At 41.2% G+C, this 144,179-nt stretch overlaps 3 protein-coding genes across 4 annotated transcripts; 1 reads left to right on the top strand and 2 right to left on the bottom strand.

Annotated features, from left to right (window-relative positions):
• Window positions 1–4,718: 4,718 nt before the first annotated feature.
• Window positions 4,719–75,655, bottom strand: CEP104 (centrosomal protein 104). The gene is given in 23 exon segments (XM_075189988.1): window positions 4,719–6,930; window positions 7,958–8,048; window positions 15,794–15,861; window positions 24,636–24,774; window positions 26,243–26,351; window positions 27,695–27,773; window positions 30,398–30,428; window positions 32,598–32,711; window positions 34,282–34,488; window positions 35,535–35,711; window positions 41,034–41,207; window positions 52,882–53,049; window positions 53,203–53,406; window positions 54,245–54,405; window positions 54,408–54,483; window positions 60,106–60,261; window positions 60,889–61,057; window positions 66,010–66,086; window positions 66,730–66,789; window positions 67,716–67,854; window positions 68,744–68,917; window positions 70,555–70,676; window positions 75,346–75,655. Coding segments are annotated over 22 exon segments (2,829 nt in total). The 5' UTR covers window positions 70,668–70,676; window positions 75,346–75,655; the 3' UTR covers window positions 4,719–6,787.
• A 175-nt stretch (window positions 75,656–75,830) lies between these two features.
• Window positions 75,831–86,288, top strand: DFFB (DNA fragmentation factor subunit beta). Its single transcript, XM_075189991.1, has 7 exons — window positions 75,831–76,064; window positions 77,154–77,280; window positions 79,233–79,421; window positions 80,305–80,384; window positions 82,426–82,596; window positions 83,799–83,899; window positions 85,339–86,288. Exons 1-7 carry the CDS (start codon window positions 75,933–75,935, stop codon window positions 85,556–85,558), a joined length of 1,020 nt encoding a protein of 339 aa, XP_075046092.1. The 5' UTR covers window positions 75,831–75,932; the 3' UTR covers window positions 85,559–86,288.
• Window positions 86,289–88,474: 2,186 nt separating this feature from the next.
• Window positions 88,475–106,115, bottom strand: C11H1orf174 (chromosome 11 C1orf174 homolog). 2 transcript variants are annotated; one of them, XM_075189992.1, is made up of 5 exons: window positions 105,980–106,104; window positions 98,135–98,257; window positions 95,495–95,866; window positions 91,074–91,188; window positions 88,475–89,861 (listed from the first exon to the last, which is right to left on the bottom strand). In XM_075189992.1, exons 1-4 carry the CDS (start codon window positions 105,992–105,994, stop codon window positions 91,078–91,080), a joined length of 621 nt encoding a protein of 206 aa, XP_075046093.1. In that variant the 5' UTR covers window positions 105,995–106,104; the 3' UTR covers window positions 88,475–89,861; window positions 91,074–91,077. The 2 variants fall into 2 exon arrangements, with proteins under 2 accessions (XP_075046093.1, XP_075046094.1); XM_075189993.1 differs by lacking the exon at window positions 88,475–89,861 and adding an exon at window positions 94,557–94,576 and having other exon boundaries at window positions 91,121–91,188; window positions 105,980–106,115.
• Window positions 106,116–144,179: the final 38,064 nt, after the last annotated feature.

Genomic DNA, 144,179 nt, shown 5'->3' on the forward strand with positions numbered 1-144,179 from the left:
TTTGTGTACTTTCGTTCTGCACATGCGTGACAGAGTACGCAATTCATGTCTGCACGTAAATGACACTTCCGACAGTCTACGATTTGAAGGGCGGAACGGTAGTCAATGTACAGTAAGGGCGTGCAAAGGACAAGCGCACGTGGCAGTGTCCGATTCAAGCTTTGGGCATCTCTAAGGTAGGTATGTTTCCGTCGTATCATTTGCACCAGCTACAGGTCAGGTGTAAGTGCCGATTACTAGTGATGGCGGCTGTCTATGTACGCCACAACATGTGTATGCAGTTCTGAGCATCTATAAAAATTTAATTTATATACAGTACGCAGTGAGAACATACCAATACGTCATTGATGTAAAAAAAAAAAATTACAGAAAAAAAAAGTCCGCTCCAGTCTTTTCCTTAATGATTATATTATTAACAGGTGACAATCATTGAATACTTTTTTTTTTCTTTTCTGTGTGTTCTGATAGGACTTAATATTCCATATATGTATAGTTTGTATTCTGCAGTGTGTTCTGTCTGTCTCAATACAGCAAATGCCGTATAACCAGAAGGTACCCAGACCCGTATTGAACAAGAGACGTTTCTACAGATCCGGTTCAAGTTGGACATGGACATGCGTACGCCAAAATTACTTCTTTTAAAAACACAAAGTACGCACATTTTGCATTCCATATACCGGTATATATGTATATATTTCACTTCTTGCTTGGTACATAAAAACACCCTACTATTTTACATAATGAATTTGTCACCAAGATCTCTTTTTTGCTGGGTCTATAGATATCTAGATGGAGAAAGCAATGTTCTATCTATCTTTATGAATATCAGCAACCCGTAATAAATTGCTTGCCCAATGGTTGGCACTGCTGGCACCACGGGTATGATTCCCGCCATGTATGTATTCCCAGTGCCTGGTGGGTTTCCTGCAGGCGCTCTGATTTCCTCCTGTCCAAAAAACATACTGGTAGGTTGATAGTGTGCACTTGTGATAGGGGATTTGTACTGTTTGGTCCACTTGGGCAGGGTGCAAAATGAATAAATTACCTGTACAGTACTGCTCCACATAAAATTAATCATGTAGTGTTGGCTGCAGTTCACCGTGGTGAGATAAAACATGAGACATTCACCATATCTCCCGAAGCCGTCACCGTTCCGGCCCCTTCTCATCCCCCCGAGCTACTACCGCGGCTGCCGTATCTCCAGCAGGCAGAGGTGATGACCTTATTGCTCCTCTGTAATGTTTCCCATCTGCATGCATTGGATGATGACATGACATGGGGTAGGGGGGCACTGACCACTGCCTGTCTGAGATAGGTCAGCGATCTTACGGTAGAGCAGAGCAGCACCGGTCCAGTTGGATGGACCCAGCGGACTGAGTGAATGGAGGAGCTTAACTTTAGTATCCACAAATGATGACATTACAAATTGCGATCTACAATCCTACTAATACTGTACTCACTTGGACTTGAGCAAGAGTAACAAGGCGCATGCTTTCTCCTGTAAGTGTGAGAAGACAGAATAAATAGTTGGTGAATTCTCATTATGACATACTTCGGTCTATATATGAACACACTAGTAGGTAGTGAATACAAACAGAGATGTTTTGCTTTATCACATTTCATTGTTTAATCCTTAAAGTGTAATCCAATCATTAAATAATATCTATAGTACAGTTAAATGTCTGCAGCAAAAATGTGCGTGATTTTCTGATCCCAGAAATACATTTGTAGGTGCTCCGTGATTCCCAGTAACAGTTTTATAGGTTTGTATATATTTTATATGCAGTCCTGTTGGAGGAATTGCAGCCTGTAGGTCAGTGACAGCCAACTTGATACCTTCAGGGGCCACGTGTGTGGCCCTCTAACCTTCAAAAGGGCCTCACAGGACCCTTAATCTCAGTAATAAGGTAAAACAATACATTTAATCAAAGAAAAAGACACCTATCTGTAATAATATATCAGCAGGCATTGTAACACAATGTTATAAGAACCACATCTGGTAATAAAGCAGGAAGGAGCTGAGGGTCGTAGGTAAAAGCTCGGAGGATCCCTAGTGCCGTATCACCGCTGTAGGGAAATCAACGATCTCTGCACAGTGGATTTGGGACAAAACTACATGTACTATGATGAATTGCATGATCATCATTATCATCATCACCATTTATTTATATAGCGCCACTAATTCCGCAGTGCTGTACAGAGAACTCATTCACATCAGTCCCTGCCCCATCGGGACTTACAGTCTAAATTCCCTAACATACACACACACACACACACACACACACACACACACACACACACACACACACGGAGGCAGACAGACGGAGACAGACTAGGGTCAATTTGTTAGCAGCCAATTAACCAACCAGTATGTTTTGGGAGTGTGGGAGGAAACCGGAGCACTGGGAGGAAACCCACGCAAACACAGGGAGAACATACAAACTCCACACAGATAAGGCCATGGTCGGGAGTTGAACTAATGACCCCAGTGCTGTAAGGCAGAAGTTCTAACCACTGAGCCACCGTGCTGCCCACTGTACCCTGCTTGGACGACCTAGTGTTTGAACCCTACCTACACAGAGCTACCAGATAAAGAAGGTAATGCAGAATTACAGTTGAAGGGCAAAATGAACACAAGGGAGTAGATTTACTAAGACCTCTAAAAAGGAAAAGTGGAGGCATTGTCCATAGTAACCAATCAGATTCTAGCTATCATTTTCTAGAATGATAACCAGAATGAAGAATTGATAGCTAAAATCTGAATGATTGCTAGGGGCAACACCTCCACTTTTCCTGCTTAGAGGTTTTAGTAACTCTACCCCTAAGGCTCTATTGGAGCTACCAAACAAAACGAAATGACTCCAGGTCATGATGTGCTAAATTTTGTAAATTAAAGCTCAGAGACACTATACTGTATTGGCAAATCTACATTTTTGGACCAAATAAAGTGAATGCAAACCAATTGTTTGAAAGTGGGCATTAAATTAATATTTAGTGATCTGGCTGCCCATGTGTACTCATAAAACTTCCTTCATGGCATTACCAATAAAAAGTGTTACACAGAGGTCTGTTACCAAAGAGAACTCAATGGGGCATATTCAATTCCGATCCGATCCGCGGTAACGCACGTTACCGCGAAAAATGCGCATTACTGCCGATAATACGGTATCGCAATAACGCAAATCCAACGAAAATCCACGTTATTGCGGTACCGCGGATTACATTCGCGGCCGTTCCGGCGCGATCCCGAGAATCGGGATCGGAATTGAATATGCCCCAATGAGTCGTCAGCTGTAAATGGGTCCTTCAATCGTTTATGGGGGGGATCACATTTGTTCTCTTTAATAAATTGAAATGTATTCCTGTTTGATTTTTTCTTCTAATATTTGTGAGCTTGCAAAACTATAGCGCACTACCAACTAAGGAGCTACTTATTTTAACATTATTTTCATCAAGTTCTTCATTTCCTGTAGTTAAGAGTTTGCTAATAATATCCTTAAACTGTATACAGCATAAACATTCCAAAGAAAGATCATCATATAAAATTAATTCAGTGCTTCTAAAAGCTAAACAAAAAACGATTTTTCTACATGACTATGTCAAACATTAAAATTAATTCCTCTAGTTACAGGTTCACTTCTCTCCCAGAACTTAAAATGATGAAAATGATTAAAGGAATAACTTATAAGGGAAGCATTTCTAGAAGATCTTGCAGGCAGGGTATATAGGTGCAGCTGTTGTGTTTTATATGCAGTGATACCAGAGAATGGGAATTGAATGTTGACAGGTATAGATAAAGAACTCCTGAGATAAGATGAAGCACTAACAGATAGAAGTATTATCTCATCTAAATAATGGGAGCATTTCTGAAAAGTGATGCACAGGAAAAATATGCAATAACTGGTAGCATCAGATGTCTGCTTTTATTTTCTATACGGTATATAAGAATGTCACAATCCGATGCTATGGATTACAGCACCTTATCCCTGTGTGTACCACTCCTCAGATATGTCAAACTTGCCAACTTTTCCTCGTTGGCTTCAGGGAGATCCCAGGAAAGGTGGACGTTCATAATTTTGGCCCCGCCCCCTAGATTGTCACAATTTTGGCCAATTACAACAGGGGCTAAGATGTCACGATATTTGCGTCATTAAGCCCCCCCCCACCACTTATCTGTTGCAGGGGAGAGAACCAGGAGGTTGTCCTGCTCTTCCGGGAGATCTCGCAGAAATGCGGGAGTCTCCCGGATATTCCGGGAGAGTAGGCAACTATGCGTTAAAGAAAAGTAGCTAATGAATCTCTAGAGACTGAAGTGTCTTTTACATCTCTGTCTCCATTACTGAAGTCATGTTGTCTTACCGGTTAGTCTTTGATTAAATCTTGGTCTCCACGAAAATGGCCACCTCCATAGGCATCAAAACATAGACATAGGACACAAATTCTGAACTGTGTCATCATGCCACAGATGGCGAAGCCAACCACGTCTTGTACTGGCTCAGCATCAGGGAGAATGCCAGACTCTTCAGGGAGTGAGGGAGATTACCCCTATTTCAGGGAGTCTCCCTGACATTCAGGGGGAGTTGGCAAGTAAGAGATAAGTTCCCCCAGCTTATGATGTTCTGATCTGAGCACACCATGTAAAACAAGAGGCAGCACCCCGCTCATTCAGACATTGCATAGTAGACATAAAGACAGAAAAAGAATTAAGCACACCAACGTCATAAAAATACATATATATATTATCATGAATTTACACTCTGTTTACATAAAACACATATTACACCATAAAACACATAGATGTTAAAAAAAAAAAAGCAATTCACATGCACAGAATGAATGACCCGCATACTACGGAGATACAGCATTTGGCTGTGTGAGGCAGAGGCACCAGCTTAAATCTCAGGACTATGTAAGTGCAGAATTCATATAGGCACACAGGTTACATCCGTAAGGGAATGTTCCCCAGAACAAATGAGATGTTCTGAACTAGTTTGGAATCATGTTTTAGTAAAGAGTGTGTCCTCTGACTCACAAATCATGCTGTAGTTCCACAACAACAGGAGAGCCACACTGTGCCTCTCTATGATCTAGCTGAAATCCAAAATCAAATGGTTTCATGTAACAGAACTGGTACAATACATGGAGAGGACAATCTATAGGCTTTATCTGTGCCACATTCTTACTATATGCCATTACATTGTATCTGCTAAATCCGTTGGTTATGAAACGGTCCTGAGGATAAGACTGGAGACCCCTGCATTGAAGAACACACTGAAGACTAAAGTCTCTTTGTGTGTGGACGGAAGTGATTTTATAAAAGATTAAGACATTATAGAAAGTATAATTTTGATTTAGTTTGGTACCTTGTTTGTTATGAATACAAGTGAACAACATGGAGTGTCTCCGCTTAGAGGGTTGGAATGCCAGCTTCATACACAGCTTATGTTACTTACGGTACTTCTCCATTCTGCAAACTCTCCCTGCACAAAGAATATTGCTGGGATACTCCATTTATAGGTGGACACAGGTGATTATACTGAATATCCATCATGTACCCCAAGAGTACAGATTCTGCATAGCTAATGATAAAGTGAGTTCTAGGCACAAACCATTTGGAAAGCTGAGGTCTAAATGTGCATATATAAGTAAATAAAGATTTTTACAATGTCACGTGAACGTTACTTTGGCCGATCTTGACCAACAAGACTCAAGTTGACACGTTTTTATGCCCAGGGCCTTGTACACTATTTGTACCGCTTTATAAATGGAAGGCAATGATGATTATTTCCTAACATTGCTCGATGGTGCAAACCTGCAATAAAACCATAGCAACCAATCAGAGGTTTGCTTTAATTGCACAACTTGTACTAGACAGATAAAAGCTAATAGCCGATTGGATACTATGGTCTAAGTACAGAGTAAGTACAAGGTTAAGGGTCAAGGTTAAGGGTCATTCACAAAGAGTCAGAGGTGTGGGTTCCACATTGAAAATGATGTCTGTATCTGTCTTGCATAAATGTTAAGCAACGTGCATGTTTTTCACATATATTGATGTTTCAGGGATGCAAAATGTTCCGCCGGGATAAGCTTGCAGGGTTTCCATTTTGAACATGGGCTAAGTGCGGGATTGCGTCTAGTTATACATGCTTATGCAAAAATTAAATTTACTAATGTGAATATAAATGATATACTATATAAATTAGATAGCAGGAGCAATTAGAGGTGTCTTCTGTTTCCCAAATGGGAGTACAAGATTTTTCTCCCTGCAAAATGACTTGTTTTCTCCCCACACCCCCAGAAGTGGCGGACACTAGGCCTACGCGTTCCACCTACTAAGCGCACCTTTTATGAGAACGCACGATTCTAGGCGAATATCAACCAATGTAAAATAAACACTGAGATGTATGCTAGCAACACACATATTAAGGTCTGATGTCCCTTCTCACGATTAATTGAAGTCATAAATTAGGCTAAAATTAAAAGTTTACATAAATGAAGGAGGTGGCCCTAACGTGTTGGCAGACCGGATCTATTACAGTTATGACACATGTATAATGGAGGATCACATGATTAAGACAGTATTGAACACTTTGCGGTACGGAATGTAGCATGATTGGATAGCTGTCTGTTTCCCTAACATAATTTATATAAAACGTGATTAATTTAGGAAATCAGATGTGAAATATAATAGGAGGAGGGAATGATGACACTAGCGGCTATTACTGGCTATAGATATTGCTGGGCCAGAGTCCTGTCAGTCTCTGTTTACACAAGTCAGCGTTTTCCATCATCGCTTTGGTTGCGGTTTGCTTGTAGTTTTATTTAATCCCGCTCTTGGGGCTGGGATCTTACTGCCGGTAATAGGCGGCCGTTGCTTCGCTCCCGTGGTCCCTGTTTTTGTTATTGTCGATCCCCCGACTTTAAGTGCCGCTGGGTAAAGATAAAGTATGGGATTAGCAGCAAGAACCACGTGGAACAGACAAAACACACAACAAGGAGCCCAAGAATCCTGGCACACCGCAGGATTTGTACCCAGAGACGTAAACACATCAACTTGTATAGACTCTGATTAATTCAGCTTCTTGTTATCATATTACACTATGTTATGGGAGATGGACTACTAAGTATCTGTACAGAAAACAAACACATGAAAGAAGGCTTTGCCCTCTTATGTTTGTTATCATCTCTTATTACGTATATTTGATGCTAAAGAGATAAAAAGAGGTGACAGAATTATTTCTACTAATGTCATGGGGTAATGTTTTCACCTTTATTTTACTTCACAAATAACATTATTATTAAGACAAACGTGTCACTTTTTTTTAAATAAATACTGTAGTCCTTAACGCCACTCTGACAGAATGTAAAGACAGGTCCTGGGACCACCCTTCCAAAAGCAATTAGCCTTAATGCTGTTACTAAAATATAACTTTACTATGTTCCCATTAAGCACCTTAGTCTAGTGTTGATCAGATAAAAGAAAAGCAGATTTTCAGTGGCAGAAAGAAGGTAAGTCCTGGGTTCACTTCAACAAACAGGACCTGTGTCATTAACACACTAGAGGCGGCCATTTTGTGGGCTGCACCAATATATATGAGAAGGCAGCCTGTCCATTCCCTAGGAAACAGATCTGTCACTGCGGGATGAGGCGTTGCCTAAAAGTGAGTGTAGCACAAAATGATGCACCCAGATTTCTGTCAGAGTGCATAGGTTTGGGGAGGAGCAGCAGTCTGCACAGGCCGATAAGAGGACGGATGGGGTAAGGGCACTTCTTGCGTATGGAGTAGGCGCATTGGTGGGCTATGAGGGCAGTAAAAGGGGGTAACAGGTGCTCTTATTAAGGTGATGTGATGTCAATGACCCCCGAGTGCATTGACAGGCTGCATTTACAAATGACTGCCGCTCATCCTGTGAATAGGCAAGAGGTGTGTATAACACTTTATCACAGATCTCTTACCTTGCGCTCCTAGCTGTGTTCTTTGTAGAGCCAGTGTCCTGCGAGGATTCATTTTGCAGCCATCCTTCCCCATCAGGTGGGATTTCCAGGCCTGACAACATGAAAAGACGCATTTCAGGGACATGTTCATAAAACATTTATACCTTATATTAGCGCAAAATGTGATCAGAGCTTACGACCTACCAGGTGAAGATGCAACAGTCTCTATAACATTCACACACAAGAAATTTGTTCTACAACCCCAATGACCACATGGATACAGAGCATGACGATATCACAGAAGTGCTCTGTGTACTGTGTTTGACGGTGATTACATTGAACAAATATACTAACACGCCTAGTTCATTTACATTAAAGCTCCATCACCACCTACTATAAAAATGATACTAACGCGTTTCTACTCCTAGACAGAGCCCTGGGAGGTATGCATGTAGCAGCACCTGGGTCTTTTGTAGTGTAGGCCAATACAGAACTAACAAATCAGTTCCATTTGCCATTTTAAATCTTTGTTGGGGGAGGTGCGAGTGGGAGAACCAATCAGAAGCTACAATCTCTTGACTGAAGTCTGCAACTGGTTCTCCCCACTACTCTCCCATGGTTTTAGGCTGGTTTTGGAAGAAAAATGAGGAGCCCTGGGAAATGGAAGAAGAATCAAAATGTTTCCAGGAGAAATTTTTTTAACCCCGGCGGCATCCCTATAAATCTCCCCCACCGAGAACAAAGGGAACAATGAGTTATAGGAAAACCTCCAGAAAAAAATCAGCTTCATGACAAAGATACAAAAAACTTTCGAGCCAGTATTACCAATCAGTCAAACCTGCTGGTGGGGCTGTGATAACATGTTTCTTGGTAACACTCGGCCCTGACCAGACCAGTCCCAGGATTTCAGTGACAAGTCTCTAGGGCCATTTAGAAAACCCACAATGCTTTGCACCTAGATCCATTTAAAAAACCCACAGTGCTTTGCTGTCCCCCTGCCCTATCACTGTTCCTTCCTTTGTCTCCCGGCCTGGGCAGTGCTCTGTATTTAAAATAAGTATCGCCACAATTATTTATCTTATTGATCTCTATGTACATTTCTATTATATAGAAATTGCGTCATTACAAATGAAATAAGTGCAAATAAAAAAACTACTTTGGTAAACTACATGTGCTAGACACATATCTGTTCACATGGTAACACACGTTATGTTATGTGAATATTTATCCACACTGTGTGGAATGTATTATTAATGACAAAGCTGCTGTCAGGTATGCACAGAAAGCTATAATAGGGGGAGTTTTTATATTTACTTTGTATAAACACACTAGAGGCAGCCATTTTGACTCAATATGCATGAAATTGCAGCCTGTCAATTCACTAAAAACAGACTCCGTGATGTCGGTGTTGGCTGGTGATAATTCTAAATTGAATCTTGAATTGCATAATCACAAATAATAGTTCAACTCACAACGTGGTTGCCGGTACTTTGTGCCTCAGCGGTATCTAGTACATAAGCCGCAAAATTCGCACAATGGCTCCGTCCACTGTCTGTAGGCAACCACTTCAATGCTAATATTCTGGGTGCTCACATACTACACTGTGTTTGGGAACACTCCCATAAAAGCAAATCACCACATCGCTCTGAGGGTTAGCGGATGGTCTGAAAAATATGTAGGATGAACAGTACAAATGTCACAAAGTCAAATCTACTTTTACTAATTAAATTTTCAGCTTGTCTCTGCACTTCAGTGCAAACGTAGGTGCACCTAGCAAGCAACGCCCTTAATCCGCCCGAAAGCTCCCATCAGCCAGTGCTACATTTTGTTCCCTTACAAATGCAGCCATCTTGGCCTGAAAAACACTGCTCATACGTAAAATGTTTTACACTTGTGGCTCGGAAATGACCCTTTCTGTGCCGTACAGGGGTACAGAAGAATCACCCATATGCTTCCACTAATAGTACACATAGGCAAAAGTCATAGAAACTGCTACACTAGCGGCAGAGCATGAAGATGGGAATGGCTACGGTATGTGGCTGACCATCCGGTAGAGAGGCGGGTACACTGTCCAGCCACTGGAAGCAGTGCCACCTTCAGCAACCGGTGTAGAAGATCCCACAGGAGGCCTGTAGTCACAAGAGGTGGTTCTGTAGTAAAGACCGATCGCAGTGTAATGTCACTACCAACGTCTGTGTCGCTGTCCAGATCTTATACACCCCAACGTTTCAGATGTCCAAAGACGGACACTTCATTTGATATATTATCACTTTTATTTAAATTTACCTCAGCAGACGTTTAAAAAAAACAAACATCACTAAGGAGAAGTATCACATTCAAATACCTGTGGTGACTTCCATGATATAGCATCTAGGAACTATAGGATATATTTGGGAATCAAACGGTGGAGTGTTATCCATTCAGATCGATGCTTTACAGAGGGATCATTTTGAAGGGAAGATGAACAGCGTAATTGGGAGCAAAATAATAGCTTCCACCCCCAACACATACATACAACCCTTTGAGGGTATTTACAGCATAAATAAGATTAACCAGACAGTATTTTAGGAGAAAATAGTAAAAGTGGTAATTAACGAACAGGGTGGTTCTAAAGTGAAGGTAGGTTGGACTTTGATAGGATGTTTTTGCATTTTCTCTCCAACGCATTTGCTAATTTTCCACCAACCAGTAAATGTAGGTGCAGACTGATTTTATGGCGGTATTGCCGAAGATGAAGAAGTAGGTATGAAAATTTACATGCGCTAGGCGGTCAAGGTGTGTCAGCATTTTCCGCAATCCATAAATGAACCTCATTATCTTTGGAAGGAAGGGTTCCTTTATAAAGAGAAGCTAGAAAAACTAGGTTTATTTACTTTGGACGCCTTAGAGGTGGTCCTAACCAATACGTATAAATATATTAGAGGTCAATACAGAGATTTGTCTGCAAACGTTTCATACCATGATCATCATGGACAAGGGGTCACGGATGGCAAATGAAAGGGAGGCAGATTCACTATAAGCACAGGAAGGGTTCTTTACAGTAAGAGTGATTAAGCTGTGGAATTCCTTACACTACAAGGTAGTAGATGTAATTAGAATATAGAAACTTTTATATAACTATATAATATAACGATGTGATGATAATGTTAGGAGAACCACCTACACTCCCACAGAATAGAGTGTTAGGCCCATGGCGCTGCAAAGGATTAATGTAGAAGTTGGCACTCTGTAGAGCTGGACAGCAGTGACTGGGAGTAGGGCGGTTATAATGTTGTAAGAGCAAACATGGGAAGTGTACAGGGTGGAGAAAGTGGATACAATAGTCTCATCTAAACAGTATTTATACATGTAAACACGCCAAGCCCACTGCTAATGTGACTGGAAATACTGCAGGTGTTAGCCTAATCCTATGAAAACAGGGATTAGTTCATCTTGTCTGTTGTCTTTCCGCAGAACAAAAGAAAAATCAATAGACGTAATTTTTATTTAACAGTTTACTGGTAGAGGAAATAAAAGGTCATGAAACTGTGAGCGCTAGTTTTTATTTTAGCAATAGCAGCTTTTATGAATTCTAATGATTATTTCAGCTGTCAAAATGGCTGCCTCCACTGTGTCTCAGTGATGACACTAGTTATTAGAGAACGGACAGGCTGCGTTCTTATTAATACTGACGCATAAAATGGCTGCCTCCACTGTGTCTCAGTGATGACACTAGTTATTAGAGAACGGACAGGCGCCGTTCTTATTAATACTGACGCATAAAATGGCTGCTTCCACTGTGTCTCAGTGATGACACTAGTTATTAGAGAACGGACAGGCGCCGTTCTTATTAATACTGACGCATAAAATGGCTGCCTCCACTGTGTCTCAGTGATGACACTAGTTATTAGAGAACGGACAGGCGCCGTTCTTATTAATACTGACGCATAAAATGGCTGCCTCCACTGTGTCTCAGTGATGTGACACTAGTTATTAGAGAACGGACAGGCGCCGTTCTTATTAATACTGACGCATAAAATGGCTGCTTCCACTGTGTCTCAGTGATGACACTAGTTACTAGAGAACGGACAGGCACCGTTCTTATTAATACTGACGCATAAAATGGCTGCCTCCACTGTGTCTCAGTGATGACACTAGTTATTAGAGAACGGACAGGCGCCGTTCTTATTAATACTGACGCATAAAATGGCTGCTTCCACTGTGTCTCAGTGATGACACTAGTTATTAGAGAACGGACAGGCGCCGTTCTTATTAATACTGACGCATAAAATGGCTGCTTCCACTGTGTCTCAGTGATGACACTAGTTACTAGAGAACGGACAGGCACCGTTCTTATTAATACTGACACATAAAATGGCTGCTTCCACTGTGTCTCAGTGATGACACTAGTTATTAGAGAACAAACAGGTGGCGTTCTTATTAATACTGACGCACAAAATGGCTGCCTCCACTGTGTCTAGTAATGCCACTAGTTATTAGAGAACGGACTGGCTGCGTTCTTATTAATACTGACGCATAAAATGGCTGCTTCCACTGTGTCTCAGCGATACCGCTAGTTATAAGAGAATGGATAGGCGCCGTTCTTATTAATACGGACGCACAAAATGGCTGCTTCCACTGTGTCTGTGATGTCAGTAATTATTAGTATTAATAAGAACGGTGCCTGTCCGTTCTCTAATAATTACTGACATCACTGAGACACAGTGAAGGCAGCCATTTTGTGCATCAGTATTAATAAAAACGTTTTTTTTCCATCCTCCGACGCACAAAATGGCTGCCTCCACTGTGTCTCAGTGATGCCGCTAGTTATTAGAGAACGAACAGGCTGCATTTTTATTAATACTGACGTACAAAATGGCGGTTTGAGCTGCGTCTCATTGATGTCATTGGTTTCTAGTGAGTGGATAGGCTACATTCTCAAGAATATTAATTCAGCCAACAAAATGTGCTCTCTGTGTATCACAAAAACAAGTGTCTAGACCATACCACCATATTAAAATACATTTGCCCCTAGGTGTCAAACTTTTTATTACTTAAACTGGATTTAGTTGCCTCATCAATCACTTGAACCAACACAGCCCGGCATCCATTTACCGCAGGGTTGGCGAAACGCTGACCTTCTCTATTGAGCTTTTCTTCATAAAATATATTTAACATAAAAGACTGAAAATTAACCCACTAGCCTTCTGCCAAGGACCTTCCATTTAATCTTTTCCTGGAATGAAGTGAAATATCACGTAACAAAGAAACGGCCTTCATACCGATTTTCTTTTTCCAATTAAAGAAACGTACGAGACGCGGAGGCTGCACTGGAATTCAAGCAGTAAATGAGCCGAGCGGAGGACAAAATGCCTTTATTTGAAATTATAACTCTGTGTCCTTTAATACAGGTGGTTTGGTGAGATCTCTTACAAGAAAGTTTAAAGCTGATTGAGAAATAAAAGGAAATGTTCAACTCTATACCGGAGTCTAGAGGATAAATCCCCTACAGAAAAATGCTTGTTGGCAGCTTGTCCGAAGCAACATAAACCGAGTGAACAATATAAGGTTCAGTTCTATTTTAGAACACTGATTTTGCTGGTACAGTTTGATAACAGCCTGACTGGCCTTATGTCTGCTCTGAAATTAATGAGGTAAGATGATATATTACCTGCTAGAACATGAAATCAGTGGTGTGGCCATGATATCTTACATAGCGATTCCCGATCGGTGCCCCGGGACATATTTCTGTGTCACGTTTCCACGCTGGATGTGTCAAGAATTTATGATTAAAAAGGGGAAACCTCTTAAAATAAGTTGAAGCAGACCACGCTGCATTTGTCATGTTTTACTTTCATACATTTTGGGAGTTATGTTACACCACCCGGCTGAATTATATACTCGGAGGACAGATCAGGCTTTCTTTTGATAGCACTTTAGAATCAATGGGGCCGATTCATTAAGGAAAGTAAAGCAAAAAAAAAAAAATAGTAACTTTGCACCTTGGCAAAACCATGCTGCATTGGAGGGGGGAGGTAAATTTAAAATATGGGGAGAGATTTATAATTAAGATAGGGTATGTCCTAGATCAACATTAAATTTCAATGCAAAAATAAAGCTATCAAGTATTTGGGTATTACATAAAAAACAGCCAGTATTTAACTTATGTGCAAAATAATAAACTCATTTGCACCCCTTGTATTGTACATGGTTTTGTCCAGGAGAAAACGTACTCTTTTTTTGCCTTACTGTCCTTAATGAATCAGGGCCAATATCAGTTTATTTTATGGTTAAAAGAAAAATATTCTTTTGCCATAGTTACTTTCACATAATAAGAGAAACTTCAGATATTTATTCCAAAATGTATCAAACTAATTCATCAAAGTATAGCAATACCAAACAGGTGTACATTACAAAAAATGTGACTTTTATGACAGTTTTAGATGCTAGGAGGTTAAGTGGAAAGTGGTTTTTTTTTTTTATTTCTTTTTTTAGGTTTTACATTTTTAACCTCTTTAATTTTAATTGTTTTTATATGTATACACATTTATGTTATTAGTTTATATCCCTCTCCTACACTACTACTGGTCCCCGTACAGCTGACGACGTCCATGTTTCCTAGCAACCGCAGCCGTTGAATGTAGGAGCGGGCATCGATTTTGCGCTCAGCCCAAAGCGCTCACGGTCACTGCTGCGTGTAGGCAATCAGGAACAGAATCTATTGGTTGCTGCCCCTATAGGGACCAGATGCATTACCAGCTGCTGTATAAATATGGTCAGGATAGAGATGTAGAGCAACCAGACTGCAGTATGTATCATCATCATCATCAGTTATTTATATAGCGCCACTAATTCCGCAGCGCTGTACAGAGAACTCACTCACATCAGTCCCCTCCCCATTGGGGCTTACAGCCTAAATTCCCTACCATACCCACAGAGTAGGGTCAATTTTGTTAGCAGCCAATTAGCCTACCAGTATGTTTTTGGAGTATGGGAGGAAACCGGAGCACCCGGAGGAAACCCACGCAAACACGGGGAGAACATACAAACTCCTCACAGCTAAGGCCATGGTTGGGAATCAAACTCATGACCCTGGTGCTGTGAGGCAGAAGTGCTAACCACCGAGACACTGTGCTGTGTCCAGCAGAGAGGAAGGTAAAAATACAATTTTAATGCTGTATAATAAGTCATTGGTGTAACAAAATGTCACTTGTGTATAGTATAAACATGTCACTTGTGTACTAAATATACAACTAAGGTATTTGTATATACAAGTGATATTGATGTTTACTTTGTTATGTATATAAGTATATTAATATGTCTGTCTTTTACACAACGAAAAAGTGGACTGCATGTTCCATTTTTGTGTATTCAACACTGTCGATCCCCATCCTTGTGTAACTATAATTGCATTGTGTGTGTGTAAATTCATTATGCTCATAACAGAGGTATTTGCAAAACTATCACATGTCCAGGAGTCGAGTTCATTAGCTTGGCAAACTTCAAAGACAACGCTCAACACTGATTGGAGGATAGATTTTAGGCATGTGATTAAACACTGCTTATACATCAGATCTGTAAAACTGTCAGCATGTGGCGTGTGTGTAATGAGAGAATGTGACTTGATGACAAGAAACAATGAGGAGAGTTCATAAGAGAGAGAGAGATTGGAAAGGGACAGAAGAATCGGGAAATAATAAAGTGACAGAATTGAAATACATTGTTTATCTGAGCTGTCCAAGCTGAATTATGAGCTGAGAGGACGAGTTTCCCACCCTGCTACTCTGTGCTGGCAGATATTCTATTAGGAACACGTGTGAACGGTACATTAACACCGTGTGTGCAGGCTCTCAGGACCCGTTATTAATCTCATATTACCTCTTCTCCAGGTACAAAGTTGTCATGGCACAGAGGACATCGGTTTGCAACTTTTTCTCCTTTAGCAGCTATTAGGAAAAACAAAAAATACAAAGTAAGCACGCAAGCAAAGGCAGGCAGATCTTGTGATTACATGGGCGTCATTGTTTCTGGTCCTTTAAATATAAAATCATCTACAGTGTGGGGCTCTGCGGCATCCAAAATAACCTGATCTGCCAAACATTAGTAATTGGTTACCATGAGCCAAATACATAAAACCACAAACACACAAACGACAGGCTGTTTAGTTCTGCAAAATTTATGTACAGTGTCCCCAGTGATCTGACAAAGACTAGATATGTGTACAGATGCTGTAGGTTATTTGTTGTGTACATATTAGATAAGTTATAAAGTGTTAAGTAGCTAATATACCAGGGATCATCATCATTTATTTATATAGCGCCACTAATTCCGCAGCGCTGTACAGAGAACTCACTCACATCAGTCCCGGCCCCATTGGAGCTTACAGTCTAAATTCCCTAACATACACACACACAGACTAGGGCAGTGGATCCCTAAGCCAAAATAATTACCAAGTAGTCCCCCGCCTTGCTTACCACTGGCCCTGGCTAAGGCACCTCTGTGAGATCGCCGAGGCACCCCAGGCGCACAGTTTGGGAACCACTGGACTAGGGTCAATTTTTGATAGCTGCCAATTAACCTACCAGTATGTTTTTGGAATGTGGGAGGAAACCGGAGCACCTGGAGGAAACCCACGTAAAACACGGGGAGAACATACAAACTCCTCACAGATAAGGCCATGGTCGGGAATCGAACTCATGACCCCACTGCTGAGAGGCAGAAGTGCTAACCACTGAGCCACCGGCTTAGTGGTTTGGGCTATGTGTTGTAAGGCAAATATGGAGGAAAGAGCAGCGCATTTCCACTCTCTCTGCAATATTTCCCTCCTCTTGGGCACTTTGCGCGGTCATCTTCCAGGGGGCGTGTCTGGAGGAGGAGTTGGGGCTGAACTAGTTTGCGCACGCATGGGAATAAGATTAATAGATGGGAGTACCGTTCCCTTCCATCCTCCATGTGCCAAATTCCTCAGTTTTTTCCTCCGCAGAGCCGCGTTCCATGTCATAAGTAAACATTAGGACACTATATATGTTAGTACATAGAGCCCTTTGTCTCTGGCTATGAAAGAAGCACTATCCAAAGGTTTTAAATTGACTTCCTTATATTCCAAGCAGCTGTTGCTGGGCTGCACACCTGTTATATTAAACTGGATATGCCGAATTTATCCAGAATGTCAAAAACACAAGCCTATAATTTTATATTTTTAACTAGATCTGTTGTTCAATAAAAATTTACTTTATAAAAAAAAAAGATCTGTTCATGGGAAACCTATGTATGAGGAGGGAAACGAGAGAGGGACTGAGAAGGGGTATTATTAGGGAGTTATCATTCCATTGTGAAAGTTAATTATCTGACCTCTGCCGACTATCAGTGTAAGCAAAGTCTATAGCAGTGTTGGCTAACCTGTGACACTCCAGGTGTTGTGAAACTACAAGTCCCAGCATGCTTTGCCAATATATAGCAGCTTATTGCTGGAAGGGTATGCTGGGACCTGTAGTTTCACAACACCTGGCGTGTCACAGGTTAGCCAACACTGGTCTATAGCAAACTATCTGTACAGGCTGGCGTACATTACTGTTTCTGATATTTTGCAGCACTGTTCAACTCTGCTCCGAAGAGCAGAGCTTTACAGCGCGTGTGTGGAGGGATCTTTCTGCGCTGCTTGTTAAATATGCCCCTTGGTAACCAGACCCGTAAGAGCTTGTGTATCAGAACAGATATAAACAGACAATGCTGCTTGCTCCTGTGGTATATAGTGGATCCATATCACTGCATATACAAGAGTTTAATATTCTTGAAGTGATTTCATGATCATCAAAAAAATGTAAAAATTATTGAACCAAAACACTCCCCGTTCCCTACACTAGTATTTAAGTGGTGGTACCTCCGCATGGATCATCACCATTTATTAAATTCAGCAGGGTACCCATAATTACAACTATAAGGAGATCTTCCCGAATCATGGCTAGAAATGACAGCCGGCTCCTTACCAGGAGAGCACTTTAGCCTTTCAACCAGCAGCCAGTTATAAGCTCTAACCCTGACTCGGGTCCCCCAGCTCCAGGAAACAGTCTGACATTACTGTCTTATGATGGACAATGCAATCTCTACACGTCAGGGCTCCTCTGATGAACGCCCAAGGTGTACACTGACAGCCATATGCTAATCGATTTTTGCCATCAGACCACAACCCGGTAAATGGATGCCCAGCGTCAGTTCCTAAAAAAAAAAAAAGTGGTTTGCACCAAAAAAATTAAGCAGCTTGATAAATTACTACCTGACTGTAATCTAAAGCTCAGAGAATCTGCAGCACAGACACATTCACTGAATACAGTATGCGCGAGTCTGAGCTGCTGGGCAAGGATCACGTAGAGACACAATGGAACTGATCTCATGGATTCCACAGCTAAAATCAGGGAGAAAAAACATTAAGCTGACAGTTTATGTTTATCGGGAGGTCAATATTTCTTAGTCAACCAATAAGCTGCCTCCACTGTGTACACTTTAAAACAACCTTCGGTGTAGATCAGCAGTCAGGCTGAGCCACAGATCTTTTTAGTATGAAAATCCTAAATTCCCAGTTTCAATTTCTTGAAAGATACAGGACAAATATTTTATAAAAACACGTAAGACTAGGATTAAACTCAACATATTTTCAGCAATTTTCGAAACGGAAATCTTGCTTCGCTGCACACAAATCAGCAATTTCATGGCTGAATTTTAAAGTCTGAATAAAGGATTGGACAATTTTGAGACATCAGGTGGCCCAAGAATATAACGCAGACACATTACATTTTAGATTTAGTCTATCTCAGAACCAGTGGTTAAGAGGTAAACAATTGACGTAAGAATGGTGCTAATGTGTGATCCAATGTACATTTTGCAGAAGGCATTAGGTTTCCAGCTAGTAACGTACATTGTCCTACACAGCCCAGAGAGGAGTACAGCTGGAGTACACGGACGCACCCAGGCCTCTGTGAATTCAGTCACACAGTAAGGACTTGGAATGCTGTCCATTCAACTGCACCCGACATGAGGAAACTCTTAGGGAACAGTGTTTGGGACACGCCTGTGATCATTGTATGGCTCCAGGGTGTGGGGGCACGTCCTCCTGCCAGCTGTAGGCACACTTGTAACTGTCTTGGCGTTAGCAGCTCCTTTTTATGACTTTCTATGTGGATAAAATGATTCATTTGACAGCTATGAAGATGAAGAAAGGAGCTGACTTGTGCACCGGTGAACACAAAGGCTTGTACTGTTGTGGTGTGTTCACAGCTTCTTATAGTTTATTTTATGCAGCCTAATGCGTCACCTACCAGCCATTCACAATGTATTAAGAAGTTGCTGACTGGACCAGGAATATCAATCTGGGGGTAAATGTATCAAGCTGAGAGTTTTCCAGCGGGTTTGAAAAACCAATCAGATTCTAGCTATCACTTATTTAGTACATTCTACAAAATGATAGCTAGAACCTGATTGGTTGCTATAGGCAACATCTCCAGTTTTCAAACCCGCCGGAAAACTCTCAGCTTGATACATTTACCCCCTGGTGCTGAAAAAGGTGAATGTTTCATATAGGTCAGGTCAGCCACGATAAATACATGGGCCACACGGTGGCACACTGGTTAGCATTACCTTGACGTGCCCTAACTGTGTGCAGTTTTTATGTTCTCCCCGTATTTGTGCGGGTTTCCTGCCGGTACTCTGGTTTACTCCCCCCACATACCAAAAAACAACAACAGAAAACATACTGGTAGGTTAATTGGCTGCTGCAAAAAATAGCCGCTAATTGTGTGTTTTGTAGAGAATTTAGACTGTGATATAGAAAAATATAGAGAGAGGGGTCACTGCAAAAGTGCTGGTAATAATCAACGGGTCTTCTTTTCTGCTATACGTATTGCTAGTCAAAGTTTAACAATCTCGGGACGAAAGCCGCACAAAAAGACCTATGATAAATGGATTGCTGTTGGTATTTTGCGATATATGCTATAAAACTCTTATGATCATTCTGTACCTCCCAACTGTCTTGATTTCAGTGGGACAGTCTCGAGTTTAGGGTGGTAATGTTGAGGGTTGGGAAAGGGCATCCTATCGCTTTACAGCTGTAGGCAGCCCTCTGGGGACGTGTCGGCCATGCCCCCTTTGCAACATATCCATGTTCCCTATCACGTTGCTGCCGTGGGGAGACATGTCATTCTGTGGTGCCTGATAAACTTACACATGCTAGAGATGAGCGGTTCAGAATCGGATGAATCAGACAGTTCTAAGTTTTACCAATCTAAGTTGAGACTCGGAATTTCCACATCAGTGATGTCGGAATCTTGAGCACTTTGGACTCTGCAACGTGTATCTATACCACTCTCTTCTCGTGATGGACATCAGTTTGTGTCGGGAAGTGGGTGGGAGAGGGTCCAGATCTGGGATCTCTTTGAGTCCACTGCAGATAGTAGCGCACATGAGTGTAAAACTACCAAATGCAAAGTACCTTACTATTATTACATCATTACCTAATTAACAAATATTAATGTAAAGGGAATCACAGCCCTATAGCCTGGAAGTGGGAAGTTGCAGTTCAGAGATCTGTCCGTCTTTCTGCCAGGCACGGTACATAACGGGGATGTTTGCTACTGTATAAGGACAAAGGGTACCATATAGGTACCTACCATATTTAAATAACTTCAGTGGTGACTGTTAGTTACTCTGGGGTCTTTGTTTATTAATTGTTTTCAAACAAAACGTGAAGTTTAATCATTACTGCAGCATAGTTAAGCAAACACTAGCTAGAATTCATTTATGATGATCTGAAAAGTAATCAGAGAGCAATAAAGCTCTTCAAGTCAAGAAGACTGCCAGATAAACTATTATTAAATAATATTTGGTTACCAAGTTGAAATATTAATTTAATTGCAAACGTAAACTGATCGAGGCTGTGTGAAGGACATTGCCAAACAAGAGGTAAAAAGTGGAATATATAAAGAGTGCTCACTCAAAACAAGAAAGCACAAAACAATATCTAAAATAAATTTAAGTCATACTTGCCTACTTTCGGTAGGCGACGTCCAGGAGAGGGGCGTGACTACAAGCCGGGAGGGGAGCCTCGAATCGCGTCATTTTGGCCCCGCCCTAACGACTAAAATGACGTTTTGTTGCGGGGGGCGGGGCCAAAATGATGCGATTCTCAGTGAATCGCGTCATTTAAACAAGGGAATTGTGGGATGCGGGAGAAATGCCCGAATTTCGGGAGTCTCCCGGACTTTCCGGGAGAGTTGGCAAGTATGATTTAGGTCATACCCTGAGTAAGCAGTGACAAAATAAAACAAACATAAAACTTCTAGCTCTAAGTATAGGTATGTCACCTTCAAAACAGACACCTCTAAGAGTACGGAGGCTGAATAATAGTAATAATAATTGGGCCTTCACATGATCCCGAAGAGAGGGCAAGTGTGTCAATGAGTTGTAGGTCTGACATTTCAGAGTCACTTCTCATATATTGGGTAATCACAGTGATGAGGACGTATATTGAGGAAGACTCTCGGTCTGTTCTGTCTGTTTCATTTGCGTCCAATGCCATTTCCTAGTAGTAGTAAGACAGAACGCTGCCTTGAAGCTAGAGATTTGGTTTAAAAGCAAGAGGTCCGTATGTGTAAAGGAGAGAACAAGTTAATTTTCCATCAATCCATTTAATATTGGATGTAGGTAGCCAGCCAGCTAACTCATAATGGTGCTAATTAGAAGGTGGTCCTTATAAAACAGACTATAAATGACTGTAATTGATATAAGAACAAATGTAGAAACAAATACACCTGAAAATTACATGAGCTTGTGCGTTTTTTTAGATGCCTGGTTCTGGAAACAAAACACGGGCTGGTTCACTCATCTCTAATACATACACAAATACATTAAACTTGCATTGGGAGTTTCCCTCCTGGTGGTAGACATGAGACAGAGTGGGAGAGGGATCTGTTCCCCCCCCCCTTCCTCCGCCAGAGGAGGATTATTGGGAGATAATAAGGGGGCAGGTTGCCACCAGCTTTATTTCCACCTTGATCAAGGAGAACGCATATAAAATACTCTACCGGTGGTACTACACCCCCAATAAAATTACTAGAATGTTTCCCTCTAGTTCTCCACTATGTTGGCGGGGTTGTGGCCAGGTGGCATCCTTTTTACATATTTGGTGGACCTGTCCTAAAATATCCTCCTTTTGGGATCGAGTTGTGGGCAGCACAGTGGCCTAGTGGTTAGCACTTCTGCCTCACAGCACTGGGGTCATGAGTTCGATTCCCGACCATGGCCATATCTGTGTGGAGTTTGTATGTTCTCCCTGTGTTTGCGTGGGTTTCCTCCGGGTGCTCCGGTTTCCTCCCACACTCCAAAAACATACTGGTAGGTTAATTGGCTGCTATCTAAATTGACCCTAGTCTCTCCCTGTCTGTCTGTCCCCCTCTCTGTCTGTCTGTGTGTGTGTGTGTGTGTGTGTCTATATGAGGTAATTTAGACTGTAAGCTCCAATGGGGCAGGGACTGATGTGAATGAGTTCTCTGTACAGCGCTGCGGAATAAGTGGCGCTATATAAATAAATGATGATGATGATGATGATGATGAGTTAGGGTCCTCTTCTCCTCCCGCTTCAGTGTCCCACCTGGAAAGACCCATGGTCCTTTCTTCTTTGCTATCCTCTGATTGTTAATGATAGGCAGTCCGCAAAATAAGCTTCCCATATCCTTGCTGCAGCGCGATGTCTAGTAGCTAAATCATGGAAACAAGCTGAACCCCCTACTATGGTGGCCTTGCACTCCTACATTTGGTTTATTGGTTTATTGCCCAAATGGAACAGATTACATATCATTTACACAATAAGGGCCCCTGGCTCTACTTATAATCCTTTTACTCCTACACCAGTTCCTTTCTGCTAAGTGACCTCCTGTGGTCCTTAACGGTGAGCGATTCATAGGTCACCTAATTTTTGAGGTTGTCCCTCCTCCCTGAGTATTTGGGTAGTGTTTCCTTCTGTACCTTTTTTTTTTTTTCCACCCAATATTCTTAGAAAATTGTTACTGAGTCCTGAGTAAATTGGTACAAGTGTTTGCTTACTTGTTTGTTCTGTGACAACCTGTTGTTTTTTTTTTGTTTTTTTTTTATATTTGCTATTTGAATATCTTTCCTTGTATTGTCATTCACCCATGTTTTACCTTTTATTTTTTTCTTCTCTTGCTGCATTGTACTAATTGCTGATTTTTGTCTGTTTGTTAATGCTATCTTCCAAAATAAATAGTTATAAAAAAAACCCCAAAAACTTGCATTGGGAGAGCCCCTTGAATGCTCTGAACGCAAACGATGGCTGTCTCACACTTAGGTGGCAGTCACCGTGCCCTACAGTGCGTGGCCTCTGCACGCGCTCAGCCATGACCAAGAATGACACATAACCACAGGTAAACTAGCTTCCATGTAGGAAGCAGGTGGGCGTTCTTCTCTACACCCAATTACTTCCTGATCTGACCTAGATCTAAAAAAAAAACCACCACACCCAATAACGTCTCACATATACACTTCATTACTGCCAACATACATAGGCACAAAACAATATCATTTATTTAATTATTTTACACATTTTTTTGCATGATAAAGCCGATCTTGCATGCTGTCACTGTCCATTACAATTAGACCACTAAGAAAACTGGTCCATTGTAAGCAATTACATCATTATGGATTTCAGAAAAGAAACACAAAGTGTGCTGTAATAAGTGTGAAGCACTAGACTTACTGGCATATAAAAGAGCAATATATTCCTGGAACTAATGAACCCTATAGGGAATATATACTAGCAACGCATCCTCATACACTAGGCTGGCTGACTTGTGAGAGTCGCCAACTCATTCAATAGTTACGCTGTATGGAAAAAGGCTTTGCTGTCTGCCTGTGTCCGTATAAACAGGTCACGTGTGATACGCTGTCCTTCTGTCATGGCACATGATGTATTTACAGCACCTCATTTACTGGAACTGTTGGAGCGCGCCTCTAAACACTTAAAGGACCCTTACGCCTAACATACAAAGTCACCTAGTAAAAGAGAGCTACTAATAACAATGGTAAATATATATGTATAAGTCAAAAAGAGCTGATCAGAATATAATCTGTGACAGGTTATTCACAGCAGCCTTCATGTTTAGTGCAGCGATACCCCTAGGGTAACCGATTGGAAAAGGGCCATGCCCTCTAGGTTATATACACACTGGCATCACAATTCTACATTTAAGATGTTTCCACATATAAACAGGTGTGAAAATAAAAGTCATTGCCCCAAATTAGACACCACATATTTGCATCTTCAAGCGCTCTCTCAAAACTCACTTCTTCACGCTTTCCTACTACCGCTTCCTAATACAACTCCCTCCTCACGCTCCACCTGCCCGTTCCACTCCTTTCCCACCAGAAGCAGGTCCTCTCTACTACCTGTCTTCTGTCCTCGCCTCCAGGACCTCTCTACCCCCTGTCTTCTGTCTTCGCCTCCAGGTCATCTTGGCCACCTATGCAATAATGGTTTACTGGTCAGCTATCTTTAGACCTGGATTACACCTGATGGTAATTATGACTCAGGACTGGACGCTTCCCTATGATGGTCTCCACCTGTTTGTTACCTCTACCGTGACACCTTTCACCTGAACATAGTGATCATTTTGACTGTAGCCCTGTGCATTTACAAGGGTACAATCCAGATACTTACGGTTACAAGTCTTGGATTTGACGTGCTCCAACAGGTGATCTTTGGAAATGGCTTCAGTGCACCGCTGGCATTTTCCAAACAACTCTTTATGATCACACTCAGTCAGAAGATGATCCGTCAGACTGGCAATTTCTACAACCTGGTTAAGGAAGAAAATGCATTAAAAATTGTAAACACTGTATGAATAGACAAGAGTATGGTTCCACCATACATCAGTGTGCACAGATGCTGTTAGTCCCTTTAACAAAATACTACAGGTGTAGAGTGTTCATGTGGAGGATTGTGAACCATTTTACTGGTGTTACCTATTACCCTGCACCCCACCCACATCCTGATATCAATATCAAGATACTGTATTAAGCCCAGCCACACAAAACTGCTGCCAATCCGTGCAAAAAACAGTAATGCGCCCGTCTCTACCCAGTCTATGCCATGTTAGTTGCCCAAGACCGTCCTACATTAATGACAGCACTCATCCTGGCAATTGCTGGGCAAATCCCCACATTCTGGTTTGTTACTATAATGAGCAACATCAAACCTAAGGACAGGGGTGTTTGGGAACTAGAGAGGGAAAGACATTTGTTAGACGGCATGATCTTACCTGGTTCTAAGGGGTATAAGTGTACCGAGGCTTAGGGAGACTGGAAAGAATTAAATAGGAGCCAGGAGTAGGAATATATTTCAATGTGGATGAGTGATGGTTTAAATAGGAAAAGGACGACTCTTTGATAAAGTTTTATAGATAGGCGAAACGCGTCAGCAGTGTATTGGTATAGAGTTCTGACAGCACGAACATTCCACCTGCAATACGCTGACAGAGGCGCTTAGACACTTTACTTGCAATAGCGCAGATGCGCTAGAAGTACAAAGCCTATATCGATGATAATAATAATACATATCCGGAGACTGCTGTATGAAGGTGGCCACCTGAAGGGGAGGGCTGGAGAACTTTACCCTGGGGGGCAAGACTCGAATTAGCAGCTTAACAGAAACATTTTAAAGGAAAAAAAATGCAGGTGGCCCAGTGACCCAGCACAAGGTAGCCCACTATGGGACCGGCTGGGAAGTAGTACGGGGATGCCCCCCAGCCCAACCTGCCCCTGGCCACCTGGTACAAGGTCTGTGGATATATTTTATTTGCTAAAAGTGCAGACGGTGGAGAGATTTGTAAGTGTGGCAGAGATCTGCCAGTTAAGTTCTCCGCTATTTGGACCTGTGATTGGCACCAGTTTATTTCAACAGTTGCTCTGGATTTAATCCCGTATTAAAACATTTATTTATTTAAACACCAAATGGAATAAGGTCTGAGCACTGCCCCTATAGAGATTGGAATAATCATTGGATATTGCTTTATTACAAGTGGTGGAACACTGTGCGTATTGATTTGATCTGTCACAATAAGAGGGTTTCTAATTTCTTTAGTAATGTTAATATTTGTTATGTGCTTATGTTTGTAATACATGTTTTTATAAGTACCAGTACCTTTAAATTGCATTTTTGCCGTATCTATTATTTAAGCAAATCTGTTATAGTGTTGTGTGTAATTTGCTATAGGAGAAGGGTGTAACACATTTAGGAGAGACAGAATAAGAGGATATTACTATTACCTGCTTGCAGTGCTCACAGCGTCTCAGCATAGGACAATGTTTCCAATAATGGAGGTCTAGGCCTTCCTCAGTGAAAGACTCATCTCTTTCCCCGCAAAAGATACACAAGCTACGAGCAAAAAGCAAGATGCAACGGATAAATCGGTGCTTCACATAGAAATAAGAGAAGCAGGAAATAAATGTCATGCTGCCAATAAATATATAAAATAAACATAACAGCCGTCAGCGGCCCACAGCTGTACTTCATAGGCTGCAGGTTAACTGCCAAAATAAAAGAAACAATGACATAAAGGGGGACAGTGATAAAACTGGTGGTGTTTCTAAAGTGTACTAGAAAAAGGGAGTTTTAGAATGTGATTGGTTGCTATGGGCAACATCTCTTTATCTAGAGTTACCGGGAGAACAGTTTCTATAAAAGTCCCTGAAAGTCGCTTAATAGGACTTTGGGCCACCACAAGTCACAAGAACATATTCATTACTTTTTGGCATAGATTTTACAAGGATCGAGAATTGGATTGAAGGGATGTGAGCTCATAGTAACACCATGGGAAATCCCAGCATAATGGTGGTGGGAAACACTCCAAAGCTCCACTCCACAATCTCCTTCACCCAGCTGCCCCCACCCCCTCCCCAGTTTATGTATTTCCCTTAGATTTCCACCCCTACATCCCTTTAGCTGTCATTCCTCATAAAACATTACCGGTGGCTCAGTGGTTAGCACTTCTGCCTCACAGCGCTGCGGTCGTGAGTTCAATTCCCGATGTGTAAGAAAATTTAGACTGTAAACTCCAATAGGACTGATACGTGAATGATAAATATTCTCTGTACAGCGTTGCGGAATTGGTGGCGCTATATAAATAAATGTTGATGGTGATACAGAGCAGCCTACCCATTGTAGCTAAACATGCCCCCAAAACAGCCCCTTTCTGTTTCTTGCCACAGTAGACAAAACATTGGTCAAGTATTTTTATGCACAACCCTAAGCATCATGGGAAATTAACAGCTCGCACTTGTATTGCAGCTCCTGCTTTGAATATACTTTATACCCCTCATTTATTCCAGAAGTTATACGTACATTACTAGGGAATGGTCATCGGGAATTCCTATCATGGTACGTACACATATGCATTTCCATCTAGTAATCTTACAAAATAATCTCTAATGTTCACTTTTCTCACGCCATTACTCATGGTTTACCCAAAATGTTCCAATAGTCACCCGAAGGTATTTATCATAATTGTTAGAGTATTATTAAGGCAACACCGATTTATATTTATAAATTCAAGTAATCAGACAGAAGATTTGCTGTACAAAATCTCACAATCCTGAAAATAAACCACTGAAATCTAGGGTACTTACCTCAGCTTCAGCAGCTTGTACTCTAATACACAACCTATGGAATAGCTATGGATAAATCCACTAAACATAATGTCACGCAAATACTGCACTTACTTATCTAAGTAATTAGTGACAGAAGATTGGTCATCAGTTTCTGCGTTAGGAGACAAAGGCATTTTCTTGCCACGATCATCTGAAACAAAAAAAAGAAAAAAAGTCATTGGAGAAGCAGATGCAGCATTTAAAAAACACTGCGGACGATGAAGATAGAATAACAGAATAAATTGCTTATTAGAAACACCCGTCTAATTACACCAGTACAAAAGTGTCTTTATGTCCGTCACCTCGGTCTTTGAAGAAGGGCAACTTTTCCTAGTTTCACAAAACTTTTTTTTGTAATCATAAAGAAGGAATGTGGACATCTATATCAAAGCCACCTGGATATAGTAATATAATACGGTTAATATTACATGTACTACAAACAATTGCTCTGTTTCTGTGAAGGGGTGAATATTAATACGAATACATTTGCCATAGCTGAAATTATTTTCTGGTATAATTTCCCTGTTCCATTCGTCTCGTGTGTTTTCTCCTCTACACTATTTTTTTTGCATTTGATTGTGTTTGTCACATTGTTAAAAGCTATTAACATTCATTTGAAAACCAATAATCATTGATTGAAAAACAGATTGACCCCCGAGAACCGTTTTTGGCTTTGGATCTGGATTAGCTTCGTGTTTTGGTTTTGGCAAAACCGCCCTCGTGTCTATTGGTTTTGGATCTGTATTTTTTAGAAAAATTGGTAAAAACATGTAATTTAGCTCTTTTTTGTTCCTACATTATTATTAACCTCAATAACAGTAATTTCAAGTCATTTCCAGTCAATTTTGACCACCTTATTGATCACAATATTATGTTCATACACTTTCGGACAAATACTGCAGCGACCTGGCTGGATGGTAAGCGACAGAGCAATGACACAAACACACGGCACATCTAGGACATATTGGCACACAGCAGTGGCAGAAAAGAAAAATGGGGGTCCGCCCTCCCTCCTACCCCCTGCTATGCTGGCTCTTAAAAAAGGATTCAAAACTCTCGAGATCCGATGACGTCACAATGACGTTTTGCCTCATTTTCAATTCCGAGTGCAAGCGACAGTACCGAGCCGAGCCGGCTCCTCTATTCGGGTGTGTGCGGTTCCCGAGGAACCGAGCCTGAGCATCTCTAACAGCAAGTAACTTTTACTATTATTGCTTAGTTTTATTACAGAAAATGAGAGGACATAACAATCCTCTTTTAATGGAAATGGCAAAAATGTTGTGTGAAATGCGCATATTGCTAATATGGTATATTTGATATTAATGTAAATGGTACCATAGGTCACGTATTTCCTCAGTACATGACACGATGCCGGGCTGAGTCAGCCTTACTGGAATACTAATGTTTTACTTGTGTTTCTCTAAGAGACGCTACGCTCCAGGACACAGGTGGGAGACGTATGAGGTCATATATGTGAGCTGATGAGGGACATAGCCAACACCACTGCTCCGACATGCTGGGGGGCCAGGAATGGGACAAAGGCCTAAAATGACTCAATGCTGAAGACCAGTTTTATATGTCAATGGGGGCGATTCTGTAAAAGTGCTCTTACAAATGAACCACTATACATTTTACACCAGATCTATAAAACAAGACTCTTTACAAGTCACAAATGTCCATTTTTTCATCCTTTTCTAGCACTTAAAAAGTATTTTTGTTTTGTGCTCTCGCATGAAAATAGACATTTTATAGACATCCCCTACTCTAGGTGTTGCGAAACTACAAACCCCAGCATGCTTTGCCAGTAGACAGTCAGCCGATAACGGACAGTGCATCCTGGGACTCTGGAGAGCCACAGGTTGGCCAGGCCTACTCGATTCTCTTCAGACAGGATCCCTTCCTAGTTTAATATGGAGTGCTGCTACAGACAGAAAATAATACATAAATATAATAAACACAAGATGTGCATTCTATAAAAGCCATGTTTTCTTGTAGCTTTAACTACGCTACGCCCCCTTACTAATCATTACTATAAAAAGGGTGGGAAAATGGCCAAGTTATGGAATATAGGATAGTTAATAAGACTAGCCTCTTCTTCTATAGAATATAAGTATGTACATATCATCTGGACTCTATATCAAGATATGGATTCAGGTACTAACAACCACTATGACTTGTTACAATTCCCCTAAGACATCTTTTAATAATTCAGGGCGAAGCTTTTATATTGTACCCAGAATACACCAAACCTAGAACGTGCTCTGTGGTTAATGATTTGTGTTTAACAGACAAGAATGTAAAGTATAAGGATATCTTTACAAGCTCATGTGTGTAGTATAAAGCTATACTATAAATAAACACCAAATATGACATGCTGCATGATTTGCTAAACGTTAGCAAATATTTGACATCCAGGTATGCAGTGCACACAGTCCATGTCCGTCATGTACACTAGGTAAGATCTAAGTCAAACAATAAAGAACACAAGGGAGTAACTTTGGCCAGAGCGGCGGATGGGAATAAAATGCTGCCTGCCAATGTAGGCTTTAGTTTGAATTAATATTAATCTATTTAGATAGCGATCAGCGGAGTTGCATAGTGTCTTGGAACGGAGCACACACTGCTATATTGTTATGACTTTAGCAATAGAACAGAGCTTCGAATTGCATTGGAAGGGCAGGAGCCCCCTCAAAGTCATTTCCAGTTACACCCCTCACAAAACCACCTAAGGTATTATATACGTTTATAGATTATATATAAACACTGCGTACTTACCTACTTTTGCTTTGTGCAATTGTTCTTTCCCCTACAAAAAAAAGGGCAAATGTCATTTTAAAATGTCAGTGTAAATCAATCTGGATTATGTGAAAAGACAAAAGTAATCTGCTGGACTCTGAGACTGAAATGCAGATCACGCTACCTGCAATGTCATCACACAGCCTATGGGGGGCAGTCAAGACCCCAGCCACAGGACTAACCACGGGGATGAGAAGACAAGTACTCTGAGATGGGAGAGTACCACAATATTGTATAATATGAGAACCCAGCACTTGGAGTAATGACAGATTTGTTTGTTTTCCGAAACAAGTCAATGGCAAAATGGTAAAGAGGAAACTAAGGCATCTACTTACATGACAGCCTATGACACAGTAATAATCTTACTTATGCACATGGATATAACATATTATAGACAAGCAAGCACACACCTACTATTAGGCAGATCAAGTTAAAGGAATATTATAAATCAATTATATTATAATTAATATTTATTTTACTTTATGGTTAGCTGCAAATTAAACTGACCTCTCACTCAGCCACTCCAACATCTCATGTAAGAGGGCAGCGTGGGGTGCCCAATTTATTTATTTCTTGTTTACTGAACCCCGAGGCGCAGTGCTTCCAATCACCCAGTGCTGAGCTAAAAGCCAGTGCTGGGGGCTTGGGACTTTTGGACTAAAGAGAAAGGGAACAGTTCCTCCCCGCCAACCAGATCCAAGAGGCCCCTTCTTAAGAAGGGTCTTCAGACCCACCTTCGCCAAAACTAGGGGGCCCCTTTTCATTCCCGATCCCCGGAACCATAAGACAAGAGCAAGGCTCGGCCAGGCCCCTTTCTCCCCTAGTTAGGCCGAAGCTTCCCTATTGGGTATTGGTTCTTTAGCGCCTGCCAGAAGGAAGAAGCCTCCAATGACTAAGGTAGAGGGTCTAATGCAAACCCAAACCGGTCAAAATATAAAAGTACAACAAACTATAAACATGGCATAGTGCCAAGTGCCGCAATTCAATAAATAAATAAGTGCCCTGGCCCAATGGCTGGTGGGTTATAAAGGTTTTTCTAGTGCAGCAAAAAGGCCCGAACCAAGAAATAAAATATGTTGCAGGAAATTTAAAAAGTGCGATGGTGCAAATCCGTCACCAGTGGATTTTCAGGCGCCCTCGTCCTGCGCTTACAGGGGCCACACAGCACCTCAAGCTTCATGCAACCGGCCTTTTGGTCAGAGGTCCAACTGAAGCACTGAAAATACCGCGCTGATAAGAACACATGTTACACTTGGGGGTAAACGTATCAAGCTGAGAGTTTGCCGGCGGGTTTGAAAAGTGGAGATGTTGCCTATGGCAACCAATCAGATTCTAGCTGTCATGTTGTAGAATGTACTAAATAAGTGATAGCTAGAATCCGATTGGTTTTTCAAACCCGCCGGAACACTCTCAGCTTGATACATTTACCCTTTGATCTTAGACAGAAGTGCCCAATAAGCCACTCGTGAGCCGGGCTGTGCTCTCCTTCCCATAGGTTATAGTGTGCAATTGTCACAAGTGCTGAGAGCAACATCAAAACACTGCTGATTATATCCCTCTACAGTATTATTTCATAGTGATTGTTGGCAAATGTTAAAAAAATAATAATAAATTAAGAAACACTCCTTTGCTACAGACTTTATAAACTATAACCATACAGACAATATTAAAATAAGATTGTTTATATAAAATATAATAGCATTATGGGAACCCATCCTAAATGGCACGGAGTCATACGTTATGTGCCATAACCCACAGTCAAGAGCCCCTGAGCTATAAAACACCCACTGGGGCCTAGAATGTAAATGATCTGTTCTGACTGCAGTTACTTCTGGTATAAAATATACTTAACTGACATTTCCAGCTCTCTACACATCAATTGCTATTTTCCAAGTTGTGGCTGGAACTGTCAAACTGTATTGAGGTAGTGAGGCCAGAATCAGCAGGAACCATAATGATCTCTCCCGCTTCACACTCTCTGGATTCTCTACCAACCCTGGAGTTCTGCTTTACGTCTGCAGCCATCCCTGGGTTATTTCAGTGTGTGTATATGGAAAGTATAAATCTGAAAGAGCCTGATTTTCAGCAAGTATTCCACTTCTACAGATGGGGACACATGATCTTCCACGCAGACCACAGAGCTCACAGGCCAACGTATACAAATCAGACTAGTCCGCACCTTGGCAGTCTGAACCCCAGACTGAATCTTCAGGGCTGCCAGCTGTTCCTGAAGCGCTCGAATCTCCTCTTTCTTCTTCTGCTCTGCCTCTTCCGCAGCTGCCTTCTTCTGTGCCTGAAAAACACATCTGTGGATGGTGAAGTCCAAACAGAAAATATGTGACAGCCCTGGAAGGAAAGGTCTATGCTTCTCAAGGTGTCAGAAAATACTCCCTGGCACAAGTGAAGAAAGATATCCTAAAGAGACACCTAAAGCTGCGTACACACTACAGAGAATTCATACAGTTACCGTGCAGATCACACGTTAAACAGCCGTTGGACAGATATTGTATAAGTCCACACTCCCACGATCTTATCGTTTGATTTGGTTTGATAAAATTCCTAAAAATCACGATCAACGATGTCGGGCAAATGTGGAAGTGCCTACGCTCAGCAGCGTAGGCAGATATCTGTAGAGTGGGCAGAGTCATGATCTTTTCCGCAGATGGTTATGACAGATGAAGATCACAGATCTGAAGGTAAATCGTGTAGGTGGGTACACAGGAATCTGCATGATCACCGGGACTTTCAATGATTGGTGAAATTGTTACAGAAATCACATCTGAAGTAATTTCCTATTGTGTGTACCCAGCTTAACTGTTATAAATCCGCAGCAGGAGAACTAACAATGGTTAAAAACAAATATATTCTCTTTATTTGGTAAAACCCAAGACTACATGACACTAAAGCAGATTTAAAGTTGCAGTAACAAAAAAAAAAAAAAAAAAATGTCCCTTAGTCCCATGTGTGGGGTGGTCAAGAATATCTCATAACCATCTGGATTTTAATCGTTTCTGGCTGACAATGTATGACCACTATGGGTTTGTGTGTGTAATTATCAGCGGACTGCACTAATAGAGCCCCGTGGGAAAGTGCCACCGGTTGTCGACTAGACGTTCATTTGGTCTACATTCAGAGAGTCAACAACATTAGGTCGACAATTCAAATGTCGAGAGTATTATTAGGTCGATGATTCACATGGTAGGCATTAATATTAGGTCGACAAGTCAAATATAGACAGTATTATGTACTGTTAGGGATATGGGTAGTATTCAAGTTAGGGATAGGGTTAGGATTACGGTTAGGTTTATTGGGGTAGGGATATTATTGGCGATCTAATAATACCGTCTACATTCTAACTGTCAACCTAACAATACTGTCCAATGCCATTATTGATGACTTTCCAACCCCGTCTATATTATGGTGTCGACCATTTAAATGTCGATCATGTAACTGTTGAACATGGGGCAGCACGGTGGCTAAGTGGTTAGCGCTTCTGCCTTACAGCACTGGGGTCATGAGTTCAATTCCTGACCATGGCCTTATCTGTGAGGAGTTTGTATGTTCTCCCCGTGTTTGCGTGGGTTTCCTCCGGGTGCTCCGGTTTCCTCCCACACTCCACAAACATACTGGTAGGTTAATTGGCTGCTAACAAATTGACCCTAGTCTATCTGTCTCTGTCTGTCTGTGGGTATGTTAGGGAATTTATACTGTAAGCTCCAACGGGGCAGAGACTGATGTGAGTGAGTTCTCTGTACAGCGCTGCGGAATCAGTGGCGCTGTATAAATAAATGATGATGATATGTATCACACCCGTGTCACCATCATTTATACATGTGAAACAACCCCTCTTTAGTTATACACACCTTAAGCTCAGAATCCGTGGGCCTGCCATCAAGCTTGGCGAATCCGTCAAAGAGTGTTTTGTAGAGGATGTTCCTGCGTGTGCTGGAGTCATCCGCTGGCATGTGCTCTAGAACCTGAGCCCGGTTCTGCTGGTACAAGTAGAGTATAATCTGCACGGCTTTATCGCGCACCTCCGCTGTGGGGTAATCCAGCACACCTAGGGCAAACTAACAATAAAACAATATAAGGTTTAGGACACAGTACAGTTTTAGATACCTATAGATGGATCTGCGACTCCCAAGGCCACAATAATATCTTAAAAGGATCTGTCTGGTTGCTTGCGTTAATACAAGAATGACATCTGTAATGAACTTCACAATCCTTCCCCAAAAGCTAGAATCTTGACTTACACTTATTGTGAAGAACATTAAGGTCTAATATTAAAAGTATAAAATAAAAAGTGTGTTCTTTCAGAATATAAATTTAGCAGTTTTAGTCTTTACTGCCGTCCAACTTCATAACTTATGAAGAAAACCAATTCTGCCTCTGAGACACATTTTTATTTTGAATGACTATTTCGATATCGTTTTCATTCTGCTTGTTTGAAACCGTTTTAAGAACTGTAAAGATATGTGTGTATGTAATGGAATTCTATATGCACGTAGGTAAAATACCTGTAGATGTAATGTCACAGCTGCCGTGTCACATATAACTGAATGCAAACCAGTTGGCGCAGTGCAGAAAATACTTTCCTTCCAAGTCACACCTGGGGGTAAATGTATCATACCCCGGTTTGTTCAACTCGCGGGAGTTTGGCGTCTTCGCAGCTTAAATTTAAAGCGGCGCTGCCTTGTAAAGGGAAACCCTTTATGATACATTTACCCTCTGATGTTTCAGCTCTCTTAGATCAGAGAATTTACACATCTAGTCGTGATGATCAAAGTGACATTATTCAATTTTTTTTAGTGTATATCACACTAAGAGAAATGTTATATTTGTGCAAGGAGGGTAATCCACTGACATGAAGCATGCGGTGTGTAACCAGCGCTTATACATGCGATCGGGGGTCAATGGAAGACACAACATTGACCCCCTTGCGTTCACTTCGGTGAACGCAAGTACACGGAACATGCAGTATCCAAAAGTCTCAACCACAGCGCACGTGGAATGGGGGCATTTGGAACCAGTGTGTCCCATCATCATATCCGTTTGCACAATGTTACTGGTTCTAAAAACCGCTAGCGATAGCCTGTAAATCGGAACCAGCGCTTACCTTCATGACATTATCAACTGTAAACCCAGAAGTGTCCACACCCAACTCCTTCACCAGGTTCTCCACGAGCTCCACCTGGCTCAGAGCCAGCCTCAACGGCAACGTCCCCTTCAGAGGCTGAACCAAATGTGCTGGGATCATCTGCAGGGGTTTCACCTCCTTGAAGAGCGCCATCTCCTGCCAGAAGCACCATTAGGGACTATAAATAATAAAAAAAACTACACCCCTGGAATGGATCGCTCCGTCAAAATACACAAATACAATTGTATTTTACCAGATTCTATACCCGGTGCATGGATTTCAGCTCTATTACTTGGATCTACTCCCTTCAACACATGGCAAAGCCATGAAAAATAAAAAACGGTAAGGAAGGTGGTCCGGTCCAAGTCAGAAATCATAACTTCCTGGCTCTTAATGCTATTATTGCAGCACAAAAATATTAGTTTAACATGAGTGGGGCTAATGGGCTGCAGACCACTGTGGAAGTGTTCACATCTGGAAGGAAAGCAGACGGTAAGATCCTCTCCGCAGTTAGCTACACTGGGAGATGTTCTACATAACCGTACGATATTATAGCTTTACAAAATCCATGCGATATACATGTTTATTAAATGGGGAATTATCACCTATATTTATCCTCCTGAACTATGAATTTTTCCAGCCTTATCTTAAAGGGACACGATTATGATTTACTTCCTGTGAATGTTTTATAACGTGGATTTAGGATCACGGTAAATGTAGGTCTGTAGTGTTTCTAGAGAAGCAGCTAGATCTCACTTTACGACGTCTCTTTCTGTATTTTTGGCAGCACAGTGGCTCAGTGGTTAGCACTTCTGCCTTACAACACTGGAGTCATGAGTTCAATTCCCGACCATGACCTTATCTGTGTGAAGTTTGTATGTTCTCCCCGTGTTTGCGTGGGTTTCCTCCGGGTGCTCCGGATTCCTCCCACACTTCAAAAACATACTGGTAGGTTAATTGGCTGCTAACAAATTGACCCTACTCTGCCTGTGTCTGTCTGTCTCTGTGCGTATGTTAGGGAATTTAGACTGTAAGCCCCAATGGGGCAGGGACTGATGTGAGTGAGTTCTCTGTACAGCGCTGCGGAATTAGTGGCGCTATATAAATAAATGGTGATGATGATGATCAGGCTACAATGGCTGCAGGCAACACGATCAGCTAATTTGTGATAACCTAGTACTGGGCATTCAGAAAAGTAACAGCCATAGAGACTGACGGGGAGAAGCAACAATAAAAGATTGATACTTTTGTGTGCACTGGTATCCACTCAAAATAGCTATCAGCAAAGCGTATCTAAAGGCTATGCTAATTGTAACGATACAGCGTGTTATTCAAGAACATTCCTCCAAGGTGTAACTCTGCAACCACAACAACCAATCAGATGCTTGCTTTAACAATCTAACCTGCACGAGACAGATAAGAACTAATGATTGGTTGTTAAGATTTCAGGCAAGACCTGCAACTTAGGCAATGTTAGTAATAATCATTGCAGACCTCTTAATACATTTTAAGCTTCTCTTACTAGGTCAGGTAAAAAATATTTACAAACACCACTAATAAAATAATTTACGAAAAGGTCTCTGCATTCACTTTGAAACTTTGTAGCATGGATTAAACATCTCCCTTAAAGACCCTGCTTGGATTTTCTTTAACGTCTGGTCGGTAGGTGCCGTCTGACCAGCAACAGTCCATCTGCAATGACTTCTACCGTTTCCTTTCAAGTGTACGATTACGAATCCCTTGTGCCGCAGCCAAAATCTGCCTATGAAATAATCGTGTGCCACTGAGAGACAAGGGAGGGGGGGGGGGGCTGAGGCTTTCACAAGAAGCTTATTAACTATGTAGACACGTCTGTGTTGAAAGGAAACGTGTGTGTTATTTTCCAGGCTGGGAGCACGCAGTGGTAAATAACGGCAGAGGTCTCTAAAGGCCGGGGAGTTAATGCACATACACAAAGTGGTACTGTTCCACGCCTGAGCTGCGCCGGAATATCGCAGAGCACGTTAGGCTTGGGCAGTTGCTGTGATCATCACTGAACAAGGCGTGTATTGTCCACCCCACACACACCCTCGGGCCTTAGCTTTATTGAACATTGATATCTACATTAAGGGCTATTGTATTGTGCGTACATAAATGCTCTTTTCAGGTCAATATATGCACAAAACAATTAGACAATACCGTTTTATAAATGGATCTTACTAAAAGGAGAAGCGTTCAAATTAATTTAATAATATGTTTTCTATCTCGACAAAAGTTTCTTTCACTACAGGAATGCATCTGTGTTTCTTCATGGGAGTAGAATATTGGTTCAAGTTCTGCAAACGTTACCCTCATCTCTTGAAATATTTTAGACAGTGGCAGGAATAATATGTAAACAGCGGAGACAACAGCGACTCCTACAGCTTACAAGGAAGTACTGCAGTGCAGGGATTGAAACACTTTTTTGTTTTTTTGACAAAGGAAAGCAATTTTGTCTCTGTGCCATTGAAACCTTTAGTGATAATAGAAAAATACTGCATAAAACATTACATATTAATAAAAAACTATCAACTTATAATTACCAATAACGGGTGGTTATGGTATGTGTAGACAGTCCTAATTGAAATAGTTATTTTAAGAAATATTTGACATTATTATTTTGACAGCATTCTATAAAACATGCACATAATGTATAGGGAACCTCCCCGCTATATATTTTGGCTGTTGGTCTCCTATAACACTATATTACTTTGCACAATTACTAACTAGTACAACAGAAATAAATAAGAAGAATAGACCGTAAATGTAACTTTTTAAATGACATCTTGTAATAGTTATTCATTGTTATGGATGAAATACAGCACTTCTTTGCAGAGTTAAGTCCTATAAGGACCCATATCCACTAGTGTCAAAATACATGCATTTACTAATGGTTTTAAGGTGGGCAGCACAGTGGCCTAGTGGTTAGCACTTCTGCCTCACAGCACTGGGTTCATGAATTCGATTCCCGACCATGGCCTTATCTGTGTGGAGTTTGTATGTTCTCCCAGTGTTTGCGTGAGTTTCCTCCGGGTGCTCCGGTTTCCTCCCACACTCCAAAAATATTCTGGTAGGTTAATTGGCTGCTATCAAAATTGACCCTAGTCTCTCTCTGTCTGTGTGTGTGTGTGTGTGTGTGTGTGTGTGTGTATGTGTGTGTGTATGTGTGTGTGTATGTGTGTGTGTATGTGTGTGTATGTGTTAGGGAATTTAGACTGTAAGCTCCTATGGGGCAGGGACTGATGTGAATGAGTTCTCTGTACAGCGCTGCGGAATTAGTGGCACTACATAAATAACAGATGATGATGATGATGATGATGAAGGTTAGTACTGCACATCTATATATGGGGGTGACATTGAAACCCGTTGTTTCCAATGTCGCCCCACCACTCACATCCATACATGCGTAAGGGAGCATCGCTGTATGGATTGAGGACAAAGGACTGACTGCCACCGTCCTCCTTGAATGTATGTGCTTGTCAACCACAGCGTCTCAAACGCATTCACGGCTGATATGTATGGTCACTGGTGGCTGAACGTGCGTTGTTCAAAATCCATTGGGTACCTGATCTAAAGCGAGTCGGAGTAGGTACCCTCAAAACTTGGCAATGGTTGGCAGGTCCTGCAACAACACTAAATGTGTCACATACATCTCAGATAGTGAGCAGGAGACAAAAACACATTACCACTAGCTTTCTTACAGGCTAATATAAAATGCTTTAGTCTGGTGTTCCCAAATTAATATTGCTTGCTAGATAGCGGCTGGCTGCTTCCCAACCTCTGCTGTAATAAATGTGTCAGAGCTAAGGAGGGGGACCTATGAAAGCTCCAACTAGTTACTTGAGAAGTCAGTCCTGCTGTAATTCCAACTTCAGAAAAGCCGATAGATATAAACAGTATTCATAAAAGAACCAAAAATCCCAGCGCAAACACATAACCAGAAAAAATATATATATAGAATGAGAGATTCTAATCAGTGCAAAAAGTTACCAAATATTTAATATGGATCACATGAAATTACAATTTAAAAACAAACATATTAAAACAAATACAAAATAAATTAAATATACAATGTTGCAACTATAGCTTATAGATATAATATTTTTCAAACAATCACATTGTGCGTGAATAGACAGGAATCCAGACCTTCAGATAGTGAATGGCTCACATGAATTCTATTAGGGAGAAAAAAATATCCCATATAAACTGACATGCCAGGAATGTTCCGATATATTATGAGGACAACAAGCAGTTGGATCCCCAAGATGATAGCCACTAATATTGGCCAACTGCGGCGAGAAAGAAAGAAATAGATGATATCTCTCACGAACTCCGCCTGTACTTGCCGAGCGCGGCTCTCCGGAATGAAGCAAACAATGGACTCACGTGAGTATAGGTGCGCACCAACTTTCCGGACAGAAAACAGTGTCCTCAAACAGTTCCTTGCCAATCAGTTCCTATCTAAGAGGTATCATCTATTTCTTTCATTCTCGCTGTAGTCGGCCATTATTAGTAGCTATCATCTCTGGTGACATAACTGCTTGTTGTCCTCATAATATATCGGAACATTCCTGACATGTCAATTTATATCGGATATTTTTTTTCCCAATTGAATTTATGTGAGCCATTCACTATCTGGAGGTCTGAATTCCTGTCTATTCACGTGCAAAGGGGGGGAATCCAATTGGCCGCGTTACTGCCTGCGCATTATTGCGGTAATAATGCTCTTAATTACCGTTATTACGGTAATAATGCTCTTAATTACCGTTATTGCGGTACTAATGCTCTTAATTACCGTTATTACGGTAATAATGCTCTTAATTACCGTTATTATGGTAGTTTCAACGCCAGCATTCTACTCGCAGTCCCAGGTTAAAGTTACCGTAATAACTGTAATAGCTTTAACGCCACGCTAATTCGGGGGGGATTAAATTCCCCCAATGTGTATTGTTTGAAATATATTATATCTATAAGCTATAGTTGCAACATTGTATATTTATTTTGCACTTATTTTTAATGTTTGTTTTTAAATTGTAATGTCATGTGATCCATATTAAATATTTGGTAACTTTTTGCACCAATTAGAATCTCTCATTCTATATATATATTTTCTGGTTATGTGTTTGCGCTGGGATTTTTGCTTCTTTTAGTAATTATTTTTATGGTTTGTCGCTTTCCCATTTTTTAGCGGCAGCTCATTCCAGACATATTTATTTACCCTTTATTATTTATAATATTTTTCTTAGCGCCCATTATTTTATATTTATAAACGGTATTCATAGCTACTATATTTCAACCATAAGGTAGCACAAATTATTTTCAGTGATTTGCAAACCATCTAACCAGAAACTGTTAAATAAGTATTGTTGAGCTCAATATTAATGAACATATTGAAGGCAGAAAGTGAAAATGTGATTGCACTTTTCATGGCACAATAAAACAGAAGTTTAGATGTGTTACCTGAATGAAGTTGGATGCGATTACCCTGTGCCTGTTGGCCGTGTCCCCAGTCTTGGAGATCAGTTCCGGGAGGGTTTTCTCCACACACTGTAATGTTTCCCCTTTGCCGAGTTTATGTTTAGGAATATAATTAGTGATGATCATTTTCAGCAGTCTCAACGAGGCCTGGAAAACCTGATTAAAGGAAGAAATCAAACAATCAAACAAAGTCTTCAAGTAGCAAAAATAGTAGACAAATGCTGTGTATCCCATATACAAGCCAGATAAAAAACTCTCACCACAACATATGGAGAGAGGAGACTCTGCACAGAGAAGCCGGTGTCTCTGTGGATTTACACTTCCTACCATGAGTGGCGGCTGTATTGCTGCCTGTTTGGCCTATGTAAAATCAAACCTAATCTGCATACACCAAAGGAATAATTATCTAATGGTCATATTAATATTACTTTCATTAAAACATATGCCTGGCTTTGCTAACATAACATTTCAACGAAATATAGCTTACACTGGGAAGAAGTTGCATTATTCAGCAAGGGGAGCGGAGTTATTTTTCATATTAACAAAATGTAAAAATACAAACGTCCGTCAAGTCACAGGAAGGAGTCGGCGGATACCTTGTATCATTCAAAGGTTTATTTACAAAGGGCTTTGCACATGTTATTTTGTGATGTCAGAAGCCTGCTTTAGCACAAGAGCTTGCAGTTTACTGATCAGGTGCATGGGTTAGTGAGCCAAGAAGGCTGTACCTGAGGGGATGCAAAAGTTTGGAATGGGTATAGGTGGGTGGATAGGGGGCGCGCTTTGCAGAGTACAGATTAGGCGCCTACTTGCAATAACCAGCAAAGTCTTGGTCGCTATGGGTTACTGCTCATTTGCAGTTTATAAAAGTCAGGCCTGTCCAACCTGCGGCCCTCCAGGTGTTGTGAAACTACAAGCCCCACCATGCTTTGCCAGTAGACAACCTGTTGATAGCTGGAAGGGCATGCTGGGACTTGTAGTTTCACAACATCTGGAGGGCTGCAGGTTGGACAGGCCTGTTATAAGTAAATAATAAAAAAAAAAAAAGCCCCACTGCATACATCAGATATGCTACCCACCACCAGGGCCTGTAAACAACACATGATATGGCCTCTACCTCCTGCCTGTTGCTCCATGACACAAACTAGCGCAGAGTGCTGACTTACCGCACTCTGAGGGGGCAGAGCCCCTGCGTCCATCACCACACAGCTCAGATCTCCCAACGCTGCTACACTCTTAGTGTAACCAATGAAAGCCATATGTATGACAAACAGTCTGGCCATGAAGCGGTGAAGCCCCCACTGGCATATACTGTATGTCATACCAGAGGGTGAGCTGCACCTTTCCCTGAGGTCGTACAGCTCATCTCAGTACTCTGAATACTTTCACTTCTTACCCGCAGCAAAAAAATCAGTTTTGGTTCAGTTTCGCTTTGAGCGTAATGTTCCTCTAACCAAAACATGAGTCAAACCTGCACTTTATTTAAAAGGTTCCCAAAATCAGACAATTAAAGAGAAATGAAATAAAAGTATTCACATACCCTCCAACTCTACCTTTTGGCCGGTACACTGCCGATACTTCTGTGACTGTACCGCCCAAAAGGGTTTGTGCGGCTTGTACCAGGTTGGAGTTCTTCTACCGGGCTGTGGGACTTGTGTCCCCCATTCATAGCTTTAATCATACTTGCCATCTTTTATTGCCACCTGACCTTGTCTCTGAGATCTCCGGGATGGGAGCAAGTGTGGAAAGACGCCCAACCCCTGCCATGTAATGCCAAGATTCAGAGAATGACATAGTGGTAGGTGGGCCTCATGATGTGATTGTGTCATAAAGCAGAAGGACAATCCTCCGCCAGGATCCAGGAGGGTGCCTGCTCTTCTGGGCAGTCCTGGAATCTCATGACCCTCCGGGACATGCCAGGAGTGTAGACAAGCAGGACATTAACCTGCCTCCTAGATGCTGCCGATGCTGATCTCACTGCTCATAGGTGGTTAGTGGGGACTTCCTATTTTAGGACTGCCCCCCACTCTCCTGTATATTAGAAACAAAACTCTCTCTTATATAGGGCGCTCTGGTTTGTGGGAACTGACTGCCTCAGCGGTCTGCAGCCTGTAAGATACACTCACAGCTTCACTCTCAGTTACACTCGAGTGTCTCTTGCAGGCATTGTTGCAGACAGATCAGACAGTCAATTCTCACTATGTGCAGCGCTGTGTATCAGAGAATAGCTCAAGAGCATAAGATGAACACCTCTGTCCTCCTGACCCCACATAAATGGAAGTGCAGAGAGAGAGAGAGAGAGAAAGAGAGAGGCAGTTACATCCTTCTCCCACTCATCCATGCACTAATGGAACGTAGGAACACAGACAGTGCTTCTGATGCATACGTAGCTTAGAGAGTGCACATGGTAATGTAAATGTTAATATCACTAGCATTGAAAAACTCCCTACTAATTGTTGTGCAACCTGTATATAAATGGATAATTGCAGGGACTTTGTGATGCTGATGGGACAGGAATAAGTGGTTATGATGGGGTAGGAGGTAAGGGAGCAGATACAGCCCTCCGGCAGCACATGTACCTTTCTCCCTCTGTGAATTGTAAGAGGCGATGTATTCACACAACTCAACATGTTCCAAATGGAAAGCAGATCCGATCTGGAAAGAGTCCTGTTCAGGACAGCAGCCAGTACATGTGAGCGGCTTCCCTATCAGTGTGCACCAAAGCTGTGCTTAAACTCCCACAACAAGAGTCTGACAAGGTACATTCAGATTTATTACATTGTCATTTTGTGGTTAAAAAAATCTGGACATTGTAATTCCAAAATCAAAGCCTTTTAAATCCAAATGTACCAGACCTTGGCTTGTGGTATCAAAAATGTAACTTTACTGAAATATTTCAACTTCTAGTATTAAAAATCTGATGAACATATATAGCGGCTTTTCCAAGGTGCGTTTGACTAAAGTCAGAGCAGCGTTTGACTAAGAATCCGCCCTAGTTTTGCATGGGATGGGGGACAGAACAACCTGTAGTCACAGTACACAGTGGGCCTCATTTACAATGCGCAAAACGGCTACGATACAGTGCATAGTCCCTTCGGTGGGCCGGGGCTGTGTACATGGACCTGCGCATGAGATTACAGAGTAAGATGGCGTGTTGGCGGATTAGCAGCAGTTGTGAGGAGTGGCGGAGTGAAGATGTTCATCGTTAAGGACAGAGTAGGCCCGCCGGGACACCTAATTTTGCGGAGCACTGCAAAAACTAGATCTACTTTTACAGCGAGAGATTTTTGAAAGCTAATTGGGTGAAGGGGTCACATTTTTTAAGGATGTTACCTGCAGTGTGGAAGGCGGCACAGCTCACTGTAAAAAACAAAAACGGTGACATGTAATAAATCAAGTCCTTTTGTCCCCTCATAATTAGTTTACGCCACAAATAAACTAAACTGAGTTGTATCTAAGGAGAGAAACTGAATAGTGTACTTAATGAAAGGGATGGTTACAAACTGGTAGGAGTTCTCAAATAAAGGGGTGCTTCTAATGTCTGCATAAGGTGTACCCAGATTATAGGAGATGAGTGAGCTGATCCTGTGCTAGGCAATGACCAGTCCATATATGTGATTATGTGACAGGGGCAGTGACCAGATGTGAGGAGGGGAAAAGAGGCAGCAGGAAGATACAGACTGAGAGTTATATAGTGGAAGGAGCATGGTCCCCAGCAGCACAGAGTATATCAGGAGATGAGTGGTGTGTTAGTGAGGACAAGGCTGCCTGTGACAGGGGCAGTGACATGATGTGAGGAGGGGAATGGAGGCAGCAGGAAGCCACAGACTGAGAGTTATATAGTGGAAGGAACAGGGTCCCCAGCAGCACAGAGTATATCAGGAGATGAGTGGTGTGTTAGTGAGGACAAGGCTGCCTGTGACAGGGGCAGTGACATGATGTGAGGAGGGGAATGGAGGCAGCAGGAAGCCACAGACTGAGAGTTATATAGTGGAAGGAGCAGGGTCTCCCAGCAGCACAGATTATACCAGGAGACGAGTGATGTGTTAGTGAGAACAGGGCTGCATGTGACAGGGGAAGTGACATTATTTGAGGAGGGAAATGGAAGCAGCAGGAAGCCACAGACTGAGAGTTATATAGTGGAAGGAGCAGGGTTCCCCTACAGAACAGTGATGTGAGGTTCCTGACACACAGATACAAGATGATTGTGGCTTCAAATTAACCTGTATAAGAAATAAACTTCTTACTTTCAACTGTTTTATTTTCATCACAAGTAAACTAGGAACACTCAGCAGGCCAATATCTGTGTGGTAAAAACTCAACATGAAGAGGCTTATTTAATACCAGAGAACAAGCAGACCTGTGATGCACAGCAATACATCAGACATTAGCATCAACCAGACTGCAGCAAGTTAGACTAACGAAAGCAAATGTTATTTGCCCCATCTTATGAAAAGAGGTTTATTCACCAGACACTTTTTTTTTTTTAGTAACCCTTCCTCCTCCTAACAGAATGATGATAACCAATCCAGGGATACAGGACGCCATAGAACCACCTCACTGGGCAGCAGCACCAAATGTATGGCCATGACACCCAGCCAATAGGATCTCACCACAATCACCGGCTGCATTGGAGGTTTCTCTAGGTACTGGTACCTGGGACCCCTCAGAACCCGGTCCCTTCTCTCCAACTGAGTGATGTGGAAATACTACAGAGCCTGTTACCTGAACACACAGCTCAGAACCATGTACAGCGGTTCCTGGAACCTCTGACATTAAATACATTTGCAGAATGCTAGAAGGAACAGCTGCCCTGTATGTGCTGGTGTATCCAGTTTAGTGAAGTGTTTGGTATAAGGAATTTTCTGCTGGCAAACTGGAAAAAGAGTGAGCACTGCAGGCGTAAGTGTGAGAGTTTGCAAAATAAAAATGACATATCCATATAAGTAATCATTAGGTTATAGCTTTAAAAGAAATTAGTAGATATTGTACTCAGAATGAGAAAAGAAAAAGATTGAAGCCTTGAAAAAAATGTTACAATAAGATGTTCTCAGAAAACATGGACAAGCCAAGGACGGACAGCTGAATGTTCTATGAAAAGTAACATTACGACTGGTGGCAGAATGCCTGAGAAGTTAATATAAGAAAGATTTGCTTAAAACTTACAAATTGCACAATACGCATAATGTATCATTAGTTTGTTGTTTTCATAATTTACTGTTTTCTAATTGGTTGTTACGCTTCTATATCCCTAAAAACTGTTATATATAATTATATGCTTTATTTCTGCAGTAAAGTAGTTTCAGTTTGAAAACCAAACACTTGTGTGGTCTCTTATTCTGCGCTCTGATCGATCGTTACTATAGATATTTGACAAACTGCTGACTGACTTATTCAATTACAGGTGGTTATTCTGCTAACATAGGTAAAAGAACCCCAACATAAGTGAAGGACCCACGAGATGAGTGCCTGGTGTCCCAGTCATGATGGCATGTCTGAAATACAAAGCTGATCCATGTGTCCACGCATAGGATAGATCTCAGTACTATCTCGCCTATACATACAGCAGATGGTCATTAAGGACATTCCGCCTTTGGGAAATATCCTTTTAATGAACTGTGCTGCTTCATCCTGTATCATTCAGATGACGCTTCCAATCTAGGGGCCTCACTTTTTTCTTTTGCTTCAATGATCCTATCTATATTGTAACACATTTGCCCAATTCAGTTATTATGATGCTTGATAGTTCCAGAGTGAATAAATTAGGGCACTGGGACTTGCCAACCTGGTGATGCCAACAGAATGATGATGCCCATGTGTACTAGTACAACATGGACCATGTAACTCTCTGGCACTGCCGGATACTCAATTTATGACATCTGACAGAGGTTTTAAAAGCCTGAAACAAAGTGTCCCAGGAGATGAACCCCCATCTACAAGGTACAGGGTGGAGGTAGCGCAGTGCTTGACATGTCTCAAAGGTGAAAATGTTATTTTACTGTCTTTACAAAAAACCATGGACACAGATTTATCCCAGCTAAAAGTAAAGGTTGTTTGTATTTCATTAAAGAGGAAAGGCCTTTGCTACATGAATCCAGTTAGATGTTTTAGCTGCTGAAATAGGCTTAAGTGTACCTAGCTACAGTACGACGTGCCAGGAAGAGGCGCCAGTTCTGGAAGGAGTGTTGTGCCCTGAATCACTGTGGTCGTACAAGTGATAGAACCTGGGGGATTGGTAAGAATTGAACAAATCATAATTTCCACATAAAAAAAAAGTTAATAGAATTCTGTGTACAGAAGTCACTATTAACTCCACAACCGTGGTCTTTTAGCATAGAACAATCCTTAATATTTAAAGGACCAGTAAAATCCAAATTGACGTTTCAGACCTGACCCATAAAAGCTACAATATATTCTTCAGTGTTGCCTTAAAACTGTTAAAAAGTACAATCTCCTCACTCCACTACTGACATCACTGGCCCCGCCCCTTTGTGTGAATCCACCAATCCACACAGCTCAGTTCTGTGCCGCAAGTTATTCAAGCTGTCACTCACATTCTGCCTGCCCAGTTAGAGAAAGCTCCTCCCCCTCACATGACTCGCTGCAGAGGAGGGAAAGAGAGCATGGTGGACAGATTTAGTTGTGTATATCCAGTTATATAACGTATATTATTCATTTCAGTAATACACTGCATTTGTTATATATAATGTTTTCAAATATTGGCTTTGCTGAATGCATTACATTGATTCTTAATAAATTAGTTTTACCTGGATAATTAAAGTACTCCAGTTAAAACTACTAATAAAGCAGTGAGTGTCTTTCCCCCCTAAAGTGAAAGGACAATGGGTGTCCCAGCTCACCCCCGCTGTCACCAAGAATCTATCCCATAGTCTATCTGTGTTTAATAAAAGTGTCTGCAACACAGACTTTTGGAGCACTTTAACTGGGTAATAACACATCCTCTGGACCCTGCATCATCACAAAGCACCAGATTACAGGAGGCCAGGACCTGCCATAATAGACTAGCCGCTGTGCTACAGCACTACTGTAACCCTCTGCCAGAAGTATGACAAAGCTGATCATTACCAGGCTGTGTTATCATTATACTACATCATCTTCATTCATGGCACATGTGCGATAAGATGCCCTCTCCTCCGCTGCCCCTCATACAAGTTTCTGAAGACGCTGCAGTAGATCTCTCTGACCTCTTACTCCATCTCTCCCACACTGATCGTATCCAGATCCTGTCTCCAACCTGTGAGCTGATAATATCTTCCCCTATTATATCATTTTTTAATTGTACCATCATGTCTGATGTACCCTAATCACAGAGCGAGGACGGAGAGAGAGAGAGAGAGAGAGAGAGAGAGAGAGAGAGAGAGAGAGAGAGAGAGAAAGAGAGAGAGAAAGAGAGAGAGAAAGAGAGAGAGAAAGAGAGAGAGAAAGAGAGAGAGAGAGAGAGAAAGAGAGAGAGAAAGAGAAAGAAAGAGAAAGAGAAAGAAAGAGAAAGAGAAAGAAAGAGAAAGAGAAAGAAAGAGAAAGAGAAAGAAAGAGAAAGAGAAAGAAAGAGAAAGAGAAAGAAAGAGAAAGAGTGAGAGAGAAAGAGTGAGAGAGAAAGAAAGGGAAAGAGTAAGAGAGAAAGAAAGAGAAAGAGTAAGAAAGAAAGCGAAAGAGTAAGAAAGAAAGAGAAAGAGTGAGAGAGTGAGTGAGTGAGAGAGTGAGAGAGTGAGTGAGTGAGTGAGTGAGTGAGAGAAAGAGAGAGAAAAAGCAAACGAGAAAATTAGTGAGAGAAAGCGAAAAAGCACATGAGAGAGACAGAAATAAAGTGAGAGAGACTGACTACCACCAGCAATACCGGGAGCCACCTAATAACCCAACCAGCATCCTTGCCATTATCTTCTCATGTTATATATAATTTATGTATACTTGCAGTTATACTTCAATGATATAATCAGGCTTATACTTGGTCTAGCCAACAAAATGGCCACCACCACTGTGTGCACATTAAACATCTTTCAGCAATGACTTCACCAATTAATCACATCAGTGAAAAGATCACAGCCCCGAAGGTTAATTATTAAAAGCCAGCTCATCTCCTTTTCTCCTCTATGTCAACGCAGCATCGCTTCCCCAAAACAGCTGTTACAAATTAAGATATCATCTCCGCTCCAGCAGAGTTGGCTCCCTGAAAGGGTGGTTTATTTTCCACTCGCCAGTACATTACTCACCCTCTGTATAACCATTGTCACGGTCTTGCAAGCAGAATTTAAATCCAAAAACCCTGAGGAAATTACAAGTACAGGGTGTCTTAGCCCCCTTTGTTTAAACCAGGGGGTATGACAAGCCTGGGAGTCTCGGAGGCCCGCGGATCCAGTCAAGCACGGCTTCCAGTACCTTCACTATGGCAGCAACAGTTAGAAAAAAAACACACAAAACAGAAAAAAAACAATGCCCAGATTCAGATACTTATTATTTTAATTAGTCACTCGGACTCATTAAAGTTTCTTTGGCAGCATCAGTCTGGAAAATATAACCCAGGTTTCGTCCAACCCATAAGCGAGGGATACACAGATATTACCGCCAGTCTTATTTTGTTGCTAAACTCTTTACAAAAACTTCATGAGGTAAAATTTTATGCCAGTTTTTCAAACATCTCACATAATTAACCCCGTCTGATCTCAAGGTGCCGTCGCAGCGTGTAAAGCCGCTTCCTCGGCAGAATTAGCCAATATTAAGCATAGTCTGTCAAACGGAATGGTCACCCAATACCTTTTTGCTTGTTTTCAGTGATTAATTATGAATGTTTATATGTTGTTTTTAGTTACCCAGGAAATTTCTTGAACAAAATAACGTGAACAATTTATATATCACGCAATGCCCAACAAAATGAATGATGTAGAGCAGGAATGGGCAAGCTGTCTCTCTGTAGTGTGTTGTCAAACTACAAGTCCCAGCATGCTTTGCAGCGGACATTGGTACCTGAGGTAGGTATATAAACCACAATAGCCATCTAATACAGAGTCTTTCCTCACTAAGGCATATTGATCACTGTCTGACCTTAGTAAAACTAGACTTAGAAATATTAAAAACATATGATTTATGCTACATATGTGTGTAAAAATGCAAATAAACTACAGCACAATGCTGTATACAATGACAATATAGTAAATTGCATATTAAGAAAAATGCTCTAGTTGTGCAATAGAACATAAAGGAGATAGAAACAACACAGCTACAACATACATTGCTGGTAACGTGGCTGTTTACTTATTGAGTAAAGTCACTGACTATGGATGTGGGACAGACTTTTGCAGGAATATGGCAGTGTGATCACCTAGAGCTGTTCTGACAGTACGGTTCTCTTCTAGCACATATTTTTTTTTTAGTTTAGTTCAACGTCAAAATAATAATTTAAACATACATGTAATTAAATTTTGCAAGAGTCACTTTTACACTCAGAAGAGACGAGTTTTAGAAAATAATGATAAATGAAGAAATTATTCGGTAACTTCTAAATTCCATAATTAACAAAGAGATGTGTTATTCCTTATAATACACAAAGTTTTCCTAATAAACACCATTTATTCAGATACTATATTTTACCACTAAAAATCTGGATTTGATGCAAGCCCTGGATAAAGGCTTTGTGAATGCTGGAAAAACCTACAATAAAAATGAACGAAAACCACTAAACTGAAGACAAGATGATTTAAACTGAAGCGCTGACGTCCATTCTCTGACGTATAGGAATATTTCACAAGTCAGAACTGAATGAGACTGGCGGCCTTCTGGGTAGAAAGCTTTTTTGTGGGATTTCTGCCCCCTAGTATCTGTGTTCTACAGAATAGGAAGCCCTATGTGACAGTAGCCATGGGTATAGGCAAACCGAGGGGGGGTTTACTAGTACTTGGAAACCCCCCTCCAAACCTGGGGCACTATATAATTGAGGTGTCTGGACCCTGCCCCTGCTTTACACAGCTCTGCTTTAAAAGAGAGAGCTACGTGCACCTAACAGTAGTGCACGCAGCATTGCCCATGTATATTATGGGGATAGGAAGAGTTGGAGAGCAGCCAAGCACTGTCTAATATTATAGCCACGCCCCCATGCATGCTGGTCACGCCCACTGGCGGCGTGGTGAGAAAACCCCCCTCTACTAATCCTGCGTTTGCCCTATGGGGAATGACACGAAATGTCTATACAAAGTATGTCAGTAATTACAGTGTGAGGGAAATGCAGAGAAATGGCACTGAGGGTCGGAATGTGGGAAATCGTCTAAATAGATTACCGTAATTGCTTTAGTCAGTTTATTGTTTAAACAGATTAACAGACTATTTCCCACGTTTTACTGAACGTAACGGTAAATAACAAATGGCGACACTCCAGCGCACATTTCGACGTTCGTTAGCAGAGTGTTCCCAACAGAAAACTGATGGACTTAATGACTGTAGATACAGTGGATATAAACCGCATTTTAATTTTTAAATGGATAAAACTTTATTACAATTTCCTGCAACCTTCAAGAACATCCCATAATAAGTAGCCGGGGGTCACCTTTACGAACATATCTGTTTATACTATGTGCTCAATGAGGTCTCTTTAGAAACCCAGGGGCAGTGCAGACATACTTATGTAAATTTTCCTACATGTCTACAGTGTTATAAATAAATGATTGTGGACTAGATCCTAAGAAACAATAGATCACTGGACAGATTACATGTAAAAACGGAGAACAACATCCTACTGCCGAGTAGACGACATTCTTCTACAGTACTAATCTCTTGCATTGCTTTACATATTAAAAACAGGTCTACAAAATGCTATGTGCTATACAATTGTAGGTACTGTACACACTTATAATTTGGCTTCTAGGATGTATGTATCCGTACCATACCATACTTGCCTACTCTCCCAGAATACTCACGAGACTCCCCAATTTCAATTAGTTCCCCTGGACCCCCAGGGGAGCAGACCTTTCTCCTGGATTCCGTCCACTTTCTAGTGAAGTGGGCAGGACGGGGGTCTCAATGATATTATTCAGTGTGAATAATGAGTTCAATTCCTGACCATGGCGTTATCTGTGAGGAGTTTGTATGTTCTCCCCGTGTTTGTGTGGGTTTCCTCCGGGTGCTCCGGTTTCCTCCCACACTCCAAAAAACATACTGGTAGGTTAAATGGCTGCTAACAAATTGACCCAAGTCTGTGTGTGTGTCTATATTAGGGAATTTAGACTGTAAGCTCCAATGGGGCAGGGACTGATGTGAGCGAGTTCTCTGTACAGCACTGCGGAATTAGTGGTGCTATATAAATAAATGGTAATAATAACATTTTTCCACAGGGGGTTAAAACGACATGATTTGTAGCCCCCCCCCTCCCCCTCCCGTCCTTACCACCTGACCTCCTCTCCAGAATCTCAATGTTATTAAGTATAATCCCTACTGACTGTATAACAAATTAGAAGTCAGCGATAAGCTTTGTGTCCAAATAAAAATTTTAAAATTACATATCTGTAATAATTGGCTGTAGTGTGCCTTTTATTCCTTACATTACACTAGTTTTCCCGATGAACGTCGAACTGGTGACATCCTAACTGACCATTAATACATAGATCAGTGTTGGCTAACCTGTGACACTCCAGGTGTTGTGAAACTACAAGTCCCAGCATACCCTTACAGCAATAAGCTGCTATATATTCGCAAAGCATGATGGGACTTGTAGTTTCACAAACACCTGGAGTGTCACAGGTTAGCCAACACTGACATAGATTATTTACAGGACTGTATTCATATATAAGCATTACTTATAGATATAAATAAAGATGCAGTCACTCACTGAAGTCACTTTGTCCTTGACAGCTCTTCGGACAAGGAATATGGCCGCCCTCAGAATATTCCTCAAGTCGTCCTTCGAGGTCGTACTGGGCATGTCAGAAAGCTTCTTGTACACAGCCAGCAATGCATCTTCCCTATAGGACCAGGTCTTGGAATAAGCCCCAGCAACCTAACAAGAAACAAGAACAAATTATTTTAAAAATGGCACATTAAAGCACGTCTGTCATGTACGCACAATGATTGCATTATCTGGTTCACCTATACTTCCAAGGCATTCAAGTTATAGACAAATGACAGCATACTTCTATAGCCTGGTGCTCACCAAAGCTTCACCGAACACTTCAATGGCAAATCCGGCCTCTCGCAATGCTTTTTCGGTCAGTGGTTCTGGCTCACCGGTGATTCTGCTTCTAGGGGTATCCACGGCAAAATCTTCATTCACCTCTGGCTCCAGATAAGTGAAGGAATCGTCTTTACTTTTCCGCTGAGCCGGAAGCGGGCGTTCATCATAGGGTAAAGCATCGACCTTAGAATAAATACAGAACAGGTTCTCAAACACCTACATAAGATCATCAGAACATCCCAAATTACACCAACGGAGGTCCTCCGGATTATGCTATTGTGTTACTCTTCTTCTGTTGTGGAGAGAACTGTCATCATAATAAAAAATATTGTGCAAGTTTATAAATTTAATTGACAGTGACATTCTATTTAATTGTTCAAATAATATATAACTAGCTTCGCTCATTTTTTTTCCAACGGTGTGTAATACCTACTTTTAGCCAGCTGGTGTAACTGTTCGTACTGTTGCCTATGAAGCGTTTTAGACAGTAATTAGGAGATCAGCACAAACTGCTCAATTATCCTGTATGCTAAAGGTTCACTAATAATTTTCTTTACTAACATGAGTGGAATTACACCCTCTTACCAGTCTCTGTATCAGTCCAGATAGAGTGTAAGTTCCACTGAAATGGAACATCAGCCTCTTATATTTCATTTGTGAACATACCCTTTATTTTAACCCAAACCTTCCATTTCCGCTAATTGGTAAAACTATGGGATTCCCGGGTTCTCGGTTGTCACCGATATGTAGAAAAGTAGTTTGTGATCTGAAAGTATTGGAGCATAGATATTTTTTAAGATGGGTAGAAACATGTAGAAGGGAGGAAGTTTATGATTGGAGGGCTGATGTATCTGTCCAATCAGGTTGTTTCAACTAGTGAAAAAGTCCCTCCCTATTTGACAGTTCCAATAGAAATTGTTGAACTGACCTTGAATAAATGCATCGCCAGACATCCATTAAGAATGTCATACTACAGAAGATTTATTGTCTACCGAGTACAGCTGGGTGTTCTAGAACCTACGTTTATATTGGGGACGGTTGCTGCCGGGGCTGGAGCAGGAGGAGGGGAAGGAGAACGTAGCTGGGGAACTGGTTTGGGAGAGGTCACTTTAGGAAGTTTTTCCGGCACCACTTCCCGGTCCCTCTTTTTCTTCTTTTCCGTGTTTCTGCCCCTCTCTGGCTGGGAGAAGCTGCCGCTTTGTGCTGAGGGCTGGCTGAGCGCTCCAGCGGATCCAGCGACTGCTCAGGAGCTCTTCGTATCTTAATATAAAGAGAAACAAAACAGCCCAGGAAATTAGAGTATAGAAAATTAGTTTTAAATGTAAAAGTTATAAAAATGGGAGATCTAAAACACATGGGAAAAAAATTAGTGGTCTATGTATATTTTTTTTTATTTTTTATTTTCGATAGTCAATCAAGAAAATACAAACGTAAAAACAATAATACCAGGTAATGAACATGGTAAAGCCAAAACAGTAATTACAAAGTATCGAATTCAAGGACAACATTAGGCAAAACATTTAAAATAAAAATAAACAAAGATAGAAAGTGACCCGTTTTTATATTTTTAGAGATAGATATTAAAAGTAGGATACAATAACAAAAGGGATCTATGTATATTTTTTAATGGACGTTGAAGATTCCACTATGAAGATTCCACTATGTGCTTTAATCAATGCTATTTAAAGTTGGTCCCAAACACTATACATTTGCAGTCTGTAGGAGAAAACATGTTTATAGATGGATGCATTTTTCCCGGTGATGTCACTCTTTGGATCTCCCCAGAATCCCGGCTTCAGTACATTGAAAATCCAGGGACTCCAGTAGTTAGGCTTGGGGAAGCCAAGGTGTACGCTACCGTGCAGAGCTTTTCTTAATAAATAAAATATTTTGACAACTTCAAGCAAGGGTAACATAACCCTTGCTAAACTGAAGCTGTCTTTATGAGCAGCTAGGTACATTTTAATGTAAAAGCAGAACGTAGCCAAACAAAAAACACTAGTGATAAAATTAAAAACAAAAACTGCATAACTCCTACATCAGAATGGTGGGCACAGTTCAATATTTTATTATTTCATCAAACCTATACATTTTGTTAAGGTGTGTTTGGCTAATGTCTGACCACCTTGTTGTAGAAAATAGTAATTTCCTGCTTGAACCCGTTTGTTAGCCAATCAGATCAAGGGAATGGTCCCACCATAGCCAATCAGATCATGGGAGCTGATCATGGGGGAGGCAGTGACCTGTCCACTTGTGCGATTGTGAGGACAGGGCTGCATGTTACAGGGGCAGGGACATGATGTGAGGAGGGGAATGGAGGCAGCAGGAAGCCACAGACTGAGAGTTATATAGTGGAAGGAGCAGGGTCCCCATTAGCACAGAGTATATCAGGATATGAGTGGTGTGTTAGTGAGGACAGGGCTGCATGTGACAGGGGCAGTGACATGATGTGAGGAGGTGAATGAAGGCAGCAGGAAGTCACAGACTGAGAGTTATATAGTGAAAGGAGCAGGGTCCCCAGCAGCACAGAGTATATCAGGATATGAGTGATGTGTTAGTGAGGACAGGGCTGCATGTGACAGGGGCAGTAACCTGATGTGATGAAGGGAATGAAGTTAACCAGAAAGCCAAAGACAAGGGCCTGAGACATTAATGAGAGCAAAGCATAAAAAAGAAGCAAATTTGCACTTTGTCAAAACCATGTTGCATTGGAGGGGGAGGTAAACTTAAAATGTGGGGACAGATTTATAGTTGGGATAGGGCATGTCCTAGATCAACTGTACATTTCAGTGTAAATATAAAGCTATCAAGTATTTGTGTGCTATATGAAACAACAGCCAGTGTTTAACATATGTGCAATATAATAAACTAATTTGCACCCCTTGCATTGTAACATTGTTTGCCCAGGAGTAAATGTACTCCTCCTTTTTTGCTTTGCTCTCCTTAATGCTTTAAGAGTTAGATCCTGGAAGCAGCAGAGTCCTCCAACAGTACAGAAAACAGATGTGAGGCTCTTGTGAAACCAATGCAGAAAGAGTGTGGTTAAAATGTAATATGTATTAAGCAAAGTAGATGGGTTTCTTTTTTGACTTGCACTTTGTATCTCAAACAAGTAAAACAAACACACAAACAAGCACATATATCCTGTAGGCATATTGGCTCTTGAAAGTAGTGTATTGACAAAATGAAAACAAAAAAACAAAATAAAGACAATCAATATAACGCTATTGAACTACCTAATATAGTCAATACAGATATCATAGGGTGGGGAAGACACATAGCTATCTATGGAAAAGATAGGATTAACTGAATAAGTCAGCCATTTGCCCACTCCACATATCTTACCAGAAATATACCAGATACATTGGAAGGATATAAAAAAAAAAAAAGACATAAAGGACCTGATTCATTAAGGAAAGTAAAGCAAAAAAAATTAGTAACTTTGAACTTTGGCAAAACCATGTTACAATACAAGGGGTGCAAATAAGTTTATTATTTTGCACATAAGTTAAATACTGGCTGTTTTTTCATGTAGAACACAAATACTTGATAGCGTTATTTTTAAACCGACATTAAAAGTTGATCTAGGACATGCCCTAAACCAATTATAAATCTGTCTCTGTATTTTAAATTTACCTCCCCCACCAATACAACATGGTTTTGCCAATGTTCAAAGTTACTCATTTTTTTGCTTTACTTTCCTTAATGAGAAAACAATCTTATCTTATGCCCCTGTATACACCTTCTTTTCTTCTCTCACGACTTTCCTTAATGAATTAGGCCTAATATGCGCTTGTGTCATACGTCACATGACAGGAAAGTTCCGCCAATTGTATGCAGAGCTCATCATTTTTTTAGCACAAATACGAAATAAGAAATGGCATTCAGGGAATGTTTTGCAAAAGACACTAAAAACATAAAAATTGTATAAAAAGCATGTATAATACATTATACTTCATGAAGCAATAAAATCGCAGTATGTTTTTTTGTTTGTTTGTTTGTTTGTTTTTTAGCAAAATATACAATAAAGGGATCTGAAGCATGCCAGCGTGCAAAGTACCCTTATAGCAGGGATGGGAAACAGGAGCCTCCTCTGAGCCTTCACTTTCAGTTCCTTCCTGCCTTATTGTCGGACGTGTTTGTTATAGCTGGTAACACTTGGTTAAAATGACTGCTGATGTTATTACAGATAGGCGTCTCTTTCTAACTTATTACTGAAATTAAGTGTAAAGTGATTCAGGTTGCCTAACACTGTCTTAAGCTGGGTACACACTACAGAATTTTCCACCAACTTTTTATGCCGATCGATTTTACATGCGATCGATGTTCCGATCGCTCGGTCCATGGACTGCATACACACTAGCCTTGTTTAGGAAGATAAAGGGAAGAGCGAACGTCCCGTTAGCGACTTTTTTGCAGCCATGTTGTCGTGAGCAATGACTATAATTTCATACTCACTGTTGTGGATCGGTCGGAAGTTTATACACACTACACAACGGAAACGAGATTGGAACAAAAATATTAAACACTACGACCAACCAAATGAGGCGACAATCGTCTATTTGGGCAGACTTTCGACCATCGTGTCACTGTACACACTGACCCTACTTTTGAACGAGCGGTCGTATGTCGGCTGATTGAGCCGATTATTGGACGAACACCATGTAGTGTGTACCCAGCTTTACTTCTTACTGAAGTTAAGTGTAAAGTGATTCAGGTTGCCCAACACTGTCTTAGAGAGTGTCTCATGCCTCTATAAAACCAATCTCATAAAATAAAATAAATAAATAAAGGCTATTTGTATACAAATTTAAGCACCAAGTACATTGTCTGCCCTTTCAGACACTCAATCAACAGAAACGTTATAGCTTAAGAATAAACAGACACAAGACGTTACAGGGGAAAAAAAAATATGTTTGGCAATGTTATTTTTCATTTTAGCCAAGTCCACGGGCAAACGTTGTTACAATACAGCACAATACGCAGGCTGCCGAATTTCTTAATCACATATAATCAAGCCACGGGTATTTTGGTCTCGGCATCACATTGTGCAAGCAAAGATCTTATCCTCTCGTCATTCCTCCCCTGTCATTAAAAAGCTATTAGACGTTAAAGAGAAATGGCTTTGCTACATTCTGAGGAATCCGATAGCTGGGGTAGAGGGTGATAATTCCTACGGAATGTCCGATCACATCAGGAAATAACAGACGACGTGTTAACATATAGATAACTGCAGCCTATGCATTGGTTCAAGACAATGGGGGCCTTGATCTTAAGCCTGAGAGCTTAACTATCATCAAAACGGTATGATTTAACCACAGATTACGGCTGAGAGTTATCTCTTTCCGATGGACAAAATATTTGACAAAAGTCTGTATTTTTCATGTTGTAACAAGTGTGTCTGCATGACGGGGCTGCAGTGTTGTCATTTTTGTGATGGCTAATAAGCCGAGTGCATTCTCTGTGGACTCGTATTTTGGAGTGGGCTTTCTTGTTTTACTTAAGCTCCCAATTAGCTTATTTTTCACTTAATTTGGATTCTATTGATTCAAAAGCGTTTGAGCATTTTGCTTTTGAAAATCCCATGTAAATGCATGGAAAAGGAGGAATATTTTATTTCCTATGCCCCTGGACCTAGCGCGAAGAAAAAAATAAATAAGAAAGGAGCAAAAATAAAACCCTTCTGTGCAAATAAGTTTACATTTTCGTCTGCCTGTTCATTCACAATCTACTGTGAACACTAAGCTATGCTTTTACCTGCTGATCTGCTATTAAAGTTGTTAAAAAATAAATGGATAGAAGCCATCCATCTGGAGGTATCGTAAAGCTGGAATGCTTGACATAATATTTGTGAATGCAATAAGTAACTTTAACATAAATTGAAATACATTTTAGGTTTTGTGGTCTTTATGTCCTAACCAGCAAATGCCCCAATTTCTGTAGATAGTGTCTATTTACTCAGCAAGAAAGAGAGGGGGGGGCATATGAATTTAAAGGTGCAACACACTGGGGTGTGCTTTAGTGGGTAATGTGCAAATGGACGGGTCTGCCATGTTGATTATTCCATACGGAATGTTGAGAGGTAACTTATTATACTGTTGTGAAAACAATATGCAGTTCAACAATAATAACTGTACAGAGAAAAACAATTCCTTTTTACATTCTGTGAGTGAATCATCACCACCTCATGTGGGAAGGAATTCCACAGCTTTACCACCCTTACAGTAAAGAAGACCGGCTCACAGGTCTATAATTTCTTGACTCTTATTTATCTGTTTTATTCCAATCTTATGACTGGCCCGGGAATGAGGCAGAACACAAATAAAATAGTGATCTATGAATTTCTGAACTTAGCTACTTTAGCACACATGGGTGGATACCATATGGGCCAGGAGCTGTATCTGTCTTAATCGTGTTAAATGTAACTACATCTACTCTAACATTTAATGATGTGCCTGGGATTTGCTACCCAACTTATTTCCTGACATCCCCCCCCCCAACAAAAAAAAATCTAATTATTTTAATTATCAGGTTTCTCTTTAATTCAAATACATTTTGAGACTAAACTTGCTACCTTTTGCAGTACATTTTTCAGCTTTAATCTTTGCTAACATCATTTTCATTTTAAATGTATTGCTACATTCCTTGCCTTTCCAAAATCCCCTTCCCACCAGCATCTGGCCTTCGCTACATGCAAAGGTAAAAATAACTCGTCCACGCTGGACGTTGGCCATCTATCGTCTAAGTGTTTAGGCAAGTTTTCAACTGAACCGGCTACTGAGCAAATCTCAAACAGGTGCTAAGGTCAGGTATAGTAGAAGTATAAAAATAGGAGAAAATGTAAAAAAACAGATAAACTATTAAAAACGACTGGACATTTACCAGGGCAACATCCAAGAGGTCGTGGAGCTCTAATTGTTGATAAACGCTTTGGCGATACTCCTCCATCTGTTGTTTCTTCTGTTTGGCCAAGTCATAGTCTTCCTTCTCCACCGCACATCGCTTCTCCACCTCGTACCGGCCAAGGCGTTCGCCAACCTGAAAGGCTCAGAGTTATTTATTTTTGACGACATACACTTATTAAATTAGGTAGGTTATTTTGCCTAGGCTTTTCTCCTAGAAAAATTCCAGTTCAGACACCATATAATAGCAAAAGAGCGCTCTCTAAGCCACACACAGTATTTACGTCATCGATATAACTCCGGTGTAAGGGTTCCAAATAAAACTCCCCAAAACACTATAAGAAATATTACGTAGTTAAAAACAAAAACACCTCTAACTGGTGTCCTATTACGTTGTTACCTCTTGCTAATAAGCTGGGAAGTACTTTCTTTTTACCCATTTATATGCTGATTGGGGTCTTTATAACCTTGTGGTCTAAGATCATTGCCTCTGTTGTCTTGCCATTGAGTTAGATCTCGTCTTGGCTTGAAGTCAAGGAAACTACTTAACTATTACTTTCAGCTTTATGGTTGAATTCTCCCTCCGCCCTCCCACGGAATGTTTGGGTTCTCTTAAGTGACGCGTTAAAATCCGCATCCCCGATTTTTAACCATTTTTAAGAAGTGTCCCTCATTATCTCTTCTTTATGAAAAGTGCTTAGTTCCAATCCTCCAAAATCTCCTAATATTCAACTGCAGAGAACAAAATGTAATCTGTCATCACCTTCTGGAGATCGGCAATCGCTTGTTTGAGTTTCTTGGCGTAGTCGTAGTGCTCGTGGCACACGGCCTCGTGCTTTTTCTCATCCAGCTTGCGGATTATCTGTGCCACTTCTGGATCTTGGTACATATCAAAGGCCAAGTCGTCCAGGGGAGAAATAGAGTCATGCTTCCTGCAAACCAACACGATAATGCTTAGAGAAGCAATTTGCAAATGCGAGTTGTACAGCCAGAAGTCTGCTGGAAAACGGACTCCTGTTACTGCATGGCAATTATTAAATGTTGTAGTGCATTTATAAAGCCCGGCCTGAAACCCTTTCTGTGCCTGTTTGCCCTTGGTTCTGACTATCGCCTTTGTGCCCATTTAACATCTTTAAAATGTAGCTGCTTGTCAACTTTTTTTTATTGTGTCACTTCAATTTAGAGTGCACAACAAGCACCCCCTCTCCCCAACACCCAACAGTTCTCACCTACGACTCAATGCAGAAGTTTAGCAACATTGTCTACTCCAGATCTGTGAGCAATTCTGTTACATAAAGGGACAAATTGCGCATGTATTGGGCCGAACCGCCAGTCTGCAGTGTAGAAGGACCATCTAGTACATTGTTGGCTAACCTGTGACACTCCAGGTGTTGTGAAACTACAAGTACCAGCATTCCCTTCCAGCAATAAGCTGCTATATATATATTGGCAAAGCATGCTGGGACTTGTAGTTTCACAACACCTGGAGTGTCACAGGTTAGCCAACACTGATCTAGTACTTGCATGACATTATACACATGCACAAAGAGAACCTGTCACATTTGTGTCTACTAGCTACATACACAGCGGCCTAGTGCAAATCACTCTCCCTCCACTGGGGAAAGAACATAGAAAACCGCTGCTCTTCCTACGCAAAGCGAGCACTCTACTCCAGACCGGTCCGCATTCTACACTACGCTCGCTCCTGGGCTTTCTTCAGCTCACCAGCGCTCATAGGTCCTACCCTTGCATGCAATGCAGAGTGTTAGGAGCACAGCAAATGAGTAGCAATTTATTGGTACGCTTACAAGGGGAGGGCTGGAACCTTTAATTTTGGGGTGAAAACACAAGCAATTGGCTAAAACCTTTCGAGTACTGGCCATGAACATGGTAAACTCATATTATTTGCAATATAATGTTGTTAGCTGTCATTTAAAATACTAGACAAAAAATAAACAGTGTTATTTAAAAATATTTTAAATTAAAGAAGCTATAATAAAAGCTATATCCGTATAGTTAACAGCGACTTTATCAAATGAGATCTTTGCCGAATGTTATCCAGAACATCTAGAAACAGGATGCGTTCCCACCACAGACATCGCCATGGATACACCAAGTAGAGGTTGGCTCACGTAACCATGTCCTTATGAGTTTCAGTTTGCTAAATGTTGTTTCACATGTAGCTTTGGTAAAGGCCAGAGTCAGCAGGTAGTCACAGGCTACTGGTAGGTATTCAGAGGCTGCTGCACACAGGTTGCAGCAGTTTGTGGAGGAAGTAGTTATTGCAGGATTTGCTTTGGGATTGTGGATAAGTAAACTGATCTTTACACTTGAACTGTCATCATGAACGGTTGGTTGCCTACTCTCATACTAACAAAAAGGATCCTCATAGTTCAGGGACAAGTTTGCAAAAGTGACAAATTCCCTTTTCAAAGATGCTTTATCCCTTTATCCAGTTCAATCAATCTTGCAAGTGCATCACCTTCTAATACTCTGTTATCTTTTCGAATGGTCTCAAAGACCTAGGGCCTGATTCATTAAGGATTTTAACTTGAGAAACTTCTTATTTCAGTCTCCTGGACAAAACCATGTTACAATGCAAAGGGTGCAAATTAGTATTCTGTTTTGCACATAAGTTAAATACTGACCGTTTTTTCATGTAGCACACAAATATCAACTTTAAATGTCAGTGTACAAATAAGCTATCAAGTATTTGTGTGCTACATGAAAAAACAGTCAGTATTTAACTTATGTGCAAAACAGAATACTAATTTGCACCCCTTGCATTGTAAGATGGTTTTGTCCAGGAGACTGAAATAAGAAGTTTCTTAAGTTAAGATCCTTAATGAATCAGGCCCCAGGATATTGGATATTGAGGCTGAAGAAAACCTGGTAAAGAACAGGCCTTAATAAAGCTCAACCTTAACGTGGTGATTTTCCTCAGTACAATGGTCAGAGCAGAGGTCTCCCAAGGCATAGGTTTCTTCCTCGCAATCCGTCTCTCTGGAGGCGATGTCTCCAAAACATTAATCACTCCACCTTCTAAAAGACGCTCATACATTCTGAGTGGAAGATGTGTGGCCTTTTCTATGAGGTCCTTATACTCAAAGCTTTGTAGTTACTCACTTGCACTTCCAACCATCTTCCATTCTATCATAAAACCAAGGCAACAGGTCTGAAGACATCCACAGAGAGGACCAATGAGTTTAGAAATTAGCAAAAATATATTTGCAATCATCATGTGCTCTGACAGTTCATCCAGGATGTTGCCTCAAATGTGGCTTTTGCATCACAACAGTTTATTATTATCTATTTATACACAGAGCTGTACAGAGAATATGTAATCATATAGATCAGCCTCTACCCCATTGGAGCTTACAATCCAAATCCCTACAAACATACAGAATAGGGACCAATTTGTCAAAAGCCAACAAAGCTACTAATCTAGGTGACACGTCATGGCTGCAAAACTCAGCGATCAATCATTGCCACGTGACACCATCTTATTCTACACCAGGGGGTAAATGCATCAACCATTGGTATAGTAAAATTGTAGATTTTGGGCGATTGTGCCAGCGGGATTTAATATGGAAATTTTATTAATGGAAAAACCCTGCGTGTGGGGTTGGAAAATATCTAGGCTTTGCCTGTATATTCTTAGCAATCCTCTAGCTAACGTTTCTATTACATGACTGAAACACTCAGAAATAGAAGATTTGACAGCTGACAAAAATTTATGAAGAGGAAATCATGCTAAACAGATGAACAATAATAAAATGAAGCTGGCAGAGTGGCCTCCTGCCATCATCATTATCATTTATTTATATAGCGCCACTAATTCCGCAGCGCTGTACAGAGAACTCATTCACATCAGTCCCTGCCCCATTGGAGCTTACAGTCTAAATTCCCTAACACACACACACACACACACACAGGGAGAGACTAGGGTCAATTTTGATAGCAGCCAATTAACCTACCAGTATGTTTTTGGAGTGTGGGAGGAAACCGGAGCACCCGGAGGAAACCCACGCAAACACGGGGAGAACATACAAACTCCACACAGATAAGGCCATGGTCGGAAATCAACATCGCCAGCCTGAAACTAGGCACTATGAAAACAACAAATAAAGCTAACTGTGAAAGGTTCTCTTTAAGCCTCATCTCATCCGACCAGCTGTAGAAATCTTCTATACAACGGTCTCCTGTATAATTATTTTCCATAGAAGTCTAAGAAGTGAAGTATAACTTACAGCTCCCTCACCCCAGTCTGCGACAGTAACATGGAATGTTGTTCTGTGTCATTTCTAAGTGTCTGGAACACACATAAACAATTACTATACAATAGGGGATTGCCATATACAAAATAAAATGTAGCCTGTTTAGTTACTCGCTGCAGGTACATTACTGTCAGAAGATTAGGAGCAGAACCTACAATGGTAAAGAAAAGGTTCCCTGTGTGCTTTGCAGAGAATTAATTAAAAATAAAGTAGGATATCTTTTCTGCAATATTTAGTTTCAGTTGATCTGGGCTCTTTGGCTTAATTCCATCAGATTTGGGGGGCTTACAACTGTAGTAATTTGACAGGGGGGGGGGTTACATTGTCTGCCTGGGTGGTCTTTCAATCACCTGCAATTTTCGCGTCCTTAATAAGTTCTAGTTTCATTTATAATTGGCTACGCCAAGTTTGCTTATAATTATTTTTTACATTTCAATAAATAATATTCATTGCCACCTTAGTTTCCAGTGCATACTAAACATGTCCACATATTGCTCCAATGTAAAAGATACAATCTTAAACTATCCTTTTACAAACAAAAGTCTGATTTAAATGATGACTGTGTATTTAAAAATCCAAGATAGCACAGATACAAGGGCCCATGTAGAGTTCGACAGACGCCTATTTGACATGTGTAACAAATTGCACACTCAAGAAAAAGTGTTGTTGGCTGCAGTATAACATGTTATTAATAAAAGTGAAAGTCATAAATATCATATTTATTAATTTTTTTTAGTACAAAATCTGGACACACATTTATCCCTTTAATAAATGAAGGTGGGATTGTCTTTCCTACAGCAGACAGTATGGAAATATCCAGCTGCTAGTGGTTTAAGCTGGAGATTCGCTATCTGCAGTCAGCTAATCGGAAGCAGCTACATAGCTGTCGTCATTGCACATATATGCACCAGCAGAACATATGTCTCCTGAGAGGCGTGTCTGTGTGTGTGTCCAAGTCTAACTGAGCCTCAGTTACATGGACAGGTCCTCACTGTACTTGGCCTACGCTTGCTCTACCCTCTCCTCCCTTATTCTGCCTCCCCAGGAGTAGGGAGTCGTACGTTGTATATAAGCAGACGTATGTGTATACAGTTTGATGTGCATGCACTTATACAAAATTGTGTATCATACGCAACCATCCCATCCCCTGTCAAAACTTGGTTAAATAATTAAATAGAATATCCACCTAAAGATATCTCCGGATACTGTTTGTAACAAACCTGCAGTAGAGATAGGGAAATTGCTATTAAGGTCATCAAACTAACTAGGAGAAATAAATAGAGAGGGGATAGGTTGCATTCAGACAGATGAAGTTTATCTATCCTGAGTAAGATCTGTATTACAAGAGCACTGAGCACAATTACACATGTCATTCACCTCTCCCCAATAGGCAAATAACAAGATAACTTCTACATTGGGTCTTTTTTTTCCCTATTCCATCTTAAACGGCCCGGGGCACAATATGGATAAAATACCTCTTCACGGGTGGCCGTAGTATAAACACTGATTCAGAGCAGACAATTATTTATCATATCAAGCTACATGTACATGGGATGATATCTACATAGAAACAGGAGCTGACATTTGTCTGAGCTTGCCCTTCTTACCCAGTATAAGAGGCATCTATCGCAGGGTCTTCTGAGCTGTTCCCCAGGTACTGATCAATGAGTTTATCCTGGGATGGCTGGTAAACAAAATACAAATGAGAGATCAGAGCAAATGAATAAATTATATCAATGAATGTTCATTCCCTTCAATAACTACTGCAGGAAATCAACACCAGTGGGTATGATTTACTATAACTTCTAAAATGGAAAAGTGGAGATGTTGCCTATAGCAACCAATCAGATTCTAGCTGTCATTTTGTAGATTGTACTAAATAAATGATAACTAGAATCTGATTGGTTGCTATAGGCAACATCTCCACTTTTTCAAACCCGCAGTTTAGTAAATATACCCCCAGGACTCCTGAAAATGCAGAGACTGGTATAACAGGAACTCGTGTGATACACTCTGCTAAGGAGCGTATCTAACCAACAAATAAAGACATTCATTATATAATGTACAAAACAAACCCTTTGGATTTATTTCAGGAAATAAAAGTCACCAACGATGGAATTATTAAAGCAAATCAAGAAAACAGCCACAAAACCACAATAAAGTTTGTATTTAAAGTATTTACTCTGATAGTTTTCTGAACATGGAGTCCCCTAAATGTTATCTCATCCATATTATTAAGTTTAACAATACACAGTCTTTGTAATCATGTTTAATAATGGGTTTAGTTGCCCTTTGTACAGTATTTAAGTATGTAATCACATGCTTACCATATTTTCTTCATCAAAGTCCACTGGGTCACCAATTATATTTATTGCAATTAGGGCAACCTAATGTGAAAATAAAGAAAAACTTGATTATGTCTTTAGATATGATATATACACAAACACATAAGTATATATATATATAAAGGACATATTTAAACGGATACTTTTGTAGTATATTCAGGCGTTACTTAGCAGGTTAAAACGATTATGCCCTATTCTTTGCGAGTCGTATGTATCATGTTTGTGACAAGTGAATTATATGTGGATGTTATTGCTGCTCAGTTATTTTTGCCCCTAGTGCTTATTAATTATTGTTCCCCACACAATGTTTTTTGCCGCCAACATTTGTGTGCAGAACTTGCTCTTGGATCATAGATCACATATTTCTTTTCTACCTTTGATGACGTCTAGGTATTCCTTAATATCTATATCTTACGAAAGAGGGCACTTGCCAAACTTTAGAATTTTATAATGCATTTCATTTAATAAATCTCAGTAGGTCAACGCTTCAGTCCTCTCAGGGACCTTGGTCGCGACCTCCACTACATTGGATTACGGACTGTTAAAGTTCGGGGAATGGCCTCTTCCTAACAGAAATGGGTCATGGAGTAGCCTGAAAAACGCATCGATGAGGAAGCCCCCCCACAAGATGTGATGGATACACGAGTGCAGATTTTATTGGAGACTATGGGGTATATTTACTAAACTGCTGGTTTGAAAAAGTGGAGATGTTGCCTATAACAACCAATCAGATTCTAGTTATCATTTATTTAGCACATTCTACAAAATGACAGCTAGAATCCGATCGGTTGCTATAGGCAACATCGCCACTTTTTGAAACCCGCAGTTTAGTGAATCTAGACTCATATCTTTTTCAAGGATGAACTACATGGATTTTTTGATTTGTCGCTTGTTGTTTCTTTGGGACTGTATCACTTACAGCTGCTATATCGAAGGCAATGTTCAGCCTCCTCAGCCTCTGGGTTTACCTGGTTGTAAAGGTTATATCTATTTGCGTAATTCTTATGGAAGATCAGCTTCAGATACTGTCCCACGGCATCAACGTAGACCGACTTCAGTTCTCGGGCTTTGTATCCAGTCTTTTCGTTATCCGACAAGGCTACATACCTGAAACAGTCACCAAGAGAGAACAAAGCAATCTGTTTATTAAAGCAGAATTAACATGGTTAATTAAGCACCCGCAGGTATGTATGAACGAATGGAGATGCAAGTTGACTGCACAAAGCAACAGTTACAAAATAGGTTGAAACTGGACAGTGTTTTCAAAATTGTTTCAAATATGTTTCAGTAACATTAAGTGGCAATTTCATGTGTACCTTATTAAAACCTCTAAAGGCTTTATGTTTAGGAATGCGCAACGTGTGTACAATGACTAACCAGCAGCACCATCTAGTGGAGAGAGTGTAAAATTACATTCCTGATCACTGATTAATACAAGCAAGAAAACTTAACGATAGAAGGTAATGGACCTCTGCAGAAATCGGAATAGCTTCAAAATCCTAACCTCTAGACCCTAGTATAGACTGGTCTTCCAGCATAAGATTAGATCAAGATTAATCTGCATATGGTTATAGTCCAAAAATTCCATAATTCACATTATTGTTAGAAAACGCAAGAAAACAAAATGTATTTGCTAAATACAAAATGCCAATTTGAAGACTTAAAACGCACAACAATCACCTATCTTCGCCCAGATCGAAATTTATAATTTGGTACCTATGGCCTATACGCAGTTGGGAGAGCCACAAAGATACCACTAGGAACTAGTGTATGATAAACTGCATTCTAAAAATATTGCTTCTTCCCACATAACAGATGCTGACACTGCTCTCAATGTAGTTCCAGGTTCAATTCTTCAATGCGGACACCTGTTTCAATTAACTAGCAGTAAATCTACTTTGACAGTTAGGTCAATATTAAAATCAATCATCAAAGGAACGAAGACAAAACACGTGGATGACGTGAATACAACAAATGATAGATAAAAGTGACCTACCCCAATCTACGGAAGCGCTCAGACTGGTAAGGGGTGAAGTATTCGGGAAGGCTTTCAGAAATGTAAAACTCTATTTTGGATGAGATCATGTATTGATGGGCGAGAAGCTGCAATTTCCGGATCCGGCACCTCTCCACCATTTGTAGAACGATTTCCTGAGTATACTGGCAGAACCTGTGGAAAAGTCAGACACAAGGGGGTATATTTACTAAACTGCGGGTTTGAAAAAGTGGAGATGTTGCCTATAGCAACCAATCAGATTCTAGCTGTCATTTTGTAGAATGTACTAAATAAGTGATAGCTAGAAGCTGATTGGTTGCTATAGGCAACATCTCCACTTTTTCAAACCCACAGTTTAGTAAATATACCCCAAGGTCTCTAAAATGACAGATATGCTTTTTTTGGTCAGGAATAAAATACTTATTTTAATCTTTCAACAAACAGCTAAATATTCTCGCCACAAGAGCCAACAATCAAAGCTATTAACATCGGCTAACTGTATGTTTTACGTAAAATTTATAATTTTTTTAACTCTTCAATTTCCTACCTTATGTAATATTTTGTAACCTTCAGGTTGATATCTATGATTATAAAAGTTACGGGATACACAGTCCCACTGACTCCATAGATATTTTCCCTTATCATTATTTTCTCCTTTGGAAATCTAGCAACAATCTTAGTGAGAACATAGAACAAACCATTCAGGAGACATTGCTAACAGCGTACACATGGCCTCACCTCTACCATGCTAAAAACTATGGATAATACCCAATCCTCAGGCACCTCCATACAGAAGTGTGAGTGTGTGCATGTTCTGGAAGTAGGAGCATGTGTAACTACATGTACACTTATGTAAATGACAGTATGTGGATGTTACTAGCAGTTACGCTAAATGTGTTTCCTCCCTCTGCACCAATTCCTACAGTCAGAACAATGAATGATAAGAGAATTGGTAAGTGGCTATTAAAAGTACTTACACCCATGTACACAGATAGAGGGGAACAGTCACAATGACCACAGTGCTGGGGCTAATGAAATTATATCACCATTATCCACTATTATAGGGATATTACAAATCCTAGAGAATATCATAGGGATATTACAAATCCTAATGTATATTACAAAGATAATACAAATCTTAGTGTACATTATAGGGACATTACATATTCTAGTGTATATTATAGGGATATTACAAATCCTTGTGTATATTATATGCCTATTACAAATCCTTGTGTATATTATAGGGATATTACAAATCCTTGTGTATATTATAGGGATATTACAAATCACAGTAAAGGCAGAAGGTTTAAGGCCACATGTTTTATATATATACAGATGACCTAGGATATCTGTAATTAAGCGGAGAGTACATTAAGCCCTTAGACCACAGCTCTAAGTAAAGAACAACAGAACAGTCACATACCTTGCAGATAGACCCACACATTGACACACAGTAATGGCCATTTAGGAAGCTGTAAAAAGACCTACAGTGTAAGTGCAGCTTCTCGTCGCTGCACAGAAATGTCACTAACAGCAGCTAATAACACACAGCAGAGGGACATAAGTGTGAGACTCCGTGACGTATAATCGCTGCGTTCTGATGTCAGAGCAGATCATTTATACAAACATTTTATACAGAGACGTCAATGGACAATTTTCACTGACCTGTATTATAGGATTAGCGTGATATGAAATGGATACATTAGTTATGATGACCTACCTGCTGCTAGTACACTAGGCTGGTGGTATATAGGAAGAAATATGAATATGTGATTATGATGGGGAAAAAAAGAGAAACCTTTGTACTGTACCTGGGGGATCTCCAGCCACTGACTGTCGGTGCGTGAACCATTAACTCTTTGGCACTAAACCCATCCTCATGGCCGGAGGAGCTGATCACAACAAATCCAATCTTGTGCGGCATCCTGAAGATCTGCAGAGTTTGTAACAGCAGATAGTTATTATCCGAGCACACAACACGACATTGGTGTAGCTCAACCACTGCGCCAAACTCTACGGTGAACATCCACTAAGATTCATGCTTCAAGAACACAATTTCTCTACTAATTCTGCAATTCAGTGTTATTTGTCTACATGACATGAATATTTATGGAAAAAGCAAACTATAATACCTCTGTCAACATCTCCTTGTTATGAGGACACCATATAATTCATGATATTCATCGTTTGAGCATTATATGGGAGCCACGGTGCTTCTGACCTGCCACTGTTTCCACCTTCCATACATTCCATTGCAAGAGCCTTGGTGATAAATGTATCAAGCTGCGATTTTCTGAGGGGTTGGAAATGTGGAGATATTGCCTATAGCAACCAATCAGATTCTAGTTATCAGGATGGACAGTTTGGGAGTCTACCTAATTGTACAAGTTCTGGTGGAGTTTGCTATGCTTTCAAGCAGCGTGTAGAGTCTGAGGCCTTACCTGGACCCTTTGTGGGAATGCAGTGTGAAATCGGAGTATGCCTGTACAATGTACTAGGGACTAATCAAATAATATATGGTGTTCTTGTATATTTCCCAAAAATTGTTGTTCAAATGCTCTTTAAGTCTGCAGCAAATGGGTTCATCTCATTTTCTGAGACTGATGTGCTGTGGGGATAGTGAAAAGATATGGGGGAAGGGGGAATAGAATATAAAAATGTTTTTTTCACCAATATGAATTTTTCTTTTTATAAATCCCACATTGAGTCAGGCTCTATGTTGTCCTCATATCATGTCATCTGGGCATCTGAGCATTTTTCCTTGAACAGCTCCAATTACAAATGTGTCTGTATGACCATGAGTGGTGGAATCTGTGTAGCTGAGATGCCCAAATTAGGTTTGGTACTTGGAATGAACTCTTTGAGCCTGATTCATTAAGGAAAGTAAGGCAAAAAAAAAGAAAGAAATGAGTAACTTTGCACCTTGGTGAAGCCATGTTGCATTGGAGGGGGTGGAGGGATTTATAGTTTGGGTAAGGAATGTCCTAGATGAACTTTAAATTTAAGTGTAAACATTAACCTATCAAGTATTTGTGTGCTACATATAACAGCTGCCAGTAATTTCTTTATGTGCAAAATAAATTAATTTGCACCCCTTGCATTGGAACATGGTTTGTCCAGGAGCAAATTTAATAATCTTTTTTTGCTTTCCTTTCCTTAATGAATCCTTTGTGTACAAGTGTTTGCCACTTGGCTGGAGGTGGCTCAGTCACTGATAAGACCAGCAAGGAACTCTTCAGAGCTTTATGCTCAGCAAACTATGTAAAGCAACAGTTGTTACCTACACATTACAAAACAAGGCAACACTAACATCTAATCTACACTTTATTTACTAATTGCGTAGCCCTGAGTTTGATTTCCGACCAGGGCCCCATCTGTGTGGACTTTGTATGTCCTCCCTGTGTTTGCGCAGGCTTCCTCCCAGTTTTCTGGTTTCTTCTCTAATAACAACAGTTTTCGGGGGTCCAAGGCCTCATACTCACTGGCACTAATTTAATGCTTTGTACAATGCCCAAAAAAAACGGGTCTAAAAATGAAAAACATTTTTTTGCCTAATTACCCCAATCCCACCATGTGCAACTATACAGGTCCTGTGACTGCTGTTATGGGTAACTCCACTAAGAATTACCACATCCCGGTCCTGTCATAATGAGCGTACCTGCTCCATCCATATATGTAATCTCCACATATCACTATCACATACAGGTTATGTGACTCCTATAATCATAGAATCTCCCCTTATCACTACCAAGCAAAGACCCTACCCTTCACACAACTCTACTACATACATGTTATGTCACTCCTATACTCAGAGTACCTCCACACATATCTACCACATATACGTTAGGTGACCCCTGTAATTAAACTACTTCCATCCACCATTCTGTCACATAGCGGGCCTGTGACTTCTAATGTGAGTACCTCCTCCAGTCACTATCTCCTATGGTTGGCATGTGATGAGGGAGTACCTCCTCCAGTCACTATCTCCTATGGTTGGTATGTGATGAGGGAGTACCTCCTCCAGTCACCATCTCCTATGGTTGGCATGTGATGAGGGAGTACCTCCTCTAGTCACTATCTCCTATGGTTGGTATGTGATGAGGGAGTACCTCCTCCAGTCACCATCTCCTATGGTTGGCATGTGATGAGGGAGTACCTCCTCCAGTCACTATCTCCTATGGTTGGAGTGTGATGAGGTAGCACCTCCTATAGTCATTATCTCCTATGGTTGGCATGTGATGAGGTAGCACCTCCTATAGTCATTATCTCCTATGGTTGGCATGTGATGAGGGAGTACCTCCTCTAGTCACTATCTCCTATGGTTGGCATGTGATGAGGGAGTATCTCCTCTAGTCACTATCTCCTATGGTTGGCATGTGATGAGGGAGTATCTCCTCTAGTCACTATCTCCTATGGTTGGAGTGTGATGAGGTAGCACCTCCTATAGTCATTATCTCCTATGGTTGGCGTGTGATGAGGGAGTACCTCCTCCAGTCACTATCTCCTATGGTTGGCATGTGATGAGGGAGTACCTCCTCCAGTCACTATCTCCTATGGTTGGCATGTGATGAGGGAGTACCTCCTCTAGTCACTATCTCCTATGGTTGGCATGTGATGAGAGAGTACCTCCTCCAGTCACCATCTCCTATGGTTGGAGTGTGATGAGAGAGTACCTCCTCCAGTCACTATCTCCTATGGTTGGCGTGTGATGAGGGAGTACCTCCTCCAGTCACTATCTCCTATGGTTGGCATGTGATGAGGGAGTACCTCCTCTAGTCACTATCTCCTATGGTTGGCATGTGATGAGGGAGTACCTCCTCCAGTCACTATCTCCTATGGTTGGCATATGATGAGGGAGTACCTCCTCCAGTCACCATCTCCTATGGTTGGTATGTGATGAGGGAGTACCTCCTCCAGTCACTATCTCCTATGGTTGGCATGTGATGAGGGAGTACCTCCTCCAGTCACTATCTCCTATGGTTGGCATATGATGAGGGAGTACCTCCTCCAGTCACTATCTCCTATGGTTGGCATGTGATGAGGGAGTACCTCCTCCAGTCACTATCTCCTATGGTTGGCATGTGATGAGGGAGTACCTCCTCCAGTCACTATCTCCTATGATTGGTATGTGATGAGGGAGTACCTCCTCCAGTCACTATCTCCTATGGTTGGCATGTGATGAGGGAGTACCTCCTCCAGTCACCATCTCCTATGGTTGGCATGTGATGAGGGAGTACCTCCTCCAGTCACCATCTCCTATGGTTGGCATGTGATGAGGGAGTACCTCCTCCAGTCACTATCTCCTATGGTTGGCATGTGATGAGGGAGTACCTCCTCCAGTCACTATTTCCTATGGTTGGCATGTGATGAGGGAGTACCTCCTCCAGTCACTATCTCCTATGGTTGGCATGTGATGAGGGAGTACCTCCTCCAGTCACTATCTCCTATGGTTGGCATGTGATGAGGGAGTACCTCCTCCAGTCACTATCTCCTATGGTTGGCATGTGATGAGGGAGTACCTCCTCTAGTCACTATCTCCTATGGCTGGCATGTGATGAGGGAGTACCTCCTCCAGTCACTATCTCCTATGGTTGGCATGTGATGAGGGAGTACCTCCTCTAGTCACTATCTCCTATGGTTGGCATGTGATGAGGGAGTACCTCCTCCAGTCACTATCTCCTATGGTTGGCATGTGATGAGGGAGTACCTCCTCCAGTCACTATCTACTATGGTTGGCATGTGATGAGGGAGTACCTCCTCCAGTCACTATCTACTATGGTTGGCATGTGATGAGGGAGTACCTCCTCCAGTCACTATCTCCTACGGTTGGTATGTGATGAGGGAGTACCTCCTCCAGTCACTATCTCCTACGGTTGGCATGTGATGAGGGAGTACCTCCTCCAGTCACTATCTCCTACGGTTGGCATGTGATGAGGGAGTACCTCCTCCAGTCACTATCTCCTACGGTTGGCATGTGATGAGGGAGTACCTCCTCCAGTCACTATCTCCTATGGTTGGCATGTGATGAGGGAGTACCTCCTCCAGTCACTATCTCCTATGGTTGGCATGTGATGAGGTAGTACCTCCTCCAGTCACTATCTCCTATGGTTGGAGTGTGATGAGGGAGTACCTCCTCCAGTCACTATCTCCTATGGTTGGAGTGTGATGAGGGAGTACCTCCTCCAGTCACTATCTCCTACGGTTGGCATGTGATGAGGGAGTACCTCCTCCAGTCACTATCTCCTATGGTAGGCATGTGATGAGGGAGTACCTCCTCCAGTCACTATCTCCTATGGTTGGCATGTGATGAGGGAGTACCTCCTCCAGTCACTATCTCCTATGGTTGGCATGTGATGAGGGAGTACCTCCTCTAGTCACTATCTCCTATGGTTGGCATGTGATGAGGGAGTACCTCCTCTAGTCACTATCTCCTATGGTTGGCATGTGATGAGGGAGTACCTCCTCTAGTCACTATCTCCTATGGTTGGCATGTGATGAGGGAGTACCTCCTCCAGTCACTATCTCCTATGGTTGCACAGACATTACTAGTAATAACACTAATAAATAATAATAATATAATTAGTGTATGGTTGAGGTCTTACTGCAGGCTGTGGCCCCCGGGCACCAGATGCATGTACCAGCCTGTCAGCACTCTGCTCTCCTCTGGGTCCAGACCTCTCCCCGAGGCTGATGCAGGAATAACGTGCACAGGCCGCTCTATAACATGAAGTCAGCACATTGTCAGCTCTCCGGTACTCAGCGCTGTACCCAATGCACTGTCCGGTGAGGGGAGAATACCGGCGCTCTACCGTCTCTCCTCCATCTCCATAGCCACAGCTTTGACAACAGCCAGCAGCCGCTGGGGATTCTGGGAGGTGTAGTTCAGAAAAAAAAAAGCCGTGAAGCCCGGCGGAGGGAGGCGCTGCGCATGCGCCAACAGGACTGTGCCTGTGCGCATGCGCCAACAGGACTGGGCCTGTGCGCATGCGCCAACAGGACTATTTCTAGGCGCATGAGCCAACTGCACTGGTTCTCGGCGCATGCGCCAACAGCACTGGGTCTGGCGCATGCGATTCTCTCTCCTTGGCCAATGACTGGCGGGTTAGAAAGGCGGCGCATGCGCATCATGACCCTCTCGCTTGTCCCTTGCAAAACAATGTTACAGAGAAAGGGAAATGAATAGCCCGATATGGGCAGCAACACATCAACCCAGAAACAGATGAAGATTTTTAAAATAAGGACATTGAACAGCGAGAATAAATATGGCATAGCCTGCAGGGACTTGAGAGAACTGCGAGACAAAGGATGTAAAAAGTTCCAGGTGAGTGTAACTTTTATTACTGCATGTTACAGTGCAAAGCAGGTGCTTATTCATAGTAAGTTATAGGAATGAAACATTGTTACCATAATCCTATAACAGTGGTCAGGGAACTAAATTACCCCAAATGGGGTAAAAATGAAATTCCTGGGGGTAATGCTGCCGATTCACATGCTGTCACTTGGATTGTAGACCCCTTTAAATATGAAATTGCTGTTGTACCAGAAGAGCCTCAAGGGTTGGCAGAGGCACTTCTTGAGCTTCGATGCAATAATGAAGCACGAATTGCATTTGAAAACAAAGCAGATCTGTCATATTTTTGGATGTCAACAGCTGCAAAGGCATTCAAAATTGCACATGAGGAGGCAGTCAAAAAGTTGCTGCCTTTTGCAACAATCTACCTTTCTGAACAAGGATTTTCCACACTAACGAACATAGAAACAAAGCAGAGAAATAGACTGGACGCTGAAGACTGTATCCAAATTGCTCTGACATCAAAATGCCCCAATATTGATGCTCTCGTATCAAAAATTAAGCAACATCATTTCTCCAAAACCTGAAGTTTTGAAGTTGAAGCTTTCAAAGAAATTTTTAATAGATTGAATTCCAATAATTAATAATATATGATTTCCTTCTTTTCAAATCGAGGGGGTAATGTCGGTGTATCTAAATATATATTTGGGTAAAAGGTAAAAAAGTTCCCTGACCCCTGCTATAGCATCTCTGTGTATAATTGTAACAAGGGGCTTGTGCAGCGGAACAACTAAGGGATACTGAGACTTTCACATATTTATTTATTAATGTCATAACCAGTTGTATTGCTCTGGGATGTGACCACCCATTATAATGGTTTTTGATGTTTGTGTGTAATCAGTCATCTTTGGACTGTGCATAAAAGCCACTCCTATCAATGCTGTTTAGGGGATTTCTTGGTTGCTGTGTGTGTATGTTAGGGAATTTAGACTGTAAGCTCCAATGGGGCAGGGACTGATGTGAATGAGTTCTCTGTACAGCGCTGCGGAATCAGTGGCGCTATATAAATAAATGGTGATGGTGATGCCATGGAGTAACTAATTCTAGTTCTGCATTTAGCTGCCACCTAACAAGACCCGTGTGTGTCTGTATGACGATGGAACAGAGCTAAGTGACAAATACCTAAGGAATCTTCCAGATAACACAGAGCTCATCTTACTCGCCCCTGGAGAGACATGGAGTGGATGTGAGTAATGGTATCTTAGGTTGTCAATGTTCACTGCCCGATGTGGTGTACATTTATAGAGTATACTAAATGTGTCTAGAACCTGTCTCATTGGGGGAGATTCAATGCAACGCGACGCGCCTCCTGAACATTCCGCAGAGACATTCCGCGCTCTTACCGTCATAGACGGCAAATTGCTTTCTATTGAATCTCCCCCATATTGTAGTAATCTTAATATTTATTTACTCATGTCTCAATATTATGACCTTCACAAGTCACTCAGGCTGGCCTAAGTACTACCTGATCATAGCCAAAATCATAAATGTCTATTTATACACAAAAAGGGGCATATTCAATTGTTATTTTTCCGAACCGCGGAAAAACTAGTACAGTTAATACGGTAATATGTAGCTGGATTTCAGCTCGCGGCTCAGGGAGCTGCCAGCTGAAATCCAGCGAGTAAATTACCGTATTAACTGTTTTTCCGTGCACGATTACTGTAATAACAGTAATCGTGCGCGGACCGCAAGATTTTCTGAGTTTCCGCCGAGAATTGAATATCCCCCAAAAAGTCTTCATAGCACCATTGTGGGAATATCTGAGACATTTGAGAGATAACTGATTGTTTCAAGACTAAACTCCCCAAAGCTATAAATAGTATATTTAACAAGATGTCATTTGTTTTGAACAATTCAAAATTTCAAAATAAATAAATAATAATACTTAAACCATACAAAAAAAAACAATGCCATCTGGTAGTCAAATCGTCATGAAAAACTGAAAACAGCTACTTGCAGGGCACTACAAAGCTAGACGTACTTGTTTTACTTGGCAATAAGCAATCTATCAGCATGAAGTTATTTTTTGCATTTCATCTATACTGTATAGTGTTGCTTTTATTTACTTTGATTAATAAAAGTTCAAGACAGCTATTCCAGAATAGACGGAACTGGGGTCCATACACACACGAGCCAGTGATAGAATGTAGAGGGTGGAGAATAGGAGAAAATATTAGGGACTTGAGTGTTGGTGACTTGCTGATGTTCCTGCGTACAAGTCCCAAATTCTTGCTGTGGTATTGACATGTTATTTTTTTAAGTATACAAGAATGCACATCCTCTTCCCTAGTTCTCTGTTATTAATCAACACAGTGAGATAATATAACAGACCTGCAAAGCACTCTCCATTTCCACAACTCACTAGGTGGCGTAACTATAAGTGGATCATGCATTTGACTTCGCACCTCCCTGAAAACACTGCAATGGCTGCTATCTGTACTTCAATACTGTGATATGGCATGACTTTCTAATCATGTTATCAGCTCACTACAGACATGCAAATACTGGTAGCAGTTCCTGCTGATTTAGATGTGCAGTAATGCTTTAGATCAGGTCTGTCCAACCTGCGGCCCTCCAGGTGTTGTGAAACTACAAGCCCCAGCATGCTTTGCCAGTAGACAACCAGTTGATAGCTGGAAGGGCATGCTGGGACTTGTAGTTTCACAACACCTGGAGGGCCGCAGGTTGGACAGGCCTGCTTTAGATAGCTAAATGTTTCAGATACTCGTACCCAAATAATTGAAAAACTTATCTATATACCCAATGGAGAAGAGAGGTAACATCCGGTGGAAGCTATTTGGGTTGGGGTGATTCCTATATATAGTAAATTACAATACAAATTTGATCCAAACCTTTTATTACTGGTAAACAGCAAATGTATTTTTTTTTTATTTTTTTTAAACCTTTTGTTCTATATAATGGAGGTTACTATTCTTACTCCTTTTTATATAGCTTAAAAATACAAAATGATCTTGATAGTTATGTTTCACAATGGGCCACCATTGTTTCTCTGTATGAAATGTATATTCAGAAGTTATTGATACAACAAACTTGCCTTTTAATTTATGACACAATGAAGATACAGCACTATATGTAGAACCTGACCCAGTTTGTTTTTGATTTTGGTGCTAAAAGTTGTCACAGACATTGACCGGCTGCTGAACGCATTTTACAAGAGACAGTCAGATGTTACGGAGGCAGCAAGAAGTCTGTTGTCGGGCGAGCTGGCTCCCAAGAGACGGAAGATTCTTGTTGACTTTATTCAAAACCTCAATGAAAATATCTCGGCAGAAAGTCGTAAAGATGACGAGCCTTGGTTTGAAGGTTAGTTGAATCGTTAAACTTCCAAACATTGCATTCATATTGAATAATGCTTTTAAGTTACGGGGCTCTTACCTTAATCTATATATTGTGTTTCATAGGTGTCCCCATTTTTCTGCAATAATTCTTTACATGGAATGACTATATTTATAGAAAGCAGAGAATTAATTCAGGGACCTATTCCCTTGTTACAGGACAGAGGAAGATAATACCAACCTTTTGCTGTCTTGATTGAAAGTAGTGTATATAAACCTGAGCATAGGAAACATGAATCGAAAAGTATAATTGTTTTGTTTTTGTCATTGGCTAATAATGTAAAAATAATGAAAAAAACAAAAGCGATTTCCATTTGTTTGGGTAGAACGTAAAAAGTAATTCCTGGCTAAAATTAACGCAGCACCAAACCATGATAATAGATCTTAAAAGGAGTAATGTATTGGGGTTACAGTGATGATGGCCAAAAATACATTTATGGGTAGCAGTGGGCATCAGGCAAACCTTTGCTGGCTTATCCCGCTCTTCTCAAAACAGGGACAGCTGACTTTACTGTCATGTGACCTCCACTGCACAGATCATACGGCATAGCCGGAGGAGGATTAAGTGCACTTTGCTTTCCCCCCTTCCTCGGTGCGGCCTCCTCAAAGGGTGAAGGGCTGTGCACGCATGTTGCCCCTCACAGTTTTAGGGTAATCCCCCCCCCCCCCCATCATTCAAATCAACAAGTGACCTAGTACCTTATTATTATTACCATTTATCACCAATAAAACAGAAACGAAACACTAGTCCTTTTATTTCTGTAACACTGATGACATGATTGGTCTCTATATTTAAAAGTACTATACCTAAAATAAACGTCACTCATCCTTTTACTGTTTTTATCCGTTAGGCATAGAACCTCGGCATAAGAACAAGTCCAGTTACATGAAGTACAGCTGCGAAAGCAGGATCCGCAGTTACATGAAAGAGGTAACATAGAACCAGACCTAAAAACATAAATTAATAAAGTGCTTTTTGTGCCTTATGATTAACCTGTTCACATCAGACTGGTTGGGTACTGGATTCCGAAGACGTAAATGCCGACAACAGTTTAAAAGATATTGTACCCAGCGGCTGTAGAATGTTTTTTTGTTTTTGTTTTTTTTTAGCAAGGGTTCTACATTCTACAGCAGCCGGGTCCTCGCATTGCCCCCTTAATAACCTCAGCCCTTACAAGTGACGTAAATGTGACTGTCGGGATGTCCGTTTGTTTGAATTCTGGTGTCAGTATTTAAAAACGTCTAATTTTACTCATGTCGCCAATTACAAATGTCGCTTTTACGATATTGTTTAAACTGTTGTCAGCATTTACGTCTTCGGTGTAATGACTACCACCGCTCCAGACAGCTATGGTTTTATGACTAGTTATAGTGGGCCATATTCCTATGCAACACTCCTAGATTTAGGCTTGTAATGACAGGCTGGGACCCCAGAGGGATGGTGATGAACTCTTCCTGTTCGATCCATCAGTTTTGCACAGAATTCAATAGACTGCTTTGCCGTATATCTAGGATGCAGTACATCCACATCTGGGAACATCCAACAGTCACATGATCCTTCTGCAGAGATATATATATATATTGTAAAACTAAACCTACAGATAGTAGGTCTCCTGCTCATCCTCAGTTACAGGGGCAAAGGTGCTAGTCTCAGAGATTTATAATTATATATAAACTATTTTCCTATATTTGTATTTTTTTTTAGCGCAATTCAGTAGCCTCAGCTGTATTGGAGGCTGCTTTACTGGTACTACCTTGGAGGGATGACATCCCTAGCATTCCCCTGTAGTATTTTATTGGCACTATCAAGTACATATCTAGGACTTCCAGTTCTGGACTGTCCCGCTTTACTTGCCCTCTGGTCTTATCCAAGGTCATGGCAGAGCAGCTGTAGCAGCAGCTCATGATCATTCTGTAGAACAATCAGTGAATGCTCGATTCAAGTAGCTGGAAAATGAACATCTCGAGCTGCTCATCCAGACTCTGGAAGCCCATGTTGACTTTTATGCCATCAACCACCGTGGTGTTCTTGGGCGTCCCTTTCAAGATGTTGTCAGTGGATGTTCCATCCCGAGGACAAGGTTTGCTTGTTTCATTGTTAACCTGTCCTCTTCGGACCAACCCACGCTCAACCATCAGGGGCAGCACGGTGGCTAAATGGTTAGCACTTCTGCCTTAGAACACTGGGGTCATGAGTTCAATTCCCGACCATGGCCTTATCTGTGTGGAGTTTGTATGTTCTCCCCGTGTTTGCGTGGGTTTCCTCCGGGTGCTCCGGTTTCCTCCCACACTCCAAAACCATACTAGTAGGTTAATTGGCTGCTTACAAATTGACCCTAGTCTGTGTGTGTGCGTTAGGGAATTTAGACTGTAAGCCCCAATGTGGCAGGGACTGATGTGAGTTCTCTGTACAGCGCTGCGGAATTAGCGGCGCTATATAAATAAATGAGGATGATCTTTACCCATGAGGTAGCCGCTTTCAGGCAGTGCCACATGCACTACTTTCAGATCACGTTCCTTAAACAGATCTCTTGGCCACCTTGTAAGTCTCATCAAACGATTTTAAAGGGTGGATGGACCAGTTCCACCTGTTGGTATGGAGACTCTTCTCGTTCCTCATCTACCTGGTGATCACGATAGAGGTCAGGCTTCAGGATTGACAGCAGTTCCCAGTCACCATCTTGCCATAATGGTCTTTGCAAGACTCTACTCTTCCAAACATGATCCAGGAGCCGAGGGACAGTTACTTGGCTGTAATCACCTAGACATCAATCCTTGATGCTCAGGATGTCACGGTACAATTACTACCAGTGCGGCGACTTCTCTAAAACCATCAGGGGGACACCTGCAGCCCCATGAACTTCATGCACAGCATAATAATTTTGTTTAATAGCTTAAATCTTTTCTTTAATTCTGTACCAATCATGCCGTCCAGTTGGTAGGATATCCAATTTTATGTTTCGTTTCCTTAGGTGCAATGCTCGGCTGCAGCAGTAGATCCAGAAGTGAGAGATGAATACAAGAAAGTCACAGACACTCTGTCCGATGCACTGAAGGCTGTGAAATACAATGGATGTTACTTTGATAGGACAGAAGTGAAGACCAATCGTCTTTGTACTGCGGAAGGATGGTTCTCTTGTCAAGTAAGACACAGCGGCTGTTTACAGTACTACTAATGTTATTCAGCAAGATTTCAACCAATTAAAAAAAAAGAAAAACAAATGAAAATATTTTCCCCTATATAATAGCCTTAAATAAGATACTTATTCCAATAAGCTACAAGGGGAAAAGCCGATCTCTCCTGCTAAATATATCAAATTCACATGGACAAAAAAAATAAATAGTTATTTCCTATGAAAATAATGTACCCCAAACTTACAAATTGGACTTCGGGGAGAGAGGGAGAAACTCTCCAGCCATTGAGTAGTAAGGCGTAGCTTTATGTCATACCCAAGGGCCAAAGAAATAAAGCAAGACAGACTAACAAAGTATTTAGTGAAAGTTGAAGGAGGGCACGCAGATAAAACTCCTTTAAAAAATAACTGTTGTAACACAGAGATGCTGATAGATGGTGCACAGCAGCTCTCTCAACAATGCTGTTCATGCTCGGTTAATCCGCTTTGCCCCAAGGAAGTTATATCTCTCCGTATGCTGCGTTATATAAACCAAGGTCAGACAAAGTCACCGTGGATCTCTTACACAGCACAGGATTTGGTGCAGCATGCTATTGAAAAGGTGACTGCACTAACATGTATTTTTACTCACCCACATAAAATATGCTTTTCAAAAAAGAGCACCGTCTTGTGTGAAAGGTGCATTAGTCAGACAAGGCACGTAGCTGCAGGCCCAAGGCACAGATCCAATCAGTGGTCTCCTAAACCCTATGAATAATTCAATGGAAAACTATTATACAAAGAAGTGTGTAAGACACAAAATAACATCTGGTATAAATGATGCTGGGTGACCATTCGTTACAGACCTGTTAAATGTAAATGAAAATGTTCTAGTGCTTATTCTATATTACCCACCAACACCATACTAAGAATCTCCAAAATTAAAACCTGGTGGACATCTATGAAGATTGGTGTAAAACAAAAAAGGGGCGTTTCATGTAGCAACCAACCAATCTGCTTCTAAATGTCATTTTTCAAATGCAGGTAAGCCAATTAAAGGAACCTCCTCCCTGGTTGCTATGGGCAACACAACCTCCTCCTTTGTGCCTGATAAACGTATACCATCAGAAGATTTCTAGCTAATGTGCGGCTGCAGTGTGAAGCCACATTGTGAAAGATGGAAGTGTGTAATGGTACACGGATGCTGTGACTTCTCTCCATCTGTCCTGTAGGGTCCTTTTGACATGAATGACTGCACTTCCAAGCACTCAATTAATCCATACAGTAACCGAGAGAGCAGGATTGTATTCAGTACATGGAATCTGGACCACAGGTAACAAAACACAACAATGTGATATGTCCTAACGTGACCAATACATTCATTGTCAGGTTATTGATCCCAAGATAAATAGATCTCCAACTTTGTCATTTAACTGCCACTGTTTCACTTGTGAAGTGTAAACTACTTAACATTTTTCCATTTCACATTACAAATAATATTTGCAGTTTATTTAGGAACATGGTGCAAAGAACAATATCGTCCTGTTACAACTACCTAGTAACCAATGAAAACAAGCTGTTTACAGTTGAGTAATCACACTAGTGATTGGGTTGGTTATTGTTGTTCTGGGCACCTTAATAGCTGAAAAGAACTCTACCTGAAAGATTACATCCCTAAAAAGGTAGATACAGGCCAATCCTCACAGGATCGGTGACCACTGGATACAATAATGCTGTTCGGCCGTTTCGAATACTTTCAGCATGACTAAGACCTGTTCCTATAGAGTATATTGGCTCGAGTGTCTCAGCATATGGATACAATGGCCAAAGCCATTGATGAGGCCTTTCAGTCTATTGGGTAGTATTGCCCATGTTGTTAACCCAAGGAAACGTATGCCAGCTGTCAGGATTGTTCAGAGCATATCTGCTGTCACAGGACAGGAATTCATCACTTTGGCTGCTTCCTATGTCCAGAAAACACAGCGTGCAATAGCAGAGTTTCTTTGGCACAATAGAATGCAGGTGCAGAAAGTAACAGTACCCATAAATGTCTTATCAGAAGATTCCAATTATATCACTCACGTCCGTCACCCGTTGTAAGACTCGTCTCAGTTGGTAATGAATTCAGCAGCAACATATACCTACAAGTTAACCCGTGCATGATACTTATGCATTCTAGTCAAATCCAGCTACTTAAGGTGTTAAAAAGGTTCTTGTCATGCATTTGGGCCATAGCCCAGGCCTCAACCACTCCCCACTGTCACCCCCGGCAACCACCAACCACTCCCAAATGTCACTTCTCCTTCAAAAAATATATATATTTTTTTTTAAATCCTTATAAACACTTTTAGCAATTAACAAATTAAAAACATCTTAGTATACCAAATTTCAGCCCTTTCTGAATTTTTTTTCCCCACACACACTAAGAATTTAGTAGGTCAGTGTATAACTCCGCCCAGCAGGTGGCACTGCAGCTTGGTTTTATTTTTTACACAGACAGACTAACACACGCCACTAGACATTTATATTATAGATTGTAGATAGTGATCATTGATCTACATTACACAAACTAAATCAAGAGGCTCAGTAGTCAAACAACCACATAATCTGAAAGGCCCAAAGACCTGTATGTGATGTAAGGTCTCCATTCCACCACTGGGCAAAGCTTTGTTCAGCTTATGTTCTGATCTGCAAGACAGTCATTTCAGAAACGTGTCACTTTTTGTGAATATTTTTTTTTTTCTCTCCCCCTTCCATCTCAATTTGTTTTAGAATCGAAAAGAAACGAACCATTGTGCCATGTCTAACGGAAGCCGTGAAGGAGAGTAATGGGAGACAAGTCAATTGGGAGTATTTTTTTAACCTGTTGTTTACCATGGAGAACTTGAAACTGGTTCACATTGCCTGCCATAAGAAAACCTCTCACAGCCTGAGTTGTGACGACTCCATGATCTACATTAAGAGAAAGTCTCCCCAAAAGGTCATGAAATGAAATGCATCACCACACATTATTAATATCTTTAAATTATGTCATATAAAATAAAAAAAAATCCATGATCTTGTTTAGAGTTGGGAGCACAACAAAAAGTACATGTTGCTCCTGGACAAATCCGGTTGCGATACAAGGTGTGAAATGCATTTAGCACAGCGGCTAAGTGGTTAGCACTTCTGTCTTACAGCACTGGGGTCATGAGTTCAATTCCCGACCATGACCTTATCTGTGTGGAGTTTGGATGTTCTCCCCGTGTTTGCATGGGTTTCCTCTGGGTGCTCAGGTTTCTTCACACACTCCAAAAACATACTGGTAGGTTAATTGGCTGCTAACACATCCATTCACTTACATTTTCCATGCTGCCACTTTTTTTTATCTTTGGATCTTATTTTATTTTAATTGTGTCTTTTTAATTGAGCTTTTCGAACAACATAACCCCATCCAAGGCAGGGGTGCATCGTGGATTTTTAACAAATATATATCGTGCTGTTCTACAAGGATTTACTCGTTTTATAATTTATTTATCATTTTATAACATGAGCTGAAATTAGAAAATAAAAAGCAGCAGGTAATACATTAAGTTATAACTTTCATGATAGATTTTGTAAATCACTGTTACACCAATATTTGTGCTTATGTGGGAATGTACACTATATATTGTATTTTTTATATATTGGTATTATTTGCAGCTGGGCAGCTATCTTTAAGAAAATAAAAAAATCATGGTAAAGGGTCTCACTTCCTTGATTTTTGTTATAGTTCTGGTCTAAACCTATCATATAACCAATGCACTGATGCATTCATAGCTTTAGCTATAGTACAGTTAAAATAAAAAATTATTAATGGAACCGGATGTAGCAGAACTTTGTGGTTACTGAGGAGTCGAAATTGGACACTAGTTTAGCAAACTAAAGCACATAGGTTGGCATAATGTTTGTAGACTGCCAACAACCATGCTATAAATAGAAAGAAAAATTCTGGCACCTAAATAGTTAAATTAACTCATGTCTGCCTGAATATGAATTGGAGCAGTTTGTTAAAAGGACAAAAAGGTGAAATTCAAATACAATAGGGGCATTTCTGAAAATTGGAGCACAAGACCCTGTAGATTCCTATGTGGAACCAAAATTAGACAGCAAGTTTGCAGCACACAACAGATGCTGCCTAAACATTCCTCACCTTGCTTTAATGAAGCAGGAATCACGCAGCTCTTCTCCAATGGAAGATGGAAATTGCCATGTCTGCCCTGCACATCCCCCCTTCTTACCTTAAATACCCTGCGTGACCTCCCTGCATTGTGGGAAAGAGGTCACATGACCCAGAAGTCAGCTACTCCGAACGAAGATGTTTAAATGACCCATGGAGATTCGCCTGCTACTGTAAGTTAGCTCTTATGCAAGAGCTGGGACTGCAGGTGAAGCTCCGTCGCAGGAGAAGGATCGGCGGCCGCCTATTGGCCATCGCTGGATTGCAATCGCCAAGCTGGACAGAGTTTCAAAGCCAAATTGTGTCATATTGTGAATCACACAGAGGATGAAGGATTGGCTGCGAGTTCTTATAGTTCTACCAGTCCCCATTAGATATCAGAAAAAAAAAAAGGTAACGGTTTTCTTTGATATCTTTAACGCTGCCTAAATTCAACACAACACGCAATAGCTGTCACATTGTAACTTTTATTTGGACGGTTCATATTTCCATTGAAGTGTAAATCGATCATTTAATCTTTTGTACAATTCAATAAAGTAAAAAAAGAGAAAAAAAAAAAAAAAAGCATAAACATAGCACTGAATGACATTAACTCCACACTAGTAATAATAATATCTAAAAATACATATTACTGGCTATTATATGGATGCCAGTCCTGTGACAACATGGTGTAGTTACGTACGGTTTTAGTTATATGAATTATCCATTTTCTCCATGAGGCACGTACTCCGGGGCGGACGGACAACCTTTGCTGAGGAAACGCACCAGGCTTGGTGGGAACTACAGGTCTCAGCATGCCCTGCCATATCCAAGACTGTCCCTGTAGTTCTACAGCAGCTTAAGAGTCTCAAGATGCCTTCGATTAAAGCAACAGCTTCCAGGGGCAGAGTCGTTAACGTAAGGTGTAATTCACCAGTAGCGGCCTAGACCAGTGGTTCACAAACTGTGCGCCACGGCGGTCTCACAAGGGTGCCGTGGCCAGGGCCAGAGGTAAGCAAGGCATTGGACTACTCAGTAATTATTTTGGCTTATGGATACCCTAAGGCCACGAACTGAGAAAGTTTGGGATCCACTGGCCTAGACAAAGGATGCCCCATGTCCGCTTTACTTCTTAAAAAGGACCCAATAAACCAAATCTGCAAGACACATTATATATAGAAGTTTCGAGTACCATACACACATTTCATGAACTTATATTTACAAAAAAAAAAGCTGCAATTGACATCTCTCTATGCACACCAAGCATCCTGCCTGTGAGCCTACTGAAGGACACTACAGGCAGCCTCAACGAGTCTACATGGACGGGTGCATGAACAGCAAACTGCAAGAGTACATGTAATGTCAAATACAATCATTCCTTTTAAAGTAAGGCAATTTGATGAACGTGAATGTTACAAGAGGCCTTTGCGTATTGGATAAAATTAGTATTTTTAGTTTAGTCGCCCTTTTCATTTTTTATTATTCTTCTTCGGCCTACATTAAATTTGCGCTTTATACAGCTAGTTTTCCTCCTTGATAATTATGTTTTGATAAATTGCTTTGGTTACGAAAATTTCCAGCAACAGTTTCCATAATTAAAAATGAGCATTAAGTACAAGGATGTAATGGTCAGCAGCATGTGGAATGAGCAGTGAATATATATATATATATATATATATATATATATATATATATATATATATATATATATATATATATATATATATATATATATATATATATTAAAACAGCATAAAAGTACAATGTTATGGATTGGTAAGCGGCTACGTAACAATGGTTGGCCAATGAGAAAGCACTTTAATGTCCAAATCAAGATAAGATTGCCTTCGTGTTTTCCCAGTGTATTTTATGGCCAAGATGAACACTCTTGTAGTTCACGTAGCAATTAGCACAGGGCACCTAATCATAAGAAAATCACCCACTAAATTATTCTGCCAAGCTACTTTGAATGAGCATGTATGGACGGAATTAACTTGATTAGGTTTAAATCGAATATTTCATTTTGACAGGAGTAAAAATAAAATAAAATGGGTCTGGGATTTTTACGGTGCCAACTCAATCATATACCAGCATGGTCTACAAACAGGTTCAAATATAGATGCAGCTTTATGCTACTGTATTATACCAGTATATTTCCTTACAAAATAGAAATATTTATATGTACATGATCATTTTCACTGCTCACCTTTAAAAACACAAGAGCTGTAAGTACCATTCACTCATCCATAAGATTACAATTCAGGATAATAATCAGAATAGCTAAGCATGTGCTTAGTCTATGCAGGTAGATTTTGGTCTGTAAGCCATCTTTCAGGTCTTCAAGCCATGTCTACAACATTCCTAAATTAGTTCATCTGAAACGGGGTACAATTGGCTCACATGGCCGGCAGTGTGGCTAAATGCCACTGACAAGTTATAGATGGCAAAAAACCAACAAAAAAAAAAAACAACTGTAAACTGCTACAATATATAATATAATAATAATAATACTTCAGCTACTGTTAGAATTCGGCGTGTGCTCTCTCTCTATATATACACACGTTTTCCTGGATATAGCTTTAAGAAAACAAAGTTGAAGGGTCAATATTATACTCTATGTACACACGGAGAGACAACACTATTCCACTCTCCCCCACTGGACCAAACCCTGTGACTTTACAGCTGTTCCTGAATATAAGATTCCTGCTTTCCCAATTTTTTAGAGAATATCAACACCACCAACTGCTAGAAAGTTACATATAAAACACATCTTTTACACAGACCATATAAATAACACATCGCTGTGTCTGGTTTTCCCCGTCAGCTTATGCTCTGGAAGAGGAGACAAAAAAAAATCTTTGGAGTTTGAGAAGAGTACTCCCAGAGGTGGGCGTATCACCAAGGTTAGGAATTCACTTGTTTGCGTTCTATGCTCCCAAGGACCCCCGAACAAAGGTTATGGGGCAGATTAATAGTTGTCCTCTGCTCACCTCCTGTCACCCTTCAAACAATAAATCCAAGTGAGTAAATCCTCTTGGTTCTCTCTGGGTTTGGCCAACATTCTATTTGCTGTTATATTATTAAACAATAGGTAGCAGGTCCGTCCAATTTCCCGGCTCTAAGGAAAAGAAAAAAACTGTTAAAAAGGGAAACTAAATTTAAAGTAGCTAAAGATCAAACATTGAAAAACATGTATATAATAAAGATTTCCATTTCAACAATTAAGCTCTCTTTCCTGATGCCATTATATGCAAATTAAAAGGAACTAAGAAGACTCAGCAGCAGCATTCTGGTAGTGTCAGAAGATTACTGTGACTACCGAGAGAACAGAAGAGGTGCAGAAGTTCCGCTCTCTTTTTGACGAGTCATCGAGATATTTCCTTATTTTAAGAGGCACCAAAGAGCCGTTAGTTCCAATGTGTAAAATAAAGGACAAGTTCATCCATGCTTTATTTAATTGTCTGGATTGATGTCTGCCCCACTGCCTTGTTAAGTCAGTTCAGTTTATATACTTTGAACTCTAAGCACAGTTACCCTGTCTCAACATTCTACTTAAGCAAGAAGTGTTGCATTGGCTCAGTGGTCTCCTTTTACAAAGTTTGGGATCCCAGGCTTGTAGGTCTCTCCTCTGGGCCCAATCGTCTAGAAAGAAAGAAATCCTGCATTTATCCTCCCTCGCTCCTAGTCCATTGCGAGTATATTTTATGCAGTGTGTCATTTTAGCCTGTGGAGAGGTTGTTTTGTAGCAACTGTATAAGTAGAATACTACTCAGAGAGGCTAACTGCTAGCTTAATCTTTTCTCTACACACATTTATTTTATTTATTTATTTTTAACAGTGATCGGGCCGGGGGGGAAATGGCAATTGATTGATTAGCTGCATATCTGGTCCAGTTTCATTGTTGGGAGGAATTTTTTTTCTTTTATTATTTATATAAACACAACAGAATTCAATTAAGTCAATGGAAGCTGCTGGGAGCTTTTTGGAGTCTAATGTGGCTGGCAACCAAAGTTAGTGGCCAGTTAGGAGATAATGGTTTATATATTTATACAAGCTTCTTCTCTGTCATGGCAGGCACCCAACGACTGCATCCAGAGAGTTTATTTGTTTTAGACAAAACACAATTGGGCATCCAGAGCAGTGCACGATTCTTGCACAGACAGTGGGCTATCCGAGTGGGCAGGCTCTGGCCGTACACGTCACTGTCCATTAGACAAGCAGTGGAGGATACAGAAATGGTAATAATCTATATATATGCTGGAATGTTTCACCGTGCCTTTACTTATTGTATAAACTTATTTTTGGCCCTTTAACTGCATTGGTTTCTTACTTAGCTATTCGTTATTCAGTTCTTCATCGTCGTCATCCTCTTTTGCTCGGAAGTGGAGGTTTCTCAGTTCTCGTCTGCTCATGGAAGCGCAGGATGTCGCAACTGGTGGAAAGTCCTAAGCAAGAAGGAAAGAAAGTGCTCAAATGACCAGATTGTGAGACACATGGTTCACAAAGCAAACTACAGTCTTAGCCTTACAACATGCTAGTTCATTTGTGTAAACTCCATTATATTGTACTGAGCAAGCAATGTTCACATTACTAACAGCAATAGAGGGCAATTATTAAGCTTTACATACAGGGTTGTAATCAGCCATTCAATGTATGAGTCTTTATGGAAGAAAACACACTGATCAAATTCAGTGGCAAGTCCTAGATCAGTGTTGGCTAATCTGTGACACTTCAGGTGTTGTGAAACTACAAGTCCCAGCATGCCAATCTATAGCAGCTTATCGCTGGAAGGGTATGCTGGGACTTGTAGTTTCACAACACCTGGAGTGTCACAGGTTAGCCAATACTGTCCTAGTGTAATGAATAGGGAAGGGAGGGAGACGCGATAGCCTAGATCACTTGTTCAAACTCAGCTAAAATCTACAGCTCACAAGTAGATACGTTGGAATTTTAATATATACTTATCCTCCACCAGATGGCAGCAGACAAAAAAAAAATCCAACATAAATGTTATTTTAATTGCAGGACATTAAGAAAAACAAACAAAGAATTATATTAACATCATGATGATGTCCATTCTTGTCATTCTCCTCAACCTGAGGAGGTATGAAGAAATATGGGTACCAGGGGAAATCTCCACCCTTCCCCAAAAAAATAAATAAATAAATGTGACTCAGGAGGGAAAAAAAAAAAAAAAAAAAAAAAAGTTACACAGCTGGAAACTTGCCGTGCAGTAACTCATAGCAACCAGTCAGCAATTAGAGTTAGCGTTGAACAATCTAGCGTACTGTAGGCCAATGAAAGAAAGCATCTGATTGGTTGCTTTGGGTCATCAACTGTGGATGAAGTTAAATATATAGTTCCACAAGATACAAGAAGATACAAAGCCTTATAACACTTTTCTATCGAAGTGGCCAGCGTGTAGTCCCAGTAAACTACCTAGGGCAAACTGGAAGCATCGCGCTGGACGAATAGTATTGTGAAACCTTCCTTACAGAGCACAATGTATTGAGCAACAGGTAGGGATAATGACAAAGCATTGTATCACAGGGGCACAACACAAAGAATAGGAAGACACTACCATGCTTTGTGCAGTACAAAAAATATTGGACTCTATACGTCACCAAAGTCTCTCTTAATATAGGAGAACGGCGTAGGAAGAAAAGTATACAAGGTCATTAAAGGTTCCGAGAAGAACATGTGGAGGTGAATAATAAAAGGACAATATTGTAAGTTGGGCAGAAGAAGAAGACAGGACTCCAGCCTGAGCCCAATAAGCTTTTGTATGCTCTAATTAAAAGGTTTTTTGTTTCTTTTTACTCAACAAGACCAATCACATCTACCTCTGTCTCAAAGTCAACTAACCAGGGAAATTTATACTGGCGTAGAAAGAAAAGTCACAGAACAGAAACGCAACAGCACAAACTCAAATTGCCAGCCAGAGTCTGCCTGTAAAAGCCTGACAGCATAATCACCCCAATCCTTCTTGATGACTGAGAGAGAAGACTAAAAGCAAAACCTCAAAGCCCACAATGCTTCTATATGTGCACAAGCGTGCCTCCGTGCTCGCCGGGCACATTTGAAGGTACGTGCCACCTTCACCATCTCTGAGCACCTCCCATACAATTAATTTGCGCAGATGTGCACAGTCCAACTTCTATGTATCCTACCTGGTGGACTTGGCCATCACATAGTTCCTTTCTGGGACAGAGTACACTCCATCATCAATTCATTGCTAGAACAGATACTGAAAATCCCTGCTGCTTTCTACCCTCTCCACCTCTCACTGGCAGCAGCTAAAGGGCCAATTGCTCAAAATTGAAAGGAAATCCAACCTCCACTCTATCGTGGCTTTTAAGAAGTATTCCTGGCCCATCACATGCATGGAAAAAGTAACATTCTTTCAGCATAAGCCACAGAAATTTGATGGGATTTGGGCCCCCTGTTTTGTTTTTTAATACTTTTTTTTAATAATCTCTAATACCCAAGGTTTGCAATGAATCTCCCCCATCATAACCTCTGAACCTGCCTACCCTCTTTAGGATTCCCGGTGAGCATACCCTCCATCCCAGCATCTGAGGGATTATCTCTTAGCCAAAGTTATACAGTGTTCCTGGCCCCTGTCTTTTCTTTATATTCCCCCGTTCATTATTAGAAATGCTCTTTTAATAAGTCAGGTGGATGGTTTTTTTATACTATAAAACTTTGTACCATTCCTTCAATAAAGATGTAATTTTAAATAAAGGCAGCAATTAACCACCTAGAAGAGGAAAACAAGAGTCTCATGGAAATAAGACAGTTTACATGACAGTGTGGAGGGATTACAAGCTGGCTCCATATATGAAGATAAAAATTCCATAACAGAGACATGTTCTGAGCTAGTACACACAGTGTCTACAGCCATGAAAGAGACAGGGATGTACAGAGAGAGCAGATTGAACAAGATACTGTGTCCTGCAATTCTTAAAATACACAGGTATAAGAAACACCTGCTTCCAAAGACTCAACTCAAATAATCTATAGTGGAACAATCTGTACAATATTATGATTCCCATTCATAAACTAAACTACAGATTAGTGCTAGGATTAGGGGGGGGGGTCTGGATGGGATCTCTCCACTGTCCAGGGCTGCAGACAATATCTCAATGTTTTGGCAGCCTAAAGCTCCCTCTAGTGATCAGTCTGTTGCTGCTGATGTATTAACCAATTGTAAGCAGCTGGCCCTTTTAACCAATCATTCCTATGCTATTCCAATATCAGCCACAACCTGATCACTAGAGAGGGCCCTACAGGCGTGCCGTGTGGGTCTCTTTACTATGCGCTGGTCATCAGATGCACAAGTAATTTCTCTTCCTGAGAAAAGTTACTTTCCTAATGTAATCTTCACTGAGGCTTCTAAAATGAATCTATTCATTCCCGTCTCCACTGTCACGCAGCAAGCGGTTAGAATTATGAAATAAACAGCAGGTGGTGGCTTCACTTATAGTAACCCTATACAATATATCAGAATATGCTACAGATTTAGAGGCTCAGGAACTCCAATCATTTACCCCTCCCCCAGCAGAGCTTTAGAAATGGTAAGATTGTTCCTTGCCAATAAAGCTTATTTGAATTTGCATGACAGACAGACTGAGATTCACATTGTATAATCAGCGTTCGTTATAGGAAACATTGAACCTTATGGCAGATTCTTGCCCATCGTGAAACAGGTGTGTTTAAATCTTTTACATGTAAAATGTTACTTTATTAAATTTAGATTTAATGGAAACCTTCCCCCCTTCTTACAAATGTAGCTATTTATTTATATACTTACATTTATATTAGAGAATACTTCTGCAGCATTCAAAAAAAAAGTAAATAAAAACAGGATAAATTATTGCCATTGTTTGTTAACTGATAAGTTGTCAAAAATTCTTTAGAAAGCAACAATCCCCTGTTTGAACATAGATGATCATATTTTAAAAGGGTCAAGCTTTTTCGGGTTATTGTCATGCAGTATAGCTTACACTAAAGGAAGAGGATTCCTCTCAAAAACAAAACAAACAAAAAACAATTCTGCCCCATTAAAATAATTATGGTGGGTAACACAATTTACTGAAATAACTTCTAAATACTTTGCATATGACTTCGGCCTGAAAACACCTATTGAAAACTCATAACTATCACAACCATCTGTCAGAAGGCAGCAACTGCATAACGGACCCTCCTTAGAAACAATGTAACTACAGAAAGAAAAAAAAAAAAAAAAGAAATACGTTTAAGGGCAGGACAGTAGCTATAGTTACAAGTGTTTTTAAGGAAGAGGACTTAGGCTCCGAGTAACGGCAGCAAGCGAGTTTTCAACAGATGATTTCATGAGACATTTTAATACGCTTGTAGCACCCGGCACAAGGAGTTGATAGTGTTCGTGTGGAGAAGCCCTAGTGATACACCCTTCACTTTGCATAAATGCTTGTAGGCAATTAACTAAACTTACATAAATTTATCTCAATGTACTTCACAGTAATTTAAACAGCACTTTACATTTTACCAAAATTTAAATGCATCAACACTTACATAACAGGATATCTAAACTTGTACATAAGCTAGTGAAAAGATTACATTGTATCCTCATCACTGCTCTTAAACTACTTGTATTTTATTCAAGGCGTCTTCTCCCTACCACATCATATGTCTAGCTTTTCTGCAATCAGGTTATGGTTCAAGGGTTTACTTAGCTGCAACAACAACACCTTGTATGTTCACATTCACCTGCATGAGGTCTGCGTTTTCAAAGAACCTCCCCAGTGGCATAGGCTGGTTGCTGTCTTCATCGAGAAAGGGACTGGCATCTGCACAGACGCTTCTTTTATCCGGATAGGCCAGGTCTGAAATCACCATGCCATCTCCGCTATCGTCCGTTAATCCATTATATGAAGCAAAATCATTCACTTTGGAAACCTGACGTGCGGTCAGACGGGTGTTGACCCTCACTTTTGGGCACCGCCTGCCCTGACTTTTTGGCAGAGCACCAGCTTTAGTGCGTCTCTTAGGTCTGCTGCCGCCTCCGCTAACTAGTCCACTGTTCTGGCCATATTTGATATTTTTTGAAAGACTCTTATTGGTATCTTTGTTGGGCGATGCCTGAAAAAGATGGGAATTATAATGGAAATCTCATAGTTTAGAAATATTGTTTTAATTGTTTTGCTACATCATGAATATTTGGAAAATAAAAATGAACTGCCCAACCTTATAAGGAGGTAATTAGGTCAAACAGAAAGACTTATGTAGTAGAATACAGCAGTATACTGTACAGAGCCAGCTCACAATTAGATTGATAGTACTATAAAGTGCATACCCGCTGCCACTTACAGGTAATAGGCAACATCTCTATCTACAGGTATGATAAACACTTATACAATTAAAATGCAAATATATGCAATATTGCACCCTCATCTGCAGCATATAGAAAATGGCTATTAGAAACATTTCCACTCCTTAGAGCATTTATTTTTTAAACTGTGTCACTGCTCATTACCATGGCTGCATGTAATATATTGGAAAAAGTTCTGCTTTAATTAACATAGCATTGACAACAAATCAAGGCACAGCTTATTATAGCAGGACAGAGCTTCTGTAGCTTGCATTCAGGGCCGGATTAACCATAGGGCTAACTGGGCTACAGCCCAGAGGCCTATAGCATCCAGGGGACCCTTGAAAGTGCTCAGCAGCAGTATTGATCTGTCGGGGACAGGGGGCGCCCCCGGCGCGATCAGTGCTGCTGAGCACTTTCACTGCGGTCCTTCTCCGGCGCGCTGTAGTCTCCTTATTGAGGAGATCTCGGGAGTCTCACTCTCACGAGATCTCCTCAGTAAAGAGCGTACAGCACAACGGAGAAGGAGGTAAGTGCCGAGGGGGGAGGAAGGCGGGCAGCTCGGATCACAGGAAGGGGGGCCCTCACGGGGGGATGGAGGCCCCCTTAGCCCAGGGGCCTCCATTCCCTTAATCCGGCCCTGCTTGCATTGCTTTGGAGAGACAATGAAAGATAGTCCAAAGAAACACAAAGACAAGTCTCTAGCTAGAATTCAAAGTAAAAAGCTAATATTGATACATAGTGATGACGTCAAACACAGGAGCATAATTGAGACAAGCAAAAATGAATAAGTTAAAATGGAAAAAAAACAACTAACTGCACTACTTGAAGTTTTTAGACTATGGGATAGATTTATTAAAACGTCTAAAAAGAAAAAAGTGGAGGTGTTGCCAGGGGAGTATTCAACTGACCGCAAGTTGTTTTTTTCCCCCCGCAGCGTGAAAGAAAAAAAAAAAGCACACGCGGGTTTTGTAACTACTATAGCGACCGTTTTTAGTTAACGCAGCGATAAAAGTCGTGCAATTCAATTGAAATAGAGGGAACGCTGCCCCATCGCGCTAATCATTGGTGTTTGCGAGTTTTTAGGGGAGTGAAAGGGGGTGTTCAACGCTGTCATGTATAACACAAAAAAAGGACTGGCATACATTAGATTGCATTACACAACCATTCTAGTTGATAATATCTACATTTTTTACTATAGAATCATCTATACCATGTCAAAACATTAGTACTTACATATTTGTACCAAAACCATACATAAATATATTTAAATTAGTGATTTTTATTTTTTTTCATTATTTTTTTTCACAAGAAAATCAACTTTTATTGTTATGCATTACTGATAAACATAGCTTCTTTTTTTTTCAATATTACATGATTTCAAATGGTTTCCTTAGGTTTTTTATTTTTAGCACACCCCAGAGAGGTGCGAGATAAAACAGCATATTGGCCTGTTTAACGCGCCGCGTTAAAAAACAATTGAATAGTTTTTAACGCGCACACCCTATACTTTCAATAGACCTTCTACTGGAGAGCGAGAGGACCGTTTCATGAGAAAAAAAAACTGAGCGTTAAAAATGAAATTGAATCGCGGGTAACGTTAACCCACTCAAAAATGATAAAAAAAACAAACAAAAAAAAGCGTTAAAATGACTTAACACGGTATAAAAAAATATCTTGCAGTCAATTGAATCCCCCCCCCCCCCCCCCCCCCTTAGAGTCTGATGGTTGCCACTATTCTTGTTTTAGTAAACATACCCCCTTGTCAGCACTTTATTGATAGTAATCTGTGTGGTATTTGACTGTGTTTAACCCCCCTCCCCCCAAGCCAGAATGCTGGGCCCCATCCACTCTTAGGTTTAAGAGATTTCTATTCCCGCACAATTCTTTTTTAAAGGGAACAATATATATTAATCAATACCAGAAAAGATAAAACAAATAAAAATTAACATTTAGAAAAATAAATAAATCAAACATTGAAAATAAGTTACTTACAGAAACTCCAAAACAACCCAAACAAATACCACTTGTATCCTTACCAGGGACCCTTTCCTCCCAGACGTGAGAGAGTTACAGATCTCGGCTTCATTATCAGAGGAGTTCTGCTCAGCAGAGCAATTTTTATTTTTTTGGCGAACTGAACACCGCATTCCGTCTGTTAACTGGAAAAAACAAAAAACAATGTGTAGAAATTATTCCTATTACCTTTACTGTAAAGGTGGTTCAGACGAGGTAATTCTGTACCAAGGGAGTTAGTGATGACCTATTCATTAAATGGATCTAAAAGTGTATAAGATTATTATTATCGTTTATTTGTAAGGCGCCACAAGGTTTCTGCAGCGCCTCACATGACTCTCATACAAGAGGCAGTGTCTCTGGATAATGCCATTAGATGGCATCATTTGGGTGACTGGTCAACAGAGTTAATGGAATCCCCCACCCCCAGGTAGAGTAGAAATGGCACATGCCTTGCTTGCTGGATTTTGTTTTGCAAACCACCAGATCAACACTGCTATGAACTTGCAATAGGATGAAATTGATGGAACCCTCCAGGTGCATTTTATTTTAGGTCATCTAATTTCACCCAAAACTATTTAAAAAAGGTGCAAAACAACAGCTGCTTGGGATCATGCACATGTAGACCAGAACTGCTGTTTAACTGTATTGGGCCTTTACCATTATGCTGAATCAAATGGGAGGTCTCAGTAATATTTTAGACCAAGGCACATGGAATATAAACACAATACAAGCATTGGTGGAAAATTCAGCTATCGTGGAGACTCAAAGGAAACAAAAAAAAAAAAATTAGTGGTAAATATGTTCTTTTCTCCTTTTGACTCCATGGCAGCCACAACTATGGGATGTACGAAAGCTATACCATAGGGAGGACCACACAATAAAACAAAGTCAGCCAGATATGCTGCAAATTAAAGACTTATTTAAAAACTGTACTAAGAACACATCTTGCAAACAGAGCATCCGAGAGAGATAGGATAGCAAGATAGGGATAAGTGAACGTATGAATAGACGACCATCCAGTAGCACTGCCGAAACCTGAGCTTTGCTTGTCCAAAATGTTGCCAGTTGTGCGAGCACAGAGGATCACCGGCACCTTGCATCCATTAATCTGATACAATTGTTGTTTAGAGGGAGCATACACTCTTCCGGGCCCAGCTTTAAGCAGAAGGAGCTGTTCTGTCTTCCCGAATACTTCAGTCTCAGACAGAAGCATATATAGAAAACGCTCTCGTTAGAGCCACTGAATGCAGTTTCCTTTTACTCATCATGTGGATAGAGACGGCAGTAATGCTTCATGTGAAATCTGGACACCTTAAGTAGGAATTGTGACAGTCGCACTTTAAGAGTAGATTACGCAAGGTCTTTGCTGAAACCATCCCAAAGAAGTGAAGGATCTCTGCAATGTTAGCTGCTGGGTTCAATCTAGAGCCACTAATTCCGCAGTGCTGTACAGAGAACTCATTCACATCAGTCCCTGCCCCATTGGAGCTTACAGTCTAAATTCCCTAATACATACAAAAGCACCAAGGTCAATTTTGTTAGCAGCCAATTAACCTACCAGTATGTTTTTGGAGTGTGGGAGGAAACCGGAGCACCCGCAGGAAACCCACGCAAACACTGGGAGAACATACAAACTCCTCACGGATAAGGCCATGGTCGGGAATTGAACTCCTGACCCCAGTGCTGTAAGGCAGAAGTGCTAACCACTTAGCTACACTTCTTCTGTGATAGCTGAATAATTATTCTTTTTCCTTGCCTGTAATAAAGTACAGATTACCTGTTCTGATACCCCTTTCATTCAATCTCCACACTATCAAAGCCAGCCTCTCTTGATTTGGATGTAGAATTGGGCCTTGGAACAATAGATTGGACTGAGGAGGCCAAGGCATTTCCCAGGCTACTGGGAACCAGGGACGGCACTGCCAGAATGAAGGAATTATTAACACTTCTGCCTATACACTTGTTGTTAATGACTCAGCTTCCATACGGATAACCAAACTGAGCAGCTGCAAAAATTACGTAACCCACAAGATTCATTTACAGCTAGGCGCAAAGAAACAACTGTGTATACTAACACTTGTTCAACATCCCTGTTTTTGTGGTCACCGAACAACATGTGTTAAACAGCTATATTAACTGCAAAAGAAATTGTTAAAAAAAAATTCTGTGACTTGAGAGGCACTTTCAAAGTACGTTTAGTTCCATGGTATGCGTTAGATGTTGTAATTGATGAAAACATTGGTTTTGGTCAAATATTTACTGCACCTCGCAGGAGGTAGTGAAAATAAGTAGTCACAGACTAACATGGGAATGACCACGGACTAACATTATGAAAAATCAGTTTGTAAGTTGTCTGAAAATGCAGCCTGTGCTTCAGCTTTTCGGACTTCTTGGGGTAAATGTATGAACGTGCGGGTTCTTCAACACCCGCTTGTTCGGCGATTAAATTTCAAGCGGCGCTGCATTGTAAAGGGAAGTTTCCCTTTACAATGCAGCGCCGCTTGAAATTTAATCGCCAAACACGCTGAACACGCGGGTGTTGAAGAACCCGCACGTTCATACATTTACCCCCTTGTCTTTTTCCCCTAATAGCAGTCCATTTCTGTTAATCCATGCGAACACGAAAGGCACCAGTTTTTCCTGATCAGATCTTCCCCATTTTTACAGTCTGTTATGCCTTAATACAGGCTACCCTGTGACACTCCAGGTGTTGTGAAACTACAAGTCCCAGCATGCTTCGCCAATATATAGCAGCTTATTGCTGGAAGGGTATGCTGGGACCTGTAGTTTCACAACACCTGGAGTGTCACAGGTTAGCCAACACTGCCTTAATACATGCCCTGAGGCAAAACAAGTCTAAAAAAAATAACACTACTCGAAAAATACTTGGTAATCTCTCAGTAATTGGTATAACTGCATTACAGTATTTCAAAATTAAACCTCCGTATCCCATTACACAAACCATCTTTGAGGCGACCTTCAGTTTACATGTACTCTGTGCAATAACTTAAATAGGGGTCTACATGAACTGGAAACCAATATTGGCTATGAATAGAGATAGTCTACGGACCAACAATTCAAGTGAAAAACAGATGGTTAACTTTAAAAGGAAAAAGTTGTTAGAAATAAAAATCCTGGTTGCATAAGCGTGCACACCCCTAAATTAGTACTTTTGGAAGCACCTTTTTGCTTTTATTATAACAACGAGTCTTTTTGAATTAAGTCAAATCACCTTCGCACACCTGGACCGCACGTTCTATCAGATTCTTCTCCGCTTTAAGTCATTCCACAGATTCTCAATGGGATTGAGGTCTGGGTCATTCCAATACTTTGATCTTTTTCTGAAGCCAATCCGTAGTCGATTTGGGTGTGTGATTTAGATCGTTATGTAGGAAGGTGAAATTCCTCTTCCTCTTTCTGACAGCCCAGCAGGTTTTGTACCAAAATAGCACGATATCTGATATATGCCCTGTATCCTGCCTCTGTCCCAGCTGAAGAGTAGCAGCCCGATAGCACGATACTGCCGCCACCGTGCTTCACAGTAGGTACGGGGTTCAATGCAGCAAACATATCTTTTAGAATTAAGGCCACAAAATTCAACCTTGGTCTCATGACCAGAAGACATTTTCCAACTTGATTTGGAGGGTGAATGCATTTTTCCCTCCCTCAAAACTTAGAAGAGCTTGGACAAATTTGTTTTGTGAGAAATGGCCCAAACATGTGCAGAATATGGGAGGGAGTGACCAGTTCCTGGCAGGAATTCCTGCAGGAATGTTGCCGTAGGCTTCTTAGTAGCCACTGTTATGATTTTATTTTTTTAAATCGTTGTCCTGATCTTGATGTTCCTGTTGTGCCACATTTCTCCACTTATTGATGGACTTCATTGTTTTCCATGGTACATATAATACCTTTGAATTTTTTTTTTATTTTTTTTTTCATACCCCTATCCCAATTAGTACCTTTCAATAATGACATCCCGTTGAGGTTTTGAAAGCCCCTCGTGGACCATGAATATCCCAGTAGGATGCAACTTAGAAAACTGCAAGGGAATCCTACAGAACAGCTGATCTTAATTTGGGGATTAATCACTTTCACTGCTGGCAAGTGTATTCCAATTACCAGTCAACATGATTTTGAATGCGATTGGTTAACTCTGAACAGTTACAGCCCCATTATGAAAGGGAATGCACACGTTTGCAAACATTGCATTATAAGTTGTGTATTGTCACTTTTTCCTAAATATTGTATCACACGCCGAGCCCGCACCCGGGTCCCAGCACACTTAAGGGGTACCCCTTGGTGCTGAGCGCCGCGTACATCCGATAGCGGCAGCCATCTTGGATTCAGGTCTGTGATCTTCCATTCAAAACCCGTCTTTACAATTGGTGCTTTTCTTCATTAGCAGGGTATTGAAGGCACCAGAGCTGACAGTCTGGTGCCTGTTCATTGTGTCTCAAGTCCTGACTGTGCACAGACATGGCTCGTTTGCTCCGGCTCACTCTTACAGCGATTCTTCAGTTGCTGTCTAGTGCTACTCATCCACAGATATCACTTCCTTGTGTTCAGTACGCTGTTCCAATGATTTCTCAGTTGCTGTCTAGTGCTACTCATCCACAGATATCACTTCCTTGTGTTCAGTACGCTGTTCCAATGATTCCTCAGTTGCTGTTCAGTGCTACTCATCCACAGATATCACTTCCTTGTGTTCAGTACGCTGTTCCAATGATTCCTCAGTTGCTGTTCAGTGCTACTCATCCACAGATATCACTTCCTTGTGTTCAGTACGCTATTCCAATGATTCCTCAGTTGCTGTTCAGTGCTACTCATCCACAGATATCTCCTGCTCAGTCTGTTCACCTCTCTGCTGTTTCCTTGCTGCAAAGTTTCTCATACTCCTGTGCTCTCCATACAGGTCTCTTCTAACACTCTCCCTGAGGGAAGCGACATGCGCGGCATTGGCTGCAAAGCACATACCTCCTTGCGGGGGTTCCTGGTGAAGGCAACCTGTCCCGTTAGACTCCGCATCTCTGGGTAGAGTAGGGCCAAGTTAGGCAGACCTACCTATATGATGTTAAATACTTTTGTGTCAAAAAAGACAAAAGTATTATAGGAGCGATACCTTTATTGGCTTTACATTACAAACACCTGCAATTTTAAAAAAGGTGTGGACAGTGGTTGAAGTGGACATTTAGAAGTGGCGGTATGGAAAATGTAAGGGGGATGTAAGTGAATGGAATTTGGTACTTTTACAGTGAAGGCTGTAGGAGAAGCGGCGGTATGACATACCACCGTATACCTCCCACTTCCACCACTAGGCGTGTAGACTTTATATATCCACTCTACACGCAAAAACAGTCAGTATTGTCCCTGTATACAAAATGAATAAATGAATGCAACTGCACCCCTTGCATTGCAAAATAATTATGTTGTGAGAAGGGTAATGATATAAAGCTCCTAACACACACACACACACACACACACACACACACACACACACACACACACGGGAGGGCTGTGGTTTCAAAGCATCTCTTTATTATTTATTATTATTCATACACTCAACTTACTCAGCTTTATTATGAAACTAAATTTTAAACAGACTGCCTTTATTATAAATAACTTTCAAATTTTATTTTGGAATTTTTGTGTCTTTAATTTCCTTAACAAAAAAAATGAACAAGCAAAGATACATATCAAAAGACTCAAAAATGGGATATGTAAACATAACAATGTGCAGAATTCCTTAGATCAATGATAACATTTAGCCATTGTGAAAACACAATACACCCAAAATACAACCTAATCAGGAATACCGATCATCATGAGAATGTAACTAATGAGCCACAAAAGGAAAAATACAAATATCAGCACTTTTGGGCATCAAGGGGCATGGTCAGTCTGTAGTTAAATCATTGGGAGATTTTCTAAACCAAAGCTGTGAGCTTTACATTTATCCAAATATTTTATATGTATTGCAAGATGCGATGGGGAAGGGGCGAGGAGAGAATCAAAACATAATATTCACATCAATAATGATTTCAACATAGATCGAGAATTGCGCCTGCTTGTGATGAAAAGCACATTTATACCATAAGATACACAGATTCGGGTTAGTGTTGTGGTTTCACTGTCCATTCAGCACTAGCTGAGCTCTAACAAGTATTCAATGATTCCATACAATGGTAGCTTTCATGCTTGCCCCACACAACCTAAGGTCTATTCCCAGACCACCAGCAAAACACCCACATGGTAGACCTCACCTGTTCCCTAATGCTGATATGAGGACAATAAAACAATCTTGAAGATACAGCACCCTGCAAAATATACTGCATATATCTGTAATAATACATTACTGTCCAAATGCTGAATTACAATGTTATCCGATTAATACTATGATCTTGGATCCATTTGTAACCCTTGATGTGCCACAAGACCAGCTCTAACATCTACCCAAAATCTGCAGGGAAAGCTGTATTGCATAGTTGTGACATTAAGTACATCATATCTGCTCTAGTATATGCAAGCAGAATAATCAACTTGCTCATGCAGCATTACATTTGCATCCAAATGCCCTACCAATTCCCATGTTTCCCTATCCTTGGGGTATAAACCCCACCACCAACTTGCCCTGTGTCCCACCCCTGTCTAATACCCCCCCCCCCCCCCACAAACTCAACCACTGCTCCATCCTCATCCTCATATAATACCCCACCACCAACTTGCCCAGTGTCCCACCCCTGTCTAATACCCCCCCCCCCCCACAAACTCAACCACTGCTCCATCCTCATCCTCATATAATACCCCACCACCAACTTGCCCAGTGTCCCACCCCTGTCTAATACCCCCCCCCCCCCCACAAACTCAACCACTGCTCCATCCTCATCCTCATATAATACCCCACCACCAACTTGCCCAGTGTCCCACCCCTGTCTAATACCCCCCCCCCCCACAAACTCAACCACTGCTCCATCCTCATCCTCATATAATACCCCACCACCAACCCACTGCTGCATCCTCGTATAATGCTCCACCACCAACTCAACCACTGATTCAACCTCATTTAATGCCCCATCTTCTTCGAATACCAAAAACTCACTCACTGCCCCACCCTCATCTAACACCCCACTCCACCTACTGCCCCATCCTCATCAAATACCCCACAACCAACTCAACCACTGTTTCAACCTCATCTCATGCCCCATCCACGTCCAATACCCATCGACCAGCTCGGTCACTGCCCCACCACCAATCTGCCCACTGTCCCCATCCTAATACCCCACTGTCAACCCAACAACTACCCCATACTTGTCTAATACCCCACAAACAACTCAACCACTGCTTCAACCTCATCTCACGACCAATCCAAGTCTAATACCCAAGCACCAACTTGGTCACTGCCCCACCTTCATCTAATACCCCACCACCAATCTGCCCACTGCCCCATCCCAATACCCCACTGTCAACCCAACCACTATCCCATCCTTGCCTAATACCCCACCACCAGCTCAGCCACTGCTCTATCCTTATCTAATACCCCCCTAGCAACTCAGACACTGCCCCATACTCTTCTTTTACCACCACCCAATCCTCCTGTAGCCTATGGTAATCTAGGAACCCACTGCCACACGTCACCCCATCCTCACCTAATAAACTGAGCAATTTATTTCCCCAGTGAGTGATCTCCATCTAATCCCCATCTCACTGTCAGTCATCTAGCAGCCTACTAACCCCACCAACCTCCCCCCACTGCCCATCTTCACCCCAAAATCTCTGCCAACCCCACGCTGCCCCTGCATGTGACCCCGGCTGTCCCCTCTGCAGCCCGGCACAAACCTGACATCTACACGGGGTCAGGCTGCCCTCACCTTTCTTCTCTTCATGGAGAAAGCCCCGGTCCTCCCGCCGCCAAAAGTATCCAACTAGTATCCAAAACTTTCCAAGCCCCGAACCGGCCCCGCCCTAAATCTCTCTGTGCGCGTCATCACCCCACACACATACATACATACATACACATACACAGATACACACGGCGGCCAGGACTGCGTCTGACGTCACGTGGGAGGGCCCGGCGCCATCTTGGAAAAGGGAAAAAAAACAACAGCGAGAACCCCATGGGCCGTGCAGCGTCCACGTTTGAACTGGGCAAGTGCTTGATTAACCTCTTCAGGCCTGTGTTATCCTGCAACGTGTGCAAAGGGATTCAGTGTTGTTGCAAATGGTATCAATTCATTCTCAGATAACTGTACTAGAACTGTAATGGGGGAAATCAGCCCTGCTTGAAGTTCAATATATATGGATAGTGACTAGCTTTTTTTATAAAAAAAACTTGACATAGTATGCAATTTTTGTCCTACGACATAGGAAGAAAACAAGGTTTATTAATAATAATAATAATAATATTATAATAGGATAACAATGTCAAATATGAAATAGTATAATATCAGTATAAAAATGTATAATCATAATTATACATTGGGGGGTATTCAATTGTCAGCGAGTTTTTGTTTTTTTTCACCGCATTGTCATTTTAACTGTTTCTTTTATCATTTTCGAGCGGGTTAACTTTACCCGCATTTCAATTCTATTTTTAACGCTACGTTTTTTTTCATGAAACGGTCCTCTCGCGCTCCAGTAGTAGGTCTATTGAAAGTATAAAAGCGTTAAAAGCTATACAATTTTTAACTTGCGGGGGCAGCATCCCCTCTTTTTCAATTGAATTGCACGAGTTTTCCCATTACGCTAACTGAAAACGGTCGCTATTGCCGTCAAAAACCCACGGGAGATTATTTTTTTTTACGCGGTAGGGAAAAAAAGAACTCGCTAACAATTGAATATTGTTCAATTTTCAGTCAAGTTTTTAAAAAACGGCATTACATTTTTTCCCGTCATCTTTGTATTAGAAGCCAAGATTGCACAGTTTGCAATATTTGTGTACCTTGCTTTTATTAATTGTTCATATTCTAATCTTAGCAAGACTCTACAATCCTTTTTTAGTTTTGTCATTTTTCTTTAATTTATCATCCCATCCTAATTTATGAGGCTGAAGTTTGTGTCTTGTTCAGGCAGGATCTTAAGCTGGGTACACACTACAGGGTTTTTCGGTTGATTATCGGGCCAATCACACGATAAATGACCGTTTGGCCCGTTATTGCATTAGTGTGTACGCTCCAGCAATGAACAGTTATCGTTCCAAAGCACATTGTATTGTTTGATTTCATTTTTAAACTGGACTAAAAATCTCGATCAGTGATGGGACGATGTTGTCCCAATCCTGCAGTGTGTAAGCACTCAGGACCGGTAGTGTCTATAGATCTCTATGGAGTGTGCAGAGTCACCGTCTTTTCAGCCGATGGTTCTGACGGATGAAGAGCACAGATCTGAGGGTAAATCTTGTAAAATGTGCATAGTGTGTACACAGGAATCGGCTGCTGATCGGGAGTTTTTTATTTTCAGTCGTTGGTAAAATCAATAACTATATTGCATCAGGAGTAATTTTCTGTAATGTGTAACCACCTTATTTCAGATACACTTTTGTGACTATTTCACCAACGATTGAAAGTCCTGATGAGCATGCCGATTCATGCGTACACAGCTACACAATTTACCTTCAGATCTGTGATCTTCATCTCTTATAACCATCTGCTGAAAAGTTTGTGATTCTGTAAACACTCTACAGATATCATCATCACCATTTATTTATATAGCGCCACTGATTCCGCAGCGCTGTACAGAGAACTCATTCACATCAGTCCCTGCCCCATTGGAGCTTACGGTCTAAATTCCCTAACACACACACACACAGACACACACACACACACAGACACACACAGACAGACAGAGACTAGGGTCAATTTTGATAGCAGCCAATTAACCTACTAGAATGTTTTTGGAGTGTGGGAGGAAACTGGAGCACCCGGAGGAAACCCACGCAGACACAGGGAGAACATACAAACTCCACACAGATAAGTCCCTGGTCGGGAATTGAACTCATGACCCCAGCGCTGTGAGGCAGAAGAGCTAACCACTGAGCCACCGTGCTGCCCAATCTGCCTACCCTGCTGGTCGTGAGTGCGTACACACTTCCATATTTGCCCAGCATCATTCCATCGATTGTGATTCAGCAGAACAGCAGCGGGAGTCTTGAGTTTGAATCCTGACACAGGAACAGTCCCAAAAAATTAAGTGTTATTGGCACAATGGAGGTTATTCAGTGGGCTAAACCAGTATTCATCAGAATGCAATCTATTATTTGGCTAAGAACACTGACATCACCAAGGCACTTTATGGCCATAATGACAAAAAATATTCATAAGAAACTGGTTTCCCAGGTCTGGTGAGTTAGTTTAAAGTTCCACAGTAGACTGAATACTATATATTGTACACTGTCTGTAACTTGCAAATGCTGTATTGGTGTGTTCGAACTCCACCCCCCCCCCCTTCCCCCTCCCTCCTTTTTTTCTGTACCCCCCCATTTACTTAAAAAATCTCAATAAAACGATTGATGGTAAAAAAGAAACTGGTTTCAAGTGAATTTAAAGTCTACCTTGTCATAGATAATGATTCTGCTCATAAAATTGCTGCCACTGCTGTGTGCAGGTTATAGGTGCTCTCTAGCTATTTAGGAAATAGTCCAGAGCCAATACAGTTATTGGGGAGTGATAATCCTCATTTACATCTTCTTATTTGAATTATTACACAGCTAAAAACATACCACTATTTCCTAAACCAGTGTTGGCTAACCTGTGACACTCCAGGTGTCTGTGAAACTACAAGTCCCAGCATACCCAATATATAGCAGCAAAAAGCTGCTATATATTGGCAAAGCATGCTGGGACTTGTAGTTTCACAAACAACTGGAGTGTCACAGGTTAGCCAACACTGAGACCTAAGCCATAATATGTCAGTTTTCATGCAAGCAGTGCGGTAATAATGCACGAGGATAATTAGGGGATCAATTTTTATGCTGGACCATATTGCAAAGTTGCTATATAATAAAGTTGCAAATATAAGATACATATATGGACATAATTTACTACACACTGAAAGGTCAGAGGAAAAAAATATGTCACTGAATAGAAAAAGGTGAAGGGACATTTGCAAATGGTTCTTTAGTAAGTGCACTCTTCAGCATTTCGGATATCTGAAAACTGGGGCAGAAACAAAATAAAATAAAACTTGCTACTTTTTGTAGTCAAATTGTTTTGTGATTTTACATAAAGCCAATAGATAATAAAATCTTTTTGCCTGTTTATTTCAGGACTCAGAGGCCTATTTATCAATGTGTGGTGATAAAACTGATTTTCTATCGCCACTTATCGCAGTGATAGAAAATCACTTATTGACGCTACTCTCAGGGATATCTCATGTGAGCCTGCCTGACCCAGCTAGCTAGTTCACGCGTGGCCAGTTGTACTAAGAGGCCAGATTTGGTCTTTCAGTTCCACTTAGTAGAAAATAAAAGTTAAATATATTGTGATAAACACGGCAGACAGACAATGCTCACATAGGTTTGCTGAACCTTGTTCAGGTATGTCAGGATGGTACAGTCAGCAAGATGTGCAAACACAAACAAGTATTTCCAATTTCCCGCGACCTTGCTTCTGGCTAAACATTCAGTTGCCTAACTAGTTACTGGCCAACTAGTTAAGTGACAGTCGCCCTGCCCACAACACAAAACCCCCTATTTACACTCCCCCAACAGCACTGCTGTCCTAACCCAGGTATCTAGCTGTCTGTCTGCTGCAACTATCTGGATGCACAGCGCTTCCTGAAACTCAACATTACAACTATTTACACTTCCCCAACAGCACTAACTAACAAATTAGTAACACCCATGTCTTCCATCTCTGTACTTGTGTGCAGAGGAGTGCAAGGGGTTAACCCTGTCTGCAACAGGAGCCTGCAGACTCTCAAAGACCATCAGTCTTTCAGCACAAGTCGTGGAAGACTCCCCTTTTTGCCACAATATATATATATATATTTTTATTTTTTTATTTTTACACATTAAAAAAGAATAAAGCATTTTTCTATGATTTTGTTCTGTCATCGTTATCCTGAGATGCTGATAACAGAACAAGGATTGTGATCTTTGTTAGATAGGCTTCCCAGTTCTTTTTATAGAGAGCTATGGGCAGTGAGAATCTTAACATTATAGTTACCCTCCTGATGTTTAGGGAGAAACTCTATTGCACCTATTTTGCCTTAAATAAATAGATGAATAGAGCCTTAAATCTTCTCTCTAACAGTAAACTTCATAAGTTATCAAAATCACTCTCCCCCAGCCCTCTTTTCTCCCCTAGCTCTCTTTAATCCCCTAGCTCTCTTTTTAGCCAGCTCTCTTTCTTCCCCAGCTCTCTTTTGTCCCACTTGCTCTCTCCACCTCTCAGCTCTCTTTCTCCCACTATCTCTCTTTTCTCCCTAGCTCCCTTTTCTTCCTCCTAACTCTCTTCTCTTCCCCCTAGGTCTCTTTTCTCCCCTAGGTCTCTTTTCTCCCCTAGCTTTCTTCTCTCCCCCTAGCTCTCTTTTCTTCCCCCTAGTTTTAAATGTTACAGTTGTGCACTATTCTCTGGTCCTGCAACACAGTTTAAGTATTTTTTTTTCCTGTTACAAGCACTGAATGTATTGAACTGTAGAATTATAACATCTTTAACCTCATTTCCTCTTTTGCAGAGTTCCCACTTAGCATTTTTTTCTATTAAATTGCATATTGCTAGTTTATTAACATCTCTAGAGAACTTCAGATGATTGCTCTGTTCTAGCTCCCACACTTTCAGGTTCCACAGACATTTTTGAAAATTGGTGTAGAAGATTGTAAGCTCCAATAGGACAGGGACTAATGTGAGTGATTTCTCTGTACAGCGCAATGGAATTTAGTAGCGCTATATAAATAGAAGATGATGATGGAATCTGCAACTAGTGGAGAGCACACAACAAAATGTTACTAAATGGTAGGTACTCGTGTGGGTATACAACCAGCTTTGGTGCGTCGCCCTCCGTTGTATGGCAGGGGAGTGTAACCTTGCTCAAGGACCAGTGAGCCTGAGTTACTGGAACCTGTTTCCTTGTATGGCTTTATCTGACAAATGGAGGGGTGGATGGTGACCCAAACCGGTTTATTCATGGGGCTCCATGGGGTCTTATTCAGACTCTGCTTGATAGGCAAATTGGCACCAGTCTTACCTGTTCTGTGAACACATTTTGTATTAAATTCTCTCAAAATTAGTAATTTTAGCAATAAATCTGCAACATGCCTGCAGACTTTTTTTTTACCTCTACTCCAGGAGAGGGGAGAACATACAAACTCCACACAGATAAGGCCATGGTCAGAAATCAAACTCATGACCCCAGTGCTGTGAGACAGAAGTGCTAATCACTGAGCCAACGTGCTGGCATATGCCTATATTTCTTCTGCTTCTGCCGCATTCACATAATGACCAACATATAATATTATAATAATTGACCCTCATAATGAAGCACCAAATATATCACAAGATTTTATTTTATTATTATTAAGAACCCAATAGCATTATATGATTCATGTATAAAATAATATATTCAATCTAAGCCTCCATAGCTTTGTTTTAAGTTTCTGTACAACCAATTTATCTAGCTGTCAATGCCAGTTTAGGAGCTTCTGTACCTGTACATTGTATTACAGTGTATTCTACTTCAGTAACTGGAAAATAAAGATTTGACAATATTCCAATCTGTAATAAAAATGCTTTTATTTGTAAGTCACCATAAAAGCTGATTAATGCTACACTGAAGCCATGTAAACTTTGGCATCAGAGATCATCCTGTTGGATACGTCTCAGGGTCTGCCGGCTCCTGCGCTCCTCCGAGCCCTTTTTGCTGGTGGTGGGAGAGGGGCCGGGGCTCTTCTTTCGGCTGCAGCAGGATTTTGGGCAGCAGGAGACCTCCCAGGCCGGTGACGGCCACCTCTGAGCGGCTGGTTCAGCTCTTCGTCACTGCGGAGCGCCAGCCGCAGGTGCCTGGGGGTGATCCGCGCTTCGTCGTTGTTCTGCGCAGCGGTACCTGCTCTCTCCAAAATCTCAGCAGTCAGATATTCCATGACAGCTGCCAAATACACCGTAGCGTCTGCTGTGATTCTCTTAGTGTTACGGTCCTCCCTGAGCACATGGTGAACATGTTCTGCTGGGCACAGGACCCCGGCTCTGGATGATGGAGTCTTGTCCATGGAACTTTCTTGTCCTTTATCAGCCATTAATGACCTCTTATTAGCTGCTATCTATCAGCACAATAACTGTCAGACCTGGGGGGTCACTGCTATTTATAGCCAGCTGTATTATCTGTGAGGGAATAATCCTGCTCTATGACATCATAGAATTTAGAATGTCAAAGGCCTGTTATGATTGGTCGCCCAGCAATACACTGTACAGTATCTATACAGTATGTACATAGTGCAGTAAATCAGGGACTGGGCCCCTGGGGTCCAACATTATATTTTACTGTATATTTAATAAAGAATGTTACAGAGTTATCATTCTGTACAAAACCCACCATAAATTTCACCTGAGACATAAATTGTTCTGTAAAAACGATTTTCACATTAATTTCCTTAGTGAATAAACACATTTTTATTATTTGATTAATTTATTTTTTACTCTCATTTACTTAAATCAGACCAGATTAATTCAATAGTCAATTAAGTGTCTTAAAAGGTAATAGAGCATGTGTCTCAGGCAAAATATTGGGATGTAGTCAGGGCTGGATTAAGTGGGGAGCGAGACCCCCTGTCTCAGGCTCCCACTAGGACTAGCAGGGGAGGGGGGCGGGTGGGTCTGTGCTAGCGGCAGAGCAAGGGGGGCATTTAATACAGCAAATTATGATATTTAATAATACTAGCCAAATTTGTAAAAGGACAAGAGTCATTTCTGAGGAGACATCACTTGGACTATTTTCTAACATAGGGGCATGCCCAGTGCAGTAACCATGGCAACAAGACAAGATGGAAGCTACTTCCTGGCGTGTTGCTAGGGGCAACAGGACTGGGTATATTTCTCCCTATATTTCTTCTGTTATGGGAAAGTTTTACCACAATACTCAGGTGTCACGTTAAACAAACGTCATCAATGTTTCTGTAACACAACATGTTACATACAGAGGATGGTAGCGTGTGACACCACTATTGCTGTGTGATAGATCACTGGGCGAACACGCCTCTTTATATGACGGGGTGACCCCCAGTGACCCCTGTACTTCTCCTCAGGTTTGGTTTTCTCAGGTGTTTGATTTGTATTCTTAAAAAGAAAAATTGACAAAATAGAGCAAAATCTACACCAGCTCTGCTTGCTATAGATATGAAAAACATGCTATTTAGCCTTCTACAGCTAGACTTCGGCTTTTATACAGTGCCTTTCAATGGTAAATAAAACATACAAGATAAATCCACGGTTTTCCTTATTTTGCTCCGTTCATATGACCATCTGCATTGTGCACTGTCTGCACTCACCCTGGTGATCTGTTTCTCAACCTTAATTCTTGTATCTGCTATTTTATTATGACTTGTTGGTGTTATTTATGCTGTTGCTTGTGCTACGCACAATTGAATATGCCCCAGAGTGTTTTTTCCTCAAAAAGGTATACCTGTCCAATTTAAATACCTCAGTGAAAGCAGATAAATTACAACCATGAGCCTCCAGTGGCCAGTTATAAAAGGGATGGTGGGTAATGCCACTTAACTGTCCATGTTCTGCCCTCGCTCACCCGGCATCTGTGCCCTCCCATAGTGTATTGTGTATGCACGCATGTTCTAGCACATGCTGATGGTGCCATAAAGTCCTCTATTTAAGCCATTCTGCCCTTTTTACCCACGTCTGAGCAACAGGAACTGCGAAGCGACTTGCCTTGTTTGGCTGTGTTTGTTTGCTTATGATTCCTTGTTATTCTCCTTTGTACTTGTGTTGCCTTCTGCTGACCTTTTATTAGATTCCAATTTTGCACATGAGCTGCCCTCTCTAACCTCAGCCTGTACCCACCATTCTTCAGTCTGTCAGCAGCCATCTAGCTAGATTAGCTTGGGAGCAGCAAAAGTCCATGATTCCACAGCAGAGTCCATCAATCCCTTACAGGGGTCCTAGATAAAGCCAATTGCTAGTGATATAATGAGCCAACAGTGGGACGTAACTGGGCTGTGTGATGTCGAGTGGGTGGTATTTTTTTCTTTGCTACATTTTTTTATGAAGTCCTTCTCCAATCTGTCTCCCATACAGCCCTTACTACCCTTACACAACTGCAGCCAATTTAAAGGTATAAAATACCCTATAAATAATTTTCCTTTGCAAATTTGTTTAGTGAAAGTAACATAAAGGGCCTAAATCATCAAGGAACGCAAAGTGCTGTCTTTTGCGTACAAACCGGACCATGCGCCAGTGAATGCAGCATCATGCAGTACTTCGAGCGCAAAGGACCCTTACGACAGCTTACGATTTCATGGGCGGAACAGGGAAGGGACTGGGTGTATGCAGATAGTCAGTGTACAGTAAGGGCGTGCCAAGGTCAAGAGCACGCAGCAGCATTTAATTCAAGCTTTGGGCATCTCAAAGGTACGTGTTTATCTGTCATATCACGGCACCAGGTAGAGGTCTGTGAGTGACGATTAATAGTGATGGTATATTCATGCTGGAACATGTATTTGCAATAAGGAGCAACTGTTAAAATGCAAGTTCTGTACAGTAGACATTCATAACATCCTAATAGATGCATTTTATGGAAAAAGAATTAATGACAAAACAATAAAAAATTTTTTTTTTTTTTTTTTTTTTTTTATTGTTTTGTCATTAATGACTATGGGCCTGATTCAGTAAGGAAAGTTAAGTAAAAAATTGAGTAATTAGTCTTCTGGACAAAACCATGTTACAATGCAAGGGGTGCAAATTAGTTTTCTGTTTTGCACATAAGTTAAATACTGTCTGGTTTTTCATGTAGCACACAGATATCAACTTTAAATTTCAGTGTACAAATAAAGCTATCAAGTATTTGTGTGCTACATGAAAAAACAGTCAGTATTTAACTTATGTGCAAAATAGAAAACTAATTTGCACCCCTTGCATTGTAACATGGTTTTGTCCAGGAGACTACTTGCTCAATTTCTAATTACATTTCCTTAATGAATCAGGCTCTATATTATTGTCTATATTATTAACAGGTGACACTAATTTAATTTTTTTTTTCCTTGCATCCTTTTGGAACTTTATATTACACATATGTTTTGTATGTATCCTGCAGTGTATTGTCTGTTAGAGGAGAGTGCACCTAGACCCGTATTCATCAACAGACGTATCTTTACATCCGCTCCTTGTTGAATATGGATGCACGTATGTCCGATGTTCGTGCGTTTCTAAAAGGCTCACATTCCGTTCGTTTTGCATTTCTTGATGAATGAGGCCCTAAATAGGGCATAGACTTCAATAGTACTTTAACTCTAGTGGTAAGTATCCTAAAGTGGTAGATTACTAGTTTAGATTTATCTTGTAATAGCTTTTCAACAAATCATCTCTCAGATATTGGATTTCCCTTGTCCTATTCAGCAAGTAAAGCTCTGCAAAATATAGTATCTAAACTAATAAGTATTTCAGCATTATATACATTTAAAGCAGCCATAGGATGGCATTAGAATGACTGAAAAAAGTCATTCAGGCCTAAAAAAGTTAGCCAACATAACGAGATACCACAGCATCCGTCTGGAAGATTTACTGAGCTTAGGTGTAGACTAAGCTCATACCAGCAGTGGATTGGTTTTACTAAATTGTGATAGATATTGTCTGTCTTTCACCGAAATGTGCATGTTTTTCAAGCTGAGCGCCAGGGTTATTAACATGATGATATTCATGCCCCCAGGAATTAGTCAGGTTCCACGTGGCTGAACAGTCGTTTTGCAATGTCTGCTTCAATGTGCTTTAACTGGCCTTTTCATGCAATAAAAGCTAAATGCATAATCAATATTTATATGAGCTTTCCAATGATGTCGCTCTATTGCTTCTGTGTGTGTCATTTGAAATTTAATAGCATAATTCTAGCCTGAACCAGATTAACTCATACTTGCCAACTCTCCCTGAATGTCAGGGAGACTCCCTGAAATAGGGGTGATCTCCCTCACTCCCTGAAGAGTCTGGCATTCTCCCTGATGCTGAGCCAGTACAAGATGTGGTTGGCTTCCCCATCTGTGGCATGATGACACAGTTCAGAAATTGTGTCTTATGTCCATGTATTGATGCCTATGGAGGTGGCCATTTTCATAGAGACCAAGATTTAATCAAAGACTGACAGGTAAGACAACATGACTTCAGTAATGGAGACAGAAATGTAAAAGACACTTCAGTCTGTAAAGATTCATTAGCTGCTTTTTAGTTGCCTACTCTCCCGGAATGTCTGGGAGACTTCCGCATTTCTGGGAGACATCCCGGGAGAGCAGGGCAACCTCCTGGTTCTCGCCCCCGCAATAGATAAGTGGCGAGGGCGGGCTTAATGACGCAAATATCACGTCATCTTAGCTACGCCTCCTGCTGTAATTGTCCAAAGTTGTGACACCCATTTAGGGGGTGGGGCCTAAATTATGTGATTAGTCAAGCAGAAGTCAGAAAATCAGGACAATAACAGGCACATGTCACCGGAGTACTGACAGTGACCAAAAACAGCAATCAATTGATGAACTGCAAGAAGCAATGTTTGTGGTGGATATATAAGGCAGTGGAACAGGTACAAGGGTTGATCAGGGAAGGAGGTTAACTCCTGCAGGCGAGGTGGAAATGACCAATGACAAAACATTAGCACCTCTGGTAGTACTGCAGGCCAGATACAAATTAGGATCAGAGTCCTTACACCCTCAATGGGTTTCATTGTCGTAGTTACACAAGATTGATCAAAGCTAACTGTTGATTGGTTACTATGGGTTGATGCATGTTTGCCCTTCGTTAGTAATAGTTACTAATAGTAGATCAGTGATGGGCAATAGGCATGCAGCCCTCTGAGCTTTCACCTGCGGCCATCCGAGCTTTCACCTGCGGCCCTCCGAGCCTCCACCTGCGGCCCTCCGAGCCTCCACCTGCGGCCCTCCGAGCCTTCACCTGCGGCCCTCCGAGCCTCCACCTGCGGCCCTCCGAGCCTTTACCTGCGGCCCTCGGAGCTTCCACCTGCGGCCCTCCGAGCCTTCACCTGCGGCCCTCCAAGCTTCCACCTGCGGCCCTCCGAGCTTTCAACTGCGGCCCTCCGAGCCTCCACCTGCGGCCCTACGAGCCTTCACCTGCGGCCCTCCCGAGCCTTCACCTGCGGCCCTCCGAGCTTCCACCTGCGGCCCTCCGAGCTTCCACCTGTGGCCCTCCGAGCCTTCACCTGCGGCCATCCGAGCTTCCACCTGCGGCCCTCCGAGCCTTCACCTGCGGCCCTCTGAGCCTTCACCTGCGGCCCTCCGAGCTTTCACCTGCGGCCCTCCGAGCTTCCACCTGCGGCCCTCCGAGCCTTCACCTGCGGCCATCCGAGCTTTCACCTGCGGCCCTCCGAGCCACCACCTGCGGCCCTCCGAGCTTCCACCTGCGGCCCTCCGAGCTTCCACCTGCGGCCCTCCGAGCTTCCACCTGCGGCCCTCCAAGCCTTCACCTGCGGCCCTCCGAGCTTTTACCTGCGGCCCTCCGAGCCTCCACCTGCGGCCCTCCGAGCCTTCATCTGCGGCCCTCCGAGCCTTCACCTGCGGCCCTCTGAGCTTTTACGTGTCCCCCAGCCCCTTCTGGCTTTATTGTCAGACTTCTTTATTATAGCTTGTGACACTTGTTTATCTAACATTAAAATGTCTGTTGATATATTATTACAGACAAGTGTTTCTTTCTTGAATTTAATATATTATTTTAACTTATTCCTGAGATTAAGTGTAACCTTTTGAAGGTCACATGCGGCCTCTGAAGTGTATTAGGTTGTCCATCACTGTAGTAGATAGTAAGGTATTAATAACTCCCTTGGCGTAGCATTTTCCTCTGAGATCCATAAAAAAAAAATTCTATTGAAAATTACACGAGTACTTCGTATTTTGTTTAGGAAATGCTAAATAACGTAAACCTGGCTACATATAATTAGCTTCTCATTTGCAGTGACTTGAAGACTATTCGCTCAGTTACAGGGAGCATTTTCCGTCTATGTCACCGTGTAACTTGCACTCTAGTTATTAATCCCTGGCTGTGTTTTAATCTTACCCCACTGATTGTACACAGTGGTTACACTAAAACATATGAATCACGAAGAGACCAAAGACCTTTAGAAAAAAAAATAAAAAAAGGAGCCGGTCCCCTCCTTTGAGGTCGGTTGTGAACTCTTTGAAAACACAATTTTCAGAAACCTACATAATTCTCCACATAGATCACTGTTTGACAAGGAATAACAGAAATTTCCCTCAGGATCCTATCTCGGTGATTGAAAATGTCATTGCAAAATTAAATTGATATATCAAGTCATCATGGTGAACAATTTTACAACTCTGTTATTTTCACGTCGGCAGCTGAGGAAAACGAGATGAAGAAATGGAAAATAAATGAAGTGCATTCGTATACTTCAATTAAAAAAAATCTGGGGACGTTAAAGGAAGACAATAATATAAAACCGATACAATTTTGCTTCAAGAAACAAAAAAAAAAAAATCAAAAAAAAAAATCGAAGAATATTATGTTTTTACGCTGCTAAAGAGTCCTTTTTGTGTTGTGTTGAACCAATAAAGATTTATTTAAAGTGAACATGTCACCTACATAAGGTGAGGCGACCATTTTGTTGGTTGAACCTATATTAATTACAATACCGTCTATTAATTCACGAGGAACTGGTGACTTTACAGAGCATGAGGTACAGTGTGCTTTGTGACTTAGTCTTGTCACTAATTCCTGGTGAATTGATACGCTGGGAATTGGTTCAGACTCTAATATGGCTGCCTCCACCGTGAGTACGTGGGGCTCCAAAGAGGTGAGTGAAACAAAGGAGATTTGATTAGAGGATTGGCGTAATTGTCGAATGTTCGTTTTCAAAGTGGGCAGCGTGGTGGCACAGTGGTTAGAATTGTTGCCTCACCACACCAGGCTCATGAGTTCAATTCCAACAAGGTCCCTGTAAGTCTCAGCCCGGTTAAAATGCATGGCAATATTAATGTTAAAATTCAGATTGCATTCATGTTTATATTTAGCATAGGTCTAGCCAGAAGGGCAAGACTTTGGCTTGAGTTGGTCAGCTTAACATGTATTTGTGTGCTAGATCAAAAAAACAGCCAGTATTTAACTTATGTACAAAATAATAAACTAATTTGCACCCCTTGCATTGTAACATGGTTTCTCCCGGATAACATTTACTCCTCTTTTTGCCTTTCCTTAATGACTCAGGCCCTATTACTTTAAACTTTATCAACATTATTGTTAGGGCAGTATCAATATGTACATATTTTTGTTATAAAGCCCAAATAATAATTTTAAATAAATAAAACTATCAAAATATTCACATATGTGTAACCTAAATAGAATTATCTTTTTACAGGTGTCAGTATCCCTCATAAGGTTATTTTCCATTGCGAATTAGAAATTAGAATTTGTTTACTGCCTAATCTGTCATTTCATAAACAAAAAAAAAGAGCAGGAAGTCACACAATTGAAGAGCGGATAGATTATAAAGACTCTGGGGGTCTTATAAAATGTTCACGAAAACACCAGATGCTTTTTTTTTCCATGGAGCCTTAATAAGTACTCTATCAATCTCTCCTATGTATCACTAGCATAATCAGTATAATCTTTGTCTCTAAATGAATTACCAGGATCCTGTTCTGTGCCATTAATCAGGGAAGACATTGTTTTCTACAAATTGCCGAGATCCATGTTGTTCTTCCTATAGTGACACTGTAGACAGCAAATCCATGCTTTAATAAAAGATAGTTAAAGATTGACAAGGCTGTTTCCAGATACGATAGCGTTCGGCGAGGGATTGCCCTTATTTGCACTCATCAATCATAGTTTGGAAAAAGAAAAACACAGTACAATTATTTGCCTATTTTCCTGTATTCTGATCAGAGGGGCAATGTATATTGATCGCTGGAGTTATAGGAAATTAGTAGATTTGTCCATATAAAATCATTATATATTGACAGTGGGCTATCGACTATTTCTAGAGGCTATCAGGAAGCCAACGTGACCCATCTAATCAGATTAACATTTCTAATTGGAAATTGGATGCAAAATAGGCAACACCACTGATCTGCCAAAAGCACGCTTGGATCTGTTCAATACATGAGCATTTTGGGGGGGACCATCGCAGTTTACAAATAGTAGACACCCCTTTTGGCCTACGAATATTTTGACTGTCTCAGGAAAGTAGTGATTGTTGGCATGAATGCATTCGTACGGTACCATTCTAATACCAAGAAAATCACTGATATCTGAAGACTAAACTTTTAGTAGTACCGGTTATTGGGATTGGCAGCGTTCCCATGGGAACTACCACTATTTTAAAAGGTCATGATAATAAAAATAAATGTCAAAGCTAACTTCACTCTGCATGTGTACTGTAGAGTATGTGATTTTATTAAATCAGATAATTTGATATCAGTTAACGTCCCAGTGGGTCCAATTTCCCAGCCGTAGACAAATATACCAGGGTCAATTTTGTCCATAGCCCCAATAGTCCTGGGACAGTGCCAAGTTGCAGTGTTCTAAATGGGTGGGGCTTAATGATTTAGAGGCAAGGCCTCAGCCAATAGAGGCTTATCTGTGTGGGAGGTTAAATTGGGGTGTGGCCAAATTGTGTCTGATTTCATTGGCTGCACTGCTGGCAGGGATCTTAATCAGAAGCTAATTTATCTGCTACATACTATTGAGACCATCATCATCTTCATCATTTATTTATATAGCGCCACAGATTCCACAGCGCTGTACATAGAACTCACTCACATCAGTCCCTGCCCCTTTGGAGCTTACAATCTAAATTCCCTAACATACACACAGACACAAACAGACAGACTAGGGTCAATTTTGATAGCAGCCAATATTAACCTACCAGTATGTTTTTGGAGTGTGGGAGGAAACCGGAGCACCCGGAGGAAACCGATGCAAACATGGGGAGAACATACAAACTCCACACAGATAAGGCCATGGTCGGGAATTGAACTCATGACCCCAGCGCTGTGAGGCAGAAGTGCTAACCACTGAGCCACCGTGACCATGGAAGGAAACCCATGAACTCACAGGGAAAACATGCAAACTCCACACAGATCGCACCATGGGTTAGATTAGCAACATGGTGCTGCCAGGCACCAGTGCCAGCCAGTGTGCCAGCTTGTTGGCCAATACTGTGATATCATGATGCTTATTGTATTTCATTGGAACACTACTCCGTGCTACACATTTACAGATTACTTACAGCTTCAATTTTATGACAGTTTAAAGAAAAAATCCTGAGGTCCTCATTTGCGTCTTATTTTATTTATATGTCAAGTACCAAACAAAATGTGTGGAAATGTTTTCTAACTGAACATATATTATCAGCAAAAATACCCAAACACATTTCTTCAAAGCAATTGCTTGTCTAGAATATAATCTACATACTTCACAAACATCATTTTCAACATGACAGGAAACCACAGTTCAGAAAACAGTAATTGTTCCTACCCAGCATCCTTTGCTGCAAGTCAAGATGCTGTCATTTTAGTTTGTGATCTCACTGGGGCGCTAGGAGACATTTAACCATTGTCTGATATTAATTTCTTTTACACAGCATAATAATAAAGTTAAACTTTCACTAACAAAACACCGTTACTCTGTTATATATAACTGGCCTTGCTGAGAAAGCAAGTGTTGTGAAAGCCAACCCGATTGACACAATATTAACTGTTTATGGTTAATATTGTATTAATTAAGCAATACAGTATTCTTATATGTTATGTGCCCAATTCTGTTCTGTTTAGATTTCAGCTGGAAGGAGTCAAAGATTGTCATGGCTTGAACAGATGCATTCTTAGTGCAGAAGGACAAACTTGTTTACCGTTAGGTTCAAATGACAAAGATCAATAGATAGAGATTTACGGTGCCCACAGTTATAACAATGTTGGTGTATGTGGTTTCTTTATCTCAAGGTAGCCAATGTTTATTGCAAACTTCTTTACCATATTAAGAAACTGTAAATAAGGATATAGAATTATCACATTGTGTAACAGATGCTGTTACAATGTATAAAAGCTTGTACTTGTATACACAAGGACACTCTTCTCTCTGAGAGGTGTTCATATCTGATGTGAATGCAATAAAGACTTCATACTTACTTCCAGAGCCGTAACTAGGGCGGTGCGGGCGGTGCCGTCGCCCAGGGCGCAAGCCCAAGGGGGCGCAGCAGCCGCCCGTTACCTGGCTCTATCTACAGTCTTTTACTTACCCGCAGTGGAACGCATGTGCGTTCCACCAACAGGAAGTTCGGCATTTGGAACGCATGTGCGTTCCACCAACAGGAAGTTCGGCATTTGGAACGCAAACTTGCGTTCCAAATGCCGAACTTCCTGTTGGTGGAACGCACATGCGTTCCACTGCGGGTAAGTAAAAGAGAGTCTACTTGGCAGTCCTGGAGGGGTTCTCAGACCATGGTTTTGTGGGTTATAGCCAGATTTGTTTTGTCACCAGGATAACGTGACCCTTGCGTTGGTGAATTAGATGGCACAAATACGTAGCCTGGTGGGTAATGGGTCGCCTCTGGTACGCCCCTCCCTCAGGTTAGTCAAAATCTGAAATTTAGGAAATAAAAGGAAGGCTGCTGTCAGTTTCCATACACTGCTTGGTGTTGTTGTTTTTTTGTGTTTGTAATCGATTGTGTTAGGACAGGGTCAGATGGTCTAAGGTCACGTTACATTATTAAACACGACTTGGCTTTTTATGAATGGTGTGGAGACATGTGGTGACATTGTATTAATCCACGGTCAGATAATAGCATCATTACTTTTGTTTTTTTGACTAATATTGTTCTGTTGCAATCTTTCATAACCTCTACTCCTACAGCGTCTTCTTGCTGTCCTTAAAACGTGAGGCCTTTCTACCAGTTAGTAGCAGGCAATGATGTAATTGTCTCTTATCAGCTGTTGGTGACAAAGTTCCAGAAATCAATAAAATGACTAAACAGGAATTATTTTTAATCTGCAGATTTTCTAGTTCATCATTCATTAGGAGAACAATAACTTGCGCTTGAGGTTTAAAGTAAAGTAGAATTTTGCTTTATTAAAAGTACTCTATTGAGTGAATGTATATCAATGCCTGTATTCTGTTCATGTGTACTAAAGCTTGGTAAGATGAAAAAATATCTGAATTAACTGATGGGTGGGGAGAAAGAAAGGCCTCTCTCTCTCTCTCTCTCTCTCTCTCCTTTTTACATATCGCAGTGTCTTGAGGGGCAAAGGAAGCTGCATCACAGTATTTTCAGCGGCAAAGGAAGGCTACATGGTACAGTGTGATGAAGAGAGCCATTACTATTGCATAATATGAATTGGGGCATTACTGTGCCATAATATGAATATAATATTAAATAACAGATTTTTGTCAGGTAAGGTATGCCTTAATATTTTTTCTTTAACAGTTTAAATGTTTAATATATTTGCAAATATGTGTAACACAATTCTTTCAGTAAAGTGCTAGCCACACCCCCATATTAGGTTGGCCACACCCACTTGTCAAATACCACTCCCACTTAGATGGGGGGGCGCCGGTGCCCTGTCTCGCCCAGGGCACCAAAAAGTCTAGTTACGGCACTGCTTACTTCAGAAGACTTTGAAAATACTACAATGGAGACAATCTGCTCCTGAACAAACCATGGCGCAATGCAAAGGGTGCAAATACATTTATTTATTTTTTATTATTTTGCATGCAGGAAAAACACTGGCTGCTTTTGCATGTAGCACACAAATACCGGACAGCTGTATGTGTACACTGCAATTTAGAGTTCAGCTAGGACACCACCTTCCTACTCTAAATCTGTCTGCACATTTTAAATTTGTCTCCTTGCCTGCAGTGCAATGTTTTTTTTTGCAAAGGTACTAATTTGCTCTAAATGAGCCTCAAAGGTCGCTCGACACCCTGGGTGGCATCTAATGAGTAAACTTCCTAAACAATAGTGTAAGTGAAATATATTTATTTACCTTTATTTGTAAAGAGTCAACATATTAAACAGCTATTTACAGAGAATATTTAATCATTCCCCCCATCCCTGTCCCAGTGGAGCTTACAGTCTACGTTGTCTATAACACACACACACACACACACACTAACATTAACCTACCGTTATGTTTTTGGACTGTGGAAGGAAACCTGTGCACAAAGTGGAGACCCACACAAACACGAGGAGTGTATACAAAATCCTCGCAGTGCGGTCAAATTGGGTAGCATGAAATGGCCCCTTTGCAGTAAGCCAGCAATTCTAACCACTGTGCCACCCATGAAAAAAGGATCCGGCCAAGCAGCAACTGAGCTTATGACACCAGCAACAGCAACTGGAAGTCGAAGCTACAAGAACAGGTAAGAGAGTGCAGCACAGGGTTGGAGAATGGTCTTGTACTTAAAAACCGGAGGGTGTAAGGGGGAATGGGGAAGAGGTGCCAGTGTTCTCTCTTGCCCAGGTCACTGAAAGCAGCGCCTTATTATACAATAGACTTACTAGCCTGCAGCCGAGGAAGCAAGACCTTTGGGGTGCTAAATTGTGACAGGGAAAGGTAACTAAAATTCATTTTATATAGAAGAGAGGATAGTTGTTCTCCAAAGTAAAAAGAAAACATAAAATAAAAATATAGTATAGTTTTTATCTGGATGGATTCCCATGGTAAAGGCTGAAGACAATGGACCTGAGTCATTAAGGAGAGTAAAGCATAATAAAGGAGTAACTTTGCACCTGGGCAAAACCATGTTGCATTGAAGGGGGAGGGGGAGGTAAATTTAAAATGTGGGATAGGGCATGACCTAGATCAACTTTAAATTTCAGTGTAAAAATAAAGCTATCAAGTATTTGTGTGCTAGATGGAAAAACAGTCAGTATTTAACTTATGTGCAAAATAATAAACTAATTTGCACCCCTTGCATTGTAACATGGTTTGTCCCAGAGAACATTTATTCGTTTTTTTGCCGTACTTTCTTTAATGAAAGGAGAGGCGAGTTTGGCCTCAGACACAGCCCCTTCCACATCTCCCCCCTCAGTAACGCTCAGTCTATAAAGTTCTGGTTTTAATGAAAACAAAACGAGTGGCAAATACTGACGTTACACATACACATTGGTGGAGGGGAAGGTGAGGATGAAGGAAGCCATATTTTAATTGATGGACAAGTTTGTTTTTAACTACTGTGTATTAGCCTGACCAGGCGAAGGGGGCGCTACAAGCTTGTTAGGGCTGCCTGGAACCTTGATCAGGCCCTGACTGCAATATCTAGTTACGGCTCTGCCAAGATGGCAATAAACATGCTGTATAAGGTAAAAAAAGTCACTCTTGCTACCTACCACGTTTGTACTATCCCCTTACTAAAGTTAAATATTTCCATTTTGTCCTAAAATACTGCTTGCTCCTGATTGGAACAGCTGTGTTCTGCTAAGACCAGAATATTGAGAGATAAATTAAGCATTATCAGAGTGCTAGGCACACAGCCAAAGGGGGACACGCCCCCATGAAGCCCCAGGCACGCCTCCCCCATGACGAACCTGTGATGATTAAGTCACGAGACTAGGGAAACATCATGTGTCACTTTTGTCCATTATATTAGTCACATGAGTTAAAGTTTCTTTGCTCAGCGCAGATTTTTCTTGCAGATCTATCCCATAACCCCCAATAGTCCATATTTTCATGTCACAGTCGTAAAAGGGCAGAGGGTAATGATTTATGAGTGGATCTATTCACTTGTGGTGCTATTTGGCACATTGGGATGTGTTTTGTGGGTATCGTGTGTGTATCCCAATGTAGCCCGAATTATTGAATTTGTTTTTCATTTGTACTGTATGACATCATAATAATCATCAGCCACTGATTCCGCAGCGCTGTACAGAGAACTCACTGACATCAGTCTCTGCCTCATTGGAGCTTACAGTCTAAATTTTCTAACATACACACACAGAGGCTAGGGTCATTTTTTGTTAGCAGCCAATTAACCTACCAGTATGTTTTTGGAGTGTGGGAAGAAACTGGAGCACCCGAAGGGAACCCACGCAAACATGGGGAGAACATACAAACTCCACACAGATAAGGTCATGGTCGGGAATCGAACCCATGACCCCAGTGCTGTGAGGCAGAAGTGCTAACCACTGAGCCACCATGCGCCATTATATATGTTTTGTATGTATATGTAGATGTTTTTCCAATGTGACCACCAGGGGGAGTGGAAATAATGATGGGGGGTTAGAAAAAACTTCAGTCTAAGAGGTATATTTACTAAACTGCGGGTTAGAAAAAGTGGAGATGTTGCCCACAGCAACCAATCAGATTCTAGCAGTCATTTTGTAGAATGTACTAAATGAATGATAACCAGAATCTGATTGGTTGTTATAGACAACATCTCTACTTTTTCACACCCACAGTTTAGTAAATATACCCCTAAGGGCCTTGGAAAATTAGTCATAATACAACTGGACTTTTGGGGTTTCCCAGATAAAAGTCCCACTGAGTGAAAAGAAGCTCCCATGAATAATGTAATGTAACTCAAATTTAAAGGCTAATGCCACCCAAAACGTAAAATTCTGTATCGGGTTGAGTTCCGTAAGTTAAACGTAAATGCAGAATATTATTTTCCTGTGATCCGGGGATCCACCCAAGTCCCACCAAAGTTTGCGGAGGTCTTGGAGCCTGTCCTCATCTCTGACAAGGCGTGTTCCATGTGTATCGAATATATGAAAACCCTATGGGGTATATGTATAAATAAACAAACGTGGAGATATCCTGTAAAGTCACATAATATAAGCTCCTGCAGCTTACACAAAGGAAACAAATGACAAGTCTGGCGTTCCAGAGAAGCGATAACTATTTGTTACGGTCAGTTGCAGACACCTCTCATCTCCCAGACAAGGCTATTAATTCCCTTCACACAAAGAGAGAAACATTGGCATCGGATGATATAAATAAGGCAATTGGCACACAAAAAAGCCGCAGGGGGCAGTGCCAACCCAAAAATAACATTCATAATAATGATAATAGGGAGTGGGCAGCGAAAGCAGAAATGCCTTTGGTTAAGGCAGTGGGTCAAGGACATACGTTTGTTATTCGTAATGGAAAACTGCAAACTGGCAGATTTTGTGTGGATAAAACATTCCTTGAAAGTGTATTTCTAACTATGCTGTATATATGGCCCACACATAGGGATGGAAGTGACTCACTATTAAGTAGTGAGGCACAAGGAGCCTCATGCCTCAGCCATGTCACTAGTTCCTAGTGAATTGATCGGCTGAATATAGGATCAGAATACAAAATGGCTGCCACAGGAAGCCCCATAGACATATACATTATGGGGGAGGTCATTATTTATTAATTAAGGGGCAAAATTAATTTATAATTAACTCATGAGGTAAATTTTATTTTTTATTATGTTATGGGCACAATATTATTGTATTGTAATAATAATTATCCCCATTATTTATACGTCAATAGTGTCTCCTCTTATGTTCTGAATGGCAAGATAGCTCAAACAGCAGGATTCCTATCAAGCCAATCAGAAGCAGGTATAGAAAAACCTGTCTTTTTCCTGGCGGTTTTGGCCAAACTATCGGTGGTTTAGTTGTTTACAATCAGCCACACATCGCCCAGGCATTTTACGTCACAACCTCAAACCACCCTATAGTAATGGGCAATGTGTAACGGTTTACAACCGCCACCGAACACAAATCTTAGTAAATTTACCCCTTAAACTTCATACTGTTGATACTCTCATCTATAGCAACCACCTATCCTAATTGTTAAATTTGTAACTATAATCTATAGAAATAATGACACAGACAAGTTCCTAAATTTGGAAATTTGGGTCGCAGTTTATTAAATTTTGAATAAAACGTTGGCGGCGAGAGCAACTTGCAAGTCAGCTAACAACCAATATCCAGAAACCAAACGGTGAATGGCCACAGGCACTACCACTGGTACCAGGACAAAGTCCCTTACGATTGGCTGTTACTAAATCTGGCGTCATCGTGACTGCTCCCCCTCTGGCTCTCACAAAACAAGCCAAGAGTCCCTTTCACAAAGGGACCAGTGACGTTGTGGCCAATCAGCGATAGCACCATATGGATTTAGTCGCTGACTGCAAGAGCTCTCCTGCCAAACTGTGCCTGCTCTGCAAAAGGAGAAAATATTAAAGATAATAGTTATACAGGGAGGGAGGGGATTCTTGCAGTAGAGGAGACCCAAACCACACTGCATGCAGAATATATACCCTATGGATTGCTCCTCCCCCAAATTACTATTGGCTAATTTGAACCCTAAAAATTAACCAGTAAATACCCATAGATGTATTACAAACAGATGTGTTTAATTTTGTTCGGCCTCTGTGGACTCTAGTGTTAAAGTGCATCACAGCCCTTCACCCCCACCGTCCTCTGTGATTATGGACTGATAGAAGCTTTGTTTCCTTCTTGAATATTACTACCACTGGATTATAGTAACTCTGTTTTCTATCAGGGGTCAATTGAAGTTGAGGCTGATAACAACTTCTAACATTAGAGCAGGTAATCAGACAACAGCCCATAGTGATTGTTAGGGAACACTCGGAAAACACATCTCTGAACCACTTCATCTGGCATTCAGGCAGAAATTAGATTCTGCAGCTACCAAGGATAAAATAATGTATATTATACTGTATATTATTCAGGCTCCTGTAGCAGACTGGTTATGATTAGAGATGTTCACTGACCACCATGTGTTTTGGTTTTGGATCTGGATTAACTTTGTGTTTTGGTTTTGGCAAAACCGCCCTTGCGTGTTTTGGTTTTGGATACCTATTTTTTTCTAAAATCCCTATTTGCTTTTGCTAAAATCACATAATTTGGCTTTTTTTTGTTTCTACCTTATTATGAACCTCAATAACATTAATCTCTAGCCATTTCCAGTCAATTTTTGTCAAGTGACAAGAACACTGCTACCCCTGTTTCTGTGGGAGCAATGGCACTGAGCAATGTCACTGGAGACTGGAGAGTGACAAGAACACTGCTACCTCTGTTTCTGTGTGAGCAATGGCACTGAGCAATGTCACTGGAGACTGGAGAGTGACAAGAACACTGCTACCCCTGTTTCTGTGTGAGCAATGGCGCTGGATCTCCTGGGGAGGGAGGTACTTATGGAATCCAAAACCCGCGAGATCCGACAACGCAAGGATGATGTTTTGCCTCGATTCAGATCAGAGGAAGTGCGAAAGTACCGAGCTGGGTCGCGAGCCTACTCGGATCCCCTACGTTCGGGTGGGCTCGGTTTTCAGAAAACCTACATATACGACACATATAAAAATACTGACAGTGTGATTGTCGACAGTGAAAATGGTGACAATCACATTGCCGGCATTAAGACGGCAATGTGAGCCGGTATATACTGTTAAAAATAGAACAATTAAAAAAAAAAAAGCATGTCCCTCCTATAAACCCAATTAACCCTAATGCTGTCAGCTTACTGCTGGTTTTCGTGAAATTGGGGGGGAAAAATTTCACGAAAGCAACAGGAGTCCCCCAGCTATAATGACAAACCAACCCCAGGCTCTTCAGCACAGGGCTGGATTCCCTAGGGAGTGGGGTCTGCAAAAAAAATGTGGGCGGCCCCCCCCTCTAAGAAGTGAAGATCCAACCCGAGCTGGTTTCCGTGAATTCAGGGGGACCCCATGATCCTCCCCCCCTATTTCACGATAACCAGCAGTAGGCTGGCAGCCCTGTGGTTAATAGCATTAGAAGGGGTGGACCTCACGCTTTGTTTTAAAATAAACTTTTTTTTACACTGTATAGGCCCAGCGGGTCCGGCGACAATAATGCTGCCGGAATTGCAGGCTCAACTTAGACTAGCCCCAGATCTACAGGCAGAGTAAGGGCAGAAAAACTAGGTTACTTTCACGGCCGTAGAACTTGCTTTGGCCGTAGCTGCGTGCGCTGGAGTTTGGCACACCCCTTCTGAACATTGACTATGAAAAACGCCTCTTCCCTGCCCAGCTCGCAAGCGCACAGAACAGGGCTGCGCTCACGGACGTATCTCCCGGTTCTGGGAATGCACAGAGTGATTTTGCGCACGATACACTTAAAATCAGCAGTTACGAGCCTTGATAAATCAGTTTATAGATTTTGCACTTCCTGCAGTATTTAATACAAAACATTGAGCGTTGTACTTAGACAGTAAAGCAGTTAGTTTAGTTGCTATTGCGATGATTATTTCTCAGAACTGTCACATGTTTTTCTTTTCCTAAAGACTATAAGGAATTGATGTCAGAATCCCCTGACCCACGTGTCGTTACTGTGCTCTGCGACGCTCAGCCAAACAGAAAAATACCACGCTGAACCTGTGCCAACAGAGGCACTGAGTGCTGCAAATTACACCATTTCCCTCTCATTTGAGACTGCGGGCTGAACATCAGGAGCATTCAGTAATAATCTTGTGATTTCCAGCTAGTTTTCTATGCTGTTACAAATAATTGTTATTTGCTGGAGTCATTTATGCACCTCAAATATGCTACTGGCGTTAAGTAAGTTTGTTCGACGTGGACTGGTGCCATGTGTTCTCTGCATGGTTACTTCAGTTATTCATTTTGAGTAGTTTGTAAATGTATTTAATAAAAGACCAGTTGATATCTTCACACAGGGCTGCCATCAGAAAGTGTGGGGTCCAGTACAAATTAAACAGACAGGGCCCCCTCTCCTCGACGTCTGTCCGGTCCGGTGGACACAGAAGTGGGTAGCGCGGAGCCATGGCGCCTGGAGTAAGTTCAGTTAACAGCGACCCCCATCCTCTGCCCCCTGCACTGAAGTGCGCAGGAGAGGGGGAGTGGCCAGCATGGGGGGGGGGCAAGTTGAAGTATAAAAAACCACACACCCCCCTCCCTATATCTCATCACCACACATCCCTCCCCTGTGCCTCCCCCACACATGCCCACATACACTTACCTTGCCCTTCTTCATGTGATGTGGGAGCTCCCAGTCACTGATAGACGCGTTCCACACAGTGGCCTCTTGTCTCATGGTGCCTTCCAAGTCTGTTAGTGTCTGGGAGCTGCTACACCACCAATGTAAGAAAAGAATAAGACCCAAAAAATAAATTCAAGGGGCGAGACATGCAGGTGACACCGGGTCCTTTAGCCTGTCCTCCTTAGTGTGTCCTCCCTAGTGTGTCCTCTCTAGTGTGTCCTCTCTAGTGTGTCCTCTCTAGTGTGTCCTCTCTAGTGTGTCCTCTCTAGTGTGTCCTCCCTAGTGTGTCCTCCTTAGTGTGTCCTCTCTAGTGTGTCCTCTCTAGTGTGTCCTCTCTAGTGTGTCCTCTCTAGTGTGTCCTCTCTAGTGTGTCCTCCCTAGTGTGTCCTCCCTAGTGTGTCCTCTCTAGTGTGTCCTCCTTAGTGTGTCCTCCCTAGTGTGTCCTCTCTAGTGTGTCCTCTCTAGTGTGTCCTCTCTAGTGTGTCCTCCTTAGTGTGTCCTCCCTAGTGTGTCCTCTCTAGTGTGTCCTCCTTAGTGTGTCCTCCCTAGTGTGTCCTCTCTAGTGTGTCCTCTCTAGTGTGTCCTCTCTAGTGTGTCCTCCTTAGTGTGTCCTCCCTAGTGTGTCCTCTCTAGTGTGTCCTCTCTAGTGTGTCCTCCCTAGTGTGTCCTCTCTAGTGTGTCCTCTCTAGTGTGTCCTCCCTAGTGTGTCCTCTCTAGTGTGTCCTCATTAGTGTGTCCTCCCTAGTGTGTCCTCTCTAGTGTGTCCTCCTTAGTGTGTCCTCTCTAGTGTGTCCTCTCTAGTGTGTCCTCCCTAGTGTGTCCTCCCTAGTGTGTCCTCCCTAGTGTGTCCTCTCTAGTGTGTCCTCTCTAGTGTGTCCTCCTTAGTGTGTCCTCCTTAGTGTGTCCTCCCTAGTGTGTCCTCCCTAGTGTGTCCTCTCTAGTGTGTCCTCCTTAGTGTGTCCTCTCTAGTGTGTCCTCTCTAGTGTGTCCTCTCTAGTGTGTCCTCTCTATGTGTCCTCCCTAGTGTGTCCTTTCTAGTGTGTCCTCTCTAGTGTGTCCTCCCTAGTGTGTCCTCCCTAGTGTGTCCTCTCTAGTGTGTCCTCCCTAGTGTGTCCTCTCTAGTGTGTCCTCTCTAGTGTGTTCTCCTTAGTGTGTCCTCCTTAGTGTGTCCTCCCTAGTGTGTCCTCCCTAGTGTGTCCTCTCTAGTGTGTCCTCTCTAGTGTGTCCTCTCTAGTGTGTCCTCCTTAGTGTGTCCTCCTAAGTGTGTCCTCCTTAGTGTGTCCTCCCTAGTGTGTCCTCCCTATTGTGTCCTCTCTAGTGTGTCCTCTCTAGTGTGTCCTCTCTATGTGTCCTCTCTAGTGTGTCCTCCCTAGTGTGTCCTCTCTAGTGTGTCCTCTCTAGTGTGTCCTCTCTAGTGTGTCCTCCCTAGTGTGTCCTCTCTAGTGTGTCCTCTCTAGTGTGTCCTCCCTAGTGTGTCCTCTCTAGTGTGTCCTCTCTAGTGTGTCCTCCCTAGTGTGTCCTCTCTAGTGTGTCCTCTCTATGTGTCCTCTCTAGTGTGTCCTCCCTAGTGTGTCCTCTCTAGTGTGTCCTCTCTAGTGTGTCCTCCCTAGTGTGTCCTCTCTAGTGTGTCCTCTCTAGTGTGTCCTCTCTAGTGTGTCCTCCCTAGTGTGTCCTCTCTAGTGTGTCCTCTCTAGTGTGTCCTCTCTATGTGTCCTCTCTAGTGTGTCCTCTCTAGTGTGTCCTCTCTAGTGTGTCCTCTCTAGTGTGTCCTCCCTAGTGTGTCCTCTCTAGTGTGTCCTCTCTAGTGTGTCCTCCCTAGTGTGTCCTCTCTAGTGTGTCCTCTCTAGTGTGTCCTCTCTAGTGTGTCCTCCCTAGTGTGTCCTCTCTAGTGTGTCCTCTCTAGTGTGTCCTCTCTATGTGTCCTCTCTAGTGTGTCCTCTCTAGTGTGTCCTCTCTAGTGTGTCCTCTCTAGTGTGTCCTCCCTAGTGTGTCCTCTCTAGTGTGTCCTCTCTATGTGTCCTCCCTAGTGTGTCCTCCCTAGTGTGTCTTCTCTAGTGTGTCCTCTCTAGTGTGTCCTCCTTAGTGTGTCCTCCCTAGTGTGTCCTCTCTAGTGTGTCCTCTCTAGTGTGTCCTCTCTAGTGTGTCCTCCCTAGAGTGTCCTGTATATATAAAGTAAAGTTCCAGCAAAATGCACAGGATAAAGGGATTAAATTATTGCTACCTGTCTCGTCATTAATGAAACAACTTTTTTTTTTTTTAAAAAAAGTTGTTTTTTTTTAGTCTTAAATTTGAAACACATGTTCTAGCAATACATACACCATCACTATCACTCTGCACTTACACCTGACCTGTAGCTGATCCAAGTGATACAAAATAAACACACCTACCTATGAGATGCCCAAAGCTGGAATCGGACACAGCTGTGTGAGCTCCAGCTTGGCACGCCCTTACTGTACAGTGACTACGTGCATGCGCCCAGTCCGCTCCCCGTTCCATCATAGCCTGTCGGAAGTGTCCTTCACGCACGAAGATTGATTGGATGTTCTTGCATTAACTGCTGATCATGCGCAGTGCAATTTAAAGCAATTTACGGCAAGTATCGTATTTACATTCCTTATTGAATCAGTCCTTTGTGTTCGCTAAAATGATAAAGGCCATATAAAAAGATATACTGTAAATCCGAAAATGCAGCAAACAAACTGAGACATGGTACAGTGAAGTAACCGGAACTTATAGTGCCATGCCATTTTTTGGGAAAAAATATTTTAACCTAATCCATTCCTCAAGTACAAACAGTGTGCTGGTATTTATTGTTCATCTGCTCCGAAATCTGCATTATTTTATGCTTTAAAATGTTGGCCAGTGTGCTCACTAGTACAGCAATCACTTTGCCTAGTCTCCAGCAGAGGGGAGTGTTCCCTAGGATATATCTCCAAGAGGCATCTCTATCGAAAACACATTATATGAAAATTCATGATTAACATCTAAAAAGGAACAGAGATTCAGAGGGACAGCACAGGCAAACTGTTTGGGGTGTGCAATTACGGATTATAATGTACGTATATCTGACAACATCCTCGCAAAGAGTAATGCAATGACTGAACACTAAAAAAAAATGTACACAACGAGTGGATTGTGCGCTCATATGGAGTAAAATTAATGGAAACATAATTTGATTATTCTGTCATCTTACTTAATGTTCATGCAATCAGAAAAATGGGTCACATGCAATATTTCATGCTCTGCGTTCTTAAAATGCAAGCTGATGTTCTAAGCAGAAAGATGCTCGTACATTCTAACTAGCTAGTCAAGTTGCCTATGTTAATAGCAGGCTTTGCAGTCAAGCATACACTTCCCTTGTTTCTACTTTTTTAGTCCATTAAGCTCCTTTAGAAATAATAATAATAATAATAATAATAATAATAATAATAATAACAACAATAGTAATATTGTGCATTGCAAAATCAAAAATATTTGTTATACTTGCCAATAAATATTCAGTGAAATAAAAGCTTAAATGCAAGTTCAGACTTCAATTTTAACTAGACTGTACATTTATTTGTTACCTAAGGATGTGAAACATAGATACTCCCTGAATATGCAGTGCCCGTGCTTAATTGAGGGGGGGGGGGGTTTGTTGGGGGGGGAGGAGCACAAATCTAAAATGTAGGAAGAATAGATATAGAGAAACAGAGGAAGGTATTAAATTCTAAGTATTTAACAGCACTGAGTTATGGAGCAGGTCTAACCTGGCTAACTGTGAATGATAAAATACCTGTCACTATAATCTCTGCCATTAGGGGGCACTGTTTATTACGTTGATGTCAATCCCTGCCCTCGCTCGCCAACATACAGTAGATGTGTGTGTGGGAATATTACTTGTAGCTGATTTCTATAAGTAGCTTCTATTGTAGGCTTAGTGCGTCACTCTGTAGGATAATCCGCTTTGCCATATAATATTCTTTTACGTATAAAATAGTTATTACTAATAGTAACTAGTAATGAAAAATGCCAAGTAAAGTACACAGGTAAAGGAAAAAGAACCAGTGTATTTTTGTCTCCAAATATCTGAACATTTCCGGTTCCTGTCTCTTCATACCCCTAATGGCTATGACAATTACTATAAGGATAGAACCACTATAATTAACTAGAGGAATAAGCAACAGAAGAATGGGTTTATCATTGTCTTCCTGACAGAATCTGCTCCTGAGATACACTGTATGGACAAAAGTATTCGGACATTTGACCATTACACGAACAGGGACTGTAATGACATACTTTAATATGGAGTTGGTCCCCCTTATTTAGCTATAACAGCTTCCACTCTTCTTGGAAGGCTTTCCACAAGAATTAGGAGTGTTTCTGTGGGAACTTGTGCCCATTCATTCTGTAGAGCATTTATGAGGTAAGGCACTGATGTTGGACCAGAAGGCCTGGCTCGCAATCTCCGTTCCAGTTTATCCCAAAGGTGTATGATGGGGTTGAGGTCTGGGCTCTGTGCGGGTCAGTCAAGTTCTTAGACACCAAACTCATCAAATCATGTCTTTGTAGTCCTTGCTTTGTGCACTGGGGCACAGTCATGTTGGAATAGAAAAGGGCCTTCCCCAAACTGGTGCCACAAAGTTGGAAACATAGCATTGTCCAAAATGACCTGGTATGCTGAAGCATTAAGATTGCCCTTCACTGGAGATAAGGGGTCTAGCCCAAACCCTGAAAAACAGCCCCATACCATTATCCCTCCTCAATCAAACTTTACAGTTGGCATAATGCAGTCAGGCAGGTAATGTTTTTGTGGCATCTGTCAAACCCAGACTTGCCCATCTGACTGATAGAGAAGTGTGATTCGTCACTCCACAGAACACGTTTCCACTGCTCCACAGTCCAGTGTCAGTGTGCTTTACACCACTCCATCCAACGCTTGGCATTGGTCTTGGTGATGTGAGGCTGCATGCAGCTGCTCGGCCATGGAAACCCATTCCATTAAGCTCCCGCCGTACAGTTTCTGTGCTTACATTAATGCCAGTGGAAGTTCGGAACGCTTCAGCTATGGAATCAGCAGAGCGTTGGTGACTTTTACGCACCATGCGCCTTAGCAGTCGTTGACCCCGCTCTGTGATTTTACGTGGTCTTCCGCTTCGTGGCTGAGTTGCTGTTGTTCCTAAATGCTTCCACTTTCTAATAATATCACTTACAGTTGACCGTGGAATATCCAGAAGGGATGAAAATTCATGAACCGTCTTATTGGAAAGCTGGCATCCTATCACAGTACCACACCTGAAGTCACTGAGCTCTTCAGGACGACCCATTTTATATCACAAATGTTTGCAAATGGAGACTGCATGGCTGGGTGCTTGATTTTATACACCTCTGGCAACGGGTCTGATTGAAACACCGCAATGCAATAATTAACAGGTGTGGCCAAATTATTTTGTCCACATAGTGTACACAATGTGCTTTCTACTTTTTCTCCTCTCAACTAGTAGCTAAGGAGTGACCTTTTCAAAATTGTTTAGCAAATTCTTCACCATATTGTAACAAATAGGCATCTAATTTACAATGGGTCTCAGCCTGAAATTCGATTTTACCCATTTGTAATATCATTGCTCCAGCTTTGCAATATCTAAATGACTGCTTTGTGCCCGTAGATAGTTGACTGTAAACATTCTTGTTGGCTGGATTATAGGTGGACTTGCCAGATCCATAAATGTGGTCATAGTTAAGTATTTTTATGCTCCTGGCACAATGCAAAATCACAAAACAAGTAATGACGAGAGAGATGAGGTTTCTCAAAGTATAAAACAGGTTGGATCATTATGCCTCTTTGCAGAAGGCATTGAGAATATTTATCAAACCTAAAAAGTAAAGGTGACGCTGTTGCCCATAGCAACCGATCAGAATCTCAGTCCGATCAAAAATAAGCCCCACCTCAAATATGTCCAAACCCCACCCAGATCCTCCTTAAAACGCCCACTTTTAGGCGAAAGCAGGACAGTTAGGAGGTATGGATTCTAGCTATCATTTTGTATAACGTACTAAATAAATAATAACTAGAATCTGATTGGTGGCTATAGGCAACATCTCCACTTTTTCAAACCCGCAGTTAAGTAAATATACCCCTTAGTGTACTTTCATTGCTGCAGAACAGCTGTAAGTTGTTAATCCATTACTTGTACTCTGAAAAAGACCCTTTTGTATAGCTCTGAAATTTATCATTATTTTCAGTTCTTGCTAACCTAAAATTTTTGCTAACCTCTAGCAGCTTAACACTCACCTTTGTACCCTTGTAGGTTATTTACCGGTCTTGAATTGCTTAAATTTAAATAAGAACTTGAAAAATTGGGTATGATAAATCTGCACCATAGTCTTGGATTTACAATGAGAAGTTGTGCATGTTAGGTTATGGAGCAATGCAGAGTTTAGGTTAGGCTTCGCTGTGGGATGTTGTGTTATGGGTAAGATAAGAGGTGAGGTGGTTTTTTAAGCAGGGGCAAATGCAGGATTTGTAGAGGGGGGTTTCCACACCACGCCGCCAGTAGGCGTGACCAGCATGCATGGGGGCGTGGCTATAATATTAGACAGTGCTTGGCTGCTCTCCAACTTTTCCTATCCCTATAATATACATGGGCAATGCTGCGTGCACTACTGTTAGGTGCACGCAGCTCTCCCTTTTCAAGCAGAGCTGTGTGAAGCGGGGGCAGGGTCCAGCCATCTCAATTATACAGTGCCTCAGGCTTGGATGGGGGTTTCCAGGCACTAGAAAACCCCCCTTCGGTTTGCCTATGTTAAGATTAGACCTCATGGAAACCATATGATTAGGGTTGTCTGTAGGAGCTGTGTAGAGTTAGTCTGCAGAGAGTGGAAAGAAGAGATGGGTGGTCTGTACAAGAAGAGATTTATGCAGCTTTTCACCTTTGCAGTTAGTACTTGAAGTGAATTTACATTCCCATTTTAGCTCAGATGAAAGACCGGGCACATCTAAGCACCCAACAGGGGCGCAACTAGAGTGTAATCAGAGCGGCTTAGTCTTGCACCGAATCTTTAACTTGCCAAATGCTGCAAACCACAATCGTACATTTACAGCTGAAACGGAAAAGCGTTTGCTTGGCAAGTTTTATTATTGTTTCAATTATTCACTAAAATTTTCAGATCTTCACCGGAATCTATTTATTTTCTTTTCTTTTTGAACTATAACTCTATCTTTACATAAACATACAATAATATGATTAAAAATATATTATATGGTAGCAGCTGCGCTGTGCTTATTGAAATGAAAGGAGTTGGCCTACTGAGTTGAACAGCTTTGTAGCACATGCTTTAAGCCTAATGATCACAGGAATATCTGCCGGCTGGAGATTCTGTTGGGATTTACTGCCGTTATTTTGTTTTAACTCTTGTCGCTAATGTGAGAATTTCTCATTTCATTTTGGTTGGTCTGTAAATAAATAGACTGTTTTGTTTTCTTGGCTGTATAAGGATTATCGCGGTCTGTACTAAGGTGGTTCTAAGATCGGTCGGCCTCGCAAATACCAGATAACGTGGGGTCAGAGACATTGATAAAAAATGTTTATGTAGTATTAGCACGGTGGCTTAGTCGTTAGCACTTCTGCCTCACAGCGCTGGAGTCTTGAGTTCAATTCCCGATCATGGCCTTTTCTGTTTCCTCCGGGTGCTCTGGTTTCCTCCCACACTCCAAAAACATACTAGTAAGTTAATTGGCTACTATCAAAAATTTACCCTAGTCTCTCTCTCTGTCTGTCTGTGTGTGTGTGTGTGTGTGTTAGGGAATTTAGACTGTAAGCTCCAATGGGGCAGGGACTGATGTGAATGAGTTCTCTGTACAGCGCTGCGGAATTAGTGGCGCTATATAAATAAATAATGATGGTAGGAGTCGGAGAGGACACAGAGAGAAACATTTTTACCTTTAAAGATTTTGGCCAAAGTCTACACTGACCAGCATTGGCAAAGAGGAATCTGCATAGTGTATATTGTGTACACTTTTACACTATATACAATAATATACAGTATGTGTCAAAAACGTAGACACTCAAATGGATTAACAGATAGAAAGGAAAGTCCGGCGCTGAGCTTCACCTTTTAGATACATGAGTGCGAAACATCTGTAGAATAAGACAATATCAAGTCCAATAAAAATGAAGGAATAAGGGAAAAAAGCACAAATCACTCAATAGGTATGTGTATGTAAATACTAGAATAATAATATAACCTCTAATTTCCATGGCAGAAGACTAGTAAACCATATAATCTGAGATAATTTACATTATTATTAACCAGAGTTTCCTAATGAATGGAAACACCAAAGGATATTAGATTATTTGGTTATTCCGAGTCTGTAGAAACATCCCTTCCCCTCCGCCATGTTTTAGCAAGAGAGACGCTATGGCTTAGACAATTAGAATCAGAGCTATCAACTCCAACCGTTTGATCCCCCCATCGCCCTGTCCGAATTTATCCCCCAACCTCCTGGAATTCATGGAACTGGGAGACGAAGTCAATTTTCTCCCACCCACCAATGCTTCGACAGGACTTCCCGATGATCTGGTGGGTGAATGGCTATCACTATCCACCAATCAGAGTCATGAAGTAAGTATGTAGAATGTAGAAAGGTAGCATATTGCATTAAATAATGGTTTTCATGAAAGGGTCAGCATTATATAGAGGTCACTAGTAGGAAGGGACTTCTGTAACAACTGTTTAGTAGGTGTACTTGCCACACCCCAGTAGGCAGTTTTTTTTTTACTTATATTGATTTCAATATGAGTGTAATTGTTTAGTTATAGTACATTATATTATAAAGGAAATACATCAGGTTCCTTTGTCCTGTTTCTTCCCTTATTTTCGAGATACATAACAAGGTATTAATATTGGAACATATGGAGGGTCTACATTTTCCCATGGCTGTTGATCTACAAAAACATATGCTCTATGTCAAGTGAGTGCAGTCACCTAGAGGGCGCACCTGGGGGTATATTTACTTAACTACAGGTTTGAGAAAGTGGAGATGTTGCCTATAGCAACCAATCAGATTCTAGCTGTGATTTTGTAGAATGTACTAAATATATGATAACTAGAATCTGATTGGTTGCTATAGGCAGCATCTCCACTTTTTCAAACCCGCAGTTTAGTAAATATTCCCCCCTGGAGTTTTATCTGTGCACTAGATTCTTTGAATTGGTGAATGTAGAGTGGCTTTAAACCACAGCTGATATAAATATTATAGCACATACTCATGTGGTGATAGGAGTATAATCATTTGTGCTTACATCATTTATTATACTATTCTATTTTTTTGTCTCTGCTGTATATTTTAGGACATTAAAAGCAGGACTGTCAGTGCATAATGACGCTTCATTTCAAAGAGGACTTGAAAAGCACACAGAGAAGAATGGGAATGGACGTTTTATACACAGGAACTGAAGTTTATTGTAGATATAAGAGAAGTTCAACATTTTCACTGTTTTACAACATTTGTGATGATATTTTATACTCATATATATATATATATATATATATATATATATATATATATATATAACATCAATTTTCAGAGTATGATTGATGTCAAATTATTCAGATCAGTAAGACACTGGTGTTACTATATGCAATGCTACCTCTGTATACCGCAGTTTAAGATGAAAGTGAAATTGGCATTATAAAGCTGAAAATATATCCTGAATAACTACATTTCAAAGGTTTTTCAAGCAGAGAATATACCTGGGGATAAGTGTGTGGGGTGTTATAAACCAGCGGTGGAGGTGTTATAAGGAGGGAGCACTTTATACTAGAGTCCAATAGTGGTAGGGCTAATGGGGTCATATTAATTACGCCTTCTAGAACAGGAACTCTGTTTTTTTTAACCTGTAAGTAATATTTTAAGTGAAATCTAGAGTGAATTACCCAGCTGTATGGACGTGAAGCAGACCCACCGATATATGTTGTAGAGCACAATGACCTGGACAGGGGAGAGGACCCCAACCCCCCTTCCCAGATACAAGAGGTGAACTTTATTCTGTTACTTACTAACACTATGTATTTTGCCGTGACCCCTCTGTGTCTCGTGATGACCACTGGTCGCTCCGGAACATTTGCCCATTTTTCTGCAAATTGTCAGTGCTCGGGGCCACGAACTTCCATTATTGTATCATTATGCCGTGGTCTAGGCTTTCTCCACACTCCGTAATTCCGTTAATGGAACAGTAGAGCTATTTGGCACAATGTCTCTGCAGAGGAAATGAAGGAATAGCCGTACAAGTCAGCTAGAAGAGAGCACACATTTAGCCAGGGGAAAAAATACATTGTACATAGTGCGAAGACAGAAAAACATAAGATCGGAACTAAATATTGCATAGTATGTGAACTCATGCAATAACTGATCACTGACAAACAACACTGGGGGTTAGTTATATCAAACCTTCTAAAAAGTGGAGGTTTTACCCGTAGCAACCAATCAGGTTATAGCTATCATTTTCTAGAGTTATATGATAAATGATAGTTGGAATCTGGTTGGTTGCTATGGGTAACACCTCAAGTTTTCCTTTATAGAAGGTTCGATATATATACCCCTGGGTCTTCAAAGTTGGGATTCCGTCAGACATAAGCGATATTTGGTTCATTACACATTTAGCCACATCATTTTGCACGATTTAATAAGGGAATTTGTCCTGTTCTAAAGCTTTTCCCAATCACAGCACTGAGAGAATTAATTGACCATCGTTGCCTCAGAAGGCTATAATTTACGAATACAGTGTGGAGTGGCGTTCCACGGAATGGCGAGGTACAAGTGGAACTTGATGATTGGGTCGTACCTCTGTGAAAAATCCTATCTTGCCGTTAAACTCAATTCACGATTCTAGCTTATCTTTATTAAATAAATACATCCATGTTTTTCCTGGGTGTAGTACGAGTTATCGGGGCTGTAAACACCAACACTGTTTACTCCTACATAATTATCCCGATAATGAACAGAGCGACATAGAAAAAATAACTACTTACCAGTAAAAAGGCACAGAGGAAATCCAATGAGAGGACATCACGTCACTATCCTATACCCAGGATCAGCCATGAGGTAGGGTGAGAACCATTGTAAGAGAGGTGGTAGAGAATGCTTCTCATTAGAATTGCCACCTATTCATCTGACTTCCCTTATATTTTAGCAGAGAAGTTGCTCTCCACTAGTGAGTGTCATGCTTCAATGCAGGAAACTGTAAATCACAGCTATGGAGCCCAGGATATGATGTAAGCATAAGATGTTTATTGAACAGGTTAAAATCAGAGAATACAGGAAATGGTACAAACCGAATATTGTAGATACTGAACAGGGATTTCTGAGTGAAGCTGAAAACTGGGAGCAATAAGGAATACAGTGATGCAGGTGGAATAGCTCAGTATAGAGAAATTCCCTGCAGAGTGAAAAGAGTAAAAGTCCCAAAGCACAGGAGAAGCAGGAGAGCACAACAATAAGGAACAGCAACATAACAACAATGACCAGCACAGGTAACTGGGAGCGGCAGATATAAATGGGGAGCCACCAGGTGCAGGTGATTAATTACTGCAACAGGTTAGCCCCTAGTAGAAAGAGGACTCAAGGCACAATAGCAGCACCTCTGGTGAATTAGAGGTACAGCTGGATAATACATTCAGTGTAAAGTCCAATATAGTCCTGGAGGCAGGAGCTGCCAATACAAAGCAGCATGCAGATGCACTAAAGGTAAAGGCAGATCCTGACAGTGAGTTTCAGTATTATAAAAGCTGCTACTTGTACTATCCTGGTAAATACTTGGTGTGAGGGATTTTGAAGTAGGGGATCAGAGGAAATGTGTCGGGTGGCATTCCGACTTGGAACGCCAAGTTCTTATAACGCCTAAATGATTCACAACTCTTACAACATTAAGACATGCTTATTTAACAGACAGCTATTCCACCTTACATGTTGGAACTTTCAATGTAAGCTCCTATGAACAAGGCGCTTTATGCTTTGTTTCTGTCATAATGAGAACTTTTATTGTAGCAGACTTCTTTCCTGCCTGCACTAGTGAGTCAGTGTGTGCATCTGCTGTTTTGATCCTTCCTTCTTGCTGTTAGTCTCCACACCTCATTAAACCAACTAACATATTCTTCACTCTGACACCTTTTAGAGATGGCTCCTAGCAAAATCTGCATTTAAATGAAGCATCGTCTTTTCTACCGTTTCTATAATTTCCCTCCCCCTCTAGACTTTCTTTAGGGCTGCACAATTTCTTTATTTCTTTTCTTGTATTGACTCCATGATACCCTCCAGGCACTATGAAGTTACACCTATTATGTACAGTACAATATTCTGTGTTATCTTCATCCAGAGTTCTAATACTCTATAGGCATTAATTGCAACTAGGTACAGTCTAGGGGGGTATATTTACTAAAACTACAGTTTTGAAAAAGTAGAGATGTTGCCTCTAGCAACCAATCAGATTCTAGTTATCATTTATTTAGTACATTCTGCAAAATGACAGCTAGAATCTGATTGGTTGCTATAGATATCGTCACTTTTTCAAATCCGCAGTTTAGTAAATATACCCCTAGGAGCTTTGAGAATTTTGTTCCGTATCGTGAGAGGAGCTGGTTGAGAGTGGACGGATTGGGGCATTTTATGGAGAATGTGGCCTATTGCGTCTGACTCTTTGTACGAATGCAAATTATATGTAGTGAGAGGAGCTCTTCTAGAACTTCAAGTGAGTTCACCTTTGTAGACGTTTTCATGCAAAATCGCCAGATTTGAACACTCCCGCTATTCAAAGGGAGAGGTAATTAGACCGTGTCCGCTACCTACAGTTAGATGGTTTTTCATGATCAAATTGCTTTTCAAGGCAGAGAAGCATTCATAAGCACTCATAAACCAATGTACAGAGAAGAGCACCATGTAAATTAGAGCCACAAAGTCACTGGTGTGGTGTATGA

Source organism: Mixophyes fleayi, chromosome 11 (assembly GCF_038048845.1).
Source record: "Mixophyes fleayi isolate aMixFle1 chromosome 11, aMixFle1.hap1, whole genome shotgun sequence".
NCBI lineage: Eukaryota > Metazoa > Chordata > Amphibia > Anura > Limnodynastidae > Mixophyes > Mixophyes fleayi.

Bases quoted from the DNA above. Each gene is read 5' to 3' on its own strand.
- DFFB (XM_075189991.1), top strand. From the start codon at position 75,933: ATGGGCAGCAACACATCAACCCAGAAACAGATGAAGATTTTTAAAATA. The intron at 79,422-80,304 runs GTTAGTTGAATC...TTTATCCGTTAG, and splicing joins TGACGAGCCTTGGTTTGAAG to GCATAGAACCTCGGCATAAG. The intron at 83,900-85,338 runs GTAACAAAACAC...AATTTGTTTTAG, and splicing joins ACATGGAATCTGGACCACAG to AATCGAAAAGAAACGAACCA.
- C11H1orf174 (XM_075189992.1), bottom strand. The intron at 95,867-98,134 runs GTAAGGATACAA...CATCTTTTTCAG, and splicing joins CTGGGAGGAAAGGGTCCCTG to GCATCGCCCAACAAAGATAC. The intron at 91,189-95,494 runs GTGAATGTGAAC...CTTCTTGCTTAG, and splicing joins AAAACGCAGACCTCATGCAG to GACTTTCCACCAGTTGCGAC.